This window comes from Falco cherrug, chromosome 7, assembly GCF_023634085.1.
Source record: "Falco cherrug isolate bFalChe1 chromosome 7, bFalChe1.pri, whole genome shotgun sequence".
Lineage (NCBI taxonomy): Eukaryota > Metazoa > Chordata > Aves > Falconiformes > Falconidae > Falco > Falco cherrug.
The window spans coordinates 35,486,924-35,608,058 of record NC_073703.1 but is presented as its reverse complement, the minus strand read 5'-3'; the positions used below and the strand labels follow the sequence as shown (position 1 = coordinate 35,608,058).

The 121,135-nt window shown below is 52.9% G+C and overlaps 3 protein-coding genes across 14 annotated transcripts; 1 reads left to right on the top strand and 2 right to left on the bottom strand.

Annotated features, from left to right (window-relative positions):
* Positions 1-11,186: 11,186 nt before the first annotated feature.
* LOC102054017 (lysophosphatidylserine lipase ABHD12-like) lies at positions 11,187-17,180 on the top strand. The gene is made up of 13 exons (XM_055716477.1): positions 11,187-11,337; positions 13,058-13,185; positions 13,669-13,771; positions 13,869-13,988; positions 14,318-14,348; positions 14,513-14,558; positions 14,645-14,774; positions 15,028-15,068; positions 15,367-15,446; positions 15,659-15,741; positions 16,404-16,482; positions 16,581-16,705; positions 17,054-17,180. The coding sequence occupies exons 1-13, from the start codon at positions 11,225-11,227 to the stop codon at positions 17,073-17,075; spliced, it is 1,101 nt and encodes a 366-aa protein (XP_055572452.1). The 5' UTR covers positions 11,187-11,224; the 3' UTR covers positions 17,076-17,180.
* Positions 17,181-17,532: 352 nt separating this feature from the next.
* PYGL (glycogen phosphorylase L) lies at positions 17,533-29,793 on the bottom strand. Its single transcript, XM_027803509.2, has 20 exons — positions 29,382-29,793; positions 27,776-27,877; positions 25,964-26,042; positions 25,564-25,667; positions 24,013-24,144; positions 23,330-23,441; positions 23,165-23,247; positions 22,184-22,327; positions 21,910-22,002; positions 21,528-21,674; positions 20,771-20,934; positions 20,556-20,670; positions 20,228-20,329; positions 20,001-20,148; positions 19,829-19,887; positions 19,355-19,496; positions 19,003-19,210; positions 18,796-18,930; positions 18,155-18,221; positions 17,533-17,934 (listed from the first exon to the last, which is right to left on the bottom strand). The coding sequence occupies exons 1-20, from the start codon at positions 29,622-29,624 to the stop codon at positions 17,746-17,748; spliced, it is 2,568 nt and encodes an 855-aa protein (XP_027659310.2). The 5' UTR covers positions 29,625-29,793; the 3' UTR covers positions 17,533-17,745.
* A 2,991-nt stretch (positions 29,794-32,784) lies between these two features.
* TRIM9 (tripartite motif containing 9) lies at positions 32,785-104,063 on the bottom strand. 12 transcript variants are annotated; one of them, XM_055716927.1, is made up of 13 exons: positions 103,169-104,063; positions 63,948-64,043; positions 63,361-63,483; positions 54,088-54,198; positions 53,350-53,503; positions 50,463-50,620; positions 47,637-47,775; positions 42,025-42,213; positions 39,688-39,729; positions 38,963-38,986; positions 37,618-37,921; positions 36,699-36,861; positions 32,785-34,555 (listed from the first exon to the last, which is right to left on the bottom strand). In XM_055716927.1, exons 1-13 carry the CDS (start codon positions 103,979-103,981, stop codon positions 34,493-34,495), a joined length of 2,379 nt encoding a protein of 792 aa, XP_055572902.1. In that variant the 5' UTR covers positions 103,982-104,063; the 3' UTR covers positions 32,785-34,492. The 12 variants fall into 12 exon arrangements, with proteins under 12 accessions (XP_055572902.1, XP_055572903.1, XP_055572907.1 ...); XM_055716928.1 differs by having other exon boundaries at positions 50,463-50,608; XM_055716926.1 differs by lacking the exon at positions 32,785-34,555 and adding an exon at positions 35,138-36,219 and having other exon boundaries at positions 50,463-50,608.
* Positions 104,064-121,135: the final 17,072 nt, after the last annotated feature.

Here is a 121,135-nt window from a genome sequence, read left to right as displayed (position 1 = left end):
CTTTGCTTGTTAATGATGGGAATTTCTGTAGGCAAAGGTAACTTGGTAATAGCAAAAGGCGTGATATAAATACTGTAACTCACTGTGATTCCTCATAAGCAACACTGAAACTGAGAGTTGAGAGGAATAGAACTGTTTTTCCAAAAACATTTTTCGATTCTCTTGACAGCGCGTCCCGGTGTGTGGGCGCTGCCATCTGCCGGGTTACAGGCGTGCTGCTGCTTCCCGGGAAGGTCTGCTGCGCGTTGTTACGCTTTCAGTACAAAACAGGTGCTCTCTGTAATCGCTCATGTCATAATAAAACCGAAAGGTTTCTACTCTCGTCCTTATGATGAGAGGAGTAAATAATGCTAACTCCACCGCATGCCCAGTAACCCATAACCTGCCCCATGTCAATTGAGAAATGAGAACTGTGTATTAAATCTGAAGAGCTCCCAGTTTTGTCTGGGTACATCATGTGCCTGCAGACGTGATACATGACAAATTATCCTTGAAGGAAATGTTACAAGTCAGCCTTGCTGTGAAATGTTATTTATTGCCCGATGAAAATGTAGTATTAACGTTTCAAAAGCAGCAGTTGTGTTTTGTTGTTTGATTTACCTTTCAACAGCATTGCAAAATCACTTAGACAAGTTTAAGGTAAACAGCTTCAGGATTTCTCCTTTCAAGGTTAAGATTATGGAGCACTGGAGAAAGAAGTATTCTGTAATATAGTAGCATCTTTGCATGGCTATAGGCATAATCCCAGTCGACCTTGTGTGTTCCAGGGGTTACTTCCATAAGAAAAAAGCCATGACTGCTTGTCAAGATTCCTCTTATCTCCAGGTGCTCGCCAACATATAGCAGAATGAGATTTCCCTTACCATGATTTTTTAGTGATATCCACATTTATGTATTTCTTCCATCACTGAGTCCAAGGTAGAAATATTTGAATCTATAAATGGTCAGGTTAACCCTCTTGAATGTCTGCAGTAGTCATGATATAGTGACAGATTGTACTGGTAGTTGCTTCTCAAGTCTGAAAATGTGTGCATTCGCTATTATTCATGCTTTCCCCTACAGCTGAAATGAAATCAGTTAACAGTTTTAAATCAAAAGCATTTTTTTGCTGTTGCACGTAATTAATTTTGGAATTTACTGCTGCAGGCTGTGCTAGAAACGAAATACACAAATACAAAAAGGAATCAAAACTCCAGGGAGGGCATGTCCTTTGATAGCTTTTAAAATTGAGAAACTCAAACTCCCTACCCTATTGAATTCCAGAACCTGAGAAAATACTCTGAAAGAATACCTTTTTTTTTTTTTTTTTTTTTTATCCTTTCTCAGGCATTTCTTTTTGGCAAATAGAAGGCTGGAGAATATTGTTTACATATTGTTTTAAAGTTGCCGTAATAGGTCAGACTAACAATGCCATCTGTGATTGAGACATTCTGAAATCAGCAATAGTAGAATTACATAGCACGGGTGATCACTAATAGAATGAGATGTCATTTAACTAAGTCTAAAGAGTGTTGTTCAGGATATGTAGTCTGTGTTTCTTGCCTTACTCTCTTCTGCTGCCTTGGAACTGCTTGTGTAGGATTCTGCACTTGCAAGGAGGTGGAGGCACAGCTGGTGTAGTCTGCGCTCAGGTCTTCGTAGGAAGCATATGACTTCCAGGGTGCAGTTGTGCTGTGCAAATATAAATATGCTGGGCCAGAAGAATTCCAACTAGAACATGGGGTGTACGCACCTCAGTAGCTGGATGTGACTGGACAAATACATCCTAAAAAAAAAAATATAGTTGCTGTGTGATAAGTGACTTCTCATTTCTTCTGTAAATTAGTATCTGGAAAGAACTTCAGTTTATGAATTATTTGAGCCGATGGTAGATTTGGTGAAGACCTCAGATTCTCTTTTGGTTTACTGTTTTTCCTAGATTACTACTTAGATTGGTTACAGCTGGATTAGAACAAGGGAGAGTCACAGAAGATTTTTTTGCTTGCCAGCCTATTAGTTTAGTTTTCAGATCATTAAATAAGAATAAAAAATCATAGAGCATGTGTTTGGAACTACAGTTCAAGAGATGCACTGTATGAACCCTGTGAGTGGAGGAAATTCGAGAAGCCTTAAACGGAGCGATAAATGTGCTGTATCAGTCAGTTTCTCTTTGTGAGGGTATCACAACAGACAGTGTGTTCTGGTTTCAGCTGGGATAAACTTTCTTCCTAGTAGGTGGTACAGTGCTGTGGTTTGGATTTGGTGTGAGAGTAATGTTGATAACACTGATGGTTTTGTAGTTGTTGCTAGGTAATGTTTATACTAAGTCAAGGACTTCTAGTTTCTCAGACCCTGCCAGCGAGAGGGCTGGAGGGGCACAAAAAATGGGGAGGGGACAGAGGCAGGGCAGCTGACCCAAACTAACCAAAAGGGTATTCCATACCATGGGGTGTCATGCTGAGTATACATAAGCTGAGGCAAGAAGAAGGAAGCAGGGGGACATTCAGAGTTACAGTGTTTGTCTGCCCAGGTACAGGTTATGCATGATGGAGCCCAGCTTCCCAGGAGATGGCTGAGCACCTGCCAACCCATGGGAGGTGGTGCATGAATTCCTTGTTTTGCTTTGCTTGTGTGCACAGCTTTTGCTTTACCTATTGACCTGTCTTTATCTCAAGAGTTTTCTCACTTCATTTTCCTGATTCCCCTATCCTGCTGGGGGGGCAGTGAGTGAGCCAGCTCTGTGGTGCTTAGTTGCTAGCTGGGGTTAAACCATGACACAGTGGTGTAGAATTTGTTGGGCTTGAACAACTTCAGGCTTGGTTCAAAAGCTGTCATTCTTGCCCCAAGAGACAATGATAATACTACTGCCCTTCAATGACAAGAAAATATGTTCATAGTCCCTATACGTTCATATGTTGTTCATGGGAAAGAATGTTCATAATGAGTTCTTTTAAGCTATTACACACACAGTGTTGGGTCAGCCCAAGCCAGCTGATTGCATTCAGCATCAATACTCTTCTTCTTTCTTCAAATAAGTATATTAATTATTCTTTGCCACTGAAATTAAGTCTGTATTTTTCCTGTATCCCTAAATGTTTCAGGGTAAGGTAGTTTCCAGAAAGATAGGTTTTGAGAGAAGAGGGCTGGAAAGACACAAAAGCAAGATCTTTTCTGATCTCAGTGTTAGGAGTTATGTAAAAAACAAAAAAAACCCAAAAAACAAAATAACAACCAAACCAAAACAACAAACAAACAAAACAACAAAAAAACCCACCACCAGAATTCCAGATATCTACAGGCATTTTTCAGGAAGGTTTCTCTTGAAAACAAACAGTGTATAGTTTGGACAGGTGGCAGCAGTGGCAGGAGTACCAGTGTGTTGAAAATGCTCAGATTTCAGTGTCCTCTAGACTTGTATTGAAGAGACTTAGAGGATATTTTGCTAAACATCATCTCTTTTGTTAATACTCAACTGTAGACTATGAAAAAGTACGAGGTAGGAATTAGTGGAGAGAGTCCTGCCAAGGGTGACTAAGATCATTAAGGACTGGAGCATCTCTGCTGTGAGAAAAGGCTGAGAGACCTGGGACCTGTTCGCGCCTAGAGAAGAGAAGGTTGAAGGGGGATCTTATCAATGTACATGAACTACATGCGGAAGACTGAAGCAAACTCTTTTCAGTGGTGCCTGGTGGAAGGGCGGGAGGCAATGGGCACAACCTAAAACACAGGACGTGCTGCCTGACCATCAGGGAACACTTTTGCACTGTGATGGTGACCACACACTGGCACAGGTTGCCCAGAATGGTTGTGTAGGCTCCAACCCTGGAGGTACTCAAAAGTTGTCTGGGCATGGTCCTGGGCAGCAAGGGGGTTGGAGAAGATGACCCCCAGAGGTGCTTCCAACCTCAACCTTTTTGTGATGCTGTGATGAAGAGGCTTTTCCAAAAGCATGTGTAGACAAGGTTGAAGCCGCCTGTTACCCGTTATCTGAGAGATGAGTGCCTGTAATGAGGGAAATTTGATTTTAAACATGAGAAGGGCTAATGCCTCCAGGAGTTAAATGCCAGTCAAGGACTGGGATAGCTTTGAGGACCAAGAGATCTCAGGACGTGCTTCTGGATTTATTTTACATAATTTTGTGTGGGCCTGTCCGTAATGAACAAGGGACTGCTGATCCTGTGTCTGTGATGGGTGTTTAAGACTGTCAGTATGTTCTCCAGTTTGTGGTGCACAGTTTACCCTATAGATCATAATGACCTTTTCTAGTATTTAAATTCTGATCTGTTTGACTAGTATTTATGAAGGTGATGGACTCATCTTCCATGCTGAATGACCTTAGGCCTGCTTTAAAGAATTCATAGTGTAGTTGTCTAGAACATGGAAAAGGGTAAGCAGCAGCAGAAGCAAGCTGGAAGAAGACATTTTCTTTTTCCCTCTGCATACTGCTGGTTCAGACAGCCGCACAGATGATGGTCCAAGGGGGAAAGAGCTGCCTTGCAGAAAGTGCAGAAATGCTGCGGCTTGCTAACTGAAGGTAAGACCTTGCTCTAAAACTGAGATCTGTGGAGCATTTGTATAATTATGGGAAAGAAAACCACCATTGTGTGCAACCAAACAGTGAGGTTTTCAGCGCTGCCCCCCACCCCCACTCCCAGTTTTATTTTATCGGGCAAGGAGCAGCTAGCCTTCACTTAAATGCAGGTGGGGGCAAGGGGAGCGTCTCTGGATAAATTTGTCTGTTGCAGCTCTGGAGATACCTGGGTTGATCCTTGGAACCGCTGAAATATTGAAGTCTTCAATGAGACAGCATGTCCTTAAGGCTCCATTCCCCTGTATAGCTTTCAAACCAACGGCATGCCATGCTGAGGGTTGTGCACATCTGCCACGCTCCTCAAAACGGACTGAACTGAGATACAGGGCTACGTACAAATATCCAAAAGGCCATGTGAGTCCTATAGGATAAATGACAGGATCACAGTTCAAACTATGCAAGTGTCGGCATAGACTGTGACGGGAGTTAGATACTGATTTTGGAAAGTAATTAGCACATTTTCAGGGGCATAGTAACGGGGGGCTTTTTGTCTGACTTTAGCCTGTAGAAAGTGATAGAACCGAACAGAAAAATCAAAAACCCATCATCAATATAAAGCTTGATGTGGAGTTTCCTTTCTGTAAAAGGACGTGGAGAAAAGCAGAGGGAACTCCAAAGAGTCTAATAATTGAGAGACCTGAGGCAAAGAGTCTGTATGAGGACAAGAAAGGTATATATAAATCCTCCCAAGGAGTGCTGAGGGAGGAGGCAACCACCAAGGTTATCTGGTGAATCTGTAGAGAGATTGTTCTTTTCTTAGGTGCTGAGCACAGCCACGTGGGCAGGTGTTTCTCACCTCTGAAAGCTAAATACAGAAGCATCAGACACTCAAGTGCCAGAAATGTCTAGTCGGATAGATGCGATGACTTAAATCCCTTGGTGAAAGAGAGGGTATGGTGCTCACTCCTTCTGCTGAGGGAGCTCTTCCATCCCGTGGGACAGGGACAGGACCTCCCAGAGGCCCTGCCTTCAAGGGCAGTGGGTCGCCCTCTTCGTGACTTTACATCCCCACGATGGGGAGGTGCTGGCAGCAGTTCCTTGGCATGCAGAGGAGGTCATGACTCTTGAGCCAGTGGGGTACCCTGGGCCCTTTTCCAAAGGGGCAGAAAGCAGAGCTTGGGTGCTGGTGCTCACCACGGGGCTTGCCATCGGACTGGTGAGCAGCAGGCAGGTTGAGGTGAGTGGGGCAGGAATGCCTTCCTGAAGGGTTATGGCCTTCACTCCTTCTCCCAAGTCACCAAGGACTCCCTCCCGGTGAGTCCCCTGGGGACAGAGAGAAGTGGGGTTGTTCAGGGGAAGGAGGGAGGCAACAGTATGCTCCAAATGCAGGTGTCTGTTTCCTCTTATCCTCTACAAAGGGCAGAGTCTACTTTCTCTTCCAAAGAACTGTAGTCGAAACTTTTCTCGTGGTTGGATGAGTTCATGTCCTTTTCATGCAACACTTAGGAAACCTGGCTCCTCTCTCCTTGCCAGTCAGAGCGATGAGCCCCAGGTATTACACAAACGCACCACTGTGGTGGTTTTCTTTTTCCTCCTGTATTTGGTAGTCATGCACTCCATGGAGCGTTTTTCAGTCTTTTCAGCAATCTTTTAAAATCATTTCTCTCAATTTGTTTTCTTCCTAAACGGAGACTAAAACACCCGGGGGTGACTTTTTCCCTGGATGCTTGTGTTTCAAAAAGGAACAGTACAGCTGTCAGCGATATTTCAACACTTGCATAACTCTTTTTTTTTTTTTTTTTTTTTTTTTTTTTTTTTTTTTTTTTCTCCTGGTTTTCTGGGTTTGGTGTTGTTTGGTTTAGTTGGGGTTTTTTTTGGTCTCGTAGTGAAATATCAGACTGCATAATAGCGAAGTGAACAGCACAGAGGATGCATATCTATCTATCTCTGGGGCTTTTTTTGTCTAACTTTTTAATAAACACAGGAAGCCCAAATTTAAAGGACAGGAAAATAGGTAAGATTGGATTAGAACTCTTGATACACACAGTATCTTCCACAGCACGCATTTCAAGAGATTCCAGAAAATAGCTGTAGGGAGTCCCTCTGCTTTCTCTAGTTTAAAATGTTAGCGCTCTCTTGAACTAGTTCTATTCAGTCTGGGTAGCAGTCATGGGCAAACAGACTCCTCCTGCCCAGTCACCAGTTAGGCTGGGGATTGAACAGGCACACTTTGAACCTGACTATTTTACATGTTCTCTATGGAATAGATAATTTCTTGGGGTTTTTATTTTTGTGAGGGGGGTGTTTGTTATTTTTTGTTGTTTTTTTTTTTAATGAGAGTAAGGAGGTAGAAAATACACTGGGAAAAAAACAAGCTGCTCCCCCTCACTGTCACCTCTGTTTTCACAGGATTGCCACGAATGCAGCAAGAAAACTGCAGGAGGAGCGAGGTAAGGGCCAGTGTGGCTGGGTTGACCCCGTGTGGTGTCCCCCTGGGGGTCTGCACATCCCTGATCAGATTTTGGGGGCACAGAGTCATTGGGGAGCCCCGTCACACTCTGCTCAAGCATCAGGCTTGGTGTCCGTGGTGGGGACAAGTGGCTGTCCCCATCCTCCTTAGTGGGACAGAGGCATCTTGGTCTCATAACTGCTGCCTGGGACGTGAGCATGGCAGCAGTGTTAGTGGGGGATGACAGCCCCCCCTGCCCCCCCCAGTCATGCCTGCTCTTGCCCCACTCTGCCTTTAGGGGTCCAGGTTGATGCTGTTGTCCTGGAGTCACCGTACCCCAGCATCCGCGAAGCAGCTGCCCACATCCCCATCAGCAAGGTGAGCCTGGGGGCAGGACCATGCGAGCTGTGATCGGGAGCATCACATGGGGCAGTGCTGGGGGTACACGAGCCTGTCTACAAACACCCCCTAACTCCCCTGGCACTGATGCCTGAGGACTAGCGAGACATCACCTGGGAGGGCTCAGACAACTTTTAAGCCCTCTTTCTTTTCTTAAGGTGACCTTGAAATGGGTCTGCAGGTTCAAAATACTTTTATGGGGGAGGAGCAAGGGAAACAAAACCCAGGCGCGTGGATGCAGGGTGGATGGCATAAGCGTCACTCCGATAGGAACCCAGGCTTAAAACCCCATGAGACCCTGCAGTCGTGACAGGGGGTTTGCCACCCAGTCCCGCTGGCTGCGATGGGGACACCTGGGACATCAGATGTGAGCTACAAAGCGTAATAAAATATTTAGCTCTCTGCAGCAGCTGGGGTAGCTGTGCTGCTCGGCACCCCCTTGGCATGTCACTGCCACCCAGCCCAGCGCCAACACCGGGGGATGTGGCAGAGCCAAGCAGGTCCCCAGCATCGAGCAGAGCCCTGTGCAGGGACGGGGCGTGCCCCTGCAATGATGGAGGTGAGGAAAGGTGACTTTAAAGAGAAAGGGGCCTGGGTGAGAGGCTTTCCTGGACAGATGTTAGCAGCCCTGGCTTTGTGCCAGTGGAGGGCCTTTTGTTTTGTTTTTTGACATTTGCTGTTTTGCTCCGACACTTGCTTCTGCCCTGATACTTGCTGAGGGTTTTTCTTTCTTTTCTTTCTTTCTGCATTTGCTTTTTCATCCCTGGTTCAAACGCTTATGCTCATGTCTTATGCTGAATTTAAAACCATCTGGTGCTTTGTTTTATTGTGAGCCCAGCAAGTGCCAGGACATTTATCCCCCTTACCTTCCTCCTCGCCACGACAGCGCCAGTGCCTCCTAATCCAAGTGACAGCCCCGAAAAATCCTTGCTGTCACCCAACAAAGAGACTAGCCACACATTGCATGCGTGCAGCCAGGTGGGCAATGGGGACATGCAGCATCCTTGGTGTCCCCATGTCCCCAGCCAGCCCACAGGGAGGCACAGACCCCCGGCTCAGCAGTGCCAGGCTGTATCACCCCAGTACAAATTCCTGACTAAATTTTAGGGCTGGCTGTTAGCAAAGGTATCCTGATTTCATTTTTTCCACCCTTTTCCTACAGGAGGAAAGCATGTTTTTAAGGAGCCACAGAACCCTGCCAGACACGGAGCCCGACAGCCTATTTTTGGAGCTCCCTTCCAGCAAGCAGCTGCATTTGAGGACAGCATTTGCAGTGAGCGGACTTTCCGGGCAAGCTCAGCAGAAGGAAACCTCCTAACCTAATATTCAAGTTCAGGGGTGAGCACTCACACCTGCCCTTGCAAAATACCTGCTGCAGGTGAGCACTGATGGGCCTGGACCCATGGTGGTCCCATTTCAAGGTCACCTTAAAAAAGGGAAGAAGGCTTAAAAGTTGTCTGAGCCCTCCCAGGTGATGCTGAAGCAGGACTTCAGGGTGCTCTCTCTAGTCCTCACCACCACTCACCCATGCCATCATGTGTGACACAAGTCACACAAAAAAAAAAAAGGGGGGGGGGGGGGAGGTGGGGGACAGGTGGGAAGATCCAGGACTGCCAGCTGTGAGCTGCTTCCAACAGCTGGGCCAGACCCAGTGCCACAGCCAGGCTCGGTGCTGGCATGGAGCCACCCAAAAAGGGGGTCAGCAGCTGCGGACACCTGTGCAGGCAGTGGGTGACCCCTCTGTGAGGCTGCCAGTGCCTGGTCCCTGCGTGGCTCTTGCTGCCCTGTCGTGCTTTCCTTCCCGTTGCCTCTGCACAACGGGGTGCTTTGTTCTGCCGGGGCAAGGAAAGGTCTGGCTGCAGCCCGGGGAGCTGGGGGAGAACTGAGAGCTGCTCGTGCCTTCCAGGGGTCTGCTCCCGCTGTGCTGGGCCGGGCAAAGCACCGTCACCGTGGCCTCCCGCTGGCCCAGGGGAAAGCAGAGCCATAAACCAGCGAAAAAAGCTATGAAACCATCAGCCAAAAATAAACAAAGGGGGCACTTAGGAAAAGACACAGGAGGAAAAAGCAGGCAGAACCCTCCCTGTCTCACAGCTGGTGTGGGGAGAAGTTTGGAGTGAACTAAGCCCAAAGTTGGATATTTTTTTTTTTGCATAAGACAGTGGCAGCGGTGCTGGGCCGCAGGTGCCATGCCTCCTCGGCTGTGGCTCGTTGCTGCCATCGCATGTCCAGGCCCCGCTGTACAAGTTGCATTTCCACCGCCACTGCTCGGGCCTGATCCTGCGCACCCTTTCAGTTGCAGGATTTTTCCCTCCAGCCCACAAGACCCTGAAGTTTGCTACATTTGCTGTGCTGGCTCCTTACGACAAGAAGCATTTCTGTGGCTCCTCCATCACAGTGTGCAACGCTGCTTTGCTGGAGCATGGAATGATGGAATGGTTTGAGTGGGAAGGGACCTTAAAGATCATTTAGCTCCAGTTCCCTGCCATGGGCAGGGACACATTCCACTAGATCAGGTTGTTCCAAGCCCCCTCCAGCCTGGCCTTGAGCACTTCCAGCGATCTGCTGTCACCTCTGTGCTGATCCCTTCCAGCTCTCGCTGCTGAATAAAGCCTCTGCAGGCGGCGCTGGCCCCACCTTGCCCATCCCTGTGGGCAGCAAAGCAGAGGCACTGGGGACCATCTCCCATCATCTTCATGCCAATGCTGATGTGCCCCAGCACACGCTGGGAATGGGGAAAAATTGGGGATGGAAGGAAAAAGCTCTTGTGTGTAAAATCAGTCGCATCTGCTGGTTGCTTCTGCTGTCCTCCTGCCTTGTGGCAGGGGAAGAGCAGCTTGCGGCTGGCTTGTGCCATCTTGTTGCAACATCTGCTGCTGGGGAATGCGCACCTGCCTGCCCACAGCCCTGGTTTGACCAGACCTGTCTGGATTTGCATTCAGGGCTGGCGCAGGCTGTGAAACATAAACCGTACGGATTCACAGAGCTGCACATAAGCACCCTGCCAAGCCCCCTCAGGTACCTGCCACAGGTGCCAAAGGGCTGCAGGGCCACGATGGCGGCCTCCCCAGCTTGTCCCACCTCACGGTCCTGGGCTGAAGTCACAGCAGCAGGCTGCTGGGCACGGTGACCTCAGGGCAAGCAGCGCAGGCCTTGCTTTGGGGGCAAGTGGGGTAGGAGCAGCCTTTCAGGGTGCCCGGGGGGGCTGGCTGCCCCCCGCAGAAGGGGCTGTCCCCAGCCCACTGGCAGCCTGCTTGCCGCAGCCCTCTCGCCCGTGGGCCCGTCGGCAGGCACGGCCATGGGTGGCCCAGCCATGTGTGTCTGTGTCCAGGCAGCGCAGCCTCCTGCACCGGGCGGAGATTCCTGGGGAATACTGGTAACGCTGGGGTATTGCCTTCTTGGTGGGAACTTTCAGCCTGGAACGTTCCAGCTGAGTCAGTGTGACAGTGCTGGGAGGGGAACCAGCGGCAGGTTTCCACCCCTCTGGCTGAAGGCCAGGGACACTAGGTTTGGTTTAAAACATTTTTTCCTTTAAAAATTATTTTTTTTTCATAACCTGAAAGATGTAAAAAAAAAAAAAAAATATTTTTTTTTTATATAACCTGGAAGCTTTCCCTGTGCGCTCCTTGCCCTGGCATGGCTGGTTGTCCCGGCGTGTCACCCAGCTGCCGGCCCCGAGCTCCCCCCGGCCCGGCCCGGGCTGGGGACACAGGGGGCTGCAGCCCCGCGGGTTCCCCTGGGCGGCCGCAGCACATGGCGGCCGCAGCCCCGCCCCCCGGCTCAAAGGGGCGGGGAGGGGCGTGGCCTGCTGGCAACATTGGCACTGTGAGTGGGCGGAGCCTGGCGGGCGCGGCCGGACGGCGGGAGCCATGCGGCGGCGCGGCGAGCAGGGCGGCGGGGCGCGGGCCCGGGATGGGGATGGCGACGGGGCCGGCGACAGCGCCCGGGCGGAGGGCAAGGCCGACGCGGGCCGGCGGCAGCGGTGAGTACCCGGCGCGGTGCGGGCAGCCTGGGCTGCCAGGCCGGTGTGGGGGCGCTGCCGGGCGCTCCGCGGGACCGTGTCGCCGTCCCCTTGCGGTGTCCGCCCGTTGCCCCGTCCCCTAGCCGGACTCCTGTGAGCGTGTGCTAGCGCTGAGTCCCCTGTGCCGTAGGTCTGTCCCTCTGCCGTAGCCGTGCAGCCCTGCCGAGGCCATCATCCCATGCTGTGGCCGTGCCTCTGTGTCCCCGCACCGTGGCCTTGTCACCTGGCTGGGGCAATGACCCAGTGCCTTTCTCCTTGCCATGGCCGTACCACCCTGCCGCGGCCATGAGCCTGTACTGTGGCCGTATCCTCATGTCACCCTGCTGCAGCTGTGATCCTGTACCATGACCATGCCCCCCCCTGCATCCTGATGCCACGGTGTGGCTGTGTTCCCATGTCACCTTGCTGTCCTCGTGAAGCCAAGTGGTGGCCTGTTGCTATGCCAGCTGTCAGAGATGCCCCTCGGTGGACATGTCCCCATGGGGCCAGGCCTGTCGGTGCTCACCTGCAGCAGGTATTTTGCAAGGGCGTGTGTGAGTGCTCGCCCCTGAACTTGACTATTAGGTGTCGACCGAGAGCAGCACCTAATAATTAACGGCGGCGTCAGCGAGGGCATCGCTGGCCCGTTGCTGCCAGCGCAGAGCGGCACTGCTCAGAACAAAGTCTTGGGGGGGTGGCTGGGGTTTGAGGAGCTCCCTGTGGCTCCGGTGTGGCTCATGTCACCTGCATCCCCCCGGGAAGGGTGCCTGTGCCTGGGGGACCATGCCATCCTGCCCTGGCACCCCCTTTGCAACCCTTCCTTGGCATCTTGCAGCACTCCCCAGGGCAGGCAATGGGCTAGATCCTCTTCTGACCCCAGTCATGTGCTCGCAGGGAGCAAGCTGTGCTTGGACGCCTGTCAGAAACCTCTGCCCTCAATCCCCCCGGTGCCCGGACTAGTTTCCCCATCACCTGGCATGTTCAGCCTGCGAGAGACGCCGATGCTGGGCCAGCTGCGGCTCTTGGCTTTCCCTTCCCTCTCGGGGGCTGGTGGGTACAGGGTCGGTGCAGGGGGCACGGCCCAGGGTGGCTGGATGCGCTCCCCAGCCCTTCAGTGCAGGCTGCTGTCGGAGATGGTCACACGCCCCACCCTATGCCGGTGGCACTGGGGGACATTGCTCTGGGGACTGGTTTCCCCCGTGGCGCTGTGGGCTCCCCGAGCCCCTGTCCTGGCTTTCCTCCTTGTCCCTGGGGAATCGCAGAGGCTCTCAGTGCCAGGCTGGGGGGCACCGCCGTGACCCTGCCTGACCAGCCACGGCTCGGGGTGTTGCCACAGAGTATCAGTTGCTCCTTATTGCTGGTTTGGCTTGGAGCTCCTGGCGCTGGCGTGGGCCCTGCCCTTCCTGCCTGCCAGTGTCCCGTGGGAGGCTGCGGGGGACTGGATGGTGGCCTCTTGTGACGCTGTGTCGCAGTAGGGCTGTTCTGACACCTTGGCTCCATCCCCAAAAGCCAAACACAACCCTGACAGGGGGCACCATTTCCTGGGCCCAGGGGGACACAAATGGCAGCCTCAGGTCCTTACAAGGGAAAACCCACTGTATCCAGCCATCACAACTGGGGTTGGGAAGGGGGACCCTGCGCCACTGTGCCCCAGAGCCCTTGGGACAGGAGGGGACATGCTAACCAGGTGCCTTCCTTGCAGGGGCTGGCTGGCCTGCTGTCCCCGGCTGCGCACCCTCCTCCTGCACCTGCTTCTTATCTACATCTCCGTGCCCTTCCTCATCCGCCTCTTCCCTGTCTTGCTCACCAAATTTGTCTACCTGAACTTCTGTGAGTGCTCTGGGGCTGTCCCAAATGGGAGAGCCCCACCCCAGGAATTCAGTGGGCAGGGGGCTGGGGGGGGTCCCCCAAAAACATGAGTGGGGCTGCACCCAGTGCCTGGGTGGCACCAGGGCAGCACCCGTCTGACCCCCCGCTAGCCGTGGGCTCGCAGAGGAGGCACAGAGGGACCTTTCCCGTTGGCGCCTTCTGTTTTGCAAGCTGTAATAACATAGTGCCACCAACCCTGTTTACCGCCTGCAGTTACAACATATCTGGGCACGCACAGCCTCAACGGGGCTGGAAATCTGGGTGGGAGGAGGTAGCAGAGGGCTGTGCTCGCCTACCCGCTCCCCGGGCTGGCGCTACCACAGCCCTTGGCTTTTAGGCAAATAATGTAGAAACAATAGCATGTTGCTTTGGAAAAAATGCATAAAAGCAGCTGGGTATGAGGTTCCTGGGTTGCCCGTGTGATGGCTGTGATTTCTCCATTAGTGGCCTTCCCCTTCTTCGTGGACTTTCGGCGGCCAGAGCTGCTGCTGAACAACACCATCAACCTGTACCTCACCACTGAGCCAGACGTCACGGTTGGCATCTGGTGAGTGGGGCAACCCCAGCATCCCGGGCGGGCACAGCCGTGTGGCTACACCAGTGTCCTGCCTGAACTGGGGTAACCCTGCTCTGCCCCCCACCAGGCACACGGTGCCGAGCAGCAGAGGGGACGAGGCGCAGGGCAAGGACCAGCGCTGGTATGAGGAGGCACTTGCCGACGCTCACCCTATCATCATCTACCTGCACGGCAATGGGGGAACCAGGCGAGTACCCTCGAGCGCTGCTGTGGGGCCGGGACCCCCCGCCGTGCCTCTCCCAGGGGACGATGGCATCAGCACAGGGGGAGAACTAGCAAAGTGGGTGCAGCAGCCAGCAGTGCTGCGGGGCTGGGGCTGCTGTGGTGGTTTCTCACCCCATGAGTCAAGGGAAGTCCTTTTGGGTGAAAGGTGAAAGTGAAACATCCAAACCACCCACCCCAGAGCACCCTGCACTCCCTTCCTGGATAAAACTCAGCCTGGTCCCTTGTCTGGCACTGCAGGGGGGTGCTCCTTGGGGGTCCCTTCCCAAGCTCTAAACCAATTTTTCCCATCAGGGCTGCGAGCCACCGTGTCCAGTTCTTGAAGGTAAGTGGTCCACTGTGGGAGGACTGGGACCTGCTGGGGTCCCCACACTGGCTTTGGGGACCCACGACAGACCCTGGGCAGAATGAACCCAGCGATGCTGGGGGGACCTGGGGGACATCCACTGCCCTGCCCCTGGACATAACACAGTGCCACTCTGCTGACAGACGATGGGGGCTGCTGGATTCCACATCCTGGCTCTCGACTACAGAGGTAAAATCATCCCCCTGCCTCTTGCTGTGTGACCCCCTGGGGCTGGTGCCTGCTAGGGTCACGACACAGAGCCATGTCCCCCCCAGGCTATGGGGACTCCAGCGGGTACCCCACAGAGAGCGGCTTTACCACAGATGTCCTGGCACTCTATGACTGGGCCAAAGCGCGGAGCGGGAACAGCAGCATCCTTTTCTGGGGACACTCCTTGGGGACAGGGTAGGTGTGGGGCTGGGCAAGGGGGACACACCTTGTGGATGCCAGCTGACACTGGAGCCCACAGCTGGTCCTCGGGCTGTGATGCTGCTGCCAGACTGGTGCCACCCAGGGGTGGAGCAGAGGGTTAGAGCAGCTCCTCAGCAGAGGCACCTGCAAAGGAAAACCTAGCAGGCAAGGCAGGAGTGTGAGAGTGCTGTGCACCCTGACGGGGCATCGTGGATGCTCCCCCTCACTGTCACCTCTGTTTTCACAGGATTGCCACGAATGCAGCAAGAAAACTGCAGGAGGAGCGAGGTAAGGGCCAGTGTGGCTGGGTTGACCCCGTGTGGTGTCCCCCTGGGGGTCTGCACATCCCTGATCAGATTTTGGGGGCACAGAGTCATTGGGGAGCCCCGTCACACTCTGCTCAAGCATCAGGCTTGGCGTCCGTGGTGGGGACAAGTGGCTGTCCGCATCCTCCTTAGTGGGACAGAGGCATCTTGGTCTCATAACTGCTGCCTGGGACGTGAGCATGGCAGCAGTGTTAGTGGGGGATGACAGCCCCCCCCTGCGCCCCCCAGTCATGCCTGCTCTTGCCCCACTCCGCCTTTAGGGGTCCAGGTTGATGCTGTTGTCCTGGAGTCACCGTACCCCAGCATCCGCGAAGCAGCTGCCCACATCCCCATCAGCAAGGTGAGCCTGGGGGCTCTGCCTGTGGGGCTCCCCAGCAGTGATGAGCGGGGGATCTGCCTGTGGGGTCCCCCAGTGGTGACAGGTGGGGGGGTTCTGCCCATGAGGTCCCCTGGCAGTGGCAGCCCCAGCGGCCTGGGTCTTCCCCCCTCACAGGGGAAGGGTGCATCAGTCACAGCCACGGCTCAGCACCCCCGCAACTCTTTCCCTGGCAGATCTACCGCCAGTTCCCAGGTTTTGAGTACTTCATCCTGGACTCGCTAGCTCTGGGCAACATGTTCTTCTGCAGCGATGAGAAGTGAGTGCCTGGTGTGAAGGTGCACAGACGTCCCCATGGGGCTGCGGGGATGATGTTGGGATCACCTGGCCGAGGATGAGTGGGTTGGACATAGAATCATAGAACGATTTGGGTTGGAAGGGACCTTCAAGACCATCTGGTTCCAATCCCCTGCCACGGGCAGGGACATCTTCCACTAGCCCAGGTTACTCAGCACCCCGTGAAATACCTGTGCTCTTATTTGTGTTTGCCCAGCTTCCTCATGCTTTAAAAGTGGCTTTTTATTTGCATAATTTCAGGTACCATTATTAAGCAAAGTCCACAAGCCACCACCCTTTTTTTGAGTATTACGCACTTGGGTCTCACCCACGCTGCAGCACACATGCCATGGTAGCCTTTGCTGAAAGCCACCTGGCTCATGGGCACGTTTCAAGCCTGAGCACCCCATAATGGGGGTTTAAGGTTATTAGGGTGCTTGGTGCTGCCATGCCGGGGCAAGCAGCGAGGGCATCGTCCTGACGTGGTTCAGCAGCTGCCCTTAGCCACCGATGGGCTGGATGGTTCTGAAGGGCAGTGCTGGCAGGGGTCAGGGATGCTGTGGGACAGTTAGCAGGAGATGGGGAGACTCCCATGAGTCTGTCGGCTCCGGGGTGACTCCTCAGCACTGTGCTTGCTGCCCACAGTGTGAAGGTGCTGACCTGCCCGCTCCTCATCCTGCACGCTGAAGATGATGCTGTCCTGCCTCTGCACCTGGCCCACAAGGTGAGGACCGCTGTCACCACATGGGCTTTAACGAGGCCATGGAGCCTGGTTTGGGGTCCCCTGCACATGCCACTAACAGCACTCCCATCCCACGCCAGCTCTTTGAGACCGCTCGCAGTACCTACAAGGACAAAACCAAGGTGAAGTTCATTACCTTTCCCAAAAAGCTGGGCCTGGGCCACGACTACATCTCATTCAACCCAGAGCTGCCCGCCCTGGTGAAGTAAGTGCTGCTCTGCAGAAATTGGGGTGCACAGAACGACCCTTGGCCAATTCTTCCACAGATGCATCCTCCCCTGCTGCAACCATGGGTGTGCCTTCCCCCTGCTCCCTCCCCTCCCTCTGGTGTTTGCTGGCGTTGAGTTTTGAGCTCCAGTTGCTCCTCACTGCTCTGAGGCTGTCCTGAACCTGGGTGTCATGGGGAGGTGGCCCTGGGGACAGTGCCAGCTCCTCCCTGCCCTGAGTGCAGAGCTGCAGCTCAGACCCACTGATCCAGGGATCAGAAATCCAGCTCTCGGGCAGGACAGGACAATCAGCAATACAGAGTAAGGTTTATTGTGTCTTGTTGCAGAGACTTCTTGAACATTCAGTGATGCCACCTGCCACAGCGACCACAAGCACTCCCTCAGACTCCCAGCAGGAACCCCTCATGGCACTGAACTTACTGCTGTAATAAAAACTACAGAGAAACTTTCTAATTTGCCCGCTGCCACAAGGATGCTGCAGGTTACTCAGGGGATGGAGATACTGCTGCGGTCTGGATGCTTGCTTCTGGGGCAGCACCATGTGAGCTGTGACCGGGAGCGTCACATGGGGCAGTGCTGGGGGCACACGGGCCTGTCTGCCAACTCCCCGTAACCCCCCTGGCACTGATGCCTGAGGACTAGTGAGAGCTGCACCCCAAAGTCCTGCTTCAGCAGCAGCTGGGAGGGCTCAGGTGTCCAGCTGTGCCGGCCCATCCCCAGCAGCTCCCCCCCTACACCCACTTTCTGTGTCAGCGTTGGTGCAGGTGAGCTCAGTCCCTAATTTTAGGCTTCAGCAAACAGGCACTTGGACTCTAATGGCACTTTTATTTTTAGCACCTATGCAAGCAACAGGGCAACACCGTTTTACTTTCCGCACAGCACCTACATTATAAAAATTTCCCCCCTTCCCCCTCCGTCGGAAAGCCAGCAGCAGCAACATAGAGACTAGACAGCAGAGACAATTGTACAGCGCATGTGCTTGTGTCCCCTGGCTCCAGCTGGCAGCAGCTCCGTGCCCCTACGCTGCCATGCCGTTCGGGGTCTTGTCCTCGGCTGCATCCCGGGGCTCGTTGGGTGGCGGAATCTTCAGGTCAGAGGGCTCCACATGCCAGATGTCCTGGGCATACTCCTTGATGGTGCGGTCGCTGGAGAACTTGCCAGCTGCTGCAATGTTCTTGATGACCATCTTGGTCCATGCCTTGGAGTTCTGCAAGGAGAAGGGTGGGACAGTGTGGCTGGAGGCTTGTGCCATGGGTGGCACCTTAGCCCCAAGCCCAGCTTTCAACCAGAGAGCCCCTACAGCAGCACAGCCAGGAGCCTCCTCGCTAGGAACCCATCTAGGTACACAGCCCCACCAGACCCTGTCACCAGATGGGCTGTTGTGCCCTGTCACAGCTCCCCTGCCTCATCCCCAGGCTGGCACTCACCAGGTACAACTCGCTGACCTTCTCCTGGCATTTGACATAAGCCTCATAGTCTGCAAAAACTTTAAACCTGTAGCAGCGAAGAAAGCAGGAGTCAGCAAGAGCAACAGTGCAGAGATGGGAGCACGCGGCGGCTGGTGGGCTCAGCACACGGGGCTGGGGCTCCCCCCGACACAGGTGCTTCAGGCGAATTCATCCCCCCAAGCCCTGTTTGCACAGGGCCCTGCAAGCCCGTAAGTGCTGTGGCACAGGCTGGATGGGTGCCCCGCTGGGGCACACCTTGTGTCAACTTGCCAGGAAAACATTTCTCCGGTGTGAAGTGCCCACACCCTTGGGTGCTTTGTGCTCTGGCCAGGAAAGCCCTTGAGATACCTAAAGGCATCTATCATCAGGTGAGGGCTGCACACCCAAATCTGTCTTGGCCTTAATGTACCACGGGCTCTAATGCAGCAACTGAAGTGCCGTACACAGACAGCCTTGTGTACCCGTGGAGCATCGATTGCTCATCCGGGTGCACGGGCCAGAAAAATGGGACTTTTATCAACCAGAGGGTAGATGGTTGGTGCAGGGGGCTGCTCCACATGGGCACCAGGACTTTGGTGGAGAGACCCAACCGAGGGGATGGATGGCATCCTAGGCCTCACCTGTCATGGTGGAAGAGCATGTTGACCACATCTTTGAAGAGATCAGGCTCATCTGGGGAGAAGAAGCCGCTCTTAATCTGGTCAATGGCTTGCTTCAGCTCAGGGAGCTGGTCATAGTACTCGTGGGCATTGTACCTGGTGGGGAAGGGTCAATATGAGATGGTGCTGCCATGGTGGTGGCACCCCCACAGCATCCGCAGCCCTCACCCTTCCCTGTCCAGCTCCATGACGTCCTCCACCCTCATGCCAAAGATGAACAGGTTTTCCTCTCCAGCCTCCTCGGCCATTTCCACGTTAGCTCCATCCATGGTGCCGATGGTGAGAGCCCCGTTCAGCATGAATTTCATGTTCCCCGTACCCGATGCCTCGGTGCCCGCTGTGGAGATCTGCTCCGACAGGTCGGTAGCAGGGATCACTGCCAGCAAAACACATGGACAAGGGGCTTGTGGTGACCAGCTCTGGGTTTGTGTCATGCCAAAGGACATTAGATCTGCTGTCTCGCAGGGATGGAGCCATGGGGTGGACATCCCCTCCCCACAGCGTGCCCCACGTGGGCTACCTTTCTCCGCCAGTGAGACCCTGTAGTTCTCCAGGAAGATGACCTTCAGCTTGCTGCCCACAACAGGGTCGTTGTTCACCACGTGACCCACAGCATTAATGAGCTTGATGATCATTTTAGCCATGTGATACCCTGGAGCAGCCTAGGAGAAAAGCCAGGGGTGAGCCCGGAGGGCTGGCACCAGGGGCAGGTGAAGCACACCAGCTGCCACAGGCACCCGCTCAGCCCTGCCCCCATCCAAGCCACATGTCACACCACCAGATTTTCGGGGGCTTGTGTGACCACAGGCAGCATATGGTTGTGCAACCCCCCCACGAGCTTGGTGCCTTGCTTGGGTTGAAGCCAACAAGTGCTTCCCCAGCACTCCCTGGGGAGTTTCACAGACATGGCCCCACGAGACATCCGTACCCAAATTCCCCAGGATATTTTCAAGGACTTAGTCCAAAATGCTTTAAAACTCCTGACCCCACTTACCTTGCCCCCAATGATCACTGTCCTTGGCACAAACAGCTTTGCAGGATCCCTCCTGATGCCTGGAGAAGACAGCAGTGTGGTGTCACCCTCTGTTTTAGCTGCAGCCCCAGGGGATAGGGATGCTCGTGCACTCCCAGGGCAGCATGTCCCCTCGGGGTGCGCGGTGGCTTACGGTTGTACATGGTGATGATGTGCAGGCAGTTCATCAGCTGCCGCTTGTACTCGTGGATCCTCTTCACGTGCACGTCAAACATAGAGGAAGGGTTGGTCTTCACTTTGTACTCCTTCTCCAGGTACAGCGCAAACTTCACCTTGTTCTCCTGGGCGAGGGGGCAGGGAACATGTCAGCTCCCAGCCTGCAGCCCCCTGCCTGCATCCCCCCTGCCCCCGTCCCCTCACCTGCTTCACTTTGGCAACCTCCCGGATGAAGAGGTCGTCGTCCACAAACTCGTGCAGCTTTGTCAGCAGGCTCAGGTCCCGCACGTAGTCCTCCCCAATTTTCTGCAAGAGGAGCACAGGCACGTGCTGATGGTGGGACGGGGGTGGCTGCCTTCATCAGGCATGCTGCTCCCGCCCAGCAAAGCCAGCCGTGCTTGGAAAGCGGCTGGATCTCAGGTGAGAGCCAAGCAGAGGCTGAACATTTAGAAGATGTAAACGGCTGAGGTTGGAGCAGCATCCCCAGGGTTGGGAAGGGTCACGGACCGGTGCGCTCCCCCCATGCCATTACCTCTGCGATGAGCTCTGCCAGCCCTGGGTTGCAGAGCAGGAGCCAGCGCCGCGGGGTGATGCCGTTGGTCTTGTTCTGAAACTTCTCCGGCTCCAGCGCTGCAAAGTCCCTGAAGCTGTGAGGATGAGGAGGGGACAGCTTCAGGCTCACCTACCTGGCACCACCACATTTCCAAGCTGAGGATGATCCACCCCCACCTCCCTCCCCGCACTTACACTTGAGCCTTGACTATTTCGGAGTGGATTTTCGCCACACCATTGACAGCGTGGGAGCCGACGATGCAGAGATGAGCCATGTTGATCCTCTTGGTGCCCCCCTCCTCTATCAGGGACATCCTCCGCAGCCGGTCCACGTCATTAGGGAAGAGGGATGCGATGTACTGCCAGTGGAGGCCGGAGAGGTGAGCGGTACTGGTGTTTAGCGATGTCCCACCCGACAGTTCCCAAGGAAGGGACACAATGTCCCCAGTGTGTTTCACACCAGCCAGAGCAATGGCTTTAACTGCAGAGTGACGGTGCAAACCCTCTCCAAAGGGTGCCCTCCCCCAGCATGGATGCCTCTGGACAGAAGAGTCCCCATAGAGAGGGTCTTGTGGACACACGCTTGGTTAATGGGGCCACTTTGGCAAAAGCCTCGTGCTGCCAGACCAGGAGGCTAAACCATCATCTCCCTCGTACCCCAACCTCATCCTTCTCCAGGATGAATTTAGCATTTAGGGAGCAAGGCAATGCCAACAGGTAAGTCCTTGGAGCAATGGGTGAAGCCTTTAAAACAGCCACCAAGTGCAGGATGGCAACGTGCTGGTGGGAAAGGGCTTTCCTACACCTCAACCTCCTGAAATAGCAGCCAGAACCACCCAGCCACACACCCGACATTACCAGTTTGTGCATCCCCCTAATCCCAATGGTACAATGCATGCCATCCCCATCCCGCTCTCCAGAGAGGGCTCCTATACTGCCCCAAGGCACTCACATCCAGGTGTCTCTGGTTGATCTCATAGATGATCTGCAGGTGTCTGGGGAGCAGCTTCTCCACCAGGTCCACCGGCCAGCGCTCCAGGGCTTCGGGAAGCACGGTGTGGTTGGTGTAGGCAAAGGTCCGTTTGGTGATGTCCCAGGCCTGCCCGGGGCAGGGGGAGACGGTGGTGAGCAGTGAAGGGGGAAGCTGGCACCCACGCATGGTCCTCCCACTATGGCCAGCAGCACCTCCAAGTCCATGCTGGTTAAACCCAACCTGATTGCCCCACATCACTCCCCAGGCCACCAGCAGCTATGGGACTGATTCCCCAGACCCCCCGGTGCAGGAGGGTGGGTGCAAGTGGAGGGGACCCAGGGGCCAGGTCAGGTCTCCCTACCTTGTTCCACGGCAGCTTCTCGATGTCCACAAAAACCCTCATCAGCTCAGGGATGGCCATGGCAGGGTGTGTGTCATTCAGCTGGATGGCAACCTGTAGGAAGAGCATGGGTGGCAGTGGGGACAGGTGGGGGACACGTGGGCATCCCACTGCCCAAGTCAGTTGGGCACAGGCATCCATGGAGGGTCCACAAAACCTCCCCAGCCCTGGGTGTACATCTGAGAGGCATCAAAACGAGTTCCAAGGCACATGTCAGAGCAACCCTGGCTCATACCTGGTCGGGGAAGGAATCAAACACAGTCCGGACGCTGTCCGTGCTCCCGAATTTGGATGCTTTGAAGCGGCGTATGATGTCCTGGAGGGTGGCAGCCACAACAAAGTACTCCTGCTTCAACCGCAGCTCCTTCCCCTCGAAGAACTGTGAGCAGAGAAGCGGGGTGCTGCAGGATTGCACCGCGCTGCCCTGGCACGCCTGTGCCTTCCTGGGGCTCCCTGCTGTGGGGGGACCCATGCCAGGACACATCCACCCCATGGTGTGGTGCAAGCCCCCAGCAACAGGTTTGGCAGCAGCTCTAACCCCTACATCGTCTTGCTTTCCCAAATTGAGCACAAGGGTTTGAGATGTGCTGGTACAAATGGAGCTTAAATCTCTCCCCCGAGCATCGTGTAAACCTGTTCTCCCTGGTTTGAAAGTTTCAGCAGGAAGGAGAGGTACCGGGGCAATGGGAAGGGAAGCCACAGGGGATGTAACACCTAGGAGCTATTTCTAAGACAAGACTTAAAGCCACCGCTCATGCAGCACAGAACGTTAACCTGCTGGTCTGCCACAGAAGATCTGTAGGAGGCAACCTCCCCCCCCTCCCCGGAGCTGTGACACCCCCAGCTCTCCTTGCCAGCTGGGAAGGCTGGGGTAGGATTAAACAGGGAAAAACCCCATCAGGACCTGCCCAAAACAGGCTGCCCAGCAAGGGGAGCCACCCCTCACTATCTCCCCCCATTTCCCCCCCAGGTCACTCTCATCTCCACTCCCTCCCTCTGCTGAGCGCAGATTTGCCCAGGAACGGACTCGCCTCTGCTGCAGCCCTGGGCAGCGCTGCTGAGAGGCAGCAATCCCCATCCAAGCATTACAGGTGGCGTGAAACACAACTGAAAGCATCTCTGCAGCACCCCGGCAAGAGGGGCTGCTCCACTTCGCACTCTGGGTGCTCTGTAGCTGTCCCTAAGGCAGGGACAGCCACCCTGCGTTGTGACTTACGTTGTCATTGGGGTAGAGGACACGGGAGATGTTCTCTGCCAGGTTTCTGTCCAGCACGGCCTGGATGTAGTCTCCAACATTGACTGGGGAGGAGCAGAGGGATAAGGGGGGCGCAGGACAGCCCCCCGCCCCATCCCGCATGACACCCCGCCAGCACCCACTTACAGTCGCGCAGGTTGAAATCGTTGGGTGCCCGAGCTGACCACAGCCGCATGGTGTTGACGGTGTTGTTCATGTACCCGGGCACGGGGGTGTCGTAGGGCAGCGCCAGCACCACCTGGGACATCAGCAGGGCAGCTGCAGCCAGGCTGTGCCCCTGGCTGGTGTCCCCCCACGGCCCCCCCTGCCCTGCCAGAGCCCTCCCATCCCACAGACCCTCCTGCAGGAGCGAGCTCAGGCTTGCACCTGCCTTCATGGGGTTGCGTGTGTGTGGATGCGCTTGGTACCCCTTGCCCCGGGGACACGCCAGGTCTGCCCGGTGGCTGGTGTTTGCCAGAAGCACTCGGGGGATGGAGAAGGCCTGTGAGTGTCAGGAGAAGCTTAATTTAAGCCGTCCTGCTGGGCTGTGCGTTGCAGACCTGCTGGAGGGGCTTTTGGGTATTTCAGAGGTTGGATGCAGACGTGGAGCAGCAAAACCAGTCCCCATCCCGATGTCCATCTCCTCAATTTGCTCCACCGCTGCCTTTTCCACCCCAGCGACACAGCCTCACCAGTGCAACCCTCCCCGGCAGAGACGCTGGCAGGACCCGTGCCCAGGGCACAGCCGGCCAGTGGGAGCCCCCCAGGACAAGCCGTGCAGGGGGGGTTCCCCACACACTGGCCCCGCAAGGCTGCACCCCAGCCCGTACCTGGGTATCGACCCACTTGGCACCGGTGGCAGTGTGCTCCACCCGGCCGTAGAAATGCACGGGCAGCATGTACTCGGGACGAGCTTTCTCCCAGGGGTTGCCATGCCGGAGCCAGTCGTCGGCTTCTTCCACCTGCCAGAAGGAGTGAGAGCAGTGATGGGGCCACCCAACCCAGGGACCTCCCTGGGTTGTGCCGCGTGGAGGATGGCTGCCAGTGGCTCCGGCTGCTTGTAGCAAAGGGGACGATGCTTCGGAGCTTGTCTGCCCTAAATCCGAGTTTTGGTGCTGGCAGGGCGAGGCGAGCCCGAAGGCTGGGTTCTACTCCAACCACCCTGAACCCTGGGGTCTCCCTGCCGGAGGGGTGATGGATGGGGATGAAAGCAGTGTTTCTCTTAGTGCATCGCTAACGCTGCTGTGCTGTGGCCAAGACACCGTTAGTCCCCCTTCATCAGAGTTTCAACCTCAGCCTGCAGGCTGGCTAACGAAGCGGGCTCATTCCCTACCCTGGCCGTGCTGTTACAGGAGACAGCCCAGGTTAGACATCACCTCTGGCACGGCCAGGGCAGAGCTCCCAGCAGCAGCACCAGGGGAGGTGAGCCCCGTTCAGACGCAGCAGCTGGGAAATGCACTTGCTGGCTGTAGATACAGCTTTTGGGAGTCCTCACAGGGTCCCTGGGGGTATCTGGGGTTGCCTCCCACCAGGAGTTTTGCAGATACACGCTTTTCAATTGCATTTCCAAAACAGCCTCTTCTACCCTCTGATGCTTTAACCCAGGCGTTGAGCAGCACAGCAGGACTGGGGGGCTGGAGCTGGCCTCCCCTAGACCTCCCCACGCGGTTCCTGTACCACCTCGGCCAAACAGCCCTCACCCCACGAGGAACAGGAACGCAACTTCTCCATCCTCTCCAGCTCCACACAGCCACAGAGAAGCTCTCGTGGCGGTGCTGGCCCCAAGCAGGGCACACTGTGGACACGGACGAGGGCAGCCTGCAGCAGCCAGAGAATTCCCAAGGAGAGCATCCCGCTGGCCCCTGCAAGGAAGAGCTGGGGATGCCCCAGAGGTGGAAGCACCGACCTCTCTGCTCCTACAGCAGCCCCAGAAAGGGGTCCTGCTCCCCGCAGAGATACGGCTCATGTGCCAACTACGTGGGCAGGCATCTGCACAGACCCAGCTGGGATTTTTGCTAATTAGCAAGGTGTGCTACGAGGCAGGTCTGCTCCCCTCCACGCGGCTGTGCCAAGCCACTAACAGGCCTGAGCGGGAACTGTGACACTGGGCTGATCCCCAGCCCCACACGCTGGAGCCAGCTGGGATGAAAGACTGGCTTCCCCACCACAGGGAGGGATGTTATGTGCTTGCACCAGTTTAAGAAGTTAAACTCGTTCGAGAAAACATCTGACAAGATTTAAATACCACAGCACCGACTTTGGCTCCAGCAGTCTCCAAGCTAAGGGAAAGCATCTGTACACCATGACCTTGGCCTGACCTAAGGGGGCCACTGGCCTAAGGCAGCCAGAGGAAGGCGAGGGCCACACGCCTCTGTCCGTACCTGCCACCCATCCCGGATCTTCTGGTTGAAGATGCCGTACTCGTAGCGGATGCCGTAGCCATATGCTGCCAGCCCCAGCGTCGCCATCGAGTCGAGGAAGCAGGCTGCCAGGGAGAGGGGAGAGCAGTGAGCTGCACCTCCCCGGCGAGCCAGGAGCCCTGGCAGACGGCAGGTCCTTCACCCCACGGCCAGCCAGTGGCCCCAGGCAGCAGCCCTACAGGGACACGAGCCAGGGCCAGCACCCGCTGCTCGCTCCCCAGCCACCCAGCGCCTCTCACCCCGTGCTGGAAAGGCTGGAGCAATAAACCCCGCTGAGTTTAAGTATCCCCCCCCACAGCGGACGTAAAGCAGGGCTGTGCCCCACCACCCAGGCAATGAGTGTTTTAGGGGGCTCACTCACCAGCAAGCCTGCCGAGACCACCGTTGCCAAGGCCGGCATCCTCCTCGATTTCCTCCAGCTCTTCCATGTCCAGCCCGAGCTACAACCGAGGAGGAGAAGGCGATGGGAGACTTTCTAAGTGCCCGGCCCCGTGCAGGGGAGGCACTGCTGGCACACACTCCTGGGTGCTGCCCTGCACCCACCGCTACCATCTTCCCCTGCAGGCGGGCTCCAGGAGGTGGGTGGAAAAGCACCCGACCCTGCAAAATCCATCCCTGCAGGTGGGACATGGCGGTTTGCCCCCAAAGCAGTCCCTCTCCCCCTCCACTGCTGCTGCACGGTGTGGCAGGGACAAGCTCTGGTGTTTAAAGCCACTACACCAGCCTTTACAAGGGGGACACACACCCTTGACCTTGCCATGGACAAGCCTCTGGGGCAGGGGGCACCCAGACATAACCAGGGCACTGCTCTTGTGGTCCCAGACATTTTGGGCAGGTCTCCCAGAGCTCATTCCCAGCCCCACTTCCCTCTCTCCATGCCCCAGCCTCATGGCTGCAGCCCCCCAGGGGCCGGTTCCTGCTCCCCCAGCACCCTCATCTCCCCAGGGCAGGCACCCAAGGGCCCACCCCCCTGGCTCCAGGCATCACCCTCTAACAGAGACACCCAGAGAAGCGGCTATACCACTTTTCCAGGGAAATTTAAAGTTCCCAGCCCAGGACGCTGTGGGGAGGAAGAGGTTTTGCCTATGCAAAGCTCCTTGGGCAGCTCAGCGGGAAGTAAGACGGTGCCTTGCCAGGGCCGAGCCACCCTTTCCCATGGAAACCCCTTGGTCCAATGTCCCGCTGATGTCCCACGGTCACAGCAAGTGGAGATGGCCCCAAGGCCACGGGCACCCATGTGGGAAGGCTGGACCCGCACCCCTCACATGGAAGTGGGCAGCACCTTCTCCCAAACCAACCGGCCACAGGCAAGTCCAGGAGCACCAGCACCGGCCACAGCCTCGCCGGTGTTCCACGACACGAGGCTGCACAGCTCTGAATTTCATTTGCAGCCCCGAATGCCTACCACAGTATTGTAAGTGATTTATATTACACCAAACATTTTATTTTGGAAGCGTTTGGCATTTGCATCTAGGGGGCTCAGCGTACGCAGTAAGGAAGATTTGCCTCAGAGCTTGACCTGCCACTGCTGCAAAGAGGATGATTTCCAAATAGTCACACCGTCTGCTTCCCCAGGCTACCACCAGGTACACCAGGCTCTTCCCCTCCACCCTCACCCACCAGCCGAGCCGCCATCCTCATTGCACAGTCAATAGATAAAATATAAAAAAAAACCCAAAAGTAAGTTCCTCTCCTTTGAATGTGTTTGCACAAAAGCTGCTGTTGTGCAACCACCCCAGCCGCATACGACGGCGTTGCTCACAAGGGGTGCAAACCACCAAAACCCTTCAATAACCTGAGTGCCGCCTGGTGCCAGCACCAGGCTGGGGTTGAGTTCGGCTAAGGTTTTATTCTCCACTGCCATCGATTACAGCTATTAATGGCCCCATGCGCACCATGAGCTTCCTTGCCATTTATGGGCTGGAGCCCTCATCCTGCCGGTGCTCTGCAGCACCGTGCTGCATCCCTCAGCATGCAGCCACCAGGCTGGGCAGCCCCGATTGAGCAAGCACCAGCACACGGCAGGTCCTGGACCAGTGTTTATCCATTACAGCACCGCTCGCAGCTGGGGAAGCAGTCTGCAGCCAGCATGGTGCAACACGGACATCCCCAGGAGCTGGAGAGCACAGAGCCCTCCTGGTCCAGGTCCTCACCGACCCCCTGGGATGCTCACCTGGTAGATGGCTTCGTCGCAAGCGTTCTGCAGCCCCAAGTTAATCATGGTGTTCTGCAGAGTCCTCCCCATGTAGAACTCCAGGGAGAGGTAGTAAATCCTCTGAAAGAGAAAACCATCCCTGGTCACCTTCCCCAGAGCTGGAAGATGCTCCCCTGGACCCCAGAAGCCACTACCAGGTGTTATCTGGAAACAAGAGGAAAAACGCAACTCTCACCAGAGTCAAGGTGGTTTGCACCAGGAATTTGAGGGCTGGGGCTCCCCAGAGGCCCCACGGCAGCCGTGCCCTGCAGCCCCTGCTCTCCCACTGCTGCTGTTTCCCAAGCGGGGAACAGCAGAGCGCCGAGACAGTTTTGTTTGGACAAGCTCCGGCGCCCTGTCCGACAGCAGGAACAACTCCACCATGGTCACCCCGAGCACGCTGGTGGCCACGGCCGTACAAAGTTAAACTTTAAAGAAGAGACATTTCCTAATACCACCCTGAGCTGCAAAGCAACCAGAAAACCAAGCGAGCCATCAGGGCCAGGCACCCACGATGGCCGCAGGGACACAGGCTTCCTCTGCCACCCCTGGGGGGCTTGGTCTCAGGAGCAGGGCACGCTTTGGCCTCCCCTCTCGCCAACACCACGGGCGCAGGATACGGCCGGTAAGGCAGAGCCTTGCGTAAGCCGTGCCCCAGCGTCAGCACCGGCAGGTTTTAAGGAAGGATTTAGGCCGGAGGAAGCAGCTGACTTGACAGGTTTCCCCAGGACCTGCGCAGAGTCGGGCTGGGGACAGCGATGGGATGCGCTGGCCAGGATCGGTTGGGCTTACTGGTTTGGCCCCAGCAGAGCTGGGAGTGGTGACGCCGGGCAGGTGGCACCTGGCACGGCTATCCAGGCAGGTCCCCACAGTCAAGCCCTGGAAAAGGCTCATCTTTTTTCTCACCCCTACACGACACGGGGAGGGGAGCTCTCAGGGGGCACGGTCCCAGCGAGGTGTTGGCAGGGAGGAAATTGGAGCTGACAGGGCCACCCAGGTGTCAGGAGGGGATAAGGGCTTAATCCCCCCGCGGCCAGAGCCCCACACGGGGCAAGCCAGCGGGCGAGCAGCGGCGCAGGGGCTCCGGCACAAACTGGATTTCTCACGCCTGGGATCACCGTCGCACAGACGAGGCTTGTGCCTGTTTTAAACAAGGCCGGTTTGCGGCTTGGCTTCAGGGTCATCAACTCCCTTTGGATAATTCACCCTGGAAAGCTTTGCGGCTGCTTTTGGTAAAGCGCAGCCGGCGTGCGGGACAGTAAACACGGCGCCCTGCGCCCAGCTCCCGGCCAGGCTGCGCCCTGTTTGTTTTGCAAAGCAAAGGACAGTGGCCTCGGCGTGTTGATGTCCAGCCCCTGCGCTCGGCGGAGTTCAGGGGAACATCCCCCAAACCCGAACTCGACATTCCCCACATCCCCCTACCGCGCCCCAGACGTTACGACGCTGCCCACATCCCCCCTCTCCCACCCCATGTCGCCCACCCCGGGGATGCCGAGGGGGGGTCCCACCCCCACCTCCCCCCGCCCTGCGAGGGGGGGTGGCTCCCAGCAGCCCGGGGGGCGGCTCAGCATCCCCGCGCTCCCACCTTGGGGTCCTTCTCGTAGTAGTACTGCTGGGTGCGGATCCAGCGCCCCACCAGGTGGTCCCGCACGGTGTGGGCCAGGGCGAAGTAGTAGTCGCGGGGGGTGGCCACATTGCGGTCCTTGACCAGGGTGAAGTGGAGGTGGCGGTTGAAGCCCCGTTTCAGCTCGGCCACGCTCTCGGCCCCCACAATCCCGCGGATGCTGATCTGCTTCCGCCGCTCCTGGTCCGACAGCGGCCGCGACATCCCGGCGGGGCTGCGGGGACACGGGGAGGGGACACACACCGGCACGGCGTTCCGCCTCCGCCCCGGCTGGCGCCGCCCCGCCGCCCGCCCACGCGTGGGGCGGGAGCCTCCGGCCACCGGGGGGGAGCGGGGGGGGGCCCGGGGCGCACAGAGGGGCGTGCGAAGGGGGGGACACGACACCCCGGGGTGCACAGAGGGGCGTGCGAGGCGTGGGGGCGGACCCGGGGCGTGCAAAGGGGTGGGAGGCCCCCGGGGCTGGACCGGGGCGGAGTGTGTGCGCGCAAAGGGGGACGACGACGACCCTGGGGGTGCACAGGCGGCGGGTGTTGAGAGGCGGGACGGACCCTGGGGGCGCACGGGGGGGGGATCTCGGGGACGCACAGAGCGGTGTGCAAAGGGCGGGGGGGACCCCGGGACAGTGCAAAGAGGAGGAGGGCACGGAGCCGGGGGCCAAGCACGGGTACCTCCCCCCCGGCCGCACCTACACCGAGCAGTCCCGGTGCCGCCGCCGGGCGGGGCGCGCTTATCCGGCGGCAGCGGGCGGGGCCACGCGGCCCGCGGCGGGGGGGGCGGGGCCAGGGGGCGGGGCCGGGGCCCTGCGAGGCCCGTCGGGAAAAGCCGCTCGCCCGGCCCGGACGGGAAGTGTCGCGGTCCCCATCCCGGCCCCCATCCCGATCCCGGCTCTGCGCCCCTGCACCCCGTCTCCTTGCAGCCCTGCCCCTGCACCCCACCCCCTCGCACCCCTGCCCCTGCACCCCACCCCCCTGCCCCCCATCCCCTCGCAGCCCTGCCCCTGCACCCCTTCCCCAGCACCCTGCCCCTGCCCCCCATCCCCTCGCAGCCCTGCCCCTGCACCCCTTCCCCAGCACCCCTGCCCCTGCCCCCCATCCCCTCGCAGCCCTGCCCCTGCCCCCCATCCCCTGCACCCCCTGCCCTTGCAGCAATCTCCCCTCGCCTCCTCACTTTGCCTGCTCCGCAGTCCCTCTGGAAGTGGTGTTGGATCCCAGTTGGCTCCGAGCCGCTCGCAGCCGCCTCCCCAGGCAGAGCTGGGTGGCTGCCTGCCCTGCGGAGTCCTGTCCTGCCTCCGGTTCCTCCTGAGGGCAAGGATAGCTGAGCTGAGCGTACAACGCAACACCTCTTCCTCTTCCTCCAGCTGTGCCTGCGCAGGGTTTCCAGCCTGGCGCGCTTTCCCTGCCCAGTTCGGCAAAGCTAAACCACACACAGCCAAGGAGCAGCCAACGCCACTGCTGCCCCGCGGGCCGGCCAGCCCAGGTGCTGCTGGGGCTGACCCAGCCACCCTGGCCATCCCCTCGGCACGAGGCAGTGCGCTGAGCCGGGTCCTGGCAATGAGCTGCAGCGGCTCGCCAAAAGTTCAGGAACCAGCCCAAACTGCACACGTGCAATGCTGGAATAAAAGGAATGTGACCCATCTTCCTGATTTTTCACAAGGCAGTTGAGGGGTTATTATCCTGCCTGGGCAGGGTTGCCTTGCCCATAGGTGCCAGCCCAAGCAGATGGGGCCTCAGTGCCCAGAGCAGGCGTTTCATGCCCAGGACCTGCCCTCCGATGCAGGTGGAAACGGCAGCCGTGCAAACGGTGCCATGCAAAGGGCTCCGAGAGCTGCTGAGCGTGGGGCAGAGCCCTGGGTGGACCTGGGCAGACGGAGCCCCCGGTGCTGCTCCCTCAGAAGTTGGAGCTGGGATGCAGGAGCCCAGAGGCTGTGCCCTGGCCTCCAGGGGCCAACCCGGGTGGCGGGTGTCCTCTGGCCCTGGGCTGTTCCCTCCCCGCCGTGCGTGGCTGGGTTTTACATGCTGCAGGCAGGACGCAGTTTCCCGTATCCCCGGTGTCCTGGGCATGTTCCCTCTCTGGAAAGGACAAGCACCGTTCTGAGACATCACTTAATGCACTTAATGTAATGCATTAGTGTTTTTTTTCTTTAGCCCTGGACTCAAGCCCATGATGAGCTCAGAGGCTTCACATTGAAAACCTCTTCTGAGGTGCTCTGAGAAAATGCAGAGCAGGCGCTCATATCCAAGCAGAAAGCCCTTCTCAGGCCCCTGGAAGAGCTGGCCTTGCCTTTCCTTTGGAAATGACCCCAACGTCACTCATCCCTTCGTCTTTGCCCCTGTTTCTGGAAGAAAGATCCCCCCTGAAGGGATGTTGGTGTTGCCAGCGCTGCATCGCAATGCTGCTGGGCTCTTTCACTTCTTAACATCTCATGATTTCCGTCATTTTCTCTCTCTTCCCCCCCTGATCCTTATCTCCATCTCTCGTCCCGGAGGGGTCTCAGGGCAGGGGCTGGTGTTCGGGGTGGGGGGCTGCACTGGGCTGGACGCTCCAGCTTGTCCCCCTGGGGAGATGCTGCTCCATATCCAGCCTAGGCAATTCCCCTCTCCCGCCGGATGCCATCCCTCTTTCCTTACACCCCAGCTCCTCAGCACCCAGGACCGTCCCTTGGTCCCCCAAACTCTCATCCTGATGGGCTGCAGGCAGAGCGGGGAGCCCCAGGCAGGCACCGTGTTGCTGTGTGGCAGCAGGGCTGAGAGCTGCCCCATCCCCTCTCCCGCTGTCCCAGCTCAGCCGCGTGCTGGGAATGGTGCCTCACCACCGCTCCTCGTGCACACGAAGAAGGGCGGCGGGAGTTTGCTTGGCAAGGGAAAGGGTCAGGAAAGGGCTGGGCAGGCCGTGGGGCTGCTGGATTTGGCGTTCATGGCTGTGCCCGGGTTAGCTCCCCGACAGCCCTGCAGAGCTAATGCAGGGGTTGCAATCACCCATCTCCCGGAGCATCTCCAGCTCACGGGGTGGAAAATAAAAATTCCTGTCCTTGCTATCCCGTGGGTGCTGCTGCCTTACTGGCCCTGGCACCACCACGGAGAGAGGGTGCTGCAGTGCTGCCATGCCAGGGAAGGGGACATAGTGGCACCAGCTCCCCCTGCCCCTCAGTCATCTCACAGTGCTGCCGCCACACTGGGTTTCAGCTGGCTTCTGTGCCCCCCTCCCTCCCATGAACCGAGTTCTGTCCGTTCTCTGCGCAGTCTCCCAATAGGGACAGTGAGGGATGTGCGGTGTGTTCCAGCACCCTGCACTTGGCAGGGGGCGTGAGATGGGAGGCAAAGCCGGGAGCTGTGGTGGCACAGAGATGCTCTGGGAAGCTCTGCCCTTCTCTCATAAAAGTCCTTTATTAGAACAGCAAACATGACACTTCTCTTCAGTACAGCGGCTGTATGCAGCTATCATCGCGTACAGGGGGACGACGTCTTACAATCACTGGGAGTCTAACAAGCACCATGAACATCCTAAAGAACGGGGGATAACGGCTGAGAGAGGAGCCCCGGGTGAGCCGGCCACGGGGGGCTCGTCAGGAATTCACCAAAGAGCTGCTCGGCGTTGTCCCGCAACACGGCTCTCCTGCAGCTGAGAGAAACTCCTCGGTGTAAGTCAACAAGATAGCACCCATCCAATAAATTAGGTAAACTTAATACTGGAGCAACAAGGGAACGAATGGGACCGTCCTAGAGGAGGGCACGCTGGAAGGGAATGGTCTATTTACACTTGTCTTTCTGCTGGACCGGTACTCCCATAGCATCCCACCCGAGCCCGGCTGGATGAGCTGCAGCTCTTGGGCCGGGCTGGGCACGCTGGCACCCCCCCGGCAGCGACACCGCTGCCCCCCCAGCTCCGCCAGCCACGCTGGGAGATGGCGCAGGACCGAAAAGCGAAGCGTGGGGATGTGCACATGCAGGCGCCCTTGGCACAGGAATGGGGGCTGGCGCCAGGCACGGCGCCATGACCTCCCACTCCTCTCCTGCCTCTGAATTACCGGAAAGTCAGGGTAGGGAGTGGAGGCTGACGGGAACTGCTGCCGGCAGCAGGCGCAGGCAGGGCAGTGGGCACATATTCCTGAGCGCGTGGGAGGGCTGTGGCCAGCTCTCCTTGCTCCCCATCCCCATCCTCATCCCCATCTTCATTGCCATCCCCACCCCCATTCCACATCCCCATCCTCGGGCTCCCTGTCAGACCCTCACTGCAGAATGAATTCTCTGGTGAACAGAAGGACACTATCAGTATTTAAGGCTAGGCTTTATATGGCAACTATAAAAAAATAAACACTAATCTCCAAAGAGCCAGGCAAGGGCTCTCCGGCGTATGGCTGTGGCACGTGTGCTGGCACCGGGCTGTGGGGAGCCAGGGGAGAGCACTGCGCAGGTGCTTGGTGCCGGAACAAGGGCCTGCCGGCACCCGGAGCACCTGGGGACAGGGTGGCCACCCCCTGCCCCACCGCTGCGCCCCACAGAAACGCTTCGGGGGGACAAGGGACCGGGCCGGGTGTTTTGGTAAGGACATGGAGACTGACTGGTAATCCAGGACCCACCTCTACACATGACCAAGGGCACTCTGCAAGAAAGGCCACGGGGAAAGAAATATCCTGCAAAGTAACGGGGCTGGTGTGGGTGAAAGCTTCCCCGTGGCAGGGGTCCCTCCTCGGTCCCTCCGGCCAGCCCCACAGGAGGGGAAAGCGCTCTGACAAACGAGACGAAACCGCCTGCCCCTCCCCCCCGCCCCCCGCAAACCCCAACTGAAATCAATAAACCCAAACCTAAAAGCGGACACAGAGGAACATCTCAGGCTACCTAGGTACTTCATCAGCCAAAAAGAGCTAAACAGCGAAGCGCACACACACAGGACAGCGCAGGAGGGTGGAAAGCAGAGATGGCCACAAGCCGGGGTCTTCCTCCCCGCTTCGCCTCCCCGTCTCCGGCTGGCGGCTGAGCAGGGACCCGGCGGCTCGGCGGCCGGCCTCGTCCCACAGGAGGGAACGGGCTGGCTCCTCTCATCCCGAGAAGAGGCAGCCGGCTCCAGGAGCATCCTCATGGCATGGCCGAGCGCGAAGTGTAGAATTCAGGGACCGGCAAGCCAGTGTGCAGCGTCACCTGCAACGAGAGACATGGGGCTCAGCCACGTCCCTCGGTGGCTGGTGGGACAGCTCATGGCACGGCAGCTGGCACGTTGCCCCCAGGGAGGGCAGGAGCAGCACCCGGGGGGAAGCAGGACAGGCTGTCCTCAGAATGGTGGCTCCATCTTGCGTTTTCATGACTCGCTGGCACTGCTGGAGCCCATATGAAGCGGGACGGCTGGTCCCAGCAGTACCAAGTCCCACATCTTCCAAGCTGGCTGCAGACAAATCCAACAGTCGGCTGCCAGAGAGGTGGGACGCTACAGCAGTTGGGTCTTTCTGCAGATGGGTAATGGAGAGGCCTGAAGGACACGCGGCCACTCAGTACAGGAGACCTCTGAGAAGCCCCCGAGCTCAGCACGTGCCGCACAGCGGAGGGGACGTGGCCAGTTGCTGGAGGAAGGTCCTTGGCAGCGGGGAAGCTGAGCAGCAGCAAGTGCTGGGGCAGGGCCATGCTACAGCGTGGGGGGGTGCCCAGGTGAAACCTTGCACGGTCCCTTCCAGCCCACACTACTCCACGATTCTGTGAAAACGGGAGCTAGGCGTTCGGCCTGGCATCATCTGGGGGGGGGAGTGATGCGGCAGAGACTGTGACACAGGGACAAAAGGAAAGAAATACTGGAGACCTGATGCTCACTGTGTCGAGGAAAATCCTGGTCTGTAAGGGATACAGGCAGGCTCTGCTTGGACAGCCTGCCTGGGCAAGGGGCCAGGGCACCCATGTGCTGTGCATCCGTGACTCAGTTCCCTCCACAAATGCTTTCATTTAGGAGGAAAGCACAATTCCTTCTTTTATTGGAACAGCAGCATTTTCCCCTTCAGATACAGACTTAGAGAAAACTTTTGGGTTTATTAGCAGCCTTTTATCAGCGTCCCAGGGCATTTCTGTGTCAGGGGATTTAAGCTCTGCCTTGCCCAGAGAGCTGCCAGCGAGCAGAGGTGCTCCAGAAACACACTTGTCTCTTAGGGCTGTGTAAGGGACTGTGGTAGGAACGAAACCCATCACAGAGCAGGGCGTTTTTATCACACCAAATTAATGCAACAAACTCCAAAACCAGCACAAACAAGATGGGCTTCTGTAATGTTTCCTAATTAAACACGGCATGTGACACATTTGCCAGCCCTTCTCCAAGCCGGGCAGACGGCCCTGCCTGCGAGGCGCTGGGGGTGGGACACTGGCAGGGATGCTCCCAGGGTTTGGGATGGTACCGACCAACTGCAGCCCCAGTGCTGCTGCAAAACTGTCACTGCCTTGGTGACAGCACGGTACGCCCTATACCCTGACGGACAAAATAAAGCCTGCCCTAATCCACCAATCCCTATCTTAGAGGCCACTTCGTGCCTCTGCCCTTGCACAGAGGTGATGCCTTGGACATCCACTGGCAGAAGACCATGCCAAAATGTTCTTCACCCTGAGGTCATCTGTTACGTGCAGCATGTCCTAGGATGTGCCTGGGCACTTGTGTAGTGTTGGAGGTGCAAGCAGTGGTAGAGTGGATCTGCCAAAGCCAGGCTGGGTGAATGTGGAAGGTTCACTGGGGGAGATGATGGCAGGGGCATGATCAGTGAGAAAAATGAAAGATGAAAATACCGGATAGGCCCAGGGAGCCACCACTTGGTGATGTTCAGGAGAGCAGAGAGCTTGGGAGAGAGGGAGAGAAGAGGGGTTTGAAACTCCCCAGAAGAAAATAGGCTTTCAAAGGTGCCCTTCTCCCTCGTAATGCTCCTGCCTGGGTCCTGGGATGGCTGTAAGAGCTGGTGAGGCTCTTGTGGGGTGTCATCATGGAACAGAATTGTCAAACCCCATCAGCCAGGAAGGGCTGGAGAACCTGGTGCTCCAGCAGCCCCGATGGAGAAACATGGAGCAAGGAGCTGGACACAGCAGCTGTCTGCAGGAAGGCCTGCCCTACTTCAGAGACTCGCAGGTGGTTTAGTGTGTGAGTTTAGCTCTTTCCAAACCACCCCTCTTGCACAACAGCCCTCCCCGCCCCGCAGAGCCCCCACGCTGCTGAGCGTCAACAGGCACCGCAGCCACAGCGGCATCAGAGGGACCCTGCCAGCAAGCTCACCCGCAGGGAACGCTGCTGCGGTGCTCCACAGACCACGGGCAGCACACGTACCTGCACGTTCCTGTTGAGGCTGACCGCTGGGAAGAAGAGGCCCTCCAGGTTCTCGAAGGCGACAGGCCCTTGCTGGTCCTCGTTGATGGAGAACGTCAAAGTCCTCCTGGTCAAATCCAGCAGCACTCCCACCGTGGCACCTTTTGTTATGCCACCCTCGGTTCTGCGGGGACGAGAAGATCAGATCATCTCTGTGGTTTCATGTCCCTTGTGCTCCCAGTTCAGGGTTCAGGCCATGGACCTCAAGCGCTGATGATACTAAACTTCACAGCTCACCTGGAGGCAGGCCAAGACCCGCATCCATCCCAGCCACGCTCACAGCTCCCTGGGCACCTCCTCCGCAAGCCTCCCATGGAAGTGCTCTCTGCTTCCCATCATGTCCCCAAGGGCAAGGCTGCCTACCAGAGCGGCCACAGCAACACAGCCATGGGGTAAAGCAAGTGGACCCGGGGAGCAAAGCTGCAGAGCCCACCTCAACACCTGCCCTAGCCCTTGAGGCTGCAGGAAGGTGACACCAGGCTCTGCCCAAGCTTCCAAGCCCCCCAGCTCTGCTGTCCCGTGGGGAAAGCGAGCAATAGCGTGGCACAGGGATAAAGGCAAGCACTATTTTCTTGCTGCACAAGTTGCAAGGCTTTGGGTGTTAATGAGAAAGGGGTGCCGCACAGGGGTGATGCCGTGCATGCTTGGGGGAAGTCAGCACGGGAAGAGTCACAGTAGGCAGGGAAGGAGTACTGGAGCCGGGCAGAACCTGGGAGGCAGGGACTGGCCTTCGCCTGGGGCAAGGGCACATCCTCTAATGGAGGTGGTTAGGAGTGATGTCACCCTTCCAGTGGTGCCACTGGAAAAGTCACGGGCTCTTACTTGGGCTGAGATGGGGCTGTGGTCTCTGGGAGGAAGACCTTTTTCCAAGACCACGTACCTGTTGGTGTGTGAATTGTTGTGCATGAACCAGCTCCGATTATTGTCCACGTACATGGCCCAGGCCTTGTCGTCCTTGCCCAGCATGGCATCCTTCAGGACATCAATGCGTGCCACACCGAAGGCTGGGTCAGGGTGGTTATCGTACCGATCGATTGAGAGCTCCCAGTAATGGAGCCCTTTGGAAAAGCCCGTTTTCCCCAGCACAACCCTGTCATCATAGCTGTTGCAGGTGACAGTCAGGTTGTCATTAGAAAAGATGATGTCAGCATGGGCAGAGGCAGGATCGAAAGAAAACCAAGCAACTGGAACACACAAACGACATCAGGTTAGTCTGGCGGGAGCAGAGCCGTCAGTGACCGAGCCACGCGGAGCGGACACCAAACAGCGCATGCCGCATGCAGGGCCGACACGCAGCGCGAAGGCACGGCGGGGCTCGGGCTGCTGCCCACCGGCGTGGCAGCGAGAAGCAGACAGAGAGCTGCACAGCGGAGGGGGCTGCTGGCTCATGGAGGGCACCTTCCATCACAGAAGGATGCTTTGAACTTGTGCGGCTGCAGCCTGCCAGCGTGGATGAGGCTTTACGGCCGGGACTCAGACGAGTTTTGCTTCTGCTGCTCCCCGGTGTCCATCTGTCACCATCCCCTCCCACTGTCTGTCTGTCTCTGCTCGTGAGCCCGCAGGATCCTCACCGCTTCCTAAAATTTGGCCCTAGCAGAAACATGCAATCCCGGCCAGGTCTCCAGGCTCTAGCTAACACAACTTACTCTTAGGACTAAGGGTTACTCATGCAAGCAACAGGTTGCAGGGTCAGGCCCAGTGTGGGAAGTGGACTGAGAAGTAGCAGATAAACTGCGTGTGTGCATCTGAGGACCGGCAGTCCGGGGAACCAAAAGCACATACAAAGGTCTACATCGACAGAGATGCTACGTCACACCAAGAAACCTCCCTGCGGAGCAACCGGCCACACATAAGACAACGAGCTAGCTCATGGGAAGGCTGGAAAATGCCCAAAAACCTCCACGACTTGGTACAGCTGCTGGTTTAAATGCACGGGACTCGGTTACTGCAAATCTGACAGATACAGTGTCACGTCCTTGACAAGACAGAGGCACGGGGTTTCACAAGCCACCAGCCCGGTTCCCCAGGTGGTTTTCTCCAGCGGTCACTTGAAACGTGAAGTGACACATCCACAAAACACTCTCATGCCTGCAGGAGTAAATACGGCTTGAAAAATAAAAACACTCTGGTGAGATTTATTCATTGGTTTATTGGATCGTTTCACAAGACAGCTCACATGCACGCGGGTGCCCCACTTTCACAACTCGACAGAGGTGATTCCGTACCTGCCACCATTTTTTTAATGTCAACTGTGGTTATTCCCAAGGCAAGGCATGCAGGAGAGAAAACAGCACATAAAGTTGGGTAAAGAAGGGAACGAGGAACAATTTCTGCTTGCCTGCTTCTCCAGCGAGCGCACGGACCTTTCAGCATTTTGCACAAATGTGGGGAGAGACGGAGCCAGGGTGGGCTGGGGCTGCGAGCGGGCGCAGGCTGGCCGGCACGGAGTGCGAGCTGCCCCAGGAGGGAATCCCGCCGGGCTGGGCACAGGGCTCCTTCTCCCAGGGGATGAAACGGGCCCGACCTTGCAGGCAGTTGGAAGGTGACAGGCAAACAGCTACCACCAGTGCTCGCTCCAATTAGCTGCAGAGGGGCTAATCACCTCCTTGGCATCTGGCCCACATTCAAGCGCCCTTAATGAATGGGAATACAAACTGCTTTGAGCAAGAGGATCAGTTCTTAATCACAGGGCCGCTTCCAGAGCACTGACTTCAGGCTTCTCTTTAAAACCACAACGGGGAAAAACTTAAAATGCCTTTATATCATTCATCAGTCACCATTCCGCCTCCAAATTTGCCTACCGCCATGATACTCCGAGAGTGCTCTGCAATCAGGGTACACACAAGAAATGCTGCTCAGTCACTAAAGTTAAAGATTAAAAAAAAAAAAAAAAGCAAAAAAGATGAGCAACACAGAGTAGATGCCAGTTAATTGTAATAAATATACTTGCCTAATTGAGAGTAAGGCGTTCCTTGTGTCTCAAAATTGCACCCTATAAAGAGATACTACATTTCACACATCACAGCTAAGAAACAACCACCTGAAAAACACTCATGAGCGTCTGACCACTAACTAAGCGCCCAGCCAGCCATGGGAGGCCTGATTCATTAAAAGCCAGAGAGCATGGAGAGGGACCACAAATATGGGTTGACCTGTGAGTTTGAGTGTGGACTGCTGGCCGTTTTGGTGAGTCTCACCTCTGGGAAGTGTGGAGCATCTGTTCTTTCATTGCCAGATCCCACCACAGCCTTCAAGAGCATCAAGTCTGATTGCTACCTGCTTGGGATGCCAAATCATTGGACTTTCCTCCAAAAAAGAGGCAGGAAATTTTAGCCTTGGTGGAACATCTTGGCTGCTTGGTGAATATTCTCTACATTGACTCTCAGTTGAACACTTCAAAAACACTCCTTGGGACTGACGAATGAAGAGCAGCCACTGGCATGTCCAGTGGATAGGGACCACCAAGCTCTCCTGGGCTGCCGTGTGTGCTGTCTGGGCAGGAGTGGGGCAGGAGAGGGGGTCTGGGGGGCAGGTGCCTGGCCTCAGACCCCTGCTAGCACCCAAAGGGCACCAGGGACCGGACTGCAGCCAGGGACTGATCCAGGAGCTTGTCCTGATCCAGGAGCTTGTCCTTGCCAGGAGGAGAGGGCAGCATGAAGCCCCATGTTGGCACTGTATGGGAGAGCTTTTATGAAGGATGTGGTATTTTAAGGAAACCCCTGTCTAGCTCTGTGACTGGTTTTCACCTCTCCTCTGGCAAGGAAACAGGCTTTTCACCCTGCTGACGTGCGTGTTGGTGGGAAAGCGTCTGGCCGCAGTTGCGCTCCATGCCATGCTGCTGGTGAGTGCCAAGCAGCACCTCCTGAGGCTGTTTTAATGAATCGCGCCCCGGGCCCCTACTCAAAAAGTGGTTTTCAAGGTCTCTGCGTATCGCTGTGACACAGATTCACCTGAGTGCCAAACAGCGCAGAGATATGAGCACATTCAGGACCCTGTTTTGCCCTGCCCCACCACCCCAGGCCGTGGCTGCAGAGGTCCCTACTTGCACACACAAGACCTGCTCACGGCCATCGCAGTGGATCTCGGTACACTGGACACAAAGTAAGAAACGTCCGTAACAAAACAGAGTCGAAGCCATTAGCGCACAGCAGTACGATGAGAAAAAAAAAACCAACATAAAAAGCACAAAGAAAAGAAAGTTGCAGGGTCCCCAGTTATTCTGGCAAGGGTCATGCTGCAGCATTCCTCATTCCGGGTTATGGGATGGAAATCAAACAATCGGGGGCCCCCATTCTTCCTGGGTTTACACCAGAGGAAGCCATAAATTACTCCACTGGAGCCCACGGCATAGTGTAAATCCAGAGTGGTGGAAGAATCAGGGCCCAGGATCTTTAGCAACGGAAGATGTGCAAAGACTTGTTAGAAAACAGCTCTGAGAGATGCACTGTGCCTGCAGCTCCTTCGCCGGCTGCCCGATACTGTCACTCATTCTGCCTGCACTGCCTATGTCCCACCACAGCCCATGAGGACCGGGCAACAAGGAGGCAAGCAAAGCGCTTGTTGGTGCTGCCAGACGAGCAAGGTATCACAGGAGTGGCTTCCTCTGCTCTGCAGGAAACAAGACTTCGATACGATCACGTCTGGTTTTGCAAAAGCTGAGCCCAATGCTCAAAGCTGAGCGGACGAGAGCTCACGTCTTCAGGGTCTTAAGAAGCCAGACTGCAAGAGGTCTGTGAGCTGGCCTTAGCCAGACCTTGCTTGCATCTAGACTTGCTTCTTTCTTAAGAAGGGTCTAGATTTAATCAAGCAAACTAATTTCGCAGAATAAATCTCACAGCAGAGGCTACGTTTCCTGGTTGTATAGGGAAAGCAAACCATCGAGATGTCCCCACAGGTTTCTCCCAGGGAGGGTCTGTTCTTCTGACTGTCCCTACACACAAAATCAATGCAAACTAGAGATGGGGGATCTGCTGTGCCAGCTGGCTCTGTGAAATGGTTCAGCCATGCTGGCCCTGCCAAGCACAGCACCCATGTAAGGAGTTACTGTGCTGCTCCGTCACCCCACGACTAAAACTGCCCATGCTGGTACGTACAGATGAAAACACCACGAGAACTACGTCACCGAAACTCCCTCTGTGGCAGGAGCAGGCCACTGACAAGCAGAAGGAGTTCCCCCTGCCATCTGCATGTCATGGGAAAAACAAACACAACAGAACAAAACAAACAAATACTTTGGAGATGCCCAGAAGCACAGACCAAGAGGAAATGCCAGAGGCACTCAGCTCACCGGCTGAATTCAGGGACTGTAAAGAAGAATGCAAGCTCAGCTGGTGGGCCGAAGATCTTAGCTCAAAGTAGGATCTCCCCGGAAAGCTGGGTTGTAGATTAAGGGTGGAGGAGAAAGGACTCATTCTACGAAGCTGCGATCTTTCCAAAGGCACTGGAAAAGGGAGGGTCTGTTCTTCTGACTGTGTGTCTAAACGTAAGATCAATGCAAACTAGAGATCAGAAATCAGGTCTGCTGGACGGTGTCACTCCATTGCCCGAGACCAGAGCTCGGACCAGAGCACAGACGCTTTGGCACGCACGGACCCTGCTTTGCTGCAGCGAGCATGCGTACGGTGTGTGGAGCAGAAATGTCTGGTGCTGTGCAACCCAGCGAGACCCTTCAGGAAAGCCTTGCCTCTGACAGTATCGGCAATGAACATATTTTCATCTTCCAAAATGTTCCCATGTCATCATGACAAATTCAATATGCTTTTCTTTAAAGCGAGTCCTGCACCTCTTCACAGTAATGCACCTAAAAAAATTCACAAGTTACCATGCACACTTCCCACCGTTCTTTAATAAATTTCATACCTTTTTGCGCACAATAATTAGTGGTGTAAAAACCAGTCGGTTGGTAATGCTGACAGGCATTTTGCAGGGCTATACTAAGCTACATTACCCTAAGTACCACCAAGCACCCACCTTACTCAAAGGTTGTTCGGGATGTTGTGTTCTTGGTATCCCTTTGTACCTGTCAAAACACATCTGAGCCTTACAGTAAGAATTTAACTCATGTGATTCACAGCAAAATGTCAGAGTAGAGGGGACCTCTTGGGTCATCGGTTCCTGTTCCCCGCTAACACAAATGGTCACCTCCTGCGATGTCTACCCTAGCCTTCTCAAGGGATATGTTAACATGAAAACGTAGAATTCACCATCCTCCACACACTCAAATCAGATAAACTCCCGAACACCATATCCTCAGCTTTCCTGTCTCAGCTGTGAGTATGGATTGAGCTGGAAATCACATTAAAACACATAAAAGGAAACATTTCTTTGCACAGTGGATTGTAACTTCTGCAACTTGCTGCTGCGTGAGGCTGTGGAAGCAAAGAGCGTCAGTGGGTTCAGACACGGGTTAAATGATTGCACAACAGGTCAATAAATGGAGCTCAAGGTTAGGGAGGGATGTGCTCTCTAACATCTACCAAGAGTGAGAGGAACTCCTACCAAGAGTAACCGCATTCATGACTCTCCCTAACCAGTATCTTATGTTCCTGTAGCTCCTTGCAGACTGTTTTCCCTTGTGTTGTTCACCCCTTTCCAAAAGCTGCCGGTTAAAAAGCCCTGGTTGCTGCGGAGGGTCACTCCATGGCTAGTAAGGGACTCAAAGTTAGGCCCCAGATGTGGAACTGGGCTTGAAAGAAAATAAAACCTTCTGGTGCTCAGCTAGGCTGGGGAAGGGCTCTCAGGCTGTCATGCCCAAGCCCCTTTGCCACAACTTGGCCAAGTTCGGCAACCCAGGAGAGGGGACGGCAGGGCACAGGGTGTGACAAGCCAGGCATTCCTCCCTGATCCTCTGCTCCTAGGCTTGTGTCTCACCAAAGATATAAGCCAAAACCAGGCTTGCCTTGAAACTGCTGTCATGCCTAAAGCTAGAGACTCGGAGCAGCTGAGAGAAGGGGGAGTGGAGACACGGCTCCACTCCCGTGCTGGCTCTCAGTGCAAGGCTGCAGGCAGGAAGGGCAGCAGGCGCTCAGGAGGGACTGCTGAAGGCACGAAGCAGCCCAATGGAAGGGCCAAGGTGTGGGCAGTCAGAGACCCATCGAAGGGTGAGAAGGGAGCAGCAGGTTTTGGCAGGAGGGAGGCTGAACCTCTGCGCCAGCTAGGAGTTCAGATCTGGGCTTGGGGGGCAGGCAGGGACAGTCCTCTTCAGCACTGTCAAACTCTTCTTCTCCATCTCCACCTGGAGCGAGTTGGTCCTTCATCCCACCATCCAGCTTTCTGGACAGCCCATGGGAAGAAACAACACTGGAGGGAATCAGAAGCCATCTCAGAAATCCTTGTAAAGAAAAGCAGCCCAGCAGCCAGCCCACTTGCAGACTCTAATCCCACTGCAACTGGGAGGTCTCCTCCTCTGTTCTTTGCTGCTGTGCATTAGGTGCCTGTTTCAGGGAGTCTGCATCCCACCACGACCAGCAGACCAGAGCCAGGGGCTTCTGCAAAGCCTCCCAGTGGCTGCTCTTGCTGCAGCCATGAATGCACCGAGGCTGTGGGTGAAAATGGGAATGTGCCAGGAAGAAAACAGACTGGGTCCCCAAGTCAACAGGAGACTGGCCAGAGGCTGGAAGATCTGTTGGATGGGGAAAGATCAAGACAGCTGGGGCTGCCCCAGTACAGAGAGGAACAGGCTGGGGGAAGACTCAAAGCCCCCCAGGGCTGCGGACAGCCAAGCAGTGCTGCTGCTGGCCAAGCTTTCTAAGATGTCTGTGCCTTGGGACAGGGTCACCTTGCAAACTTTCTTTCGGACCGATTTCCAAGTCTGCAGCTGGAACTTCATTCAAGTGCTGAAGGAACAGGTTAAGCCAGGCCCCACATTGCAGTGCCTTGGAGCCTGCAGTGACGGTCCTGGGAGGCACCGGCTAAGATGTGACAGGGCAAGATACTCCTAGGGCTGCTGTGAACAGCCTGACATCAGCTAGGGAGCTGCAGCTCAAGGTAAAGACCATTGCCTTCGGCCCTTGCTGTCATTTGGCTGTGCTGATGATGAGGAACTTCATCCCTGGGAAGCCCCAGAGGGCCCAGCATGGGCGAAGGACTCCGGGGCATGGATCTTCTCCCAGCTATGAGAGGAAACCATAGCTGGAAAGATTATAGTGGGAACCCTGCAAACTCCTGGCACCAAGCATCAGCTTTGGAGAGTGAGCTGCAATTTCCTCATCTGGAAAATGTAGTTTCCTTTGGGGTGGACAGGAGAAGATGTGCCACACCGCTGGATAGGAAGGTGCTCTGCACCTTGCTGTAGGCTTGCATGCGTGCCAACTTCCCATGTGCCATTCCTGACAGTGCTGCCTGGCTCACCTTGGCAGTTTGGCTGGGCAGGACCACAGAGGCATGCCTGGGGAGGCCCAAACACAATTTTACCCTCTTCTCACCCTTTTCTCTTTAGATGCTGAGGCCCTGCAAGCCATTTCATCCCCTGCTAGCCACTACAGCCCATTTCACTGCTCACTGAAGGCAGAAGAAAGACTTCCGTTAACTTCCACAGGCTGCAGATAAGGATCTTGTGTGCTAGGACTAGCCAGCTTTTAAGTAACAGCCTCTCAGCAAAATTTATCATAACCACTTACAGCAGGACAGCCATGTTCAGAGAGATGCTCTCTTCATATCAAGCCTGTCTCTTCTTTTGTCCTCTCTTCCCACACGAATACTGCAGCAAGTTGCAGAGCATGGCTGAAGGGGAAAGCTAAGCCTACTTCAGACAAAACAGCACTTAAAGGCCTGATGCTGCTGTAAAGGCCAGAAATAAAAGCCTAACCGAGAGCTGTGATGTGTGAGGCGGCTCTATTCAATAAGCCACTTGGATATCCAGAAGCTGCACGCAGATGTAATTTATTTCATTTTCAGTCCAAAAAGCTCAGGCAGCCTCTAAGAGCAGAAAATGCTCCAGGCTCATTTGACTTTTTCTCCCTCTTCCTTTTGTGCTGGAATAATAAATGCAAAAGCCCATTCAGTGAAAACACTGAATGCAGCAAACTTTCCTCTGATGCTCAGAAGAGTGAAACTTCTGTTGGCTGGCACAGACCAAGGCACCAGCCCCAAGCACAGCCTGGCCTGCTGGGACCATGAACAGCTATTTTCTTCCAGGTTCCTTTGTATTTTGGAGCTACGCAATAGGTGAGCTTGGCTCAAAAGTGAAAACACCTATGAGAGGAAACCATAGCTGGAAAGATTATAGTGGGAACCCTGCAAACTCCTGGCTAGAACGACTTAAAGCTGAACTAGTTTTGGTTAGGAAACTGTCTCAAATGGGTCTTATGAGACACAGATGGGTTGAGAAGCCAAAGCTCCGGTTTCTCCTGCAAAAGCTGGTGAAGCTGGGTAGTGAAGTGAGTGAGAACTGTTGACCTTCAGGCTTTGGGAGTGGTCCTGGCCACCCTCATGTGGGACTGGATCCAGGCTGTCCCATCTCTGGATCTCCAGAGGAAGGCTGCAGCCTCCTTGGCACTGATGCTCAGCTTCCCAAATGCACACACAGCTCTCAGCCAGACGCGTCAAGGCCTTTGTGGCCTGTGATTTGAGTTTTCTGCCTCTTGCCTGAGAAGGTTTGTCACAGCTTTGCTCTCCTCTCTACCTCTGTCACATATGACTCCCAGTCCTCACCGACCTGTCCTGCCCATGCATCCAAACCTGGTACGTGCCCTTTCCAAATTGGAATGGTTATCTCCTGCACCTGAGCACAGGCGAGTGAGTGAAAATGCTCTGCATAGCCTTGCTCTGCTTTTGTCTTCCATTCTTTCAGCAGAAAATCCTTTTTTCTCCCTGCTCAAAGCCACCAGAGATGCCTTATGGCTCTATGGCTCTCACTCTCCTTCCACCTCACCAGCAGCCCCATGAGCTGCGTGTGTTCCCTCTGACCCCAGACTGCATCTGCCAGTAGTTGCTGAGGCTGCAGGAACGTGCTGCTGCTGTAGAGCCAGCTGCCAGCCAGGGCTGGTAATGCTGCTGGGAAACAACATCTTGACACAGCTCGGAAGACAGATTTTAGTCTGGGAGTAAGGAAAAGGGATTCCATCAAGTGTGGAAAACTACCAAGGAGGGGTTTCTTGCCTGGCAGTAAGGCTATGGGGCAGCAGATGTGCTGCTGGGGGCTCATTCCTTCTTTCACGGCTTCATCACCCACTGCTTCTGACTCCCACCTCGTTTCTTGGAGCTAGCCTTACAACTCTCCACCTGCATGTCGGAAGCAAGCCAATTTTCCGCCACAGATTAAGTGTCTGGTGTGACAAATATACTTAAAGTCAGGTGGGGAAACTCTTCTGCAACCTGCAAGGGAGTGTTTAATACTCTAGCTGAGCACTTGCTGGTGCTGGAGTGATGCAGACGATGCGTAGCCGCTCTCCACCCCATGGGTCTGCAAGGACACCTGTGCAGTAATGTGGTCTCTCTGCTCTCTGTTGTGTGCTGCCAGAGGCTGAAGAAGACATGGTGTGGTTATGGCGTGCGGCCATGCACAGCCCTTAAGTGTGTCTCAGGAGCAATGTTGACAGTGTTGTTTTGTTTTAAATGGAATTAATGAAAACATCTGAGTTTCCCTTTGTGTAATACAAACCCTGCTGCAATCAAATTCTGAATACCTCTCTGCAGAATGCCTCTCACTGCACCTCCCCCCAAAACACCTTCTGCAAAGGAAAGGGGTGAGAGAGAAATTCTGCCACTGTCCAAGGCTCCTGAAATAACCTTTCCCCTACCGTCAGCGCTGGCTTTCCTGCAGTGATTGCCGAGGTACTGGAGGACCAGTGGAGCGGTTCCCTGTATCGCAATGCTAAGCTTGGGTGTGCTGGGCAGGCCCCACACGTGCGTGTGAGCAGTGTCTGAGTGTGTCAGGCTGGAGCTGTTGCAATGCCTTACCCTCAGATGTCTGGAGGACCAGGGTCTTGCTGTACGGGCTGACTCCTGTTTTGTTGAAGGCTTTGACACGAGCACTGTACGTGCTGTTGAAGTGAAGCCCGTCCACTGTGCACATGGTCTCCTTGCCCACGTACACCTCCTGCAAAGCAAGAACAGTTAGTACCCAGACCACAAGAGTCCCAGGGGTGGGAGAATAGCTCATGGTGGTCGTGATGCACAGGGTTCAGCCATGCTCTGCTACCTAGGGCAGACTTATGAGCACTGGATACAGCTAAAGCAGAGCAAAATGACCCCGTGATTTGTTCCTTGACAAACTTTGGGCTGCATCAAAAGCAGTTAGGCCAGCAGGTCCAGGGAGGGGATTCTGCCCCTCTGCTCCGCTCTGGTGAGACCCCTCCTGCAGTGCTGTGTCCAGCTCTGGGGCCCCCAGCATCAGGGGGACATGGACCTGCTGGAGTGAGTCCAGAGGAGGCCACGGAGATGTTCAGAGGGCTGGAGCCCCTCTGCTGTGGAGACAGGCTGAGGGAGTTGGGGCTGCTCAGCCTGGAGAAGCGAAGGCTCCGGGGAGACCCTATAGCAGCCTTTCAATATTTAAAGGGGGCTTGTAAGAAAGACAGGGACAGACTTTTTAGCAGGGCCTGATGCGATAGGACAAGGGGCAATGGATTTAAACTAAAAGAGAGTTGATTCAGACGAGATATAAGGGAGACATTTTTTACACTGAAGGTGGTGGGACACTGGCACAGGTTGCCCAGAGAGGTGGTAGATGCCCCATCCCTGGAAACATTCCAGGCCAGGTTGGACAGGGCTCTGAGTGACCTGGTGGAGTTGCAGATGTCCCTGCTCGCTGCAGGGGGGTTGGGCTAGAGGGCCTGTAATGGTCCCTTCCCACCCAACCATTCTATGATTCTATGAATACTGTGCCACAAAACCAGTTCCTGTAGGGGATGGAGATGCTATTCATATTGGTCCAAGTCATAAGGCATCAATCCCAGCCAAACTCCCACTGAATCCCAGAAGAGCTCTGCCAGAGAATGTATACAGACTGAGCCCAAGACACAGAAAAATCCTTGCAGAAAACAATTTTGCATGCTCTTGGGTGGCAGGATCAAAGTGTGCTTTGAAAGAAAACAAGGTGATCACACCAAATGGGCACTGACTCACCAGCATGTCACGCTTTTGCTGCTGTAGCCCCGCTCAGAGGAATAGAGCTGTGCAAGCAGGGACAGCGGTGAACAGGCCTACAGGCTACCAAAATCCATGGCTCACAAAACATTGACTTGTAATTAGCAGATCCATGACAAATCCCTGTTTGCTGCCCTTCGTGGTGCAGATGGAGGCTCTGCGCAGGCAGCTTGCCTGTGTAGGAAAACTTCACTGCCCTGGCTCCCACTCCAGAGCCCGCTGTGCTTCGCTGCCTGAGTGATGGGGTGCTGCTGCTTCCAGAGCCAACACTTCAATCTGACCCCTTTCCTTGCAGGTGGGTGCACATCTCCAGAGCTTATAGGGCTGCCTGCATGCTCCCCTGCACTGCAGAGCTGAGATGATGGCTTCCACCCCTCCCGATGCCCTGAGCGGGGCTAGGAGCAGCCCAAGTCACAGCAGGCCTGGGAGCAGCAGTTATTCAGTGCTCAGGGTCAAGGAGCACAATGTAGGTGTCCTAACAACCTGGGTGAGATTTGTGATGGAAAGCTAAGGAGGCCCTGATCCACCTGGGCTCCAGCACCCACAGAGGTCTCCTGCATCCAGCACCCCGCATGAGAGCACGGCTCCCACTTCACCACCCCAGGTCCACTGCAAGGAGTCCCTGTTAGGCTTGATGCCCAAAGACGGAGTCCTCTTGCCTTTGGGCACTGTCTCAATCTCTCCTGCCTGTTTGTGTGGGAGGTAGGTAACAGGCTTGGCTACACGCTGACTTCCTCTTGGCAGGACTGTCACCTGTATGACAGTCAGCACTCCTAGCTTGCTGGGTAAATCACATCCTGACACGGTCAGCTTGCTGCTTTTGGGCAGGAGAATAGCTTAATGATCTGAGAAGCCAGCAATGTTCCCCTTTGTGGCACCAGCTGTATCCCATCAGCTGGAGCAGCTCTCTATAAGCCTGGCAGCAGGAATAGCATGCACATCCAAGCCCCTCCAAACTGCTGGCAGAACGAGAGAAGATCGGTGCGCTGGGGAATTGCCCTCACCTTGCTGGGTGGCTGTGCTGAGCCTTGGCCTCCCCACACCCTGTTTCCTGCTACCTCCCTCTCCAGATCCCATCCATGCCACCTTTCTTCTGCCTCAACTCTGCTCTGGCTCCTGCATAGGTTTCTTGTGCATGAATTCAGAAAACACAATGGGCTGGTCCCTGTGCCTGCTCTGGTGGATGTGAACATGCCAGGATAATTATCAGTGTGTCGGATCAGAGAAAAATAATATTTTAATTGTGTAATTACAGCAATTTAAAAGCCCTCAGGCCTTAAACACCTCTGCTTGCTGGCAGCTGGCAATCCATGAGTCTCATGGCAATTAGCATACCTTGCATGAAATATTTAGCAACCTAAAAAGATGGAGCTTCAAATGCGTTCTTTGTGTTTGCAAGTCACACTGCTCACTGGAAAGGCATTTCCAACCCCTCAAATAACCTTGCTCCCAAAAAAAGCCTGCAGCTTGTCTGCATCATCAGCTTCCCTGGCCACCCCAGCAGCAAATCTCACGTTCCCACGGAAGGAGGGGACTTGTAAAAAAGTCTAGAGAATTCTTTGGTCACTTCATGGCAGGGCAATGCTGGAGCCAGATGAAACACATTGCCACTGAGACTGGCTTCACGCACTGGGCACCTACCCTGAACTGGCCGCCGTTGCCATCATCAAGCTCCAGGATGTAGCCTTCCACCTGCACCGTCGACAAGGGGGGCTGCTTCCAGGACAAGGTGGCACTGTTGTTGTGGGTGCAACACTCCTCTAGCTGCAGGATCGGGGGAGCCGGCACTGGGGAGGAAACTAAACACAAATTAGTGTAACCCTGGCTGCTAGCACCACAAAGGAGGAGCAGGGGGATAGCCATGGCATGCATGTTTCAGCTGGAGCGTGGATGATGCATTTATTGCCTTGGTGTGAAGCCAGCACAGCACAAGAGATGTAACTACGATCTTGTGCGTGTGAGGTGGGGAGGAAGTAGAAAGGACTGCTCTCCAAACAAGCTCCACCAAATTCCTCCACCCCGCAGCCTGGTAAAGCTGAGATTTACCCAGAGCTTTTCTGCTTTCTTCCTGTTTTCTAATGCATTTTTGTGAAATATGGCAGTGCAGCAATATACCTGGTATAGAACTGCCTGGATCCTTCACAGCAGCCAGTCCCAAATCTGCGACATTTACCCACATGCTCTGCAGAGCTGGCTGCAGCTGTGGGCCTGGCCACAATCTAGCAGCAAGCACTGCTCTCCTTTTCCATCAAACAAATTCACTACAACAAAGCAAGTGATGCTGGAGCAGCAGGGATGAGTCTCAGGACCTGCAGAACAGGGAGCACCTGATCTTTTTGCCATAGTAGAGTCTGTCCTAAAAGGGGTGGCAACTGCACAAACTATGACACCGGGTGGAGAGGTGAGTGTGTCTCTCAACGATGCCTTTTTAGCACCCTTGACCTGCCTGAAAGGGCTCAGGGTCCTTCCACCCTGTCTCAAGCGGAGCACCCATTTTGGGGGTTACTGTGGGGTCCCCAAGGCTGCCCCCTCTGCCAGCCCACCAACAAACAGCCCTTGCTGCTGAACACCTCCCGGGGAGGCACAAGCACATTTCAGAGAGGTCTCCAAACAGGCACCAGACAGTCCTTGCCTTCAGCCTCTGCACACCTCTGGTACTGAGGCTGTGAGGCTGTGTACCCTATAGCCTCCCATCAGCTACACAGGGGATATAAAGGACCGTCAGGGCTTTTTCTGCTCAAGCTGTAGATGCACGTGGGTATCACAGCCCACTCCTGCTCTGAAAAGCATGGAGGGGTGACAGCACAACAGGGAAAGGGGATGTCCACTGACACATCCCATCCCCTGCCCAGGGACAGCCCTCCCAAACCTCCTCTCAACAGAGCTGCTCATCCTCCATCCTTATTCTCACTGCGCAAAGTCTGACAAGAGCCAGAGAAAAAAAAGACATGGAGAACCCAGACAAGATATGGAGGAGCTACGGATGCCTGGGAGAGAAAAACCAGGCTTGCTGGCAAAGGTTCACCATGCACCACCTCCCTCTGCCACTCCTCCACCTCCTGGCTTGGATCCTCAGGAACAACCAGGCTGAGTGCCTGGAGAAACGGAGTGGTGAAAGCCCTCACATTACAGCTGATACAACAGAAGGGATGCTGCTTGTGCCCAGCATGTGCTGGCAATGGCTGCGGGATGCTCTGTACCTATTGCTCACCTTTGCTCTTTATCAAGACCTCTGGTGTTGCCTTGCCTCCCCCAGTGCTGACACCTGTTTGGGATCCAAACCCAACCTCCTGCAAAGTCTACAAAATGCAACTTATTTTCACAGTGAGGGTGAGATGAGAGGTCAGCCTCTCTCGGGTCTGCTCTGCCTCCACAGAGGAGGGTGGGCAGCTAAACCAGCAGCAGATTTGCTCTTATTAATTAAAAATAACTCCCCTGGGCTAAATTGAAAGGAAGGACAGGAACACGCTAACATCTCCACAATTGTTGTGTAAGCAAAAAAGTAATCCAGCCCTCCCTCGGTTTGGCTCCCCTCCCTATCAGAAAATGTTACTGACACTTCAAATTAACAGCCTGGTTAAAGATGAGCAACTATGGCCGCTCCCAGCAGCCATGCCCAATGCACCCTTCTCACTGCAGCAAATACCAGCGGGGCCATTATTTGAAAATACTTGCTATCGTTAGAGGAAGCGAGTGGTCAACAGCCTTCCTGTGCCTGACTGCTGAGAAATGCTGCTGTCTGCAAAGGGCTCCTGAGTCAGGAAATCCAGCTGTGAAGGCAATGAAGAACACGCCAGTCCCGCAGCTGGTGGTCTTTCCTCCAGGCAGCTCATTTGCACCCACTGAAGGTACAGGCCTAGATTCAATGCCCTCCTGAGCCTCCCTGCACCACAGCCCATTTGCATCTTCTGTCAGCTTTCCTGGACTTGCCAAATCACAAATTGCTCACAGGTTGCAGCTGCTTTCTGCTTCCTGCAACGCAAATGCAGTGGCTCTCCGTGGTACCAGAGAGTGAGCACAGAGAGAATGGAGAACAAGGAGGAAATTAAAACTGAAATGAAGGTCTAAAAAAACAATAGCGAGGAGAGGTGAGGGAGCAAAGACCCCAAGCTACGTGGCATGGCTCTTCATACCTTTGTATTTGGAGGGACACCGTGGCTGCCTGCAGCAGGCAGCTGGCTAGCTGGCCCATGCCAGGTGCTGCTTAGCACTGAGCCAGGGAATGTGTGTGAGTACAGGTGTGGGAAGTGCCTTGTGCTGCTCCTGAGACCCTGGTCCCAGCCTGCAGAGTGCTTCTTAATGAGGCAAAACCAAGCTCTCAGCACCTCAGTCTGGCACACAGTTGCCCAGGGATCCAAGACAAGGAGGCAGATGACTGGCCCAGGGGTGCAAAATAGGGTCTGGGGTGCCGAATCTTGCCAGAAGATTAAGAAACTCTCCTCTCCTGCCTCTTCTCTGTGATGCCTTGCATGGAAGTACTCAGCATGAACCAAGACAGGCTTTTGAAAGGCACTAGAAATATTCTTACCTTTCATCTGGACAAAGTCGAGCTGATGGATGGACTGCAGCAGAGGAGCATTGTCAAGGTTCAGGTCGAAGTCCGTGGTCATCCGAGGTGTGAGCGTCCCCTTTCCCCACTGGTCCTCGGTTAAGTGCACTCTCCTGATGAGAGCGTCGGAGATCTGGTGGCAAGGAGCATCCTCAGCTACCGAGAGCCACCAAGGCTACATGCTGTGCCTTGTCCCTGCCCTGCTCCCCTCTTTCTCTGTGCCTCCCAGGCTGCCACTTCTGCCCCTGACTACCAAAGGCTGGGACTTCACACATGGTTTCTAGCATCGTCCTTTGCTGCAGGCTCAGATTGGAAGAGGGACCCCAGGAGTTTTGGGGACTATTTTAAAGGCAGGGTCTAGCACCAAGGGACCAGCTCAGGAATGAATGGTGAGATGCAGTTCCCCAGTGCTATATGACCATCTCTTGCTGGAGAGCCACAAGACAGCACTTTATGATCACTGCTCCAGAGATACGCTACCGTCTGCTGCAACCCTCTATTCCTCTGGTCAGAATAACAAATATCCCTGGCCTGGTTCTGCTTCTGTCCTGCTTCAAACCTACACGTGATGAGAGGCTTGATTTTATGACTGGAAAAGCTGGGGACATCATCTTTGGTGTAACCCCCCCAACTCTGCTGTGTTACCCTAGGGCCTCTGGCTGCATGATACCTTTGCCATTCCCCCCGCCGCCCAGACGTGAGCAGCTCCACACCAACCTGCAGGAAGCCGCTGGGGTCGTTCTCCTTGATGACCTCCAGGCAGTACTCCATCAGGCCCGTGGTCTGGCGCAGCTTGACCGTGCAGTGAGAAATCTGGTCTCGTACCACCTGCAATGGGACAAGAAAAGCAGCGTTGCTCAGAGCTGCGGGGTTTGGGGAGACAGGGAGCAAATGGGCTTCAGTGCTGCGTGGCTACACAGGGATGGGCTCAGGTCAATGTGAAAAGCGACAAAGACTCAAGGGAACAGAAAAAGGCAGAGTTGGCCAAGACTCATACATCAGATTCCAGACCTTTGAAAACCTGGTGCTAAACAAGCCTTGTTTAGCTCAAAATTATTAACCCACATAATTATTTAAAGCAGTAGGGCAGTTCCATGCTCTGTCTTTATTTAAGACAACTTCCAAAGCTTATGAACACCATGCACACCAAATGCCTACCTCCATAGACACATAGCTGCTGCCCTATCCATCCCTGGCATGCAGCCGGGCTGCAAGGCTGGCGCCGGGGCAGCTGCACCCAACCACCAGCAGCGCTCCTGGCATTTTGGTATTTCTGAGAGAAATGAAAGCACCACCTCCCCAGCTTCAGCTCTGACTCATGGTCTGTTTGAGATGCTCATCTGCCCACCGCCTGGGATGGACCATGCTGCAGAATTGCCTCATTTTCTCCACCGGCTGCAGCAGGAGTGTGGGGATGAGCTCAGAGAAAGAGATGTGCTAGTGAGAGGAGATAAATCCTGCTCGCCTTGCATCAGGGCTCTCTATGGCACACTGAGCTCTGTCTGGGGCTGCCCAGGCTGCATGCTAAAGCATGTCTTCTTGTACCCATGGATGGTTTCCCCAGGGGAATGCGTTTCAGCATCCCAGCAGCGAAGCACAAGCATGTGGCTTGGCCGGTGCCTGTGGGCTCTGCTGATCTTCCCTGAAACACAGCGGGGAGGACAGGGTGCAGGCTCCCGTACCACAAGGATATATTTGAAGGTTGGCTGGTGCCTCATGCTGAATCCCCACAGAAGGAGACAATGCAGGTCTGCACCCAGTGTCAGCAGGATTTCTGTCATGGGAGATTGGCAGAACAGCTCAGGAAGAGAGACTATGCTTTAGAGAGGAACGTGCTCACGGCAGATAATTTTTTTTTCTTCAAAGCTGTGTAAAGTTCTCCACTAGGATTGAACAAAGCTAGGCAGCTCTAGAGACCCCAGCTATCCAGGATGTTACAGACAGTAAAGATGAGCTTTGCCTCAGCAGCTGCAGCTGCAGTAGGATGGAAAAAGCTGCAATAAGCAGTGATTAACATTTCTGAAAGCGCAGTTGTGTCCTCAGCACCACAGTCAGTGAATCCCAGCATGCCCACCACTCCATAAGCACAGCAGCACTTGAATGACCACCCTGGGCTGGGAAGCACCTCCTCCTGTGAGCACCCCTACTGCTCTGAGGGATGAGGAGGTGAAAAGAAGCACATGTCAGCCTCCTGCGGTGAATAAATATGAAAGCTTTTCCATTCTCCCCACACAGCTGTATCTGGTTTTTTTCTTCTCTCGGCCATTTTATGAACGAAGGAACCCACTGGCTGGATACTTCTTGCTGCGTACTTGTGGTGCAAGTCAGGAGCACCGTGGCTGAGATGGGTGAAAGATCAGCCCATGGACTAATAATATGGTTGGACTCGATGATCTTACAAGGTCCTTTCCAACGTAACTGATTATATGATTCTATGAATCTGGGCTTCAAGGGGGGGTGATGACTCCTGCAGGGCAATCAATCACACCATGTGTTGATTAATTATAATTTAATCACCTCTACTTAATCACCTAACAGGAAGAAAAGAATTATCAGTCCTGCAGCTCGAGACAACATATCTGCTTCTGTGAAATGCCACAGAGCACTCTCCTAGATGGCTCTGGATTTTTTAGGGAGCAGCCACTTCTTGCTGCTTTTAGCAATCCCAGCCTATGGCAGAGGGAGGCCAGAGCAAGCCCAGGTGCTGGGAAGGGGGATGCAGCCGGTGCACCCTGTGTGCAGGGTAAACAAGGCAGCAGGGGGAGCTCCCATATTGTTCCTTTGGACCAAAAGACGTGTTAGGAGGCTTGCAGAGATGATGGATCACTCTGAGACAGGGCTAGCGAGCAGCATGATTGGCACACGCTGGTTTTGGCATCAAACGCTGTCATTAGAGGGAAGAGTTCATTCAATGTCAGTTTCTAACACTTGAGTGCACTGGAATGGCTCTGCTGGGATGGAGCGGAGACAACAGCTAGTCCTGGAGATCTGGACTCCTACGCTGACCTTTTCTGAAAGCGTGGGCAAGCCCCTGGGCTTCATTTTGCAGCCCTTCAAAGGATGGTCAGTCCTTTGGGGTGGGATCCAGAAGGTGCAGTGGGGGTGCAAAGCCTGGCAGCAACCTGCAGCCCCTGCCATGCAACGCCCCTTGCATTGATTTGATCTCTTCTGCTCAGGGAGAGGGTGTTGGGGGGCTGTTCCGCTCTTGCGCGGGATGTCAGTTGTATGGACGTTGGGTCCCTCGGCTGCAGACCACTGTGTAACACTGTGAGATGAGCCCAGCTTGTGGGCTCCAGCCTTGCTGTTAAGAGCATATCCTGACTGCACCAACAGAGCTGGAGCAAGGTTCTGCACTCCCTGCTGGGCTGGGCTGCAGATGGGTGGGTGGGGATCCCACCCTGAATGCCCAGAAAATCAGCCTCCTTTCATGCGAGGCCCTTCTGTGGGGAAATGCACATGCCACCAGGAAGACAGCAAAGATGGGATTGGTAAAACAATCTTCTTATCTTCTTTGCAGCTTAAATTTGTGTCTGATTTGCAAATGAATTTGTGAGCCTCTCCCTGCCCGAGTAGATGCTTTATAAGTATTATCAGCAGAATTGCCATCTGCTACCTCCAGCCAGACGTGAGCCTCCAAGAAACAGCATTTACTCGATGAAGACAGACACAGTGTCCCAGGACAGCCCTGGACATGCAACTGGATCCCCTGGCACCCACTTGGCCAAGAGATGGGGTTACCAGCGAGGCAAGGGGACCTGCCACCACTGCTCCGGTGTTAGCATGAGACCTGCGGGGCTCCCTGGCACTGCCTGGGAGGAGGGAGCTGGGGCATGGAGATGCCAGCCCAGGCTTTGCCCCTCTATCAGCAGGGTGAGGTGAGGCCAGTGCCAGGCAACTCCAGGCTGATTAATAACTGAGCTTCCTGGCAGATTATCCCTGCTAATAAAGGTCTGGTTGGGAGTGGAAGCGCTTGCTGCAGGCTGCCACTGAGGCTACGTAAAACTTTATGTATGTGAGTGCAAAACGAGATACAAGAATTTTCATTTAAATGTAAATAAAAGCTTTTTTTATTTTTCGTAAACGTGATCAAAGACCAGAACAGAAAGGCTGTGGAGTCTCCAGCCTGGGAGACATTTAAAACCCAACTGGAGGCAGTCCAGGGCAGCCTGCTCTAGGTGCTCAGAAACTGCACCAGAGAAGCCGCTGCAGCTCTGTCCCAGCCCGCACCTTCAGCCCCGTCGATCCTGCCCTTCTGTAACTCTGTGATCCCCTTTGGGGACCAAGCATCTATTTATCTGGAGAACTAGAGCGTGAAACAGCAGTTTAATTGTAGCATCTACACAGCAGGCAAGCCAACAGTGGAAATCCATGTTCCCTTTGCCACCAACAAACTGTTTTCAAGGCAAGAAGAGGGATCTTTGGTTGGGACCTAGGTAGGACTTTGTGGCATTACTGCTTCTGTGCTCCACATGAGAAATGGGATGCAGTCACGAATCACTTTGATTAGGGAAAGTAAAGGTTTTAAAAATAAGACACAAACATCTCCCACACCTTTGAAGGGACAGTCTAAACCCAGTGGGGCCGATGAATCAGAAAAGTTTTCCACGCGGCCTTAAGCATCCTGTGGTTCTCCTCATGCATCAGGAATTTCCACTCCCTGGGGTACCTCAGCTCCCTGTTACCCTGGTAATGAAGGGTATTTCAGTGAAGAGAGCTGAAAGTGAAATCTGGAGGTTCCTCAAGCCTTTGACTTGTGCAAGCAAATGAGGCTGTGTTGGGCTGAGGATCAGGAGGCCTCAAAAGGCTTGCAGTATTCACCAGACTGCCAGGGAAACCAGGCTGCCATGACTTCTGCATGAAGGTAGACAGTTCACAAACCTCTCCTGAAACTATGCAGGGAACACACCTCACTGCATGGTGGCATCTTCTGGGAAAGGGCTAATGGCTCAGCTGCTGAAGGCATTTGGGCAGTTCCATACATTTTGTTTGTGGTTGCTTTTATCAAATGCCTTTTTTTTCCCCTTTAGGTGCCAAAGGAGGCAACAGCCAGAACCTGGCTGCTAATCACTACCTATAAAAAGGACTTTTGCTGTGCACTCACAGCAGTTCACTACTACCTTAAAATAGGACATTTATTTCAAGAGCTTTTTTTCCCCTGTAAGATGACATTAACTATAATTTACATTTTAATACAGCTCCTAGAAGGCACTAACATCTGCACTCATCTCTACTTAAAACGTCTTCCTCACCTTCCCCCTCTTTTGAGTACTCAGCTAGATAACCAGTTTCCAAGGCACTCAACCTCACTTGAACCTTGGGTCCTCAGCGTCTGAGATGAGTCCTGCAGGGAGGTCACGTGCAGGACACGAAGCCTCCACTCTCCTGGCACACCATGGCCAGGGTAAGGTCACCCGCAGAGTTGCAGGGATGGAGGGTGGTGTTAAGGGGAGCGGGGCTCCTGTGCTTCACTGCAGTGCTGCAAACCCAGATGGAAAAATCCTGGACGGAAAAATCCCCAGGAAAAATCCCCAGAACAGATCCCGACACTGATTGTGCTGAATCCCACAACCACGTGTCCTCTGAGCACAGCATTTCCAGGTGGATGTTTCCATGGTGACTTGCCTCTTGCTATTGGGAGAGGAGGCTCAAGCTGGAGCTGGGAAAAGCAGAGCTGCTGCGTTAACAACCCTGTGCAATGCTGGCGGCTGCATGTCCTGGAAGCTTGCATAGCCAGCTCTGATCAAAGCTTTTGTACAGCACCAACAAGTGTGGGAAGGTGTGATACAGAGACCTGGTCTCCAGTGCAGAGCCACTGGAGGAACATAGCACATGGACAGATGCTACGGAGGACAGACTTGATACAGCTTTTCAGCAGAACAAGTGGAAAGCTTGAGGGACATCAGAAAACTAGAGGCATCCCTGCAGCCTGATCACAGCTCTGCAGAGCTCCTCAGCCTCAGTGCTCGGCTCCTGGTGCTGATGCCCTTCCCAAGGTGGCCAGACATCATGACAGGGGAAAAACTGCAGAGTGTGGAGGGATTTGTAAGAGAAAGCAGTGGGCTGGTATTTGCATCTTTGGGAAATAATCTACCTTGTGATGAGCTTATCTGACCTGTGTGTCCTGTCTGGTGTTTCCAGAGAGAAATGGTATGGCACAGGAAACTAAACCGCACCGCCTTCTCATCCTTACACACCAGTCCTGATTCCCAATGACCTAATCCAACAGGGGACATCAAGTTCCCTTGGGCTTCCTGGAAAATCCTGCCTGTAACACCTAAAGAAGGGTCATGGACCAGCATTACATCTCTGGATATCCAGTGCTATAGGCTAGAGCCCTTGGTGAACGTTTCCTATATAATTAGCTCCCCTGAGAAATGTGACAACTGCTGCTTGCCTGCAAGGGCTCTGCAGTCAAAGCACCGTGGTGAAACCACAGAGCAAAGACATCCTATGACCTGAAGGCCAGAAGGCAGCCAGAATGGTCCACCACACTGCAGAAAGCTTAAAGGAGGTACATGCAGAGACCAATCCATGCATGCTGTGGATTGAGGAGAGATTTCTTCCTGGGACAGCACTGCAAGGAAGCCTCTATGTCCCCTGCACAAACCAGCCCATGCTGTAGGGCATCTTCCCTTGGCAAGACCATACTGGTCCTTTAAAAACCAGGGTCAGTGATGAGGAAGCAGGACAGACAAGGAGGTTGGTCCTAGAGATGGAGCAGGCACCTGGCCCCGCTGCTCCTCCAGATGTCATTTTTTAAAGCCTGGGTCCTTAATCTGAATCCAAGTGTAGGGGGTGGGTGGGGAAATGCTTCCAAGTTCATTTCCTCCCAAACCTCTCTCCACTCTGGAGTAATTAGTGTTGGCCCACAGGCAAACCTGGATTTGTGCTTGCCTCCATGAAATATGTGTCAAACCAAAGTAGGTCAGTCCTGAAGCTGAGCTGACCCCAACTCTGGCTGCCTCACAGAAATGGGAACTTGGGCTCTCCGGTGAAAGGCGCCTGTGGCACAGTGCCAGCCGGCAAGCTTTGTCCCTTCATGCCTCTCCTCCTCGCCTACATGGTGCCATGCCCTGCTGTGATGGCCAACCTCCCAGCAGGCAGGAGGGGCAGCCCACGGGGAGATCATCTGCGGCCAGGGCATTGCGGCTCCATGCCAGCTGCTGGAGCAGCTAGTTTGGATCTGAAAGGGGTCCTGGGTGGCACAGCTAAGCCTCACTGGTCAGTCTTATCTGCTCATCTCCTCCTCAGCTGAGATGCTCTGGGGACACGAAGCAGCAAGTGGACATGCAGGCCAGGCTGGGATGCTCTGGGCTGGTCTCCTTTGGGAAGGGGTGAAGCTATCACCAGCAGTCAGCAGCCAGTGTCCCATCCTAATGTGACCATCAGTCAGGACAAGCCCTGTGGTCCTGCAGGAAGACCCACCATGCATCCAAATTCAGCACAAAGTGCATGCCAGGGCATGTGCAGGAAGAGACGGCACCAAGCACACAGCATGCTGCTGCGGCAGGGTGGGCAGAGGTGGGGAGGTGGCTGTTCACAGAGGTGGCACAGTGTCACACCACACACATCATCCTTCCTGACACCCTGGAAGGATTCCTGCTCCCTCAGCAATGCTTCCAGTGCTCAAGAGCCTCAGAGCAATAGCTGGGGGCTTTTATCCCCCCCAGCCAGCCCCAGCCTTGGGCAGTGACAGGGACATCCCGTCGGGAGGCAGCTGCTCCAGACACAATGCTGCTCCCCTTTCATGTCTCGACCCTTCGAGTGAGGCCAGCCCAGCCTGTCCCCAGCTGGAGCTGCAGGTGCTGCCTTTGTCCAGGGGACTCCTTGGAAGGGGCAAAGGGGAAACTGCCCCATGCAGTGATGACCCGGGCAGCCCTTTCCCCTGGGTAACAGAAGCAATGCTGGGGATGGGGGTGGGGGGGACAGGCTGCAGGGTCGGTGGCGAATCTCGCCTCAGTGGCCTGGTGCGGCCAGGGGACCCTGTGTGTGCACAATGAGGATGCCAAGGAGGTACCCAACAGGCCTGGGGCTCTCCTGCAGCCCCTGTCCCATCTGCAGCTTGTGAAAGCAGGCAAGACCCTCTCTGTCCCTGTCCCCCAGGCCAGAGGGGAAGGATGTGCATTCACCCGGGCTGCATGTTAAGGCTCTGTGTCCCAGCCTGACGATGCTGAAGCCACAGGAGGCAAATCTCAGTGTGCAGGACTCTAGCTGGCACTCAGGTGGGTCAGGGCTGCACGACTCTTCCCACACAAGCCTAAGACCAAGGCAGCACCACTGCCTTTATTACTTAACCCCTCTACCCTGCAAGAATTAAAACTGAAAATCAAACAATTTCAGGCTAAAAATCTGAGCAACACTCCACAGGCTGCAGAGCAGAGGGGAGCAGCTTCTGGATTTTAAGCAGCAGCTGCTGTGATGCTACTGGTAACTGGATGCAAGCTCATGTGCCACATCTGTTGGAGAACCCAGCACCACGGAGCCCCTCCTGCCCACGCAGCTCCCTTCCCATGGTGTGTGGGGAGCTGTAAAAGCTTGGCCCTTCAGGAATGGAGGCTTGAGGGCTGATTTTAACAGAGTCCAGTCTGAAACCCAGCAGCTGTTTCTTCTTTTAAGGTCCAGGACTGCCTAAAGCCCAGTTGATAACAAGGGTGGATGGGGGTGGGACATACGTGTGCATGTGCTGGGGGGACAGGCAATATGGTAAGAGCAAGCAGTGGGATGCAGATCCTTTCTTCTGGCCAAAAAGTGAAAGGTCTCTGTGGGTTGTGCTGAGCAGGGAAATTACTTTGTGCTGCCTGGCTTTGTAAGAGTTTAACTAACCGTGCCATGAAGGGGAAGAGGGAAAGAGAGCCCACCAGGCAGTGGAGGTCCTCTCTGTGCCTAGAAGACAAGCTGGCGGCATGGCATGCCTATTTGAGGTTGTGCTTTATTGTTGGACACTGAGCACTGATGCTGGGCTCGGTCCCACAAAGCTGCTATTGTCCATCTCCTGATGGAAATGCTCACATGCCCTCGTGTTGCAGTGCCCATCATCTGCAGGCAGACAACTGGCAGCCTCCTCCTCCATTTTAGGCAGCTCCAGGAATCCCTCTGGGAGCCTACTGGGTGGCCCAAATCAAGGCCGGGGGGGGATGCAAGTGGAGCCAGAAAAGAGACATGGATGTTTCTAGCCAGAACACTGAAAAGCCCTTGCAAGAGGGACCCTGGAAGCACAAAGTGATGTGAAATGCCTCAGTTGCCCTGTATCAGTGATGGCTGAGGTGCAACTAGCTTGTCCAGCAGGTACTGGGCTATGCTACACCTGCTACCCCCAGTCCCGGGTGAGATTTGACACTTTGCTTCCATTTTGAGCCGTAAACCAGCTGAAAAGACACAGTGTAGTGACTGCAGTAACGACACAAGCCAGGAGCCCCTTTTCACAGCTGACCTCAACGCTCACGTTGAGAGCTGCACCTCAGCTCCCCCAATGCCAACAATTTACCTCTCAGTGCAACCACCACCTTGAGGCTATGAGGTGCTCACCAAGTACAAAACACAGAGCAATTCCTGCTCCTGCCTGGTGATGAAAGCGGCATCTCATGACAACATGTGCCCCAGGACTTCAGCTGAAGACAGCAGAAGTTACAGGCACTCAGCATCCTGCAGGATCACACCAGTAGCTTCAAACCAATGTTGTACATTTTCCAGCCTGTGGATGCTGTACACATGGTTGTGCTGACCTAATGACTAGTAACTGGCCCAATTCGGTAGGAACCACCACTTGGAGGAAGCAGCACTTTGTTCAGGGCCTGTCATGCTGGGAGTGGGCTGGGCATCTGCAGCAAAATGGAATTCAGCTAATGTGAAAAGCAAGAGCAGCTTTCCAGTGACCTCGCTGCTCCTCCCGTGGTACTTCACCCCAACAAACAGCACGACAGTCCTCATCCCCATCTGGTGCCAACCCTGCAGAAAGCTCTCTGACCACCAAGCCGGTGGGTAGGGGCTCACCTTCAGCTTGTGCTCATGCTCCTTGTTGACCCGGGACAGCAACTGGGCTTTCCTTCTGTTGAGGGCATCAATGAGGGCATCACACTGGGCCACCAGACAGGCCTCAAACTCCACGCTGTTCTCCTGTGGGTCAGAGCAGAGCATCACAGCCCGGGGAGCATCTCTATTTCAGTTGGGAAACCTTGTATTTTTTTATGACACCACATGAGCCATATTTATATATGCAGCTGCACCACTGCAACTCACAAATCCACAGCAGTAGCATGTGGGATGCTTACGCCCTTGGCTCATGGCAAATGCCACCATGGTGGCAGGTGAGGAACAGGTTTTGTCCATCCTGCCACACCCTTGGATCTACCTGTGGCAGAGATGGGAAGGACTGGGGTCTCTGCTGCTCCCTCCACGACACAGGCAGCTTTGGGAGGAGCAGTTTTTGGGAGGGCTGCAGGGGGTAATAGGAAAAGCCAGGTGTGGGCCCCTTTGGGAGGACATCCACCAAACCAAGCTGGGGATGATGGGACAGAGGATGGCAGAGAGCAGCTCAAACTGGTAGGAGGGGGCTGTTCCTTGGCCAGAAGACACAGTACCTGGATTTGCTGCACCATGTTGCGGAGTTGGACCAGGAACTCTTTTGCTTCCTTGGCTCTGTCTGACAACCCATTCAGGGCCTGGGAAAGCTGGCTCTGCAGAGGGAAGAAAGAGTGAGTTCATTTCCACGTCCTGGACTCATGCTTGCGCTGGAGGAACTGATGTGCAATTTGGGCTGGGGATGGACTGCAGCCCAGCACTGCCTCCCCGGGCTGTGGAGCCTTCAGCAACCCACCAAGGTGTCCTTCTGCCCCTGCAGGCCCGAGTATAAGGAGAGGAAAAGGAGGGTTAGCCATCATCATGGATGTCCTGGCTTTGGGAAGCAGATATTCAGTGTCCGCCTCCTCCACAGGCTTCCCTGCATGATCAGGGACAAATCGCACCCATCCTGGGTCTCAAAGTGAGCCAGTCACTACCTCTGCTGGATCTGCGCTCTCCAGGGAGCCAGACACCAAAATCCTGTAGGATCTGACCCATGCCTGCTGAGGCTGACTACCACAAGGGCACAGGTCAGGCCACCTGATTCAGACTGAAAATCTCCCAGTCCCTCCTGAAAGCTAACATAAAGCAGGGTCCTCCATTGCTGTGCAAAATACTGACTGCTCCTTCCTCCTCCAGTGCTAGGGGTGGGAGCACACACCCACAGCCTGCTCTGGCCTGTGCTGAGCTGAGCAGCGTAACATGGAAATAATAATGATTGTCTTGTGCTTTCTCATTTTCATGGCGCTTCCCAAACATTAACTCAGGAATCTTTCTCTTTTGCCATGATTTCAGCAACAGTTATTATCTCAAGAGCTGGGCAAATCACCCCTGAAAATTTACCTCTCGGGACAGATTTTGCCTCTTTTGTGGGCTGCAAATTGCCTGCAAACATCATGCAGGTTTTGAGGTGTGATCTTTTTTTGCAGCTGACACAGAAGGGAGCCCAGAAGACGGCTGATGTCCCCAAATCTCCAAAAACCTAATTGCAACCATCTCTCCTGTGATCAGGATGTTGGCACCAGGCTGGCCCCTGCTCTGTTGTGCCGTGCTCCCTCAGATGCTGGCACAGGGAGAGGGAGGAGGTGAGACAGGAACGGGGAGGAGGGGGAGTGATGGTGCAGAAGGGATGAGAGGTCAGCAGAGCGCAGTGCCTGCTGAGATGGTGCTGGGCTGAAATCAAGAAAAAAAGAATTGCTATCGAAGAGACAAGGCAGCAAATGAATGGCAACCATTTAATGGCCCAGAAAATGACCTTACTGCTGCTTCCCCAGGAGATGTTAATATAACCCTAGTGATTTCTGCATTTCCTTTGTAATTTATCGTGCCCATGTCATTAGGATGTGGAGCTAATCAGTGAATGCATCTCTAATAAAAATGGGATTGCTAAGTCAGCTCAGCAGGTCTCTGTCTCTCCTCCCTCCCCGCCCCGAGCAAAGGCTGGAAGAGAGCTGAGGCCAGAGCCCGAGTTGCTCCCCACAGCACCGGCAGCCCCATGCACTTCAGGGACAACCCAGCCCTGCCTCATCCTCTCTGCTGCATCCCTGCAAAAGCCTCCCTCACCCTGCCCCATGCTCGCTCTCCACAGCCCAGGCACGACTCCAGCCCTCCCACATTTAGGAAGACATCTTAAGCTTGGCAAGGTGGTTTGCTGAGAGCCAAGCGCTGCAGGGCCCTGGTCTCCGATAATGCAGGCAATTAATAGAGAACATCAGCAGGAGTTTGTTATGTTTACAAGCGTCTCATTAAAATTGCAGCATGGTGTGGTTTTTTTTTTCCTTTAATAAAATCTTTAGAAGGCTTTTTTTTTTTCTATCAACATACATTTCAGAAGGGGGATCTTTAAATCAGCCTAACTCTTGAGGCTTCCCAATGGGAAAGCATTTTAAATATGCTCTTAAAATTTAATGAGCTCAACACCACCAGTGTGTGCTGTCCATGTGCAGCTCCTTCACCCTGGACACCCCAGACTCACAGCACAATGGCTTCCATGGCACAGCAAGCTTTGAGCCCGTACACAAAAAGAAAAAGATGGTCCATCGTGTTCAGAGCATCCCTCCCTGCGGTTTTACACTACATCCCCCTTCTCAGCTCAGCCCTTCCCTCTGCTCGAGATGTTCTCAATGCCACCAGTGCCTCCAGGTGAGGGGCACAAACCAGTCAGGAAACCATATTTTTTCCATAATCATAAGGTTAGTGAGGTGCACAGTGGACACCCTGCCCTGTGCCTCATCCCCAGCACGGAGAATGGGATGCCGACACCAGCATGCCCAGCTCACAGTGCTGTGCAGTAAGAGCCAGCATCACCTGTGCAAAGCTGATGATGCCAGCTCCTATGCACGGGTGGCCACAAACTCCTCAACACACATGAGAGTCCTAAGGTTTTGTTTTTCATCAGCATGAGCTTTGTGCCGATCTCCAGGAAGGGTCCCTATTACGCCACAGGCTCTCCTGGAGTGGAGATACATTCCTGGACATGTCCCCTTTGAAACAAACATCTGCCCAGCTCTCCTGCTGCATCCCTGCTGCTTATGGCAAGAGTCATCCCGCCGGGGACTCAGAGCTGCAAGCCATCACAGTTAGCCCATTAAACAAGGTTAATTAATGCTATACGACAACGGAGTGTGTATGAGAATGTGCGCAGGGACTCGTGGGCATGCCTGAATGTATTCATTAAGGGCAGCGCTGCAGGCGCAGTGACAACACAATTCATAACCGTATGCCACAGAAAAACAAAGTCCTTCTGGTTTCTGTTATGTTAATAAGTCAGAGGCTGCAGAGCAAAATTAGATGACTGATCAGGTCCATAAATTCTACAGGTACCTTCCATGACCCTTGGAGCAAACCCAAGCTTTAAGGCAGTCTGTCGCTTCAGAGAAGGATTTAATCACCGGACATGGAAGGTAGTGTCACAGGTTTCCCACAAGCATGTGATCCACATGGAGGGAGCAGGAAATAGAGACTCAGGAGGAGTTCTCCACATGGGAGCAGTTGGCTGGAAGGATCTCAAGCCTTGTCTCCTGCAGGTGCTATACCAGATCATAGGAAACAAGATGCTGTTAGTACTTCTGACACACACTGGAGGGATTTCCCCTCCCGGCAGAAATGCAGCACTTTGCATCTCCACATGGAAACAAAATCTTTGGGTCTTCTCAGGGCCAGGAACCCCGACCTGGGAACCACTGTCCCCCTGCAGAGCAGGGGATGGTGGATGGAGATGCAGCACCCTTCAGTGTGCAGTGGGCCAGCCAGCCAGCTTGCATGCGCTGGACTGGAGCAGAGTCCCACCTCCAAGCTAGCACAGGCAGGGGAATTAATGAGTGTGAAATGAAGAAAAATCCCATTTAGCAGCGTCTTAAAATCAAGTGAATTTGTTCTTTGCAGAAAGCTGGCCTCTTTTTCAATGCTCTTGTTTCAAGGCAGTAAGAAGAGACCTCTGTAATTCACATTAGCATTAATGGGAGCTAAGCATTTAAATCTCTGTCCCTGGAGCACTTAGGAGAGAATCCGTCCACTCTTTGTGCTCGCTAATAGCTCTGTAACCCTCCTTCCCAGGCATGGTTGACAAAGGGATTTCTGTCACTCTTTGATTCCCTTGTCCCAGAGCACGGATAAGCGGATAAGCGCAGTTGGTGCAGAAGGCTGGTGGCTCATAGGGCTGAGCAGGCTCCAAGAAACAGAGAAAAGCACCATTTTAAACTCTGCATCATCTCTCAGACAGAGCTGGTTTGGTTCTCCTCCAGTATAACCTAGCTGCCAGGGATGGAGCTCCTCCACGTTTACCTTGAGGCGAGGAGGGAGCTGGGCCTGTTATTTTAGGAGGCACCAGGTCCCACTCAGCATTGGATGCTGGATTCACAGCGTCGACTCTGTGTGACAGCTCCATCTGGCATACCGAGAAACGCCCAAAGTTAGCTAGCGTTGGCCACCAACAAGAGTGAGGGACAGTTGCTCTCATTTCAAACCCCAACTCATTTGCAGATTCTGACACTAGACAAGATGCCTGGAGTATTCAGGAGAGACACCACTTTCCTCCTCTGCAAGCTGAAAACCGGTTGCTAGCCCTGCTCCCTGTGCCCCTGCACACCCAGGAGCTCTGGAGCCCTGCCCGCCCCCAGCTCGCAAGGGCTGTGCCTCCATGCAGGAAAGCAAGCTTGCGTGTGATGGTGAAAAGTCATGAATTTAAATGACATCAAGAAAGGACATTTCTGATCAAGGCCAGGCCAAATGTACACCCCAGTGCAGCATCTTCTGTACAACGGTGCTCTTCCAGCCTCAACAGTTCACAGCTCAGAAACCTGATGAGGCTGGCATGGCTTTCATGTAGCCTGTGTAACGCGCCTCAGATGTCTCTTCTACAGAACTAGCCTGTCTCCTCACAGACCAACATAAGCTTTTATCACCCACAAGGTCCTGTAGCAAGGAGTTCGCAGCTTAAGTTCATGCCTTGTGCAAGCCACCCCCTCTTGGCTGCAGCAGACTATGTCTTGCATCAAAGGCCGTTTGCACCTAAGATTTCAGATGACCACACCTCCTTACCAGCCAAAGATGGGCTACATGCTCTGGGTCACCCCAGGACAGAAAACCTACCCCAAAAGAGCTCTTGGCATTACATCATGAGCCCAGTACCTGCTCTGACATCCCAAGTGTTGCAACCAGCCCCTGTTTCTTCTCTCCTTCCAACCACATCATCTTGCAGCCAGTTCCTCTGCTGGAGCACCCGTATGGAGGTAAAAGAGGAATAAGCCACGGAAAGAAAAGATGCTGTTCTGCTTGTACCCTCAAAATGAGCTGTCACAGATGCTGGAGTCGAAGTCAGGTGCTTCTTTCCTTTAATTAAAGCATAGGATCTACAGCCTTTGAATCTTGGGGCAAGCTTACTGTATGTGATGCCTGACTAATTAAAATGGGATGTTTAATTAAAATTTGCATTCAGTCAGGAAGTTGATGAAGCTAAACTGCTGCTAATTGGCTTTCGGCTCCAGTCACGACAGCCTGACTTTTGGATTCAACACTGCCCAAGAAGAGAAACCAGGAGCTCTGCCTGGAGCTGCAGCCTGGGCTGAACCCGCCCCTGGAGACTTGAGCCTGCACCACGGGGCGAGGGGGAGACCAGGCTGGACAGTGCCACATCCCGGGGTCCTGCAGGAGCTGGGCCTCATGGCAGACTGGTGACCGTGGGGAGCTGGCTGTGCCCTGTGCGGCGAAGAAGCCTGCCAACCTGCCCCGGGGAAGGCTCCTTCCTGAGCTTACTCCCAGCAATGATAAATGCAAAGATAAAATCACGCCTTCACCCTTCTCCCTGTTCCTCCTTTGCCACCTGACAATCATTCAGTCGCTCCTGCTAAGCCTGCTCTGGGGCTGACTTGGCATCACTGCTATGCACTGATGGCTAAAGCTCCTGGCTGCTCTCCAGCAACACCCACATGCCCACTGGCCATGCTGTCTCTGCTCCCACTGAACAGTGCCCAGACCCCTTCCCCATTTCCCTTGCACACATCCCCAAACTGTATCAGTGACCCCTGTGTACTTACTCTGATGAAGACAAGTAAATGAGTCTGAAACCTACTCAGAAACAGCTCTGTTTGATCACTGCTCACAGACAGCAGCTGCGAGAGCTCTGCCCACCAGCTCCTAATGCATGTGATGTGATGTGACAGCACACAGGGCTAGGCAGTTACTACCTGTGTGCATTTAACGACACCTCTTATCAAAAATGCCTTACACCTCTGCAGCTACTGCTATCAAACCTGAACCTCCTCAAAGGTCCTCCTCCTTTCCTCTCCATCCTGCTCTGCTAAGCCTGGTCCCATGAAATCACACTGGAAATGCAGATGTGCAGCAGACAGTAGGTTACACCCCAAGGCAACCTCATCCCATGCCCAAAAGGTTGGTGGAGAGCTGCACTTTCACTGCAGACCACTTCCTCTCTGCGTGCTGAAGTCCTTCAGCACCTTTGGAGAGCAAGCAGGCAACAGTCTTGAAAGCTGCAGACCAGCGCTTACTCCCAGGCCCACCGTGGCATGCCTCTGGCAGGGAAGTGGTATAGATACAGGCGACTGATGTTCTGTGTTTGCAGGATGAGCAAAGCCAGACCATCTTAGCTCCTAGTAACGGTAACCTTGAGCCAAGGCAGGTGATAGGAACAGAGCATGGGTCTGAATTACCCCTTTCCAAACACCTCACCGTTCTGCTGCTGTGCATTTGACGTAGGTCCAGCTCAGGTTGTCCTGGCTTCCCATGAGAAGGATGTGCTGTCAGCCTGACATAAAGCCACAAATAAACTAACAGACGGGAAAGCCTACACGTGTCAGCAGGACACACATACACAGAGCCAAGTCCGTGAACAAAGCTCCTAGGTGCAAACTGCAGGCTAGAAATGAACCCCCGGGAATAGCTCCCGTGCTGCAGACAATGGGGGAAGCAAGAGATTGGAAGGCAGCAATCGCTACCGCTGTGTACCGATTGCTACCACTCCATACCAGAGGTCTTGGTTCTCCTCCTTCGTTGTCATTATGGGGGGGGGGGGGAAACTGGAGTATGCAGGAGGAAGAAAAAAAGTAAATCACTACAATATAGCAGCCCCTGGGAGAGGAGCACCGTGCAGGCAGTGTGCCTCAGGGCCAGGCTGCTGCTCCTGCCTCTGCAGCAGCCTGGAGAGCAGCCGGGGTCTGCAAAGCAGATGATCCTCTGCACATACCAGGTGGGCTGGCTCTCCAGGGCAGGCAAGCACCTGCAGAGCACATTGCCTGTGGGGCAATTTTTATTGACATTACAGTTAATTCCATGGCCTATGGAGGGGCCCCTCTATCTCTAGTAGAGGCAGACACTACACCCACTATTATTAATCCCAGACCCTGGTGGATCTTTCTGGGGGAAGCATGCAGTTCTTTGCCACTCCAGTTCTGGGAAAACCCCAGGCAGAATCTGAGAAGGGAGGACACCTGAGATGGGGACACTTTGAGGTGTCTCAGCTCTGTGGTGGTGACACTCACGTGCAGGTCCACAAGGATCCCCAGCCCAGGCTGAGGCATGGGTGAGTTACAGCCTTGTCAGTGCAAACAGAGGGATGCAGTGGCTTTGGGATGCCCAAAGATCCAACCTGGCATGGCTGTATTGATAGTGTGGAGCAGCAGATCACCCAGCCCTCAACCCCTCTGCAGTGCCAAGGGTACCCAGCGCCCACAGACAGCAACAGGTGCTGAGCGTGCTCAGCACCCTTGGGGACACAGACTGTGTTTTGTGCACAGAGAATTTTCCTCCTGCAGCTTCCTCCCTTCTCTCATCTCCCATGCTTTCTCCCCAGCCCCATGCAGCAACACAGCAGACTCACGTGTGCCACCCAAAGCCACACTCCAGAAGAGACTGTGGGCCAAGCCAGGATGGAGGCAGTGGAAAATTCAGCTGGGAAAAAATCCTCACATCCCCTCTGCCAGGCAGACAGGATGTCTGCAGCCCTCCCACAAGCTGGGGGAGGTGATGAAGTGAGTTTTGCCCCATGCCAAGTCCCAAAGCCGGACTGCTGCCTGCTGGCTGGTAGGATTTTGTTAAAGCCACTTAGTTTTTGATAGCGTTGATAACAGAGCGGCAAAGATGTTCTGGGTGCTGCAGTGCAGAACAGAAATCACTGCCAATCCCAGTGGTGTCAGAGTTGGAGGCCTTATCAGCTCAGCCCAGGTTGTTCTTATTTATTCCTGCCCACCCTGAGTCATTGCTTATCAAGGTGGTGAAATCTTGCATGTGGACACTCGTCTGTCCTTCCCTGCAATAAGGAGCTGCCACAGGGCTACGTGTGTTTGTTGGGTCTGTGGAGGGCTGTGCATGGCACAGTCTCCAGAAGCAGAACCTGGAATGTCCAGGTGAAGGGCAAGCCAGGTCAGACGCTGTGGACAGCTGCCTACCCCACACAAGCCTGGATGGTACCAGGATGCCTGCCTGCTGTGGCACAGTGCTGGCCTAACCAACCCCTTAGGTACACAGCTAAGCCTGTGTCTGCACCGTTTCTGGCCCAAGCCCTGTGTTTGTGGGATTGCTTGCTTCCTTGGGATGCTCATCCTACCTCCTGATCTCCCCTGTGTTCTCTGTGGGACGATGACTGCAATAACCAGCCAGGAGCCGAAGCCCCCAGTACCGACGTGCTGTCACTTGGGCACACAGATGGCCCCAGCCACTGGCTTTGTTCACACAGACACAAGGGCAGTGTATTTCCGCAGCAGGCAGAACTGATTCAAAGGCTCCAGCCTGAAAATAAAGCAAGTATATATTCTTTTCAAGCATAACCTTGCTAAAACCCTTTCATTGCCTTCCATGTGGCTACAGGATTCCCTGGCCTTGGGAAGGCAGGCTGCTCTGCCTCTCCCAGCCTTGCTGTGGGCAATGCTGAATTCACACTGATTTTCCTGTGTGTTTTATTTAGCCTGGTCTCACTGACATCCTGCAGCAGCAGTGGTAACGTCCATCGGTCCTCTGTACCAGCACAGTGACTTGCCTAGCCCAGCTCACTGCCTGGCTGCCCAGAGCCCCTCACACATGGCAGAAAGGGGTGGGTTCTACGTCCTGACCAGCCCCAGACTTCAGGGGTTCTCTCTAAAAGGAGATTTCTCATGTTTTGAAAATGACCTGCTGCAACTTGGTTGCCAAGCTCTGGAACTGTGCGTTAGCCAGCACTGGGGACACTGCTGGAAGCAAGAAACTTAGGGTATAAACATCAATTATTCTCTTTGCGTGGACTTCAATGCATGTAATTGCTATGCCAAAATTGTGAAAGAAAGGGCCTCCAAGACCCCCTGTTATGAGCAGCGTGCATGACGGTCTAGCTGGGATGCCAGAGCTGTGGGTGCCTGGGGGGACAGGCCACATGCTGCTTCTTCCACTCTGAAATGGCAAAGCATTTTGCTCCTGCTGTGATTCCTTGTGCTCACTTGAACCTGCTGCTCCCTGGTTCGCAGGCCTTCCATGGCCAGGACAGCTGGTGCTTTGCAGCCTGCAATGATTTCTCGTACAGGCTTTGAGAGAAGCCTGTACGAGAAGGAGAAGGAGGACTGAAACCTCCAGCTTCCAGCATCTTTGCACTTTGACCCCACTTCTTCAAAAGACAAACAATCAGGCAAAAAAACTCTCCAGCAGAAGATACAGCTGCCAAGCGGCCTGTGAGATAACATGCCAGCGGCTGGCTTCCAAAAATGTGGGGACGCCAGATGAAATTATTATACACCACTGGAGCCACAGTGAACTTCTGTCTCAAGCACTGCTGTGGGATCAACCTTGGTTTAGCTTAGGCCCCTGGAAGAGGGCAGATCTAGGAAGATTTCTTGCAACCTGATGAAGGCCAGCTTTGCACACAGGGACACTGTGTTGATCAGTTCCTTTGTGGCAACTTGCTTGGCTGTCTCTAGTCCCTGGGCTAAACAAATACAAGAGGTATGTAATGTCCTGGGCTGCTCCTTGTTGACAGTTCCTTGCTGTGAGGATGTGTTGAAGATGCTCTGTCCTTGCTTTGATATAGAAAATAGTCCTTGCTTTGATTTTTAGGGAGAAGAAACATAAGCACCTACTAATAGCCCTTTGATATTGTCCAATTAATTCCTGTTTTGCTTCATTAACACTCAACAACAAATCATCTTAGCTTTTCACTGGCAAAACATAACACATGTCCCTTTGAAATCCCAGACAGAACTGCCAGATCTATTACAGCAACACTGAGAAAAAGACAAGATAAGCAAGGGTCTGCTACCTGCCCACAGGGACACAGAGGGGCAAACAAGGTAAGGGTGAGAAACTATTTAAAAAAGGCCAAATATGGTGGACTGATCGGCACAGATCTGTACAGTGAGTAGATGCTGAGATCTGCTTTTCCTATATTTCAGGAGGAGAGACACTTTGGACTCACCCTTGCCTGGTTGTGCTTCAGTTGCACTGCATTAGGTGTGCTCCTGGAGTGCATCCTCCAGGCTGCATCCATGAGAGGAGTCCAGGTCTGCTGCAGCTCTGCACACAGACATCAGGGTGGACATGCAGGGTGGGAGTATTGCAAATGCATGTTGCAGCTTTTCGCTGCAGGCTGTTTTTCCGAGCTAAGCAATTTCCACATTCTGGTCTAGGTAGCAGTCTTCCTTGGAGTCTTGTAACCAAGATGATACTGATTGAGTCTGGCTTCTTCTGGGATCTGAACTCTGTCAAGAAGGCCACAAACTTTGCTAGCGGCTGGTTTGTGCAAGCAAGACTAGAATAAATTTGTCCCCGTTGTCCCTTGTGGGGCTGCTCAGGGCACAACAGGCAGCAAGCAGCTCAGCTCCCAGCTCTAAAGTCTACAGCTAGCCGAGATCCAAATGGGATCCTCAGGACACATCTCTTCCCCCTGCAACACTCACAGGCAACCTTGCAGGCTAGGGGGGAAATTAGCACAGGCTGGATGATGCATTTGTGCACAATCCTCCTGTTCCTTACATCAGCCAGGCCTGCTGTAGATGCAGGGTCCCTCTCCTGGCATCAGTGCACCCAGCAGCAGTGTCTTGCCAACCGTGAAGGGTGGTAAAGTTTACACACTGGTGCTTGCCTCCTCTTTGTTCATGCCTCTGCAACTCTGGGGTAGCTTTGCTGGTTCTACAACTGACAGTCACCAGGCCCAGCAAGTCTGAGTAACCAAAACAGGCATGGAGGGCATGCACCTTTGCTGTGAGATAGCGGGGAATCTGTAGAGCAATTAACAAGGCATCAACTGAAAGCAGTCTTTGTTCGCCACCTTCATCAGATGCATGAGTCCTGTCACTACTGGAGGCCAAGATGAGAGCTCAGGGAAGAGGGCTCTTGTTCTGTCTGCATTAGTGATGCCCAAGTCTTGATATACAGCAGACTCCACCGCCAGCTTTGTGCACCTGCACAGCCTCTGACTGCCACAACAGTGAAAGCTCTGCGAAGGATGTGACCGACATCACCAATCTACCAGCACCACAGAGATCCTCCCACAGCCTGGGTACAGCTCCCAGGTACCAAGGGTGCAACACCTCATCTCCAGCCCCACAGGTGTATGCTAAAGGAGTGCTCTTTGGGCTGAGGAGATGTGCAGATATGATGGATGCAGACACTAAAGTGACATGGGCCAGCAACAGAAGTATGGGCAGCTCCATATGGGTTGTAAGGAGGCTGGTGCAAGGAAGCAAAGAGATGCTTTGTGTGGAAAAGGCCCAGTGAAGATCCTGGTGCAAGCCAGTCCGTCCAGAGTAACAGTAGCACGCAGCTCCCTTTAATGACTGTGCTGAGCCATGTCTTGAGGACTGCAATCGTAATGATGGCTGATTACTGTCACTTGTGACCCAGCTGGGAGCACACTGATCTATAGTTGCTGCCGTGTGGCTGGTGGCATTTCCAAACCACTCTGGAAGCACAGGGCTCATTTGCTGTGTGTCAGTGTTGTTATGTTTTGAGAGATGAATGAGGCTGGCGAGAGGCAGAGGACAGCTCGCAGCCGAGTAATGACTTCTGCAGGCTTCCCCCCCCTCCCCTGCAAAGCATGGTCCAGCAACAATGTGGTGTCCTGAGCAGGTGGAAAAGCTTGTAGCTCTCCTGGACCAGCACACAGCCACATCCCTAAGCAGATGGGCTGGTTCTTTATTAGAGGTGCAACTTACAGGCAGAATAAGCACATACACTTCTCTCTGAAAAAGCTGGAAACACACTGTCTTGCACACTTTTCCTATATTTGTGGAAAAAGTAGGTTTAAGCACCCTTTGGTGCTCTCCAGCCCTCAGCGTGGCAAAAGGCAGCCTTGTGGGCACTGTCACTGCAGCCACTGGGGCTGTTTCACAGGCTCTGACCCCTGAAGACAGTGCCCGGGCATGCTGCTCCTCCTGGGCTCCCACCTGCTGGAGCCTGCAGCCTGTTTCCCTGATGGCTGGAGGAGTCAGGAGGGACAGCATGCACCCCTCTACCCTGGAGTGCCTCTCTCATCTGCAGAGGGGCATTCCCACCGGGCATGGCTTCTGCCAGGCTCCCCTGCTTCCAACTGCAGCTGCTGCTAGCACAGGGGCAAGGAGATGAAACGAGCAGAGCTGAATCCAATTAGAGAGATCTGGAAACAAGAGAGGAGATGGGACCGTGTCCAAGTTGCTGAGAGCTCCGTGTGCCCTCATGCCAAAAGAGGAGAATCACAGATGAGGAGGACAGGATGCCTGGTCCCGCTTAAGGATCCTTTGGCCAAATGGTGGTGTCAGAAAACTGCAGGCGAGAGCTGAGCACAACAGCATGCAGCATGGCTTAGCATCATACCACAAGCCCCGTTAGCATGCCTGGCGCTTGGGCTAACTAGCCTGGGTGCAGCTCCATGCTGCACGGGCCATGCTTGGAGGAAGCTCTCGAATGGCACCACAGGTCTGCACTGTGGCCTCCTGCTTGAGATGAGCAGACTGGGGTTGAGCCCAGCTGGCAAAGGGCTTCCTTGGACAGAAATCAGTCAGGGATAAGAATACAGCTGTCAACCTCCTAACAGCACTGGGGCTGCCTGCTGAAATCAGGCACATCCTGGCCTGATCAACAGATTTCCTTTCCCTAGGGATGACAAAGGGCAGGACATGTTGTAGACAGACTACAAGGGAAAAGCAGCCAGAAGACAAGTCTGTGCTGGAAGGGAAACTGCAGAAATTTGGCTTCCTGTGCCTTGCAAAGTGAGATGCATGTTACCCAGAGCTGCTGTTTATGCTGCTTTCCTTTGCTACCCTTACCAATGTAGAACCAGCCCTGAACGAGCACCGAGGAGCGAAACAAGAGAGATGGCTTATTGACAATGCGTTACCTACCGGTCTGCTGCACAGCTGTTGAGAAAGTCAGTGCATGACAAATATTGAGAGTAATAACATTCGGCAGTGCAAGGTAATCAAGGCAACTGATCTAGTTATAATAAGCCTCAGTGAGCGCAGAGTTCAGCTTCTGGAGGAGTACTCTGCAGGTCCGAAGGAACTGGCTCATCAAGCAAAATCTTCCCTACCTCAGGCAGCCACTGAAATAGCATTATTATTGTTTTTAAAACGTAACAAATTCATTGCACAGCCTTAATTGGAGAGAAAGGCAGTTAATAAAACTAGTCACTGCATTTTCTCAGAAGGCTGCTTAGCAGCTAATCTCTACAGCAGCTGATCCCTCCTTAGATGGCTGCTCTTTGTGGTATTTTCCCTTCACTCTGAATAAGCCTCCAAGCCCCAGATTCCCCTTCCCACAGCACAGAAGACATAAGGGAACACATATTAGGCATTCAGCTTGTGTCCTGAGCTCCTGGCCATCTCCAAGTGTAGTCTCCCCTTGATGCTGGCCTCTTAGCTCAAATGCTGTCCTCTTGAGATGCAGTGATCATCTCTACGTCATCTTCCTGGCAGCAGCAGTCCTCCATGGCTCAGTGTTCACCTCTGGCTCAGGTGAACGCTGGGCCAGTGAAGTGACACACACAAGAAACCCCAAGCAGCCAGCTCCAGGGACTATCCCAGGGCACACTGGAGAGGGAGCTGCCTCTACAAGGGGTCTGGAATTAAACAAATGGCAGTGGAGGAGGTTGAACAAGATAAAAAACTCAAATGGCTCAGCAGGAATGCACTGCTAAGAGCATAGACTCTTTTTAGGAGCCTTCAGGCATGCTGCAACAGTAGGAGAACCTGGAGAAATGGGCTTAAAACCAGCTTTTTTGTGAGTGATAAAGGAGTGTGCTGGTATTGCATCCATCTAGCTCCACTCTCTACTGTGCACAGGGAAGAGTTGGTCATGGCAACTCCCCAGGCAATAGCATGCTGACACATGGTGTTAACCTTAACAGAAGTGCTCTTTCTTGGCCTCGTGTTGGCAGGAGAACTGGGCCAAATATTGCTTACTTTCTCCATAAAAATCAAATAAACTCCATAAAGATCAAACAAATCTTCTGGTTTTTGCTGTTTGTCTCACCAAAGAAAATTTCCATTGCCTAATTTGTCTAACTTGCCTAAAAATGAATTTACAAGAGCAAAAGCTGCTGTAAGGGAAAAGCCTGGACACAAGGCTGCCTTCTGACCCACAACACTGCTGCAAACAAAAGCAGCCTTCGTTCTCTGGGAAAACTACTTTGGGATGTAAAGGACCGCACCAGTAACACCCTCCAAGAGAAGGTTCTTCTGCACCATTCTTCCCACAAGCTAGTGGAAGACCTCAGGAGAGGCAACAGAGCCTCTTACCGAGGTGGAAGGATGTACATCCATCATAGGACTAGAGGTATAGTCACCATATGACCAAGATGCCACTGTTGCTGTCCTGTGAGCATGGCATGTCTGGCCACTTCTGGTAATTTTATGTCAGTCACACACCCAGGCAAGGCCCCATCACCTAGCTGTTCATGCAAGCATGCAGTATGCTAAGACCATTAGCTCCCAAACACTGCAGAAGGGAATGGGCTCATTCTAGCCACATGGCGAATGCAGTCCTGGTTCTGGAGAAGACAGGCTGTGGGGTGCGATGAATTCCCACCAAAGCTTTAGAGACAGAGAAGCAGCCGCTCTGGTCAATGGCAAACTCCAAAGGAGGCCTCCACATGATGCTCAGGGAACATCTCACTATGGTCAAGCTTGTCAGCTCTTTCCAAGGACTCCCATGAGCCTATGACATGAAGAGTCAGAAGTGAAATACTGATGGTGTTACGGCCAGTGTTAATTACATATATGAAGCAGCAAAACCCTATCCCTGCTTCAGCTCACTGCTGCAAAAGGCTCAAGGCTGTAATATGTTGCGTCACCAGGGCTGCATCCATACTGAGACAAACCTCTCAAGTTTTGGTCTACATTTTTCTTGCAGAATTCCTTAAACCCACCTGTGCATTGTGAAAATGCCCAGTGAACAGCCCATTTCCTAAAGGTCAAACTCAGGTTTGTTGACAGAGTGGTCAGGATAGAGGTTCAGTATCTCTCTAGAGGTTCAGTATCTCTCTCAGTGGAGGAAAAGCAATGCAGCAGCAACCTGCTGGCATCTACCTAGCAAACACCCCTCAGGTGCCAGTGCTCCATTTGACCTTCCTTCTTCTTCAGGCTCAAGTTGTGCCAGAGGACGAGTCCATCCAGAAGAAAAGGAGCTCCCCAGGGATTGCTAAGAAATGGTCATAATTATGCAAAACAAATGAGCACTAGGGGAAGGACTGCCAGAAAAAGTCAAGGAGCTTTAAATCACTTCCAATCAGGTCAGTAATAGGGAAAGGCTGGGGTTTGGCTAGGTTGGAACAGCACAAACTACTGCTGCACCTTTTTATTAAAAAACATCTGGGGGACATTCTTGTAAATTCTTGAAATTCCCACCTGGCAAACCCTGTCTCCTTAGAGCCCACTTTTCTCCATGGTGCATAGAGAAACACGTAAGCAAAGACTCAGCTTACAATCTCACAGACCAAGATCTGTGTTCTGTATAGAACAAAGGTACTGTGGATGCACAAGCGTGGAAACAAACCAAGACCATCAGCCTGAGGGTGAAGCTGCCAGGGGACCAGTACACCAACTTTGTGGGGTACGGTTAGCATAAGAGTACAGAGATGCCAGGCTACTCCTGTGTGCAAGCACCAAGCATCTTCTCCTATGCAGTCATCCAGGCAGTGCATGGGGTCCTGGCACTGCCCAATATCCAGGAAGGTGCACACTGAAGATCCTGTGCTTTCTGCCTTAAAATTTTGCTCCATCTGCCTTCAATCCAATTACTGGACACTATTCCCACTCGGCATGCCTCTGTGGTTACTCACAACTTTAGCTCTTCCATCCCATTATTGCATTAAGCCTCTCAATCCGATTACTTTGTTTGGAGTGAAATTTAAACTTGATTAACTGCATAAACAATGACTTTTACCAGTCCTAGCCCAAACATAGGAGAAAGCAGGCTGAAGGCCCCATGGAGCAATTCCTCTTTCTGCAGTGAGACTATTGACCATCCTTTTGTCTTGTCCTGCAGCCTTTAATAACCATCTGTGTCCTTAATCTGGCACAGTCATCAACAGGCTTAACAGCTAGCCAACACCTTGACTTTGCTTTGACATTTAGTTGCCTAGAAAAGCAAACTGTATTGCCCTCTTCGGCTCGGAGCAGTACTCACTGAGGCACTAATATGGAATACACCCCATCACTGCCATCGGCTGGCATTCAGTGCACTCACTCTGGCTGGCACGAGTGACTGCAACTCTTCAGCACCACCATTGATGACCATGAAGTCCCACCACAAAGGGCAGCTCAATGAAACTGCCTTCCTGCTGAATGTGGTCCTGATTCTGCATCCAGGAGGCCTGGAGTCTAAGCCCTGCTCCACCATAGCTGACCAGTGTGATGCTGGGCAAGTCCACTTCTCCCATCTCCTGTCAGTGCAGACTGGAAAGCTCTGGGGCAGTTGGGTGGGTGGGCACTTGGTCTAAGGAAGCCTCATGTGCTTCCTAAAAAGGTAAAAGCGCAACTTTCAAACAACACCAACATGCAGGCTGACACCAAACAGGTCACACAGCCTTAGCATCCTCCTGACTCTCCGTGTTGTCAGTCCTGTGCAGTAAGTATCTCACCAGCCATCTGAACTAAGCCAGCAATGCACTGCGGCTTCCAGAGATCCCAGCCTGCTGCCTTATCAGCAGCATCTCATTTCACAGCCTTTTGCCTCTTTGGCTGCAGACCAAAACTGGGATTTTGCAGAACATCAGCAAGCACTCGTGGACTTAGCTGAGGGGAGGTTTTCAAAGGCACAGATGCGAGACGGCATCTCACTCCCTTTGGCTACCAACACACAGGCCTTCCCTTCAATGGGAGGAAGCACGTGTATCCCCCCAGCATCTCCACAAAGTGGGGATGCGTCACGGCCTTGCACACAACCCATCTGCTGCATTTCCTAATAAATCCTTGATGCTGCAGCCTCTGAGGATGGGCTGGTTTACCCAAAAGCTTGTCTGCCTTTCCCAAACGAATAAGCTTAACAGAAGTACGTCCTCTCCTGCTCAAATCTTACCTTGGGCACATCCAAAGTCCTGCACAACTACCAGACCGTTGCTTTTCTGTGTATGTTCCTGGTGGCTATTTGCCCTGTGGAAAGCAGTCTGGCATGTGCTGAAGTTAAACAGCGTCAGCACTGAGGGGGCTGGAGTAGATGACCTTTCAAGGTCCCTTCCAACACAAACCATTCTATAATTCTATGACTGCAGCCTACAGTTGGTCTTTTCCATCATTGCCTCAAATCTAAATGCTCTCAGCTTTCAGCCTTCCTTCCTAATCTGATATTCCCTGAAGGGACAGTGGCTAATACCTGTTCAAGGAGACGGTATTTGGGGTCATTAGCACTTATTCTAGCCACTGCCCATATGCCAAAACTCCCAATCACAAAGTCTGGTCTGGGAGAAGGGTAAATTTAACCACATTTCCACTGCTACAAATTAAACACCAAACTTCTCACTCATTCATGGAAACACAAAGCCTGCAACAGTTCACTATAGGCTTGAAGACCATCACAATCCCTCTCTCCAAACCTCCTCTTCTCCTCTCCATGCATGCCCAGCTCATTCATTCCTTCCCCTGTGGTCACTCCAGCTGCTCTCCCTGCATGCTATGACCATGGTTTACAACTGCCTCAATGCCTGGGTGCCCCAAACTGTCACCATCTTCCAGCTGAGGCTGCACCAGCAAGAATTTCCCCAACAGGAATGATAGCTCACAGCACCCTTTTGGAGTGTTTCTTGTGCTCTCCTCCGAGGTCTTCAATCGACTGTGCTGTGTATGGGATGTGACCAAATACATCACTGGGTATTAGTGTCTCTTTGGGCAAATACACCACTACCTACCTAACCCTGGAGTACACAGCAAATCCCTCTCTCTCTGCTTCTCTGACACACTTTTAAGAGAACGTGAGTTCTTTGTTCCCGTTTTTTTCTAAATGTTGCTTTTGGCTAGTGCTTTAAAGCTTGTGTTTAACGGTGAGTGCCTGATGAGCATAAAAGTGAAACATTAAATCTCCCGAGATGTTCTGTGTAACAAGGATGCTCCAGAGCCATCAGTGAAACACACTTCAGGGATCTGAGCACTTCCAGCAGCTGTCCTGAGCTCTCCCTCACATCTCTAGGAAACAGCCGAGCTCCGTCTCTGCCACAAACCCTTGTGTGATGGCTGAACCACAGGCAATATGGCTCGAAACATCCGTGCTCTGTCATTTAAGTGCAGTGGAGTAAGCTCGAGTGGACATCACCATAACACACTTGGCTGCAAGGTGTGACTGCTCAGGAGCTGTTTCGCAGTCACACCTGAGCCCCTGTACAGCAGGGCAGCTCTCCTGGGGACATGCAGAGGGCACAGCTGAACAGCCCATCTGACTTACCCAGCCCATCTGTGCCAGCCAGCTTGCTCAGCAGAGACAGTACCCATGCTGGAAGATCTCTGCTTTGCCAGAAGTCATTGGCAGACAAGATTTTACTAGCAACAGAACATCAGCAAATTATTACTGATTTTATGCTTTCTGCCTTTGATAAGATTGCTGGTATCATACAGCAGCAGCAGGAGGAGGAGAAGGGAAACAAAATCAAGATGCATATGGATCAACTGGCCTTTCTGCTTCATTCCTTCCCTCTCCAACAGGATGGGAAACTACTCTGGAGACCACCACTTCAGATACTTGCTTTCAGCCATGAGCCTCTTGCAGACTCCATCCAGTCGAGGCAAGAGACAAGAAGCTCTCAGCAGTACAGAAGCATTTCTCATGCCTGGGAAGCAGGGATTGTAGGTTTGGCATTGCTTCTTCTTATGCCTCATTAAAGATCCAGAGGCCAGAGGAACCTGCCCCAGGTTGAGCTTACTAGAGCTGCTGCTTCTGATCAGAAGGCTGGACTTGAGCTCTCTGAAGTCTCTTTTGATTTGAAGTTTTCTATGACCAAAGCTGTATTAATAAAGAGCTTTTGCCTGACATGAACATCTCTGCCTGAGCAGAGATGCTCCCACCTAGTTGCCTACTGCAGTTTCAGTGTGGGGACAAAGCAGCTCCAGGCTCTTCAGCAGAGCAAGGCCACTGCCAAACCCTTGGACTTCATGTAGTCCTACCTCTACATAAGTGATTTCTCTGAGAGAAGTTCCTCTTTCAGCTCTGGGCAGAGGGAAGGCTCTGCAAGCATGCACTGAACTCCTGCTCATTTAAACCAATGACTGTTGTCAATGCTGTGCATAGGGGAGGGCTCTCCAAGGAGAAAACCAAGGGCAGGTGCAACAGAGATCAAAGGGCAGGTCCAAGGACCAGGATTTCATATTACCTTTGAAGAACGACTTTAGAAATACTTCCCATCACCATGGATACTGGAGCACTGGCAACACAACACTCACCATAGCAGTAGAGATGCTCAGTTGGCTGCTGCTAAGAAAGCACTTAGAGCAGAGTAAGGAAGCTCAAATCTCACTTCAAGTGCAGGAAAAACGCAGTAAATCCAGCATTTCTCCTCTGTTAACTCCTTCCTCCAGACACTGCAGTCTGAGGCCCTACATCTGGATCCAATCATCCCAAGCTGGAAAGGGTTCTCTTTGGGATTACTCCCAAAATGTGATAGCAACCAGACTGCATTTGGTGCTGCAGATTAACCCAAAAAGCTAGTCTGGACCACAGAGACTTCAAAACACAGAGGGACCAGGACTTACAGGGAAGGACAGAGGTTGGCGAGCATCCAATTCTCAGACTAAGAATAGCCAGAAGTCCTGCTTCAAACAGGGAGCAGACTATGTGTGCACTAGATGCTCTGCCCCCATATTGGGTGTGCACAGGGGTTATTTTGCAGGCCCCTTGTCTTCCTCTGCCTGGGTGCTGGAGATGGCCTCAGGCAAACAAGCTCAACACTACTGTAAACCTCAAGCTCCCTAGTAGCCATCTACTCCCAGCAGCAAGACCCGACTGCTCAGCTTTTTTCCAGTAAGCTCAGGACATGCTCCAGTGGCTGCAGCACATTGCTCCAGAGTCCATCAAATCAATCCCTTGGGACATGCCATGGTTTTTTATTTCTGGGGATGCTGAGCAGAAAGCAACCCTGGCACCCAGACACACGCACCACCCCGAGGTCCTCAGGCCTCCCCAGCTGCACAGATGCTGCAGTGAAACCAACAGAGCAACTCTGCAAGCATCCCGTTTGCTAAGGAGCACTGAAAGGGTACCAAGAGGCAGAAGACCCAGACCTCTGGTCTCCTCATTTGCTGGCTTGCAGGCCTATAATCCCTTTTGGAAGCAGGACAGCATGGCACAACACAAGGCAGGAAGAAACAAGCAGCCAGTGGAAGGGGTTTAACACCAGGTCCTGCAGGGACCACCTACCAAAGCCAGCAAGGTGCCCAGAGCAAAGGTGCAGGGCAGTGCAGGAAGATGCGAATTCGGCAAGTGCAAAGATTTAAAACCTCTGAGATTTCAACTTCCAGCTCTCCTAATGCAATCCAGGAATGAGCTCTTTGGAAAGCCCATTCCCTCGAGCTCAGAGGATGTGTCTGAAGTGGTCTCTTGAGAGTCCACACTAAGATTTTTCAAGGAAAATAAACTACACAGAGAGGCACAGAGCAACAAAAGCCCTTGAAAGCAGTATGAGGCTAGGTGTAAGCAGTATGAGAAGGGTGTAAGCAGGGAAGGATGGCAGTCGTTATCAGGAAGGCTAATCAAATGAACTGGATGGATTATGTGAAGACTGTAGACCCATTAATAAAAAAGAAGGAAGAATAAATCAATAATTCTGGAAGAGCTCAGATAATGAATGCCTTTAAAAAAATTATTCTTTAATAAGAAAGGACGTATGGCTAATTATGAAGTAATGAAGAACTTGTCAGTGTATCTACAGAGAGCAAGGAGATGAGGGGGCTCCGTACCCAGAACTGAAGGATATCCGAATCACTGGAGCTGAGCAATACATCTTAGTGTCACAAGGAAAGCAGTTAATGGACTCACTGAATCATTCATGATTATTTATGAAGAAGTGAAGAATCCAGGAAGCACCAAGGAATGGAGGGGGGAGTAATTCACATTTACTTCTGTAATACGGGGTTTTTTTAGAGGAATGAAAGTGCTCCCAAGACCTAAGAAAAAACAACGTAAGGAGAAGAGGAGCCACAAATACAGTAATTGGCTCTAAAATTCTCTAGAAAATACTAACCTGTCTCAGTGTGGGGAGGATATACCTGGGTGTTGGACTCTTGCATCCTCTTGCAGCAAAGGCATCACCAGCAAGGCCAGGGCTCATTCTGCAGGCAGCCCAAGCCTCACCAACCTGGGCCCCACCTCTTGGGAGGGTCTCCAGCAACTTGGCTTCTGCAAGGACTTCAGATGTGTGGTTGGGATCTGAGCACAGCCAGGTGGATGGATAGCCAAGCTGGGGGCCCTCCATGGAGCACAGCAGTCAAAAGCAAGAAAACCACATCATGTGGAGGAGGAATATCCCTGGATAGGTAAATGAAGGTTGGCCAACACCACTAAGAGTAGGAGCCAAACAGCTCTAAGAGATCTTCCTGGCCATAAACATGCATGAGAAACAGATGTGAGCTCCAGCCAGGAAGAACATGGGAAGATTCACACAGCAATCACCTCCACCCAGTTTGAAATGAAGAAGTATGCTTGGGAAATAGTAAAATGAGAAAAAAACTGAGGTGTGCAAGAGATGTCTATGCCTTCAGAGCATGAATCCAGCTCCCCTGTGCAAGGACAGGTACCTCTCAGCTGGGCTGAGAAGGGGCGACGACCAACAGAGAAACTGGGAGAGAGGGAGCCTGGCAGAGGCAGAACAGGAGCAGAGGAATCTGGAAAGGGCAGGAGAAACAGGGCGACAGCAGGAGACTGAGTTGAAGTCTTGGGGCTGACTAGCAAAAATATTGCACCTCAGTCTAAAGTCCTGCATGAGACCTTGGTTATGTGCACACCATGCGCAGAGCCTCCTCTAGCTGACGATGACACCTTTAAAAATCCAGACATACCTAGCACTTGCTTCTGTGCTGGCTCTGCCCAATCGGTAGAGGGAACAGAAGTCAGTTCCCTTTATCTCTTAGCAGTGGCTGCAATCACCTAGCAGGAATCACTGTTCCCTTATTCTCCTACTAAAACATGAACATGTCTAATGTGGGATGAGAAATCGTTAAAACCCTTATGAACAAACATGGGAATTTGGTACCAAACACGCTGACTAGCCAAAGACCAGATGCAAAGCAGCAAAGGAGGGAGAAAATAGTGCTGAGGAGTGTGGCCACAGAACAAGAGCTGTCTCTCTCCTCCACCACCCACTTTGTGGGAAAGGAGCTTTCAGGAGGCCAGGGAAGTAATGTGGGAGATGCAGAAGGGCCTGAGAAGATCAAGCAGCTTGTGATATTTGAAAGGACAGTCAGGGGTGACACAGAAGTGATGGTGATGTCTCCTTGGGATGTGACAGCCAGAGGAGGCCATGAGGTCCAAGGGGAAAGGGCCATTCCAAGCTGGCATCCAAGTCAGGGGCATGGCAGGAGGGATGTGGTATGGAGGATGCTGTGACACCTCCAAACTGAGCCTCTCGTGGTCACTGGGCAGCAGGCTACCTTTCCCATTAGAGAGATGACCTGCATCTCTGCATATCCCAAGGTAAATCAGCAGAGAAGACATGCACAGCCATTCCCAGGAAGTAACAACTGTTGTAATAAAAGAAGCCCATCACTTTGGTCTCTGACTTGTGGCCGCTGCTAGCTACATTAATGAGGCAACTCAATGAGAATGTGATTTTTAACTTGGAAGCTATCAAGGTAAGGGAAAAGAACTGGAGAAACTCTCTAATTCAAATAGGTGAGTGGGGAAAGGGAGAAATGAGAGACAGGTTTAGTTCACAGAAGGCACATCAAGTGGTTTTCTTAAGTTGTAAACTGCCTTGTAAAGGGCCACGTACAGGATTAGCAGGTGGTATCTCAAATCTCACACAAGGCTGTGCAGTATTTACCTTTACAAACAAAAACTGTTTTATACCACAAAAGTACAAAGAGAGTTGGAAGTGATAAATTTTATCCCTTTTATATAACACGTCTTTTTCCTTTTTTTAAAACAAGGTGTCTCTGAGTCCTCATGCCATCTATATTCAACAGGCACTTGGGGACCCCTCTCATTTCACAAAGTCAGGAAAAACCCCACTCTTTCCACTGTAGTAAAAGGTTTAAGTCACTGGTTTAACTTAGGGGGAAAAGAAGTCTCTTGCAACAAGCTCGCTGAGGGTTTGAAACTCTTGGGGAGGTAAGTGCTTTGGTAATGTTTATAAGCTCAGCCTCAAACCCAGCACCAAGCTGACAAGCTTGTAGTAGCGGTCCGCAGCATCTTGGGACTCCGTATTCCAGCGTCCAGCTCTGCTGCAACTCCAGCAAATGTTAAAGAGAACAGGAGAGGATCTCCCGGGTGCGGAAAGCAAACACACCGCGATGTGCTGGCAGGGGCTCGAAGCAGCTTGTTAAAACGCTCTTTGTTCTCCCTGCTGCTGGATGAGCAGCAGCAAAAGCAAATCTCAGATGAGCATCCCTCCTCCTGCTACTTAATTCTGGTCCAGTGCAGCAAGGATCTAACCAGTAAGCAGAGTACCTGCTCAGGAGAAGCATTATCTTAGCAGCAGCCCGTACACGCAGCAGAGGGACTGCATGTAGCCCGACAGTGTTCATAGGTGCTCTGGCAAGTATTGGTTTCATTAGGTATACTAGTGTGGTGCAGAAGAAAAGGGTGCGGGGCCTGCCATGGGTGTCTGAGCTAGGATGTCCATGCCACAGAGCTGGAAAAATAACAGATCCACTCTAGCGGGATTAGCACAGTGCTCTGCCTGAGCTTATTAGCCCTGGAAAATTTGATGGCCTTCTACAATGGGGTTACGGTGTTGATTGGATGACGGAAGAGCAAGTGATGTCATCTACTTGGACTTGTGCAACGCATTTGACACTGTCCCATATGACACCCTCATCTCTAAATTGGAGAGAGATGGATTTATATGGTGGACAAGGAATTGGCTGGATGGTTACACTCAAGAGTTGTGGTCAACCGCTCGATGTCCAAGTGGAGACCAGTGACAACTGGCATTCCTCAGGGGTCAGTATTGGGACCGGCACTGTTTAACATCTTTGTCAGTGACATAGACAGTGGGATCAAGTGAACCCTCAGCAAGTTTGCCAACGACACCAAGCTGTGTGGTGTGGTTGACACGCTGGAGGGAAAGGATGCCATCCAGAGGGACCTTGACAGGTCACGAAGTTCAACAACGCCAAATGCAAGATCCTGCACATGGGTCAGGGCAATCCCAAGCACAGATACAGGCTGGGCAGAGAACGGATCGAGAGCAGCCCTGAGGAAGGCTCGGGGGTGTTGGTGGACGAGGAGCTCAGCATGGCCCAGCCCGGAAAGCCAACTGTACCCTGCGCTGCATCACCAGCGGCGTGGCCAGCGGGTCGAGGGAGGGGATTCTGCCCCTCTGCTCCGCTCTGGTGAGACCCCTCCTGCAGTGCTGTGTCCAGTCTGGGGCCCCTGGCATCAGGGGGACATGGACCTGCTGGAGCGAGTCCAGAGGAGGCCATGGAGATGCTCAGAGGGCTGGAGCCCCTCTGCTGTGGAGACAGGCTGAGGGAGTTGGGGCTGTTCAGCCTGGAGAAGAGAAGGCTGCGGGGAGACCTGACAGCACCTGCCAGTGCCCAAAGGGGCCGACAGGGAAGCTGGGGAGGGGCTTTTTACAGGGGCCTGGAGTGCAGGACAAGGGGGAATGGCTTTAAACTGAAAGAGGAGAGATTTAGATGAGATATGAGGAAGAAGTTCTTCACTATGAGGGTGGCGAGGCGCTGGCACAGGCTGCCCAGAGCAGCTGTGGATGCCCCATCCCTGGGAGTGCTCGGGGCCAGGCTGGATGGGGCTGGGAGCAACCTGGGCTGGTGGGAGGTGTCCCTGCCCATGGCAGTTGGGCTGGAACTGGATGGTCTTTAAGGTCCCTCCCAAACCAAACCATTCCATGATTCTATGACTCTTATTTAGTTCCCAGGTGGTCAGCTTGAGCATCCCTGTCATAACCCCTTGGTTTCACAATCCATATGCACAGGACGAGTGTGGATTTTTCCCACAGCTGCTCCAAGCTCTTTGCCCTGTCTGCACCACCCAGCTCCAGGCAGAAAGCTGTACAGTGCAGCTCACCTTCACCTTCACCAGCACCACTGGCTTCAAAGCACTAGTACTGTGAAGTGTCTGTGGTGGCTTCTCACGACAGCTTGGAAGGAATAAAGGACAAGGGCTCTGAATGCAAATGTTGCGGAAAACCAGGGTTTCTAATGTAACTCAAAATGTGAAGTTTGGACTTCTTTCAGCAGCACATTGCAAGGCAAGGGGGTAAATTACAGAAGTGCCAGAGCCTGTTCCTTTGGATTGCAGCTTTGATCCTTCAAGATTTTGACTGACTTAAATATGTTTCTATTTAAACTTACAACCAGTTTTGAATACAGCAGGGAAAACCAGCTCATTAAGCAAAACTTGCCCAGGCCTATCCTTCCTTCTCTCAAGCACAGGGAGGGGGCTTGCAGGGCTCCCAGCAAAGCAGCAACAAAATGCACTCGCAGGAGCAAACAGCACTGTGGGCTGCAAGACATCACAGGCACTTCCACTGTGGAAAGGCCCCGAGGAGACACCTGTGCACCACAGGACAAGTCCTTAAGAGGAGGAATGCGTCTCATGCTGGCAGCTGTAACAGCCCCGAAATAAAATCTGTTTCGCAAGGCAAATAAATCGGTGCAACTTAATGGCTTGCTTAAGCAAGTGTAAAGCCCTGCTCAGAGTAGCACAGAAGCAGGTCCTCCCACCTACCACCCTTTGGGGACACTGCATCAGTATGGCCACGGCACTCCCCACATGGACCCCATCTCTCCCAGGCACAGGGAGGGCCCAGCCAGCTGACCAAGGCCACTGGAAACCAGATATCCCTGGGTGTGCTGGAGGGAGCATGTGGAGGGATGTGCAGGGCTGGGGCCAAAATTCTTCTCAGCAGAACAAGAGACCCTTCTCCCCTGTCCACTCTTCCTCCACCTGCCTCATTCACACCCTATCATCTCCATATCCCTTGTCTAGGGCCACGGATGTTACTGTTTTTTAATTAAAGACTACACTGTCTGCCACTCTAAACACATAATATTAAAAATAATCATTTGTGTATCAACTGTCTTGGAATAAATACTGATGTTTTATTGCAGAGCTGCGCAGCTGCTGAGGCTACCTGCTTGTAAAATAGTCTCAGTAACAAAAAGGTATTTATGCACATACAAAATCGTGAACGCAGCAAGTTGTTACATAAACTGTTATATAAATTACTTACCAATAGCACATAAATTTTCAAATTCCACCAACCTCATGCTGGAGGGGTATATCACTTCAAGTTACCACAGCTATTCCTGATGGTAGGGATCACTCCACACAAATGAAGGAGGCAGAATCTGGCCTTAAATTACACACTCGGCACACATTTATGATATCACTTGTATTCAGAGATCTCATGGCTCCTTCAGACTGTAACTGCAAATCAACTTGGGAGACACCAAACTAAGTGAACTGTCTGTTTAAACAAAATGACTGCAATATAATATATATTGATTTTGTAAACATTTTTCTGAGGTTAAAAGGTATTCATAGAGATGGTCACTGGGCACATAACTCTGCTCCAGATCCCTGCTAAGCACAGTTATTAATAGGTCATATACTATAGCAGAGTCTCAGGCAGTCTAAACCAGCACAGCTCCCCTGAACTTGACACTGCAATACCTGTTCTTGCCAGGTGATGACATTGGTCCTGTAAGCTTCATTATATTTAATTTAAATCAAATGTATTTTGGGGCATGTACAAGTAAAGTGGATGTCTTCTTGGGTTCAGGAACCCTGCTGTGACGGAAACACTTCCGGCATAGTTTAACACCTGGTAGCTGCATAAATACAAACTCTACTTGTATGTTTTTGTTTCAAATCACACTCATTTTACTGTTTGTAACATAAAAGGTGATGAAAACCACATTCTCTAGAAGGGGATTGTTCCATGACCTACCTGAAGACAACTCTGAATAAACCACACTGCCTGGTACCCTTCAGACAGCCTTGGTGATCTGTGCTGGAAACCATCAGTCCACATGCTGGGTGAGGAAAAACTCCGGTATCCCACCCTTCCAATCCCAGCCACCTGATTAAATATGAGCTCAACTCACCTATTTTCTGGCTAGCACCTTTCCTCTCATTTGACAATATGATTGCTCTCTGTAGTAGGGAATCGCTGCCAATTCAATGATAAAACCCCAAGGAGCCCTTGCAGGACTGGGGGATGATGAAGCCCTCAGACACACAGACTTTATCAGGACCTGGGGAGGACCACTGCGTGCGCTTCAGATCACATGCCGACTGCCAGTCAGGTGCCATATCTGGAGCTGGGAAAGCACAAACCCCTCCAGTTTTGCAAGAGTACCTAGGTGGATCATTGGGTTTCTGTCAACTCTCATCACGTGCGCAGAACAGAGATGGGACAATCACTGTGGTCAATGGCATTTGATGGCATGATCTACACAAGGCTTTAGCTGTATCTTGAGACCATCAAGTTCTGCACATTTTGCCATTCCAGACCCACCTGGCATCAAACTGCTCAACTGTCATAGAACCACAGACCGGTTTGGGTTGGAAAGGAGCTTTGTAAGTCCAACCTCCCTGCAATGAGCCAGGACATCTTCAACTCCATCAGGTCGCTCAGAGCCCCGTTCAACCTGACCTTGAATATTTCCAGGGATGGGGCATCTACCACCTCTCAGGGCAACCTATGTTGGTGTCTCACCACCCTCATCGTAAAAAGTGTCTCCCTTATATCTAGTCTGAATCTATTCCCTTTAGTTTAAAACCACTGCCCCTTGTCCTATCGCAACAGGCCCTGCTAAAATGTCTGTCCCTCCCTCCCAGATCTCTCTGGGGCCACAGGCTGGTTTGTAAAATGTAGGGCTCTTAGACCTGACATGACTCATGACAACTGTAACAATTCACAGCTTTATTAAAGCCAAATTTGTGGCATATGGCAGGAACGGCTTTTATCCTACCATACACAGCCTGCTGCAGTCATGACATAAATTATTGCCCCAACTTTCCTTTTGATGCATCACAAGATGAACCGAGGTGCCAAATGCTGAGCACATGTGGTCCTGCAGTAAGACAATACGTGCTAATTGCCACAAATGACCTTGCACGGTGTCATCCTCCTGACACTGCCTCTGTCGGGTTGCAAACGATCCCAGGAACTGAAACAGCCCCACAAAAGTGTCCCGGTTTTCCCACTCAGCAGAAGAAACATCACTTAATTGCAGGAGGTATTCCCCCAGGTCACATGCAGCTCACATTTGAAGCAAGCTGTGTATTCCCCTCTTTTCTAGAGAAGTCACAGGAGAAGGATCATGCTCAGGGAGAAGATGCTTAAGTCAACGAATCTATGTCAATTTACTCCAGCTGAGAAATAGGGCAGGAGCCTGGGGTAAAGAGCACCTGCTTATAAATCTGATCTCACTACTTCATTTCCAGTGCTTTCCAAGAACCTGAGCACAGCCAGACTTTGCTTCCCAATGGCACCCACTCTCAGGTGAAGACTGACCATGCAGCTACCAGCATGTAAGACAGCTACAAAACCCTGGAAATCAGACCTGTAAGGCATGAGCTAAAGCCAGCTAAAGCACTAATGAACAGCTCCACAAGCTTTGGTATTTTTCCCCACAATAACCTACTCATGCAAGTCTCAGAATCCCACCAAGAAGACGTGGCTTGCTTGCTCCTCCTCCTGCTGCACTGCACCGCACCGCACCGTGCTCTTGCTCGCTATGCACTACAAACTGCCCTACAACCAAACAAAGTAGCTTTTGCCTGAGCAGAAACAGGGTTGTTCCAAAACAAAATCCACCTGCACTGCTTCTCACAGCATCCTGCAGCCAGCTGACTTGCTTGTATCATGAAATGTCTCTAGTTCAGTCACAAAGAGGGTTCAAATGAGGTTTCAGTCTCATCAGGTAGAGCTCCTTACACTCCCTCCGTCACCAGGGGAATCATAGAGTCATTTAGGTTGGAACAGGCCTTTAAGATCATCCAGTCCACCCAGTGGTCTATTTCTCCTGAGAGCAGTTAGGAAAGGAGTACTAAAGAGCACTCCACTGTCCCTGAGTCCACCCCAGCTGCTGAAGCGCTGCAGCTGCAAGGTGGGCAAGGAGAATGCAGCTGGAAGCACAGGGTGGGATGGATCCTACCTCCTTTTCCCTTTCTTCCTCTCACCCTTCTCTCCTGCAACAGATGCATTCCTCCATGCCTCACACATCGTTATGAGACATCCCAGCACCAAAGCAGTGTGGTGGCCCTCCTCTGGCACCTACCTACTGCTTACAGCTCATCAAGAAATCACACATTAGGCCAATCATCCACATCTGGCACATCTGTCAGAAGCAAATACTGGGGCATGGTAGCACGAGCCAGAATAACAGGCAGCGTCAGCCTGCATCTTGGCAGGGTCTGCCCACCGGAGATGTGGGCAAGTCACCAGCCTGCCAGCAGCGGAGGAAGGATCCTCCTTGGAGCTATTTGCAGAGTGCCCTTCACCATCTGACAACCCAGTGCCACAGTAGGAAATCAATAGAGAGCCTAACCATTGCCCAAGTCACAGATGGATCAACTGATTGGTCATCTGGTTCATAGCTCCAGAAGCACAGCATGATACACACAGTTGATACGATCAAATAACCTTCTTGCCCCTTGATCTGGGCTGTCATCTGCCATTCAGCAGAGCAGAGGGGAAGGTGCAGCGCTTGGCTCCCCTCCATCCTGCCAAGCAGCCAGAGGGCAAAATTTTAAATAGCACAAAACCACAACTCTTTGTGGGTATGGGATATTTTATTTTTTTTTTTTAGCCAACAACAAATTTTAACTGCTGCACTCTGAGGGAGGTGAGAAATAATCTCATAGGTGACAACTGTCTACACACTTGTTCTGATTCACCAAGCTGTGGGCTGATGGCGGCACAGACCTAAGCAAATGCCCTTTCAGGTCCTCATTTCCAGGGAATTCAGTGTCAAGACAGAAGAAGTGTTACAACAGGATGGATACAGGACAAACTCGGCCATGTCTGAGCTGTGGAGCTGAGTGAGTTCTATGCAACAGTGCGACATGAACCATTGCTACCGCTTCTCCTAGAAAAGACCTTCACAAAGAGCTGGCTGTAGATTAAAAACGGCATAAGAAAGAGGCAGTCAGCTGAACTACAAAGGAGCACTAATAAAATATATATCAGGACAATCAGAGGCATTTTGACTGGTTCCTCAGACAGCCAGACTAAGACTTAACTGGTTTTGCCATGAAAGTCGAAGCTTGTTTTACACTTCTATCTTGTACCTCGCCAAAGAAAGAGCGCTGTGTTCCCAGGAAACAGTGGCATCTGTCATCGAGCCAAGGGACAACGCCAGCTCTCACCCAGCACACAGTTAATCCCATGCTGTTTGCACATCAAGGGCTCTCACCAGTTTACCATTTCAGATGCCCCAGCACAAGAAAGCATTTAAGTCATGCCCTTAAATCTCTGAGACTTCAATTTAAGACTGAACATGTATGGAAGCGCTTTCCCAGGGAGAGAGGTTGATGCTCTCATTATGTCCTTGATGGGATTTCACCCAGCCCTGACAGCTACAATGCCCTCTGCGTTGTCGAAGTTCTCAGTACATCTCCATGTGTAGCAGGCGGTGCCTGATTATGAATTTGCATTACACCATGATCAGGTTGCTGGGCTGGAGGAAGGGAGCTGTGCTAAACATACATTTCTAAGAGGCAACTTTGAACAAGCTAGTGCAGTCTGAGGCAGGGGAAAGGACAGACAGGGAGGCTATGCAATTATTTGCCCAGGAGCATGTAGCAAATCCTCAGCAGGGAGAACTGACCTCCAGTCACAGCAACAAGCCCACCCCTTCTTTTTCCAGCATCCTTAGAGAAATGTTGCCACAGTTCACTTCCTCACTGCAGTATAAATAGCTGGAGCTGCACTTGACAGCATCTTCCCACTCCTCCCCTGCTTCAGGCTGAATCACCAGGTGCTTTGGATAACACAGTCCAGCCCTGCCAGGAAGGGGAGCAAGGGAATGGTGGCTCTGACCCCAAAGCAGTATGTCTGTGTCTTGAAATCAATAAATACGCCTTGTAAGAAACTATCCATTTCAAAGCTTGACACAACCCCTGCCCCTCCTTCTCCCATTCTCCCAGCTTTACATACTCCAGTGAAGAAACCACAGCAAAAAAAAAATCAGATAAAACCGTTTGGAAAGGCATGCTTTCCTAACAACACCCTGGAGTCAAACCCAGACCTCTGAGTCTGCCTCTACAGACATAAAGGTCCTTCCCAAGCAGAAAGCCCACCAGCACAGCAAAGCCCCCAGCTAACAAAGGGACAGAGACCCTGGGCAGTCAGTGCACCGAGTGTGGGGCCAGAAAGGAGCAGTTCTTTCCACTGCCTACAGCTGATGCCTACAAAGGTCAAGAGGTAAAAAGCCGGGAGGAAGAAAGTGGTGAAGTTAAAAGAATTAGTGAATTAATGCCTCTTGAATCAAGGGGCATTGGTTATCTGGGAAGACAGAAGGGTTTTCATCAGAGAAGACCCCAAGAGCTGCAGGTGGATAGCAGCTGCAGTTCCACAGCACAGGCTTAAACGAGTGATGCTACGGATGCATTATGCACCCTTGAGCTGAAAAAGCGCAGCCATAAGCCATCTAATTCACACACACTAAACATGATAAGAAAAGGGAACTGACTGTGCAAATCCAGAAGGGCCAGCCAGGGGAAAGGGGGGAAAAAAAAAAAAAAAAAAAAAAAAAAAGGAACTAAATGCAAGGGTCTGACCCACCAAAACAGAAGAAAAAACTGGATCACTGGTTGAAAGATGTGCCATGGTTCCAGGGTTCACGCAAATAATTCAACTGATCTTTGTCCAGGTGTATAGGCATTACACCTCTACCCCAAGCTGGAAAAAGCAGCAGCCCCAGCGTGGGAACCCGGGCTGGGATCTCCACATCAGGCATTCAAACTTGCAAACATGATCTTCCACTCAAATGGCTCAGTGCTGCGGCATCTGCTTCAGTGGAGCCCTGCTCATTTACACCAGCTGTGGATCTGACCTCCTGCTGTCGGGCAACGGCAACCCTGGCTCCAGGTCACAGCACTTCAGGCAACAAATACGCATGCCTTATTAACATCCCATCCTTTTTTAAAAATCCATCAACTAATATAAGGTTAGTAAAGGGGAAGGGGTAATTAACACTGATGGGAAATCCCTCAACTGTTAGATCCCTTCCAGAGCAATTTCTGCTGACTGTGTTACGGAACTGAGTGTGTGCCTATTAATGTGCCTGTGTTTCTGTAATTCAGGGAATTTAGTTAATCAAATGCAAAACCAGAGCGCAAAACCTAGTCCATGCTGCACCCACCGTGTTTTAGTTTGGTATTGCCTCTCACAGTCAAGGACCTCTCTGTTATCACCTGTTGCTACAGCCACATGCTGGCTTAAAAAAATTTCAAAATAAACTTGGTCTTACCTTTCCTAGCTAGAAACTCTGCTCTTAGCAGAAAAAGTTGAGCCTCCGCTGAGCTTTTCCAGCCAGCTCCATGTCAGGCTCTCCCCCAAAAAGGTGTATTCAATTCTGAAGGCAAAATGCGAGTTAGTTCAGACAGCCACGAAAATTTTCCTCAGTATAGGAAAGCTGAATTCTTTGACATGCTGTTCTCAGCTCTGGTCTCCTTTGCATTATAAATGGTCATTTAACCTTTCTGCATTAATCAGTGAGGTGCCACTGGTATGGATGAGAGCTGGGCCCAGTTTCTATATACATATGTGTCTCCCTGTTACAAAGTTTAATAGTTTTCATTTTTATGACTGCCTGCTAGGACCCTCATCCACTAAGCAACCCCTCAAAAGCAGTCCCAGAGCACCATCTTACTTGCACAGCCTTTTCAGTTACAATGTGGATGGTCCATGAGAATTTGAGAAATTCACCCAGAGTTCTAGTACCACTGCTTTACTCTTCACAGTAATCGAGCTACTGCTGCACCGGCCTCTGCCTCTCCTTCTAGGATGCTACCTGAGCTAGGCTCACCAGAGATTTACATGATGAGATCTCTTTGCCTTATGTGCTTGCTCTAAATAGATATTTATCCAATTCATCCCAGCAGGACTATCTGAATGAACAGGGAATGAGCTGGCTTATTTATAAGCCAATTTAACAGGTAAAATGCATACCACAGCCACACAGAACACCTCACCTCAAGAACAAACAAAGCAAGGAACAAAGCTGACAAAAGAGCAGCTTGGAGAGTTGGGGAGCTGTAATGTTTCAACTGCGATTTTTTAAAAATTATTCTTTCATACAGCTGGGAAGAGCACATGCAATTTAAAAGCACTCTGTTTTAAATGAATATGTATGTGAATCATGCAAGTTAATTAAGAGATGCACAAGACTCCTTCAAACTTTAGGAAAGAGAATGAAAATATCTCCAAATGGTATGTGTTGGGTCTCTAGAAAGAACACTACAAGACTTCTTAACAGGATTTTGTAGTCATATGTGAACAGGTTCTGTTAAGTGACACCAACCCAAGTTTTCCCTCTAAAAACCTGAACTTTTGGGTGCTGGTTTATTTAGAAGAATGTGAATAGGCAATGCAGAGCAGCCCCATAAGCCTCTTGAGAACATATTACCAACAAAGATCCACTCGGCACCACTGTCAGCTCTCTGAACACATCTTGTGAAACCTGGTAAATAAGCACCAATGCCTTTTTCTCACTCTCATGTAATTTATTTAACAAAAGGCGAGGTTCAGTGTTTGCTCTGCTTATTCATTCTCCTGTTTTTTCAGGACAAGGATGTGGTGATAGGAGAATCTCTGGTGACGTACTGATACCTGCTGAAAGTTCCACGAAAGAGAGACAAGAATTAGAATCATAGAATAATTTAGGTTGGAAAGGACATTTAAGGTCATTGACTTCAACCACATTAGTCCATTTTTCACCCATTTCAGCTGCAGTGCTCCTGGCTTGCGCCACAGTAAACACAGCAACAAATATCAAGCCAGTGGGATTCCCTTCACTCATAAAGTGGACAAGAGAAGAAAAAAAATCAGATATAACTGTGTGGGGGGAATGGAATGGGTTTGGTATTTACAGAGCACAGGAACCTTCTGGATGAAGACAGATCCCACCAGACACCAGTCTGCGCAGAGATGCTTAAAAGCCTTTGGAGAGCCTGAGCACAGATGGTGCAACACAGCATCGCCCTGTCAGGTTGGTGTATTTTTGGACTTCCCACTGGAACTGACGAAGCTGCAGTGATTTACACCCGCTCTGAGACAGCTCTGGGCCCACTTCCATTTGCAAATAACTAAAAGGACATCTCTTGGCATCAAGTGCCACGTGGGCTCCAAGAACACCTCGTAGAACTTGCTGTACCGCATTACCTTTGATTAACATGATATTCATGGTTGCTCCTTACTCCATTAATAGCAGTAAGTGTAGAGGAAAGAGCCACCTGACAGAAAGCTGTTTTCTAAATAAATTAATACAAGAAGGCAGCATCACCTCTGGATCCCAGGCAGACACAAGCTGGTGTAAATCCATGGACCTTAGTGACATTTCTCTGATTTTTTTCAACTTCAAAGCATCTCAGCCTGATTGCCACTCTCAAGGATTTGGCCACAGAAAAATGGAGCACTCAGGAAGTCTGTTTGGCATTGCTAGAGAAGAACAGGAGGGATGCTGCTGCTGCAGATGGCAGGTGATGGAACAAGGGTGGTGGGATTCTGGAAGGCCATCAAACAAAGGCTTGGGAAAAAGCACTGCATCCAACAGGAAAAGATTAAGGATTCTCCCTGCTTCTGTTTTAGCAGTAAATATTTTACTTTTGCAAAAGCAAACAGATCTTCATCATACAGCAACTCCCTGGATACTTCCCCAAGCGCTGTGGACCGCAGAAATCACCACAGACCCAACAGCAGCATGTTCTCAAGGCCTCAAGAAAGCAACACCCCATGGAAGATTCTCCAGCAACTAACACAGAGACCCAGCCAAGTACGCTAATGAATAATGCTGTTTGCTTGTCCCTGTCTTGGCTCTGATGCCTGCTGTCCCCTGGGCAGAAACTAAGAGGCACTGGTAGTGTTTTCCACCCCTTATTTCACCCCAGATGTGTGAACCAATTGGAATAAAGTCGTACCTAGTGTACATGGGATTTTTTGTTCTTAAAAGACGTCCCCACACATCCCTCATCCCATCTGTGCTAGTGACAGTCTGGATAAGCTGAGGTCTAGATAATACCTCTGCTAATTAGCCTCTGACTGCTAACAGTCATTACAGCTGATTCAACAGAGTGCATAATGTCCGTTCACAGTGTTGGTCTCTACTGCAATCTGTAGAGATGCTGCAGGGGTTTGCAATCTGAGGATGGTTTGTGTTTTCAGCCTGGGCAATCCCATCCTGGGCAGTTAAATCACACATAAAAGTGAAAGCACTATTTACCTTCCACTGCAGTCAAGACCTGTTTCTGCTCCACTACAAGAGGAACTGAATAGGCTGCCTAACCTGCTCCCCTTTCAGCATCAAGGCAAAGCAGACAGTGGTCCCACCCCAGAGTCTTGGTTTAAGGCAAAAGGAATGTGAAAGAGATGCTAGTGGGGAAAAAGAAGCAAAGCCCCTGAGCCCCTGTAAAGAAAACCCATGATCTCAACCCAGAGCAGAGTGAAGCTTCTTGCTCAACTGCCCAAAAGGAGAGCACAAGCTTGCATCAGCATTCACTGTGGGACCACTGACCTCTTCAGTTTATTTCTGCACCCAGTAAATCCAGGTTCATGCTTGCTGCAGTTGGGATACCGATCTCAAAGACAAAAGCAGGCTCTGGCAGGCATGACCCACTCCAGGGAGGGTATCCAACCACAAGGTGAGACATACCAGGCACTGCGCAGAGGATAGCCACATACACAACAGCACTGGGCCACAACCCAGAAAGCTTTCACACCTGCTTAAAAGCCACTACAAGAAACCATGAACTTCTGGGAAATCTTTCTAATATGCATCGGCAGGGGTAAAATGTTTTTAAGACAGAGCTTGATCAACTGATGGATGGGATTCACGGCTGTCAGAGACACCTAGGGACTGCACAGTGTGACCCCGGAGGTCCATTCCAGTCCATCTGTATATATGTATATATCTATCTCTCCACAAAAAAAAAACATTAGCAAGCTGCTGAGCCTGCACTCACCACATACTTCCCAGCAAAAAGCAAGAGGAAGTTGAATGCACAAAGAATAAATGATTCAGCTCCATCTTGTGTTTCTGCTTTTGACATGCCAAGCAACACTCCAGCTTGTCAGGATAAAATCCAGACAGCTGCAATATATGTACAAAACTGGGACAATTCAGATTAAAAACCCATTTTCCTCTGTTTCTCTGAATATTTACCCCTCTCCCAACAGCTGTCCTGAAAGGTAGATAGGAAGAGAGAGGATTTCCCACAATCTGTGGCCGGCTTAGAAATCCTAGCTCCCTGAATTATGTTTTGATTGTGCCTCAGCACAGATTATTTTGAAACAATCATCTGCGAGAACCACACAATCAGCACTCTGCTAGAGGAAAGCAAAAATTGGGGCAGTTCCCAAAGAGGTTTGTAAAATCCCCTTTGGTCTCCTTTCTAAAGTGAAGCACGCTGCACTTAACAGCAATTGCCTAGGGCCCAGCAATCATGTACTGACGCGTGAACGCTGCTTTCAAGAACAACAGCTCATCAAGGCAGTCTCGGGTCATTGCAGACTGCAGCAGTCTCCTTGGGTCAGAAATTAAGAGCACAGATGTATCCCAAAGAACATTTTGCGCTGAGAGGTGTTGTAATCACAGAGGAGAATTGAAGAGTTGACAATTCTGTCCTTTCCTGCAAGCTGTAGGTACTCATTACAACCACTCATCACAGCAAAAAGATCAGGCAAAAAAGGAACAGTCACCCTCTCAGCAAGTTTGTCTTGCTGTCAAAGGCCTCTCTCCTCAAAAAATGACACACAGATACTTTTGCGAGAAGTTCACCACTCAAATCCACAGGTGGTTTGGTTCCTAATGCCCAGTACAGGATAAAGCCTGAAATATCAACAGCCTCTCCCCTTGATTTTGTTACATGGCATCTCCAGGAGCAATCTGAGCTCTGGCCATGAAATCCCTTCTTCAGTTATACTGTACTGCCACATTTGACTTGGTCTCCTTTCCCTCCCCTAACACAAGCAAACATCAGGAAACAGCAGTAACTCCCTGCAGAAACGCAGGCTCACTCAAAGCAGGTGTGATTTCACTTTCTCATTTCCAAAAATCTGAGAGAAATCACATGAAAATCATTATGTCAAATAATGTCACAGTTCCACGTCTGTTAGCTACATCAATGAAAATCTGCACTGCTAAAGCTCTCCCCCGTGAAAAGGTATTCTGAAAGAAAAGCTAAGCATTCAAGGAAGAGCAAGCCATCCTAATCAAGAAAACAAGGACTGAACCTGAAGTATCCGAGTACTTGCATATGAAGTTGTCCAGATGCTCACGTGTCTAAGCAAGCACCTTGCTGCACCTGAATCAAAGCAGGAAGGTGAAGCTAAAACCTTATGAAAAGGCCTGGCACCCATCAGGTTTCTCTTGTGCTGGAGAGCAACATCGACAGCTGGACCCAGCTCCACTCCTGCTCTGTGTCATCACAGATCGAATGGTTTCATCCTCCACCAGGAGCTGGGCCAGGACCAGACTCTGGAGAACAGACCGCTCTCGTGCAGCAGGCACTTACTGGGTTTTGTAACAGGCAAGAGAAACAAGATACTCACAGCATCCGACAGCTCATGCTATGCTAACATGTCAGTGAAGAGCCCCTGCGCTCCTGTGAGTGGGTGAGCAGTCACCTGTGCATGGTGCCCCCCAGCAGCCCAACACCAGTTGGGTGCTCCCGCTGGTCTTGGGAGTAGTGACAGCACCCGATGCGTAAGGACAAGGGCATGGGGCACCAAAACTGCTCTGGCACACGGGCTTCATCTTTGCAAGAGTGCTGAAAAGCTGGGGAGGAGGTAAAAGGGGGTCAGGACAAGCCCTATCCAGCAGCAACAGGAACTGCTGTACCCTCTCCACCCACGGCAACATAATGCGGTTACGCTCTCCCCACAGCCCTCTCAAGGGGCATCATGTCAAGCGACAGCCTGTCCCTGTATGCACCCAATGACCCAACACAGGGTGCAGAGCTGCAGCTCAGCAGTCTGCATCCTCCACAGAGCCACACACCAGCACGCAGCCTGCCAAAACATGACAGGGATGTTCCTGTCAAAGTGATCCAGCCGAGCCCCTTTTGATGGGGGAGGGGGGGGGAATCACACACCTACTCATCTCTCCCCAACTCCTTGTCACAGGTCCCTCCACCTGCTCCTGCCTGCACAGATTTGCTGGAGCAGAGGACAATTATTTCAATGTTCATCTGACGAGTGATGCTCATCCCCTTATGCCCTGTCCGCCTGTGTCCCAGTCACTTCTGCCCCAGTTCCTTCAGCGAGGGGGTCACTGGCACAAAGAGGGAGGGAGGCAGCGGAGTTGAGCTGAAGCTAATACCAGCTGCATCCCTGCCTCAAGCACTGCAAGCCTCTCCTCCAGCGAGGATGCGTGTGGGAGTGAGTACGCTCAAGAGGAGCTGATCAGTATTCAGTGAAAGGCTCCGCTACCGCGCTGCCTGCTCACCCACTGCCGTCCCTCCTCCTCCCCATGATGGTGTGCGGGAGGAGGCAGCAGCCCTTCCTCAGCAGCAGCCCTTCCTCAGCAGCACCCAGCTCCCGCATCCCCGTCCTCCCCCGCCGCAGATTTATTTCATGCCATCCTCCTCATGAAAGCATCGCTCCCCATCACTTTTCCAGCTCTGCAGCACAAATGTCCCTGATCCACCCCCACAACATCACCCATGGGTCCTGGCTGGCTCCCTCGGCAGAGCTTCGGCTCGTGGGGGCATGGCACGATTTGGTGACCCACGAGGAGCATTACCTGCCCCGTGCCAGGGGACAACTCTCATCTCAAGCAAGGGTACGAAATGCAGCCCCAGCGCAGGAGGGGGCGAGTGGCGATGCTCCCAGCCTGCCAGCTGAGGCAAGGTGGGCTTCATGGGGCAAGGTGGGCTGGACAGGCGGCCCCGCACGGCCACCTCCAAGCCACCAGGCTCGGCCGGGGCTGCTGGCAGAGGCCAGCCCGGGGCCGGGTCTCACCTTATGGAGCTTCCACATGGCGCCCAGGGCTTTGACTTCGTGGCTGGAGTGCTTGCCCTCCTCGAGGCACTGGTAGCAGACGGGGCTCTTGCACTGCACGCAGTACATGCTGTGGTTCTCCAGCTCGTGGTCGGTGCAGGTGGAGATCTTGCGGGGGCTGAGGCGGCGGCTGACGCGACCCTGGGCCGGTGGGACCAGGCGGTGCTTGGCCAGCGGGCCCCGCGGCGGGTGGCAGCGCAGGCGGCAGGGATCGCAGTAGAAGACGTCGCACTGCTCGCACATGACGGCCGCCTCCTTGGGCGCCTTCTCGCAGAGCTGGCAGCGCAAGGCCGCCGCCCTGCCTTGCTGGTAGCGGTCGATGACGCCCTCCAGCAGGCGGTTGCGGGGGAAGCCACGCAGCCCGCGCTCGTCCAGCACCAGGCTGCGGTGGCACTGCGGGCAGGTGAGGCAGGCGTTCCGCGGCGGCGGCGGCGCCAGGGCGGCGGGGGGCGGCGGGGCGGCCGGCGGAAAGACGCGGACGCCGTTGGGGGATTTCTGGCAGGGGGTGGTGGGAGCGCTGGCGAAGCCGCCGTAGGAGCCGTAGCCGCTGTCCGCCTCGCTGTACAGGCTCATCTTATCCAGGTCCAGGTAGTCGTAGTCGGAGACGGCCGAGCCCGAGGCGCGGCGGCTCTGCGGAGACTCCGACTCCGGCGTCTGCACCAGGATGTTGCGGGCGCACGCCTGGCACAGGTTGTGCGAGCAGGGCAGGATGATGGGCTCCCGGTAAAAGGAGCCGCACACCGGGCATTTCAGCTCCTCTTCCATCTCTTCCATAGGGGAGGGAGGGCAACGGCGCGGCACCGGCAGCGGCCGCGGCAGAGCCAGAGGAGCCACCCGCACCGCCCCACGCCTCAGCGCCGACTGCCTGCCGCCCGCCCGCGCTCCGCTCCGCCCCGCCCCGCGCCTCGCCATTGGGCCACCGCCGACGGGGAGGCGGACTGCGCGTTGCGATTGGCTGCGCCGCCTGTTCGTCACCCGCCCGCCCGCCGGCGGCGCTGCGGGGGTCTCTCCTCAGGGCTGAGGTGCGGAGCTACGAGGTCGGTGCCAGCCCACGGGGCTTGGCCCTGGGGCCACCCCCGCCGCGGCTCCCCCCGCCTCGCATCCCGACCGTGCGTCCTGCGGCAGCTGTCCCTACCGCCACGGGCTGCTCGCCTTCCCCGCGGGCTGCTCGCCTTCCCCGCAGCAGCCTGCCCCAAGGCCCAGGGGTGCCCCCCAAGATGGCGGCCTCCCTCGGGCCCCCACACTGCGGTGTCCCGTGGCCGTTGAGGGGCTTCAGGGGTCTCGCTGCCGGCAGCGGGAGGGCCGGCAGGGTCCCGCTGCGTGCGGCTGGCGCGTCGGGGCTGTGTGTTGGGTCACTGTAGCGAGAGGCAGGTCCCAGCCCTCAGGGGTACTGCAGTGGTCGGCTCAGCCTGCAGGGAAGGTGGCCTGGGCTCCTTGCAGAAAATCCCCGCTAGTTCGATGGCCGCAGGACTGTTTGCAGCCTCTCTGCTGTTTGGTTTGTAAGGGGACCCAGCAGGTGAGGCTCCGCTGTGGGGGGCTTTTGTGGGGCACTGAGCCCTGTGGCCCTGGCTGCGTGACAGCAGCAGTGCTGCAAAGGGCAGCAGGGTAAGAAAGGAGCCCCCATTCCAGGGAGAGTGTATCTGAGGGGAAGCTTTGCAGAGGACGGGGCATGTGTGCGATACAGGGGCGCTCCAGGGGCTTCTGCAGTTTCCCCTGACAGCACAAGGTGACTTGCTGGAGGCGAGAAGCCTGCTGAAGGACTAGGTCATGAGGCTGTAATGATAATTATTAGAGTAACCACACAAATATAATGTAACACACTCTTTCTATTAACTGTATCAGTAAGGTGACTGCGTCAATAGGCAGGTCTGCCCTGGCATGTTGGGGGCACAGGCAGGGTGCTTGGGCTGGCATGCCTTGGTCCCTGAGCCTGGGGTGCCCAGTGGGTGTGAAGGGGCCTGGTGGGTCGCCTGCGGCTGGCTTGTCAACTGTGCTTAGTCTGAAGGTCATCTAAGGTCTTCAAAATATCCTGGCAACATGCAATGTGGCATAGCGGTTCCTTTTCAGCCAACGGAAAAATAAGATTCCTTGGAATGTCTCTGTGTTGTCTCTTATTCCCCTCTCTGTGCACGTGTTTGGGGCTGCCTGTTAGCGCAGTTGCTCTGCACCTCCCGTGACAGTGTCTTTGGACCTCTCTTGGGAGAGAAGCCGTGAAGTGAAAAATATGGTATGGGAGCTTGAGGGCAGAGTCCGGCCTGGACTGTGAAATTGGTGCTCAGAGGGGCTGCAGAGTCTGCGAAGCCACCGTGGGGGCGGTGAGGAGCCAAAGAAGGTTGGTTTCTCATTCCGCCTATACGGCGCAGGGCCCTAGCCCAAAGGAAAGGATGAACCCTTGCTGCTGTTCACAGGCAGTTACTGAGGGTGTGGAGAGATTGGCTTCGGGATCCCGATGCTCAACAGCCAAGCCATGGGGTGACACAGGGGGATTTGTGGCAAAGCTGGGGAAACTGAGGCAGGTTCACAGCAACTCCCCAGTAACCATGAGAGGGTGAGGGCTGGATGCTGATAGGCCCCTGTGACTGAGGCTTTGGCCAGTCTGGGGCCAAGGACCAAGCTTAGCTGCAGCTCCACGATCCTGGGCAGAGGGGTGGGGGAGCCCCCAGTGAGGCATGTCAGGGCAATTAAGTGCTCTCCAGTGCCCTGACACACTGTGTGATGGTCCCTACTGGCAGGGATGATCTTGTGGCTTCCAGGAGAGGCAGGGATCTGACTGGTGCTGGAAACATCTGGACAGAATGGCACAGTCACTTGTGCTCTCTCCTCCAGCTGCTTGTACGTGCATGTCCAGAGTGCTGGGAACTGGTAGATCCCGCTACCCCAGAAATCAAGGTTATTATTTGAAGTAGCCAAGCTACATAATACTCTTGCCACTGCTCTTGGGTGTACCTGTTTCCATGGTGGGGAGATGACAGCAGTACTGGGGGGCACCCAGAGCTGTCTGTCCCCTACTCATGGATTGTGTGTCCCTGACATGGGGCTATCTACCCCCTTCTTGAGGAGTCATTTGTTGGCCACTGTTGCTGAGCCACACTGTTAATCTGAGCCTTGGGCAGATGAAAGGGATATGGTGCGAGTGGCCATGGTGGCACAGACCTATTGTCAGCTGCTTAGTAGTTCATCCCTCTGCAGGGACATGAGTGACTCCGCAAGCTGGGACCGCTGAGCCTGAGCTGCGGTGCTGCGTGGGCGAGCACAAGGACAGGTAGCAAAGGGATCAAGCCGGAGGAGAGCATCACTCCCAGCATGCCTGCCCATTAGCCAACAGCTAGGGTAGGTACTGAACAGATTTGAGTGGGATTTATCAGACTGAGCCTTGAAAAGTCCAATCCTTTGAAGGGATAGCTTCGGGCAGGGGCACCAAGGGGCTCTTCCATCTCCACTGGGTTCATCCAGTTCCTAGGATCTAGCGAGCAGGTACAATTTCAAGCTCCCACACTGGTTTTCAGAAGGGGGAGAAGCCCAAGAGCTGAGATGCACAAGGAAGGCACTGCCATTTCTCATCCTGATAAGGAGAACAGGACTTCCTGAGTCTTCCTCTCTTCTGCTCCATGCAGGGGTGCTCTGTACTTTCCTTTCTGCTTCTTCAGGCTCCTGCTGGCTCTATATCGACCAGACACCATGGCTTCCCCTGGACTCTGCTGAGCTTTCCTCATTTGCTCCCTTTTGGTGTCTGCTCAGAGCTGGTCATTTTTTCCCTGCTCTCCTTCCTTTAGCTGCCCTTTTGTCAAAGTAAAACCATCATTTCTTGTTTGCTCTGCCTCTTGTTTCCTTTGGCCATTTTTCACTCTGGCAGGTATATGATGCTATTTCCGCTGTAGTGATATGCTGATCATGTAAACAGGCATAAAAAGAAAAAAGTCCTACAGTGAGGAATGCAGCCAGTGCATTTGGAAGCAACCCTTGTTCGTAAACATTTAGCTGTTTTCTTCTTGGCGCAGCAGCTTATGCCTTCACTTTCATCTCAGCAAGAGGCAACTGTCCCCATGCTCTGGCTGCGTGTTATTTAGTCAGACTTGTTACTGCCCTGAGAACTGTGCAGCATGCAGCTGTGAACGTGCAGTAATTACTTGACCCAACTTCAACATTTATTTGTCTAATGTCGCTGTGATCAGTGATTACAAGTTAAGGGCTCAAGAAGTCATCTTGTTCTAAGCTAGCTTTTGCTTTTCTCATGTGCCTGTTGCCAGGAGCTTCAGCTTTAGAAGTAGCCCCAGCTCCCACTCCAGGAATGGTGCATTTCCATTTCTGTTGCAACCAGCCTCTGTTCTGGGGGATGCAGAAGACACTGCTGGGCTGAGAATTAAAGTCATTGGGACCCTGTGTAAGCGCTGTTGCATCCCCTTGGTGATTTGTAATAACAAGATGCACTGTTATAATGAATATCAACTGCCTGACAGCTTGCAGGTGTTCACTTTCTGCTGGAAATGTGGATTAGAAATGTGGATCAAGCTTGGAGATACTGACAAGAGCAAGATGGGGCAGTGGGTAATGCTGTTTGAATCGTATGTCGTGTGTTACCCCCCATAAAAAAGATCACAATGCTACTGCAGTTCTGTTAAACCAATCAGAACGCCACAGCAATGGGTACGATGGAAGGGCTGGAGGTGGCCCATGGTGCTGGGACCTGCTCCCGCATCCCCCTCCAACATCCATCCCAGCTCCCAGGTTGCTCAGTTGTTCCCTGAAAAATAAGAATATGGGGAAAGAGAAGACGGGCAGATGTCACAAGGGCTACAAGGCACCACAAGTAGAGAGAGGAAAAGGCATGGAGAGCATGAAAGGCCCTAGTCTCACCAGTTCCCTGGCAGGATGGAGGCATGGGCTGGGGTGATGACCAAGACTTGCCCAGTGCTGGGAACTGGAGGGAAGAATCTAGCACAACATTCTAGAGTTATCTTGGGGAAGGGAAAGTCTTCATCACAAACTGGGACAAAAGATCTGAACCTCAGCATTTCTCCATGGAAATTCCGCAGTATTCTGTTTTGTAAAATCCTCATGAGAGGAAGCTCTTGGTGATGGTGACACAAAGGTGGAGGTGGGCAGCTGGAAGCAGGTCCCGAGCTCACCCAGCGGGACCTGCAGGACATGCAGGGACCCCCGGGCAGGGGGAGCGCTGTGTGGCAGGACACTGAAGGCAGAGGGCTGGGAATCCTGCTTGGGAGGCAGGGGCTGTTTCCTCCGTTTTAACAACAAAATGTTTTTCTCTTGTTAATCTTATCCTGATGACAAATAACCTAAACTTCGCTTGCTTTGGGCAACAGTGATTCCTTAAACCTCCACTGCTTTACATTTATGTGTGTGTATGTGCGAACGTGTGTCCACTACAAAATTTTCTGCTGAGTTCCCCACCAGCAAAAGGACAGAAGGAAGGTGGGACTTGGGAAATCAATAGCATTCACATCTTAGACTGGATTGAGGAGCAGAAGGTCACAAAGCTGAAGGCTGTCTGTCGCTAATTAATCTGCTAGCATCATCCCTGTGATGCTGATTGATTTCCATCCACTGGAGCAGAGAGGAGGGAGCCTGCCTGGATCTCCCGACAAGTGGGTTGCCAGCGGGATCTCAGGAAGGTAATAGATTGTCTGGCTCCCACCTTTGCTTCTCTGTACTGCACAGCATTTCTGGGTCCAGGTTGGGATTACAAAGGGAGAGGTGGACTGGGGAGACGATGGTATGCCGCACAAGGGCACACATGTGCTTCAGGTAATGGGTAGCCAGGAGGGTGAGTTTAGGTTGATTTATGAGGCCCTGAGCTGGGCTAGAGCTAATAAATAAAGGAGAGGAATGAGCCAAGACAGAGCGCTTGGCAGTCTCCTTTATTCATCGCACTCTTGTAACACCTTGAAGAGATAAACACAAGAGTGGAGAAGGGCTCCGGGATGCCATCCTGAGAGGACGGGGTTGGGACATGGCTGGGATGCCCCAGGGCCTTCCCAGAGGTGCCACCATGCTGCTGGAGAGGCCTCAGGTGTCCAATGCAGGCAGATGATCTTCCACTACCGCATGGGAAACCTACTTCAAGCTCTGGAAATGTGTTCTCCTCTCAGGCCTGGAGGTACCACGTGAGGTGCCTTGTCAGCTGTGTAGGGCCTCTCCAGCCCTTTGTACAGGAATACACTCTTCCCTGTGTCTACTGGAAACATTTCAGCGCATGCAGCCTGGAATTAGACTTGCCTTTTTATGACTTCAAGACATTGGCAGTTAATTCATCCTATCATCAACCAATATACCCTGATCCTCCTTCTCCTCAGTCATTTTGAATGGATGAGCTCTTGGCTGACAGCAGAAATCCTTGTTTATTAGTCCCTGCATGCATGCATGACCTTGAAATCCATATCCCCACTGTCATTCCACTCCCCCAGATCACTCAGAGTTTTCAACATATCCTGCTTCTTCTCGGCACTGAGGACACCTCCTGGCTTTGCATCATCAGCACATTTGCTGAGGTCACTGTCATCTTTGGCGTCAACATCATCAGCAGAAATGCTGGCAGGATGTCCAGCAGGGTCTGACACTCCCAGGGCTCTGCAGTAACTGCCTCCCAGCACAAATTTTCAGAGCTTCTTGCCAGTTACATCATTTGCTCCAAGCTCCGATTCAGATGCACTGAAGAAGCTCAGAAGGTTGAAACCACCTCCCATTTCTTTCTGAGGTCTCTTCTTTCCAAGGAAAAGTGTCAAATTATTGTGGGTGATCAGCCTTCATCGAACCCAGGTGGCATCTTCGCCCGTTTTATCTCACTGTCACCAACTTGTCTGGACATGAGGGATCCAAGAAACACTTTGTGCCTGTAGCCAAACCGTCAAGTTTTTGAATGTTTTGATGGCCAGTTCTTAAGAACCAATCTCCCCTTGCCCAGGACAAGTTGCTTTCCATTGTGCAGAGCCTGCTGCAGTCTGAAGGCTGTTGCCAGCCCTGTTGCCTCACTTCTGGCAGTGAACTGCAGCTTCCTGGGATAGTGAAGAGCTTTCCTGAGGCTAGATGGATTTTGGAGGCTAGAGAAGAGATTCCCAATGGCAAAACACTCAAGGCCAGAATTTTTCCTTTTTGTAGGATACAGGCAAAGCTGCTGGGAAGTAGTGACAGAGAAGCCCTGTGTACCTAGGTGATGGCATGAGTGCCATCAAATCACAGAACTGTAACTCCTATTTCAGACAAGCAGCACCCATTCAGTCACAGGAGATTTGCCCATTTTTGAGCTTGGGGCTGAACCGGTGTTGGGAGGAGACTTTCCACTGACCTCGGCAGGCTCTGAGTCAGGAGCTACACAGATCACAGTCAGAGTCAGTAACTCACTGCCTGCCTCCCGCCCCTGCTCTCCAAACAATTACACTTAGGGCTTGTTTGGCTGATGAGCGACATCTCTAGACTTAGGTCCCCAATACACCAAGAAATTTATTCATTGCCACCCGCAAAGAGTGGGTGTTAAATAACCCCCTGGTTTGTTACTGCTTAAATCCCTCTGAAAAACCTACAGAGGTGGCTGAGGCTGCTGCTTGCTGTGGGCAGCTGAGCCCCTTTGGTGGGGAGTCTGGGTCCTAAGAAACACTAATGAGAACATTAGCAGTGTAATTGTTTTAAATATTTAATGATTTTTTCCTTTAACAGACTTTAATTACAATCGCTGAGCACACGCTTTCCTTATTAAAACCAGCACTTAAGCAGCAGCACAATGTAAAGATAAAACCCCAAACTTGGCAGAACTGTTGTTCTCAGAAAAGAACATCTCTGAGGATGTTTCATCAGTGATGCCAGCAGTGACAGTGGGCAACAGCAGGTGCGTGAGCCCCGGTGTGGCCATGACTCTCTGTTACCTCCTGAAAACATCTTCTGAAAATAAGATGGCAAAATTGCTCCATCAGGTAACTCCCAGCCTGGCAATATGCCAGGACCTGGGGATGTCTGACTGTTGCAGGAGGATTGTGAAAGGTAAGCTAAATGCTTAAATGATGTCTCAGAGTGAGACGTATTGAAAATCTGTAAATCTAAATTTTTTGTTTACTTTCAAAGGTGGCATCATTTTTTGGTGTGGGTTTTGTTTTTTGTTTTAGTTGGTTTTTTTTACTCTGGGCAGCTTGTGGAAAATTTCTGATTTTAATCAAGAGAGCACAGAAACCATTGCTAATACACAGGAAGAGCTAAGCTGCAAGTATAAATTGTGATGCTCCTTTGACCGTTGCATCACATGCTGCCCACTTACTCATCTCCCTGAGATTAATGCCCCACTTCTCCAGCCTGTGACTCATTTTGGAGAACAGCAATATTAACTCATCCCACCAGAAAAATCTGTCCTTCCTCCCACGGGCTGGGTTTGTCTTCTTCCTCCTTTTTCTGCTGCCCAAAGGCTTGGCTGGGGAACATTTAGTGGTTCAGAAGATGTGTTGAAGGTGTGATATTCCCTGCGTCTTCAGCATTGAAAAGGAAACTCGCTCCGACCAAAATTTGTTGGTTTCGCAAACGTTCCAAGGCTTCTTTAACCACAGTAGGGTCCTGCCATAGGGAGCCATAACACGTGCAAAGCCCTAGCAGAGCGGTCGTGCCAATCCACATGGATATTTAGCTGTGCTGAGCCAGTCTGTGTTTGGTTTCTCCAGCAGCAATCTGATTGATGGAGGGACATGTGCTGGTACAGCACGCAGAGGCCTGGTGGGGCATTCAGCTTGCCTCGCCTGACACCAGCACAGCAGGCAAGCCACTGCTGGGAAAAGGGAAGAGAAACTGTATGCAGGGGATTTTCTCCCAGGAGGCTGGTTTTGGGGATATTCCACAAATATAACCTCACCTCCAGGCTCTTCTGTGTCGTTCACTAGAACCCAGAAGAAAGCAGCCAGGCACTTGGGTGATGTAGATGTCACCACAGATAAGCCAGTGGGGAGGGTCTAAGGGGGCTTGAGGGTATTGCAAGAGAGACGCTGAGGGAGGGAGAAGCCTGTGGCATGTACTCCCCAGCAGGAGCCGCAAAGAGAGGAGCAGGGCCAGAGCACAAAAGTCTTGGCAAAATGGCCATAACTGCTGCAGCCAGGACCTGCCTGGCATCATCTGCTGGCGGGAGGCTAGGGAAGTGCCAGAACTTAACAATGCTGGTGCTTCAAAAGCAGAGCCTGGGGCACTGGGGGCAGGGATCCTCTCGAAATGTGGGTGGAAGTATGTGGCCAGGAAGGCTGAGTGGCCTCGGGAGCCAGGTCAGCCCGTTTGTTCCTGAGCCAAACCAGCATCTGGGGAATAATGAAACAACCACCCCCTCCAAACCCGCACAGCAAAGCACCGGTGAGGGTAGGCATGCAGGAGCCACTGAAGGGGCCTGGTGGGAGCCAGCATGGGCTACTCCGCTCTACCAGCAATTTGCATCTTGCCTGGGTCCCAGCTGGGTGCCGGGGAGGTTTCAGTCCCTCCAGACTGTCAGCTCAGGTCAGTCAGCATGCAAAAGCCTTTCTTTCTCATCCCTGAGGTCCTGCTGGTGATTGATCATTTCCCGGTTGTTTCCCTGGGTGTTGGAGGGATCTGGCTGGTGCTTGCCATGTGTGAATCAAACCCAGGGTGCATTCGTCGGCGCTGGCTGAGGCAGAGAAGGCTCAGGGCAACCCTGGATTTCCTGAGCTGTTAAGCAGTGATAAATTCTGGGTTGTCTGCAATGAATTACCACATTTCATTGGAAAATGACTAGAAGGTTGTTGGAATCGTTTTTTGTTGCGACGGAGGGAAGACGCAGTCGCTCAATATGAGTGATCAGCAGACTTCGTTTATTGTCCCTTACAGTCACCTTTTATGCCTTGTTATAATTAGCTCATACATATTACAAAAGTTAAGCTCATTATTGGTTAGTTGCCTAAATACCAAGCCCGCCCCTAGTTTCTCTTCTGTAGTTATCGGTTCCCACCTGCAACATTCTTTTCCCACCAAAATCTTCCTGTTATTGTGTAACAAGAACAGCCAAAGACAGTTATTTTTGCTTTACTTCAGATAAGCTGAGAGCAATGTGCATTTTTGTCCAGCCAGCTGGACTATGTCTATGTGACCCTTTTCAGCTAGCCAGTTATCCACATTTTCTACCCCAGTAGATATTCAGCACACGCACATGCCAGACTGGCTTCCCGTTAAGTTTTGCCCTTGCTTCTCACTGGGGAGGTTATCCACAGTAACACCCCAGCTTGAAACCCCCATCTGCAGGGCCACCGATGGCAGAGACAGGTCTGTCCCAACACCGTCCCTCTGTGATGGCTGATCAGGTGCTTTACACTCCCACTCTTTCTGCATCGCCTCCCACTGCCATGGAGCGAGCTGTCCCCTACCAAAGGAAGGGGTTAAGTGTGCTGGTCTTAACCTGTGCAGATGCAACCCAGGGTCCTTCTTTGCCTCTGCAGGGTTCCTGCTCTGGAGACCTTCCAGGAGTTAAATCGCAGTTGCTAGAAGCCAACCCCAGCTGCAGCTCAGCAGACGCCGCAGCATGGCGAGCTTGCTGCACCCGGAGATATTTCACCAAGTGGAGCATGGGAGCAGTGCTGTGCTGATGGGCAGTTATTTATCACAGCCGCCCCTCCATCATTTCCCATTGTGCTAATAGCTGAGAGGCTCAGGAGGGCAGTGAAGGCATTTTGCACCTTGCTTCCCAATTAGGAGAGCAGTAAAAGCCACCCTTTCTTGGTGCACCAGGGCCACATCCCTGCTGACGAACTCCAGCAGCTCTGGCCATGGCTCCTGCGGTGCCTGGAATGCAGCTGAGGAACAGGACCCAATGTATTTGCAGGATATTCCTATTTTCAGGCAATTCCTGCTTGCTTTGAGCAGAATGTGTCTCATTCATCAAGGTCAACACCTGTTCAACCTCTACTAACATCTGCAGTACAGTGTGCTTCGTTGAGCTATCTAAATATGTAAAACTCGATATGCTAATGAGTGCCTGCATTCACCCAGGCGTTACAAAAGTGCTTCAGGAATAGCTTCCCCATTAAGGAACAGTGTGCAGGCTGTTTTCTTTCCAAGCCTCATTCCACCCATTGCGGCTTACAGCTGACAATTTTGGGGAAACCAGTTGAAAACTTTTTGGATGTATCCAGTGTGAGGCCAAAATCTAATGTATAGCTGAGTGTAGTGCAGATTTCTTCTCGCTGCCATGGTAACCGAACTAACTAAAAATAAAAAGTATTCCCATAAATGTCAAAACACACCATGCTTCCATGACGTACGGAGTATCTGACCTGGAATCTGTAATCGTTATGTAACAATGTTTAACATTACAGTAATTATATGGTAAAATTGTCTGCAGGATAGATGTTTTGCATAACTTTGGTAGTCAGCCTGCTTCCCTGTATCCTTTGATATTTATGTTGTTAAGGTGATAACTGGACGCTTAGTGTAGCTGTTTAACATCTGCTATGATGTTAACATGCGAAAGGAGACACTGTAATCATTAAATTGGTGCCATCGTCCATCTTCTATAAATTACCACTAAATAAATCACTTTCTGGGGTGTGGCAAACTCTGGACTTCTGGAAAATCCGCCTGTGCAGGTAGCAACACCACCTGGACTCGGACAGCCAGCCTTCGGGCAAGACCCCATGGCATGCAAGATGCATTTTTGCTGCTCTCTCCCAGACATGCAGATACCTCACCAGTTTGTATCCCACAGGAAGAGGCACCCCTGTCTGATGCCTCTGTCCCAGGACTTGATTCATCTCTTCCTAAATCAGACATCTGAAATAAGGCAGGGGCTTGGGAAGGGAGCCTGGGGACACTTGCTCAGGTGTAGATGTCTTCATGGTGGGCATCTAACATTAGGTGGGATGAGACAGATGAGCTGATGCCCATGTGCTGAGGATTTTTGTTGCTCATCTTTTTTGTTGCTTCATTCAGATGAAGCCCATGACTCCAGGACACACACCCTGCTTCAGAGACTTCTCAAGGTGCTGCTTTTGTCTCTGCTGAGGTCAGCAGAAGGTGCCACCATGCCTCAAGGTGGGTGTGCTGATGCTCATGCTGTTGTGTGTTTTTCCCTTCCAGGACAGCTGATGTGGGAAGTGGGTTCTTGCCAGAAGGAAGACAAAGGTGAAGAGGCAAGGTGTCCTGGGCAGGCATAGTGAGAGACAGCACTCTCCCCAGGGCCATCTGGCCTTAGATCCCACATCCTGCCAGATGGATGCCAAACCCTGGCAGACAGAAGCTGACCTGACCTGAAGCCACAGTGGTGGCCAGACTACAGCAGAGATGATGATGGGATCAGACACCCCACCTCGCAGTGGTGCGACAGTATCTGCCCTGGCACTGCTGCTGTCCTGGTGCTGTGTCTGACCCCCGTGTGCATCCCATACAAACGGGGTAGGCAGGAGAGCTTGTTCAGGAAGGCTGGCTGTCTTCAGGGGAGGCTTGGATAGGCTTGGAAGACCTGTGCTCCTCTCATACCCATTGCCATTTCGGCGGCCACCTGGGCTTGCTCCCTGAGCCAACAGGTCCTGAACTGAAGGCTGTGGGAAGGACAGCAGGAGGTAGACCCTTCACTCCTCCCACAGTTGCCCCTTGGGGCTGGAGTGGTGCAGGTTCAGCTCCAGCCCAGGGTGGGACTGGTGGCATTGATCCCATGCTCACCATCCACAGAGGAATCACTGCTTCCAGCTTCTGGGCAAGTCTCCCATTCCTCCTGCCATGGATAACGTGGCGTGGGTGTTCCCACAAGCTTGTTGCCATGCAGTGACATACTCAGATGAATCAAGGAGGTGGTGGAAGCACTGAGGAGATGCGAGGGAAGCAAACCAGGCATATTCCCAGACCTGACAGCCCACTCCTCATGAAGACTTGCCTCTGGCTGGCAAAGTCACATTTTTAGTGTCAATAAAAGGGCAACATGGTGAGAGGACACAGAGAGAAACCAGCATCTCCTCCTGGGTGGCAGCTGGGCTTGGGGGGAATGCTAGGCTGCTGCTCACCTGGGGAAACATCCAGATTGCCAATGTGTGTCCATGGGTGTCCAGTGTTGTTGCTCTTGCACACCATCACTACCTCCTGCTATTCTGCTACCGAGGTTAACTTCCAAAAAGCTGGAAATCTTTCTTCGGAAGCGTTACTGCCAACCACCCATAGATCCCCTGTGCATTTAGGAGATCCAGCACCCAGGCATCCAGCCCAGCCTCACAGCTGGAAGATGTTCATCCCCATGAAAGCAGATGCTGGAGTAGGTGAGCAGATGATGTGTGCAGGAGAGGATGTGGAAAGAAAATATCTCATGAGACACGTTTGATACACCATCCCACTGGAAGCTGAACTGTCCTCGCTGCACCTTCTCTGTGATGGGCTGAGACTTCTCTCCTGGAGGGTCCTTGCTGTCCTGGAAGTGCGGCAGGATTTTACAAAAGAAGAGTTGTGTAGACACCTTGCCTGGGGCATTGCTCTGGGCAGGCATACCCCAAGGCCTTGTGACTGTAGCTGAGAGCTGGCAATGGGATGTCACCTGCCGGTCCCCCAAGGTAGGTACCAACCCCTCCCCAAGCAAAAGCCTCTTTCCTCTTTTTTCCTTGTTTATTTTTAACGACCCCAGGGCACCAGAGTGGATGCAATGAGCATGGCTGGGTGGGAAGTGGTTTACAACTCCTCACCATGTGCCTGTCCTGTCCCCAGGAGGGGACTGAAGTTTGCTGCAGAGACACTTCTCTGGCATGTTCCCACCCAGCTCCGCCATCCATCCAGCATGTGGGCTGCCCAGGCAGGTAGGTACACCGACGTCACAGACTGGATGTTTGGAGATGATGGTCATGGATGTGGTGGGGGAAATACTGAGCTGGTGTAGAGGTGGGGCTCAGACTACCTTTGCCGTGCTGGAGCTAAGAGGCAGCCCTCCAACCTGAACCTCATAAAGGAGATTGCAGGAAAGGAGACGTCTGGACCATGGAAAGAGGAAGGGGTGGACTCCAGGACATTGATGCTCTATGTTTGCTCTGCAGAAGGTGACTTCAGGCTCACAAACAGCCAAGAAGATAGATGTATAACTACCCACGGGTTCAACAGCAGCCAGGTGAGACCATCTCCTGGCTGAAAGGACAGCACTGACTAGCTATGGCTGTGTTCCTGGCACGGCTTGATTTGTAGAGGGCCAAGACCTGCTGGACACTCTTCTTATCTCTGAAAGCTTTTGCACGTAACTCATGCTTCCCCTCTGCTTTTGGCTTTGATTTTTAGCAGAGAAACATCAAAGGTTTGATGCATTTGGGAGCAGAGGAGCGTGGGGAACAGGACTGGAAAAAAATGAACCTACAAAAGAAAAGGAAGAGAATTAAAATGAATCAGTCTAGTTATTCTGGACCTTGGAAAAGCCCAGGCAAGGAACAACTCTGCTGTGATGGGGTCTTGCAACTGCTGGACGTCCCGGAGCCAGTGGCGAGTGCTGGCTGCCTGGCTCTCAAGGCTCTAGCATGAGGCACAAGTGATTGGGACAGGACAAGGGAAAACTGAAGGATTTTCATATCTAAGAAAGGCAACTGCTCTGAGGGTAAGGGCCATGGCAACATCTCTGCCCGTATGGATGTAAAGGGCTTTTTTCCCTCCCCGAGGAGAGTGATGTACTGGTAATGCTGATACTGTCTTCCTTCTCCTCTTCCCATGATTGCTCTGCATCCATCCATGCCCTTTCCCCTGTGCCGACACATACCTCTGCATGCCCAGGGTGCTGCTGCTGTCGTCTAACTGTGCTTGCAAGGCAGCACGCAGCCAGGGCTGCAGCCAGCTGCGGTTCAGCTTTCAGGTACCCCGGGTGCCCAGCGTGACCCATGGGACCCAGCAGCTTCCACCAGGTCTGTGTTGGCACTGAGATGCGTTGGCTTTTTATTTTTTTGGAGATCCCTTCTCCCATACCTATTACTTGCTTTTTTCCCCCTTTTTAATTTTTTTTTTGTTCCTGCTACCATAGCAACCTGGATAGATTCTGGTCACGGCTTTGGCCTTCCCGGCTGCAGATAGCCACAGAAACATCAATCAACAAGTGACACACCTCCCTGGGGACCAGCACAGCTAGGGGTGTCCCCTGTGGGCAGGGACATTGCTGCATCCCCAGCAAAGAGCAGAGCTTACCCTCCAGGGATGCAGTCCCTTCTCCCTCTGCCCGTGGCTCCTCCAGGAGCAGGTGCTGGAAGGCTTTGAGGGGTCTATTTTGGGCAGCGGCCACCTGGGATGCCCTCTCCACACTTGCTCCTGCCTCGCTGATGCCCAGAGGGGTGGCAGGAGCTGGGGCAATGTGCGATGATTCTACTTCACAGACTGCCATTTGGGGTTTAAAAATAGAGCTGGTTAATAGGGATTGATCCCTCCTCATTGTCACCAGCAGCTCCTTTCAGCTCCCCTGGGAGGCAATCCATGGCCATTCTTGCTCCCTGCTCAGCCTGTTGGGTACCAAAACTGCCAGGCAGCTTTAGCCATGGATGGGGAAGAGACATGCCACCCTTCCCATCCTGTGCTCCTGAATCCGGAGCATCCATGAGCTCCTTCAGTATTTGAATCCCCAAGGCGCTGTGTGTTGAGTGCTACCTCCCTGCCTGCGTGACAAGGAAATGGTGTGTCTCCTCTGCCTAAGCCCAAGGAGAGGGATTGTGTTTGGGTGACACTGGGTGACACTGGGGGGGGTGTCTGGGACTCCCTAGGGCACATCAGTTGGCATGCTGGCCGTGAAGCATTTGCCATGAAGCTGAACCAGGCTTTAGTGACCACCATTCATCCAGGATGGGTGCTCCATGGTGTCTTCAGTGGAGGACTGCTGAGATCAGGGGACAGAGGGGCAAGAGCATCCTGGCAAGGAGCAGCTCCAGGATCCATAGGGCTTGGCATGTGGGGAGTTCCAGGTAGGCTCAAGGTGTGCAGGGAGACTATCTCTTCCAGGAGACGTGTCCAGACTCCATCCATGCTCAGCACAAGCAGGTCCCATTTGCTATGAATTTAGCAAGTCTCCAGAGAGTTGTCTTCCATGGACTTGTCCACCCTCCCCTGCAGCCCTTGGAAATGTTTTGTAGCCAAACACTGTGTGAAGTCTGGGGTATTTCAGAGTCTCCCTCCTGGGCCTGAGAGGTCCCCACTCAGCCCGTCAGGCCAGCAGTGCTTCAGATGTGGTCAAGCATGAAGAGAAGCCCAGCCTGCACTCGAGTTCTCCTCAGCACAGAGCCCACAGGCAGAGGTGGGGGGTCTCAGATCTCTTGGGACATTTAAGAAAAGGTCCTTGTGAACTTTGCAACGTTTTACTGACAGCTTTTACTGCTGAATTCTCATTAACTTGATATTTTACTTAACATTTTAGCTTTTATTTTTTCCTCAAAAATGGCTGGTCTGTTCTGACTGAACTTTTCCAAAGAGAACTGGCACGGGAAATGTCAGCTTTGGCTGTCCAGAGTTCAGGGCAATGCCATAAGCCACTGATAAAGCTCTCTGAGTGGGAGGAGGTGGGCAGTGTTTGTGATGGAGGATGACATTGGCTCCCCCTAGAAAAAAAATCTGCTCCTTGGTTCTTCTTCTGACCAGATTTAATATTCTCTGTTGATACACGTGATTTTCAGTGCTCAAATGGACCCTCAGTCTGAAGTTTATTTGCATTTTAATAAGCCATCTTTGATGGAGAACACCTTACTCTATTCATCACCCACAAAAGAAGAGTGAATTGAAAATTATGCAGGAACTTAACACATCTGAAAGGAAATTGCAAGCTGTGACTTGACTTCACTGAGGAATCTGAAGATCAGATGATCCTTCTGCAACAGACATCAAAAATGAGCAGCATCTGCTGGTGCTGAGGCCGCACAAGGGAATGGCTTTCATGAAAGGATGCTCTTGAATGTAAGGTGTGTAATTTAAGAACATGAGAGGCCATACGCGCTGGACCCTGAGCTGGGAGCTTCTCCAAACATGTAGGGGAAAAGTATTAGAGTTGAGCGCAGAGTGACCCTTCTCCAAGCCACCTCCTCTAGTGGTTCAGGGACTTAGATCTGGTTTGAGATGTTTTCTTGAAGACCTCATGGAGGCTGTGGGCTCAGGTAGGATGTGGTGAGAGAAGGAGAAGGAATGAGATAGAGCAGAAAGGCTCCATGGGGAGGTGGGGAGTACAGGATTAGGTACAATATTCTATTGTGCTGCAAAGCTCAGTGCAAACTGCTTCCATCAGAGCAGCTCACTTTGCAGCATGAGGCCCGGGAGGGATGTGCAGCCGAAGGCATGAGGAGTATCTTCCCAGCTCCCTTTCTCTTGTAATCCTCTTTGGCGGATGCTGCAGCTACATCTGTGCCCGGGGGTGGAGGTTTGCTGGAGGAGGAGCAGGAGGTGGGCAGACAAAATTGCTGAGGCGAAGGCAGTCCAAGAATAGGATCCCAGCGTCTGAGATTTTCATTGTCATCTCTGCTATTGAGCTCAGGAAAATTTAGCATCATCCAAGTGAAGCAAAGCCACCTCTGCAGCTCTGCCATTTGCAGTTGGAAACAGGGTCCCCAAGCTCCCTATTTATAGCTCTTTAGCAGCTGCTTTGCTGAGACACAATGTGCCAACACAGGGTGATGGACATACTGAGGACCCTTGGCTGTGGTGTCCAAAGCTGATCTAAGGGATTTCAATATCTCTAAGTGGTTCTGAGTCCCACAGGCAATGCCAGGCTGGCTTTGCAGCCCTTGCAATGCTGGCTGTCACCTCCAGGGAGAGGAGGTGGGTGGCAGGTATGTCCCTGTGCCACACTCGGGGTCTCACCTTCCTGCGAGGGGGAACCTACCTCTGCCCTCACCAGCCCCCTCCTGGGGCATGAAATATCTCAAACACATAAGCATGAGGAATGTTAACAGGGAAAAATGCATATTATTATGGCTAGGAAGAAGATATCAGTGGAGGGAGGAGAGGAAGGAAGGAATCATTTATGGCAGATGT

Bases quoted from the DNA above. Each gene is read 5' to 3' on its own strand.
- LOC102054017 (XM_055716477.1), top strand. From the start codon at position 11,225: ATGCGGCGGCGCGGCGAGCAGGGCGGCGGGGCGCGGGCCCGGGATGGG. The intron at 14,559-14,644 runs GTAAAATCATCC...TGTCCCCCCCAG, and splicing joins CCTGGCTCTCGACTACAGAG to GCTATGGGGACTCCAGCGGG. The intron at 16,483-16,580 runs GTGAGGACCGCT...ATCCCACGCCAG, and splicing joins CTCTGCACCTGGCCCACAAG to CTCTTTGAGACCGCTCGCAG.
- PYGL (XM_027803509.2), bottom strand. From the start codon at position 29,624: ATGTCGCGGCCGCTGTCGGACCAGGAGCGGCGGAAGCAGATCAGCATC. The intron at 27,878-29,381 runs GTGGGAGCGCGG...TTTCTCTTTCAG, and splicing joins ACTACGAGAAGGACCCCAAG to AGGATTTACTACCTCTCCCT. The intron at 23,248-23,329 runs GTAAGTGGGTGC...GCTCCTCCCCAG, and splicing joins CGATTTCAACCTGCGCGACT to TCAATGTTGGAGACTACATC.
- TRIM9 (XM_055716925.1), bottom strand. From the start codon at position 103,981: ATGGAAGAGATGGAAGAGGAGCTGAAATGCCCGGTGTGCGGCTCCTTT. The intron at 54,199-63,360 runs GTGAGCCCCTAC...GTCCCATTGCAG, and splicing joins AGCATGAGCACAAGCTGAAG to GTGGTACGAGACCAGATTTC. The intron at 39,730-42,024 runs GTGAGCTGAGTG...ATCTCTTTATAG, and splicing joins ACAGTCCCTGAATTCAGCCG to GGTGCAATTTTGAGACACAA.